This window comes from Microcaecilia unicolor, chromosome 14 (genome assembly GCF_901765095.1).
Source record: "Microcaecilia unicolor chromosome 14, aMicUni1.1, whole genome shotgun sequence".
Classification (NCBI taxonomy): Eukaryota; Metazoa; Chordata; class Amphibia; order Gymnophiona; family Siphonopidae; genus Microcaecilia; species Microcaecilia unicolor.
The window spans coordinates 1,842,052-1,986,230 of NC_044044.1; the positions used below are offsets into that span (position 1 = coordinate 1,842,052).

At 45.4% G+C, this 144,179-nt stretch overlaps 1 protein-coding gene across 2 annotated transcripts; it reads left to right on the plus strand.

The window, feature by feature from the left end:
- The first annotated feature begins 6,645 nt into the window (after window positions 1-6,645).
- On the plus strand, window positions 6,646-107,531 carry LOC115457898 (zinc finger protein 436-like). Of its 2 annotated transcripts, none has more exons than XM_030187578.1 (7): window positions 6,646-6,746; window positions 32,447-32,565; window positions 56,776-56,902; window positions 71,615-71,728; window positions 89,655-89,768; window positions 91,138-91,239; window positions 106,081-107,531. In XM_030187578.1, the coding sequence occupies exons 2-7, from the start codon at window positions 32,542-32,544 to the stop codon at window positions 107,232-107,234; spliced, it is 1,635 nt and encodes a 544-aa protein (XP_030043438.1). In that variant the 5' UTR covers window positions 6,646-6,746; window positions 32,447-32,541; the 3' UTR covers window positions 107,235-107,531. The 2 variants fall into 2 exon arrangements, with proteins under 2 accessions (XP_030043438.1, XP_030043439.1); XM_030187579.1 differs by having other exon boundaries at window positions 106,084-107,531.
- The last annotated feature ends 36,648 nt before the right edge of the window (window positions 107,532-144,179 follow it).

Consider the following 144,179-nt stretch of genomic DNA (forward strand, 5'->3'; position numbering starts at 1 on the left):
AAAGGCCACTGGCACATCAAGCTGTATTACCAGTACTTGAATTCTCTGATCCAGATATCCTCATAACTTTGACAGTAGAGCCCCCAGTATCGTTTTGGTACTATTGAGAGTCCCAAAGCCTGATGGCAGGGGATCAAGAATATCATAGAGTCTAAAATATTATTGAAATCCCCAAAGTTGCTAGATCAGTGACCACTAAGAGGCAAAAGATAATGGTGGTTAGCAATTCTCTTCTGAGGGGTACAGAGGCATCCATCGGCAAACCAGACATGATATCCTGGGAGATGTGCTGTCTGCCAGGTGCCAGATTTCAAGATGTTACAAAGACTCATCAAGCCTAATGTTTAGTGTACAGCTGTCTGGTTTTGCAGAGAACAGCCAGCTTTGTATAGGTAACTTATTCCCTTATCTGTGATCTAGCAGGGCAAACAGCTAGCCTTTGTTTTCTTGGCCTCTTCAGGAACAATTTAGCAGGCAGGTTTAGCCAAAGTCATGAGCTATACAATTTGGAAATGATAACAAGAGTCTTCTTGTCTCAAACAAGCTCTGGATATAATGCAGAGAAACTCTATCAGTGAAGGACATAAATGAGTGGTAAATATTTAGGGGTTTTTGAGGTTACGAAGGGCAAATGATGAATAATGGAAAAAATACCAAAGAAAAAGCTGAGGTATGATAAGGTGACCTTAGAGGTCAGGGTTGAAGAATCCAGATAAGATAGAGAGAAAAAAAATATAAAAGACATTAAGAGATTAGACAAAGGGAAGGTTCAGTAATCTGACTAAGCACATCTTGTAGCAGTCAGACCTGATAGCTTCCATGGAAACATATAGAGAAAAACAATTTAATTTGCTTTTGCTGAAATTTAGATTTATATAAATATGAATTCAATTTTCTGTAACACTGGGCTAAAAGAATTTTATTGTAATCATGTATTTAATAAATATTTAGCATTATTATAAAAGAAAAGAATACACTCTGGAGTGTGTTTACTTTGCCGGAAGGGCTTTCTGACCCCTCCAAAGTGTTTAGTTCCCCTCAGAGGCAAGGGGTGCTTTACACTAATAACTATTATCCAGTTCTGCTCATCCACGTTGGCACAAATGATACTGATAGGTACCCCTCTGTATCAAAAGTGACTTCATGGCTCTGGGAGAGAGGGTGAAGCAGACAGGTGCACAGGTAGTGTTCTCGTCAAAGAAACTCGCATCTTGGAGTTGAATATATGGCTGTGGAGATGACTGTCCTTCTATGTTAAATTGTACAGCGCTGCGTAACCCTAGTAGCGCTTTAGAAATGTCAAGTAGTAGTAGTAGTAGTGTCATCAAGATCATTTTGGCTTCCTGGACCATGGAATGCTTTTCCAAGGGCTGCTGAGCAGAGATGGTGTCCATCTATCAAAGAAGGGAAGACGTGCCTTCAGCATCAGACTGGCTGACCTACTGAAGAGGGTTTTAAACTAGAATCATTGGGTCAGGGTGATCAAATCCCCCCAGATATGTACAAGCCCTCAGGTAAATGCAGTGGCGTTCCTAGGGGTGTTGACACCCGGGGTGGATCGCCGATGCGCCCTGCCCCCCCCCCTGTGCAGCGAGAACCCCCTCCCCCCCCCGGTGCACGCCGCTGGGGGGGTGTCGCGCGCTGTTCAGCGTCATTCGTTTCCATGCTCCCTCTGTTCCGGGGCAGAGGGAGCATGGAGACGAATGACGCTGACCGGCGCACGGCACCCCCCCAGCGGCGTGCACCCGGGGTGAACCGCCACCCCCTTGGTACGCCACTGAGTAAATGAAACATTAAATACTGCTATGTAAATGGGAAAAGGGGGCAATGTCTGGAAAGCAGTATATACTAATACCTGAAGTTTGGAAAATAAAGGTTTTAGGTCTTGAGGCTGTGATGGAAGAGCCTGATTTGGATTTAGTAGTGATCACAAAGACGTGGTTCATGGAGAACTATGACTAATATATAGTTGTACCGGGCTATATGTTCAGGAAAGACAGGGTAGGAATAAAGGGAGGGGGCGTGGCATTATATGTAAAAGTTGAAGGGGGGCAGACTCAGGAAAGATGTCAGGAAGTTTTTTTTCACAGAGAGGGTGGTGGACGCTTGGAATGCCCTCCCGCGGGAGTTGGTGGAGATGAAAACGGTAATGGAATTCAAACATGCATGGGATATGCATAAAAGAATCCTGTGCAGTAGGATTGGATCCTCAGCAGCTTAGCCGAAATTGGGTGGTGGAGCAGGTGGGGGAAGAGGGGTTGGTGGTTGGGAGGTGAGGATAGAGGAGGGCAGACTTATACGGTCTGTGCCAGAGCCGGTGATGGGAGGCGGGAAATACTGCTGGGCAGACTTGTATGGTCTATGCCCTGAAAAAGGCAGGTACAAATCAAGGTAAGGATACACATAAGAGTTTATCTTGTTGGGCAGACTGGATGGACTGTGCAGGTCTTTTTCTGCTGTCATCTACTATGTTACTATAAGAGCCGGGCCCGGGGCAAAGCTCCCGCTGCTGCCCCGCCCTCCCCCCACTTGGGCTGCCCCTGCTCCCCCCACGGGCAGTCACCACTTCCCGCCCTGTGTCTGTTCCTCAGTCTGTCCCTCTCCTGCACCAGTGTGTTGGGACCTACGTAATCGTGTTAACACAATCACCTGAGTCCCAACACACAGCAGCAGGAGAGAGACCCTAGTGCTGGGCAGTGGCGTACCAAGGGGGGGCGGTGGGTGCGGTCCGCCCAGGGTGCACGCCGCTGGGGGGGGGGGTGCCGCGCGCCTGTCGGCTCTTCGTTTTCATGCTCCCTCTGCCCCGGAACAGGTTACTTCCTGTTCCGGGGCAGAGGGAGCGTGGAAACAAAGAGCGCGGCACCCCCCCCCCCCAGCGGCATGCACCCGGTGGGGGGGGGGTTATTTCACGGGGGGGTCGCGCTGCACCCGGGAGGTTATTTCGCCGGGGGGGGGGGGGTCGCACTGTTCCAGAGGGGGCGCTGCACCCGGGGGGGGGGGTGCATCGGCAGACCCTGGCTAGAAATATGGACAGAGAAAGGAAAGATGATGGATGGAAGGAGGGAGAGAGAAAGAGGGAAGATGTTGACGGATGGAGACAAGAGGGGAGACGCTGGATCATGGGAGGAATCAGAGAGAAAGGGGAGATGCTGGATGGAAGGGTAGGAACAGAAAGGGGAGATGGAAGGATGCAGAGAGAAAGAGGGGAGACAATAGAAGGATGGGGAGAGAGGGGACATGCTGAATGGAAAAGGGTACAGAGAGAGATGGAGACACTGAATGCAGGGATAGGGGGAGAGGGTAGATGGATGGAAGGACGGGGAGAAAGAAGATGCTGGATGGAAGGGTAGGGAGAGAAGGAAGATGCTGGATGGATTGATGAAGAAAGAAAGAGGGAAAGACGAAGGATGGGGAGAGACGCTGGATGGAAGGCTAGGGAAAGAAAGGGGAGATTCTGGATGGAAAGGGGGAGAGGATAGAATTAGTGAAAGATTGGAAGGGGTATAAGGGAGAACAAGGGTGAGGGAAAGATGAAAAGCCATAGGTAGATGAAGTAAAAAGAGGGAAATTAAAAGACCGGACAGTAAGAATTAATTAAATCTGGACAGAGAGGCAGAGAAATAAATTGAAGAAAACAAAGAAAAATTAGAAATGGATAGTTAAGAAAAGAAGAAGGAAAGCAAAAACAAGAGATTGGGACCAACATAATTAGAAAAAGTAAATAGCCTGACAAAGGATAAAGTAATGTGGTAGCTATGTTATTAAATATAAATAAAACACAAAATAGAAAATAAGGTGACACCTTTACATTGGACTAATGTTAATAAAATTTTGACTAGCCTTCAGAGACCAACACTTCCTCAGGTCAGGTCAGGTCAGCAGTATACTGTCCTGACCTGAAGCAGGAGGTTTTGGTCTCTGAAGGCTAATTGAAAAAGGTATTAGGCTAGTCCAATACAAAGGTATCATCAAGTTCAAATTTCTTTTATTATTTAATATACCACCCATCAAAATGTATCTGAGTGGTTTACATGTGTAATTGCATTACAAATAAAAATAGAAAAACACAAACGAGAGAAAAGGGAAGCAGAATTCCATTAGATTAGAAAAGGAGAGAGAGGGGGCAGGAGAATAGGATCACAGTGCCCCCCAGGGCTCCCCACAGCACTCATAACATCTTATGTTCCATTTTCAAGTGCTTGAACTGAACCTACGCATGCAGCCAACTGCTGTACTGCTCAAAAAGCACAGTAAGGGGCTCATGCAGTGGACCTCAGCTAGCAGGGCTTGGGCATCTCCGCCAGCAATTAAACCAGTGCCACAATTCTGGAGTGGGTTCAAGTTCAAAGTGGGGAGGGGGATCAAGGGCCCTTCATGGTTGTGCCCCTGGGGGGGAATAGATGAACTGAACCAAGGGCGTAGCCAGGCTTCAGTGGGAGGGGGGTCCAGAGCCCGAGGTGAGGGGGCACATTTTAGCCCCCCCCCGGTGCCGCTGACCCCTCCCCCCGCCATTGCCGCCCCCGCCGCCCCCACCACCACCAACTTTGCCCCCCCCCCCCCCGTGCTGACGACTCTCTCGACCCCCCCCTCCCGCTGCCAACCCACCGTCGCCTACCTTTGCTGGCGGGGGACTCCAACCCCCGCCAGCCGAGGTCCTCTTCTTCCCACAAAAGGCTTAGCGGAGATTGGGTGGCAGAGCTGGTGGTGGGAGCCGGGGCTAGTGGTTGGGAGGCGGGGCTAGTGCTGGGCAGACTTCTACAGTCTGTGACCTGAAAAAGGCAGATATACATAAAAAGTAGCACATATGAGTTTATCTTGTTGGGCAGACTGGATGAACCATGCAGGTCTTTCTCTGCCGTCATCTACTATAAGTCATCCCAAGAGCAAAATATAAAAACCAATGGACTGCATTAGGGGCTGTTAGCCCATTTGGTTATGTTTAAACAAAAGAGATCCGCATGAGACAAAATATTTATTTTTATTTTGACTTATGAAATCACTTGTCCCTGAAACATGTTCAAAACAGAATAATCCATTTGTGTATCTAAAATGGAAACTACAAAACAGGTGCAAATGTGATTCCATATGCCCTAATGAAAGGAGAGTTTAATTTTATTTCCATGTAATTTCAGTATATTCCATCTTTATTACACCAGATTTCCCAAAGCAGATTAGTACATAAGTACATAAGTAGTGCCATACTGGGAAAGACCAAAGGTCCATCTAGCCCAGCATCCTGTCACCGACAGTGGCCAATCCAGGTCAAGGGCACCTGGCACGCTCCCCAAACGTAAAAACATTCCAGACAAGTATACCTAAAAATGCGGAATTTTTCCAAGTCCATTTAATAGCGGTCTATGGACTTGTCCTTTAGGAATCTATCTAACCCCTTTTTAAACTCCGTCAAGCTAACCGCCCGTACCACGTTCTCCGGCAACGAATTCCAGAGTCTAATTACACGTTGGGTGAAGAAAAATTTTCTCCGATTCGTTTTAAATTTACCACACTGTAGCTTCAACTCATGCCCTCTAGTCCTAGTATTTTTGGATAGCGTGAACAGTCGCTTCACATCCACCCGATCCATTCCACTCATTATTTTATACACTTCTATCATATCTCCCCTCAGCCGTCTCTTCTCCAAGCTAAAAAGCCCTAGCCTTCTCAGCCTCTCTTCATAGGAAAGTCGTCCCATCCCCACTATCATTTTCGTTGTCCTTCGCTGTACCTTTTCCAATTCTACTATATCTTTTTTGAGATACGGAGACCAGTACTGAACACAATACTCCAGGTGCGGTCGCACCATGGAGCGATACAACGGCATTATAACATCCGTACACCTGGACTCCATACCCTTCCTAATAACACCCAACATTCTATTCGCTTTCCTAGCCGCAGCAGCACACTGAGCAGAAGGTTTCAGCGTATCATCGACGACGACACCCAGATCCCTTTCTTGATCCGTAACTCCTAACGCGGAACCTTGCAAGACGTAGCTAAACTGAACCATCATGAAACAGGATATCCTCACTAAAATCTGGCCATCTGTATTGTAGAGAACAGTGTAGAAAAAGGTTATAACAGCTGTTTTTCTACCAGCTATAGTAATTTTAAAGCTGTTTTAGTGATATTCAACTTTTATTTCATGATATATGTAGATATGGGAAAACTTTAAATTAAAAAGTATGTGAAAAAAAAAATCTTTTGTTCTCCATCTTTTAAGGCACTGCCTATCCTATCCAACTGGAACAGCTTTAGCCTATTTACAGATGGACCGCGCATTTATTTGTTGCTATTGCTTTGAATAGCGTTTGGGTGAACTAAAGCTCCGCCTACTGCCGGCAAGGCAAGCTTCAGCCCGTATAATGGACTAGTTTAGAATACCCTGTCTCCTGTTTTCTTCAACCTCCTTGGTTTACAGGGTACAAAGTGACAATGCCAATTTCCATTGACCCGGGTCTCTATATTTCAGGAAAAGATCAGTGTTTAGTCGCCAGCGATGGGCACCTCTTTTTGTGACTCTGGAACTGATCTGCTTATTCCTGGTTGTGTAGGGGGTGGAGAATTTCCGGACTGTCTGTGCTGCTTGCAGTTGCTTCCTGCCTCAGTTCCTGGAAGGTCTGTGGGAGGATGATCTTGTGTCAGGATTGAGCACCACTGGATTGTGTGGGAGTTAGCAGCTTGGAGAAAGGTTGAGGCTGCTGCAGAGTAGTCCCCAACAGCAGAAAGACGGTTCCTGGGTCCCAGAGGTAGGGTTTCCCCCTGCACACGGAGGCTTCACAATCACAGATGTTTATTTTCGAAGGGACTAGGAGAGAGAAATTCCTAGTGAGGCAGTTTTTAAAATTGTGTGCTTATCACGTTAGTTCACTTGCATGTATAGAAATTAAGGTAATTAGTTCACTAAGCAAAAGTATCACCATGTTGTTTACATAGTAGATGACGGCAGATAAAGACCTGTTTGGTCCATCCAGTCTGCCCAAAAAGAGAAACCCATAGCGTAAGATATGATGTGATACTGCATTTGTCCTTGTTTTTCAATTATTAACCTTTATGTCAGGTTTTTTTTTTTTAAGTGAACGTTTTGACTAGTTCCTTCCTAGTTTTGACCTTGCATTGTATAATTGTAGTCCACTACACTGCAGGGACAACAGTGAGTCTGCACAAACTTAGGAAAGGGCCAAAGGCTCATCTCTGGAGCACAAGTTCCAGCCAGCTTTGGAAAGTAAGACACAAAAAGATAAGTTTCAGCAGAAGGTACAAGAAGTAAATTGAAATCTCTAATCTGGAGGTTTCAAATTAGTAGTGTATTAAGAGGTGCTATATATTTAGTAAACACTGTTGAATGCACCAATATATACAGTGCAATCCGCTTAAGTGCAAGGGTCTGGGACCAAAGAAATGCATGCAGTTAACCAGAGCATGCACTTAACCGTTGTGACCCAAAGAAGCTTGACATCTGATAAACATATGTACAGTACTGTTTATTATTATATGTACAGTATACTGTCTCAGTTAACTGACATTAGGCTTACTTGAAGTAATCAGTTATAGTCCTCTGTACACTCTTGGGTCTGTGAGTTCCATAGACTACGTTTGCCAGATGGTAAAACTGTCATAGCACTGACATCCAGTGGCCTCCAGATAGGCCCGCAAGGTGTTGAGACTCTCCAGCGCTCTTGCAAAAGTGGCAGGAGGTGGTTGTTGAATTTTGTCAGCATGTACCTCGCTGCTTATTTCTTCATCTGTTCCATCATCAGCCGTTGTTGCCTGCGATAGAGGCGCATAACTTGACACTCAGTGCCTGGAACTCCTCTTCAGTAACACCGGCTGGATGTCCAATAACCTGTTCATCTGACACGTTTGCAACAGCTGCATTCTGTTTCGTCCCTCTCCACATCCTTAACAAAGCTTGCCCGCTTGTATAGCAGTTCACAATGGTTGTCTGTGTACATGATTCCAGGCTTCTTTCTGCATATGTAGGGAATCCAACAGTGATAGATTACGAGCCAGTTCAACAGCACGTTTATCCTTGCCAGTCTGGTCATCCATAACGCTCATCAGATGATGTAGCACAAGAGCCTGATAATGTTGTTTGAAATTAGCTATTATGTCCTGATCCATAGGTTGGATCAGAGAGGTAGTGTTTCGTAGCAGGAAGACACCTTGACGTTAGACAGCCTGACATCATCCCTGTGTGCAGCACAATTATCACAAAGCAGCAAAATCTGACGCTTTTGTGCCCGCATTCTAGTGTCTAACTTCTTTAGCCAGTGCTTCCAAATTTCCCCAGTCATCCATGAATTTGCGTTAGCCTCGTATGACACAGGAAGTCGCTTAACTTTCTTGAAGCAACGGGGCTGTTTGCTCTTTCCAGTGACGAGGGGTTCCAACTTCTCAGTCCCATCCATATTGCAGCAAAGGAGGATCGTCAGTCGGTCCTTCAACGTTTTACCTCCAGTAGTTTTGGCATGTTTGAATGCAAGTGTTCCATCAGGAATTGCTCGCCAGTAGAGACCATTTTCGTCAGCATTGAAAATGTCACGAGGTGCAAACTCGTTCAAGATGGTAGGAAGAACTGAAAGAACCCAATTTCAGCATGACAAAGTCATCAGCGTCTTGTTTCTCACTATGCTGTTTGATGAATTTATGTTGTTCCTCTCCTTCCATCTTTCCCAACATCCAACAGTGGCTTTGAATTCAGTTAGTCTAAGACTTTCAGCTAGCTGGTTAGCTTTCTCCATAAGCAGTGGACCACGGACAGGAAACTGTCTGCTCCTGACTCGAGAAAACCACCGAAGAAGAGCATCTTCTACCTCCTCAGCTTTTCCTGCCCGTTTTCGTTTCCGTTGTGGATTTGTATTGTTTTGCCAGTCTTCCAGAAGCTGGTCATTCTGCTTCAAGACACGTGAAATGCCACCTTGCTCGCATGCTTCGGCGCAGTTTCTCTCCTCACTGTTCCTGGTCTCTCGTTTAGGGCGTTGCCCACTCTGACCTCCAGGCTCCCTGTTGATCCCCTCCTGCTTGCACGATATATATTTTCAAGGCTATGGTGACACTCTACACTGCAGATATGATTTTCCTGCGCTCTTGCAGTGCCCATTCTTTCCCTTTGGGCATTACGGCTGTGAGCTGTAACTTGTTGAAAACAAAATTTAAAAAAAAAAAAAAAGGAGAGTGTCATGCGGTCCTGTAGCTATTTGGGGATGGGCTCCCTCGCCTTTCCATTTTGGTGACTGTGTTTTTTTTTGGGCAGGATCTCAGGCTCGTTTATTGTGGGGGTCGTCCCTACCGTGATAGGGAGCTATTTCAGAAGCTTACATCCTGGGCCTGGGTTGTCTCACTGTCCCAGGTATTTCTCTTTTTCCATTTAACCTAGTAGTCTCTGGGGCAGTAATAGGTTTTCGACTTGAGTTTGCCAGCGGCCACTGTTTTCTGTTATTACTACTTCGGTGGTGGCATTGGTTGTCTGTGGATGCCTCTCCCACATGGGTTTCTCATTTTAGTGCTGGCTCCCAATTCATGTGAGGCACAGAGATGTGTTCCCTTTTATGGCTGCTCTTTTGCTGTTTGGTGGTTTTTCTATTTTTTTTCCCATACTGTTTTTTCAGGTGGTTTGCTTCTATCAACCTGGGATCCGACATGGTGTCTTCATACCTATACTGCTGCTTAGCGCAGTTTCTTGGTACTCTAGATTCTGTCAGCACCTGCGGATCTGTGAGGGCAGCTTCTGGTAGACTCTGGTCTGGTGGGTCTGTGTACGCCTTAAGACTCTCTCTTCTTGGGAGAGGTGCTCGTGTATTCCTGTACCGACAATTGCGGTCCCTTGGGGTCTTAGAGGCTAGCGTCACCTTCTTTTCAGTGAGGGCCGGTTTCGGGTGTACCTTAGTCTTATGGCAAAGATGCTGTTCACATTCCATTTATGATAATCTGTTCTATCCCACATATATAAAGAAAGTCTTAGGAAGCAGTAAATGTAATGAGAATGCTAATTTATTTTCATAGCAAATAAACACTTATAATTATGAATATATATTTAGGACTATGTGGATGATATTCTGATCTAAAGCTCTACCTTTCAAGAGCACTTGGCAGAGATAGAACATGTTTTACAACAGTCAACAGATGCTGGAGCTAAACTGACCCTTGCAAAAGGGCAATGGTTAAGGAAATTGCTGAATTACCTAGGGTACAGAATTTCTGCATGAGGGTCTTTGACCTCAGGAGGAGCGAGTGCAAGCCATACAGCAGCTAAAAGGATCCAGCAATATCACAGAACTTCATTCCTTTTTGGGGGATATGCAACTACTCTCGACAGTTCATAAATTAGTATGCAGAGGTTACCTGACCCGTGGTCAAGTTATTGAAGAAAGATGTGCCCTGGGCTTGGGGTCTACAGCAGGAAACTGCTATGCAGGAGCTGTTTAGTCACTTTCCATATCTCGCGTACCCTGAGGGGGGTTGTGAGTTCTGCGTTGACCTGGGATACTCTGAACACTCTATGAGTGCTATCTTATATCAGAAATATGATTCTTATAAGCGGGTCATGGGCTACTCCAGCAAAGGCCTGTCCAATGTGGAAAAGAAGTATTCAGACTGTGAGAAAGCACTTTTGTTCACTGTTTGGGCTCTGCAACATTTTAGGAGCTATATCCAAAGCAAGAAGCTGATTGTGGAGAACTGTCATCACCTGTCAGTTTCTTGGGTAACGAATGAATCAAGTCCGGTTGAGTGTCCAGCAGCCGGATAGTCTCCTGGACTTTGGCTTTCCAAGGATGGCCTCCAGGTGTAAGGTATGCTCAAAAATATTGCAGTGCTGTATCCCAAGGTATGGTTGATTTGCATAACTTCCTTTGGGGTGAAGCAATAGAAGACTGTTGAACAGATATGAAAGCAGCTTGGATGTTGGGAAAAGCATCCTGCCAATACATAACTGGTAAAGATATCCACTCATTTATAGCAGCAGTTGGAATCAAAATTTCAACCTTGGATTACAGTCAGTACAGAAGATTGCAGTTGGTGCAGTGCTGTGAAAAGTATACGTTGATCTTCTCCTAATCAACTTATAATGAAGTTTTGGTACATTGACTGGTGTGGCAGAGATGAAGAGGAAAGTACAGCTAAGTCTTATCTGGAGCAGCACACAGGGTAAAAAATTGTATCAGGCGTGGATGCTGTTTAAAAACACCATCCTAGAGGTACAGGACAAGTATATTCCACATATTAGAAAAAGAGGAAAAAAGACCAAATGTCAGCCGGCGTGGCTAAACAGTAAGGTAAAGGAAGCCATTAGAGCCAAAAAACAATCCTTCAGAAAATGGAGAAGAGAACCAACTGAAAATAATAAGATAAAACATAAGGAATGCCAAGCCAAATGCAAAGCGGAGATAAGGAGGGCAAAAAAGGACTTTGAAAAAAAGTTAGCGTTAGAAGCGAAAATACATAGTAAAAATTTTTTTAGATACATTAAAAACAGGAAGCCAGCTAAAGAATCGGTTAGGCCGCTGGATGAAAGTGGTGTTAAAGGGGCGATCAGGAAGAAAAGCCGTAGCGGAGAAATTAAATGAATTCTTTGCTTCGGTCTTCACTGAGGAGGATTTGGGAGTGACATCGGTGCTGGAAAGCATATTTGAAGCAGACGAGTCAGAAAAATTAAACGAATTCTCTGTAAACTTGGAGGATGTTATGGGTCAGTTCTGCAAACTGAAGAGTAGTAAATCACCAGGACCAGATGGTATTCATCCCAGAGTATTAATAGAACTGAAAAATGAACTTGTACAGCTACTGTTTTTTTTGTTAATAATTTTATTGGCAAGAAATATGCAGAATAGTAACATCAACATGACTTGCATCTCAAAAATACATAGCATCTAGCCTAGTACACGCCATTTCGTCTCACTACTTATATATTCCATACACTTTCCATCTTCACGAGGTAGCGAGAAGTAGTGATAGCATAACTGAATTCCACCTCTACTCAACTCCTCTGAACGAATAGCATGGTTTAACACAAGTATATGCCCTCTCACTTTTCTCTTGCACACATTTCCCATTTTCACCCCCCTTTCCCTTCCAGCCCCCAAAACCCCCTCCCAGAGACTTGCTACCATACATGCCTACTCACTCACCTAATGGCTGCTATGCTCCTCCTTTCCCGGGGAAGCTGTGAGATACATTCATAGCTTCTTTTCCACACTTTATGTCCCGCAGATGATCTATCCCTTTCCCCCTCCAACTCCAGTTTCCTCCCTCCTTCCCATACTGCCATTTGTTTCATAGCAGCGTATCATTGAGCAATGGGCGGGGGAGCTTTATCCACCCAATGTTGTAGAATAACTCTTTTGGCAAGCACCAGGGCCAATAGCACAAACCTACAGTATAATGCAGTTATTCCCTGGCTTGCCAGCTCAGAATCTAAGCCCATCAATAATACTTTATAGTTCCACTCTACTTGGCACCCTATTACCTCCTCCAAGTGTGCCAGGACATTTCTCCAGTATGTTTTCAGCACCATACACTCTAGAAAGTGATGTACCAAAGTACCCTTGTGATTTACATATTTGTCACAATCCACTTAGTCCCACAATCCCATTGCCTTTCCCCTGCTCCGTGTAATATATGCATGATGTAATATTTTTAGCTGTGTTTCATGGCAACTGACATTAGGAGTTATCTGAAATGCCAAATCAAACCCTTTCTGAAGCTCGTCTATTGAGACCTCCACCCCTATCATGTCACTCCACTTGTTCGCTAATGAGGCAAGGGCTAAGTTAGGTAACCACTTTTTTCCCAACTGGTACCAGCTCAACAACCTATTGCTACCCTCTGGCATTTGCTTGAACACCACATCTAGTGCTGTGAATACAGGAATTTGCTTGTCCTTAGTATGCACAGAAAGTAGATAATGCCTAAGCTGCAAGTACGAAAAGGAGAAGGTTTTAGGAATATCCCATCTATGTTGACACTCTACAAAGCTTGGGACTGCCAGTCCCCCCTCCGAGCACATCTGTCCCACAAATCTGCATCCTTTTTGTGCCCATATTCGAAAGTGAGACATGCCTTGCCCAGGAGAAAAGTCTGGATTGTCTTGAAATTCTATAAACAGGGAAGGTCTCCTAGCTCCCCCCACCCTCTGTCTCCACCACTCCCACGCCAGGCGGAGCGGTCTCAACAGAGGTGAGAGTTTAATCCCCCCTCTCCGAGCATGGAGTGCATTGAAAACTGACCAGGGTCGGGCAGCATTTTTCCATACCTCTGGTGGCGCAAATCTGTGTTGTCCCGTATATAATTCATGTATCCATCTAAGGAGTGCAGATACATTGTACAATCTGAGGTCTGGTAGGTTGACTCCCCCTTCCCGTCGTGCCCTAACAAGCTTCTGATAACCTATTTGGGCTCTACGCCCCTGCCATATAAAAGACAAGATCACCACCCCCCTGAAAGCGGCCTCATCCTTACTGGCTATTCACAGCATGGCATCATCTGTAAAGTATATAGTATCTTGGGAAACACCACCATTTTAACAAGAGCCACTCTTCCCAGAAATGACACTGGTGCCTCCCTCCACCTAGCACATAGTTGTTTGATCTGATCTAACTTGTCACATACATTTTTCTTATACATGACTGCAAAGTCTAAATGCAGGTATACCCCTAAATATTTCATTGCCCCTTTTGTCCAGGATAGAGGAAAATCTGATTGCCTTCTGCAAGGACAAGTGACAGATAGTGCCATAGCTTCCGATTTGTCAAAGTTAATTCGCAATCCGGAAAAGCTCCAAAATGCTGAATTAAGATCGATTAGTATGGGTATCCCTCTAGATGCCTGCCCTAAAAATATTAGCATATCATCGCAAACAGATTGATTTTATATTCGCTTTTCCCCACTCTTATTCCCTTCACCTCAGTTGATTGACAGATTGTACTTGCCAAGGGCTCCAGGGCCAACACAAAAAGCATGGGAGACAGAGGGCAGCCCTGCCGCGTACCTCTTTGTAGCTCAAAGGACGGTGACAGCTTCTTATTGATTAAGATTTGTGCTGTGGGGTTTCTATACAAGGCTCTAACTCCATGAAGAAACTCTCCCAAGATACCAAATTGGGGCAAAACCCAAAAGAGGTAGTCCCAAAGTACCTTGTCGAACACTTTCTCCGCGTCGAGACTTACTAGAAGGTCATCTCTCTGATCACCCTTTTTATCCTGAATTGCACTCAGTGCTCGTAAGATATTAGTAGAAGCATATCTTCCTGGCACAAACCCTGTTTGATCTGAGTGTATCAACGAGGGTAATACCTTTCCCAATCGGGCAGCCAAGATACCGGCCAAGAGTTTAATATCTTGATTTAATAGGGATATTGGGCAATAGGAGCCCAAAAGCTCCTTGTCTCTCCCCAGCTTAGGCAGCACTATGATTGAGGCATGTGTCAATGAACCGGTACTCTGCTGCTCCTTACCTAGTGCCTCACATAATTCACTAAATGGACCTACAACCTGCCTTCCAAGGATCTTATAAAACTCTGGTCCTAAGCCATCTGGGCCTGGAGCCTTGGCTAGCTTAAATTTCTTTATCGCTTGTTGTATCTCCTTCCCCTGTATTGGCTCATTGAGGAAATTTCTTTGCTCTTGTGTCAAAGATGGGAGATGTAAACCTTTAAAAAATTTCTCCCTTTTGACCATATCACAATGTCCCTGATCATATAGTGCTTTATAAAAATATACAAAGGCCTTCTGTATGTCTGCTTCCTTATCAACCCTCTGCCCATTCCCTCCCCTAACATGGGTAATTACCTGCCTCGCAGCTCTATTTCTCACCATATTAGCCAACAGCGTACCAGTTTTATTTCTCCACCTGTGTAGCCGATATTTATACAATTGGATGTCACCCATTGCCCTCCGATTTAAAATATCATTAATCTTAGCTTTTATCTCCTTAAAGTTGTTCTTAGCTTCCTTGTATCCCTTTTGGGCTGCTCCTCTGACCTCTTGTAGCTGTCTTAAGTGCCCCAACAGTTCTTTTTCCCTCTGCTTTCGGGAGCTCGCTGTGTAGGCTATAATTTTCCCCCCTCATTACCGCCTTCCCTGTTTCCCATAACAACACCGGTTCGATCTCCTCCGTTCTATTCTCTGCCAGGAATAGCCCCAACTCCTGTACTATGTGCCTCCGAAACTCCGAGTCCCTGCATAAAGCAGGGTTCATGCGCCACTCTGACTGTGTTCTCTCTCCCTTAGTGCCTATTTCCACCCATATGAGACAATGATCAGACACCACTCCCACCTCTATTTCTGCTGACCTACTCGCTGAGAAGAGTGACGGAGAAATCATTATATAATCTAGTCTGGCGTGACATTTATGTACATGGGAGAAATATGTGTATTCCCTTTCGTCCGAGTGTAGGGCCCTCCAAATATCTACCAATCCAAATCCCTTTGTAAGAGTCCTATCCCCCTCTCTTCCAGGCCTTTTGGCCTACTCTTTGGGGGTTTGCAGTCAATGAGGGGATCCGCAGTTATGTTAAAGTCCCCCCCCCCCCCAGTAACAACTGATAATCTTGCAACTGCGCGAGGGTTGACAACAGGTGTGAGAAGAATTTCCCAGAATAGATATTAGGAGCATATACTGAGCAAAATGCTACTTTTAACCCTTGGATGACCCCCGCCCACACCACATACTTTCCCTCAGGGTCCTGAATGGATCTATGACAAACCGTGTCCAATCCCTTCCGCTTAAGTATAGCCACACCTCGTTGCCTACTATTGTATGTTGAAAACACCATGTCTCCCACCCATCCTTGTCTCAGTTTGAGATGTTCTGGGGCAGACAGATGTGTTTCCTGTAACATAAAAACGTCCACTTTCATTTGCTTCCCATACTGTAATATTTTCTTCCTTTTAATTGTGGAATGCACTCCATCTACATTAAGTGCAGCCACCCGGATACTACCCATTTTCCCCAGTGATCAGCAAGCTATCTTGCAACCTTTGAATTAACATCCCGAAGCGAGGCCCCGTCCCAACAGCGGAGCCCCGCATTCTCTCACAGCTACCCCCCTCCTGTATATCAACCAACCATTGCATTGCCATTGATGAGCATTCCTGCAATCTCTTCCTATGTAAACCTACATCCCCCCCTCCCGCCCCACCCCTTCACACTCTCCTCCCCCAAGACCAACCACACATCCAATCAAGCACATCCACTCTCCCATCCAACCACCCCTGTTCCTTAACAACCCTCCTACTACTTGAACCCCCCCTACTCCCCCCCTGCCCTCCCCCCTCGGCTGAAGCCCCCAGAACCCAACCACAACCCATGTAACAACAAGCTTCAAATTCCCTTCCCCCACTCCCCTCTGTTATACACTAACTGTGAGACCCCCCTGGCATATCTAGCCCTCACTCACAGCACCCCTGCCCTCCCTCCAGTTACTCTCTTTCCCTCAGAACATTCCTTAATTGTTAACAACAACTCTAAAAGTCCAACAACAACCCCCAGGAGCTTTGCATACTCTAGTCCAACTGCAGTGTGCTCTCATCCCAATGCTTTTGTCGTGTCCTCCTTTCTCACCACATTGCAGCTTCTTCTGCCAGCTTCTAGTTCAGCAGGTACTCCAACTCTCACTGTTCTTCCGGCGGGTGTAGCCTTCAGTTTCCACGCACTTTTCTGGCCATGCTACAAATGGTTCTCCATGTGTCAGCCTCCACCCATATGCCGTGAGAGAAGTGACCCACTACAATGCACTGGCTCCCCACCGTTAATCCGGGAGAGACGCAACTACACTTTAAAACAGTGTGAAAATGTTGTGAAAACTCCTCCAGCAACAATTCAAAACTACTGTCATAGGAATCCTGCAACTGAGCTTCCTTGCATTCGTTCCTCCCCGACTCCTTAACTCTCATCCTGCCCTTGTACCTGAGCCCTTGGTATTTTGTCTAGGGATGCTTGTAACTCTTCAGTCTTGGTCAGAGTACAGGTGCTATTGTTATAAGTAATCCGTACTCTCGCCGGGTATTGAAATGCAAATTTAACTCCTTTTTCATGGAGTTTGGTACAATACAGGGCTAGGAGCTTTCTCTGCTCCATAACTCTAACGGAAAAGTCTTGGAACAGCAAGACCTTTGCGCCCTCGTATTCCACGCTGCGTATCTTCTTGAATTTTTCTAGAATTGCAGCTTTAATCGTGTAGTTTAAATACCGTGCTATGATCACTCGAGGCCTCCCATTAGGCTCTCTCCTTGGCCCAACTCTGTGAACACACTTTATTTGACCTCGGCTGTGATCCGGGCTCAACCCCAGCTGTTTCGGGAGCCAATTCTCAGTCAAATCTTGCAGCTCTGCTTCGGCAACAGATTCAGGTATACCAACAATCCAGATGTTATTTCTCCTTCCTCTGTTCTCCTGGTCTTCCATCCGGTCGCACAGTGTATTTATTTACGCCTCCATATCCTGCAGCCTGCTTTTAGCCGCCGCCATATGGTCCTCCTGCGAGGAAATTCATTCTTCCACCTCTTGCAGCCGAGCACAGTGCGTGGCAATGCATTCTTTAATTTCCTCCATGCCATCGTGTAGTTTTGCTAGCTTGTCGTCCAGGAGCTGCGACCTGTTCTTTAAGGAAATCTGGACCAAATCATCATGCCCCGATGCAATGCTTTTAGACTGCTTCGGTGGTGTTGGCGGGCTCGTCGTATTTAGCGACGCCATCTTCTTTTTCTGCGTGCTGCCTTTTTCTTTCCCTGATCTCAGAGATTTAACAGGCGTGTACCGCTCCTCTCTGCCCGAGAAAAACCACCCTCTTGCACTTCTGGCTTTTATTCACTGCTTTCTCTCACTTTCCATTCGATTTAGGGGGTATAGGTACCATTGGCATGTCCGAGAAAAAGCAGAGGAAGGGAGCCGAGCTATTAGACGTCCGTTCAGTCCAGTGACATCACGTGACCCCCCTGTACAACTACTGTTAGTAATATACAATCTATCCCTCAAATCAGGTGTGGTACCGGAAGACTGGAGGGTAGCCAATGTTACGCCGATTTTTAAAAAAGGTTCCAGAGGAGATCTGGGAAATTATAGACCGGTGAGTCTGACGTTGGTACCGGGCAAAATGATAGAGGCTTTTATTAAGAATAAAATTACAGAGCACATACAAAAACATGGGCTGATGAGACAAAGTCAGCACGGATTTAGTGAAGATAAGTCTTGCCTCACCAATCTACTGCATTTTTTGAGGGGGTAAACAAACATGTGGACAGTGGGGAGCCGGTGGATATTGTGTATCTGGATTTTCAGAAGGCGTTTGACAAAGTGCCCCATGAAAGACTCCAGAGGAAACTGGAGAGTCATGGGATTGGAGTTAGGGTATTACTATGGATTAAGAGCTGGTTGAAGGATAGGAAGCAGAGAGTAGGATTGAATGGTCAGTATTCTCAATGGAGAAGGATAATTAGTGGGGTCCCTCAGGGGTCTGTGCTGGGACCGCTGCTTTTTAACATATTATCAATGACCTAGAGATGGGAGTAACTAGTGAGGTAATTAAATTTGCAGATGACACAAAGTTATTCGTGGTTGTCAAAGTTGCAGGAGGAGTGTGAAAGATTACAGGAGGACTTCGCGAGACTGGGGGATTGGGCGTCCAAGTGGCAGATGAAGTTCAGTGTTGACAAGTGCAAAGTGATGCATGTGGGTAAGAGGAACCAGAATTACAGCTATCCAGCTCATTTTCAAAAGAGATCCCCGGCCATCTTCCGACACAAATCGGGAGATGGCCGGCGATCTCCTGAACCCGGCCAAATCGGTATAATCGAAAGCCGATTTTGGCTAGCGCCAACTGCTTTCCATTGCGGAGCCGGCAAAACTTCAATGGGGGTGTCGGTAGGGTAGTGAAGGCAGGACAGGGGCATGCTCACGAGATGGCCGGCTTCGCCCGATAATGGGGAAAAAAAGCCAGGCTTGACGAGCATTTCACCGGCTTTACTTGGTCCCTTTTTTTCACAACCAAGCTTCACAAAGGAGCCCCAACTGACCAAATGACCACCGGAGGGAACCCTTACTCCCCCAGTGGTCACCAACCCCCTCCCACCCCAAAAAAACTTTTTTGCCAGCCTGAAATGTTATACCCAGCTCCCTGACAGCAATATGCAAGCCCCAGGAGCAGTTTTTTTAGTAGATGCTGTGCACTTCAGGCCCATCCCCCCCCACCTGTTACACTTGTGGTGGTAAATGGGAGCCCTCCAAACCCCCCCCCCCCCAAAACCCACTGTACCCAGATATAGGTGCCCCCCTTAGGGCTATGGTAGTGTTGTAAAGTTGTGGGGTGTGGATTTTGGGGGGCTCAGCACACAAGGTAAGGGAGCTATATACCTGGGAGCTATTGTTATTTTTTTAGAAGTGCCCCCTAGGGTGCCCGGTTGGTGTCCTGGCATATGAGGGGGACCAGTGCACTACAAATGCTGGCTCCTCCCACGACCAAATGCCTTGCATTTCACCGGGTTTGAGATGGCCAGGCCCAGTTTCCATTATGGCTGAAAAACGAAGCCGGCCATCTCCTCTACACCCGGCGATCGATTTAGCCGGCCACAACCGTATTTCGAAAATATGGTTGGCTCCGCCCCCTTGTGGCGTCTGCCCCGAAGATGGCCGGCCAGCTATTTGGCCGGCGCTGTTCGATTATGCCTCTCCACGTCATGCAAGGTTCCGCGTTAGGAGTCACAGACCTAGAAAGGGATCTGGGAGTCATCGTTGATAAGACGTTGAAAACTCCTGCTCAGTGTGCTGCGGCGGCTAAGAAAGCGCACAGAATGTTCAGTATTATTAGGAAAGGGATGGAAAACAAACACGAGGATGTTATAATGCCGTTGTATCACTCCATGGTGCGACCGCACCTCAAATATTGTGCCCAATTCTGGTCGCCACATCTCAAAAAAGATATAAAGGAATTGTAGAAGGTGCAGAGAAGGGTGACGAAAATTATAAAAGGGATGGAACGACTTCCCTATGAGGAAAGGCTAAGATGGTTAGGGCTCTTCAGCTTGGAGAAAAGGCGGCTGAGGGGTGATATGATAGAAGTCTAAAAGATAGTGAGCGGAGTAGAGCGGACAGATGTGAAGCGTTTGTTTACACTTTCAAACAACAATAGAACCAGGGGACACAAGATGAAGCTAGAGCATGGTAGATTTAAAACAAATAGGAGAACGTTTTTCTTTACTCAGCGTGTAGTTGGGCTCTGGAACTCGTTGCCGAAGAATGTAGTGACAGCAGCTGGCCTTACGGAGTTTAAGGGGGGTTTGGACAGATTCCTGAAGGAAAAGTCCTTTGAACATTATTAAAAATTATTATTATTTTTGGGGGGGGGGTTGTCAGGTTCTTGAAGCTTGGATTGGCCGCTGTCGGAGACAGGATGCTGGGCTTGAAAAGGGAGAGAAAATGTGGATGTGATATGATGAATAGTAACAATGAATTTTTTAGTTTTTGAGAGCTCAGGCTGTAGCAATACTATCCACTCCTACCCTAGCTGAGATAATATGTAACCATCTCTTTGACCTCATGTGCAACTTTATATCAGTCACCTACTTTTTAACTCTTCTTACTCTCTTACCTATCTATGGGCCCCTTTTACTAAGCCACGTAGGTACCTACGCATGCCCAAAGCACACCAAAATGGACTTACCGCCCGAGTACCGCGTGGCTCTTGCGGTAATTTCATTTTTGGCACACATCCGCTACACGCATCTGAAAAATGTTTATTTTCGGACATGCGTCAAGTGGCATCTGATGCACGTAGGTGCTTACCGCCCAAATTCTTTACCACTAGGTCTATGGCCAGAGACCCAAAATGGACGCGCGGCAATCTTGATGTTGGCACACGTCCATTTTGGGGGGGAAAAAAGATACTTTTTTTACAGGCGTGCTGAAAAATGATTCTGCGCACGCCCAAAACCCGCACTTACACTACCGCAAGCCACTTTTCAGCGCACCTTTGTAAAAGGACCCCTATATGTTCCATCTTTGCTTTACCCTTCACTATCAATTATAATGTTCTATTACATATTGTGTTGACATTGTAAGTAGTATACTATGCCATACTTTGTATTGTTATTTGAATATTTTGACTTCTGTAATTGCCTATTGCTCATGCTTGATCTATTCTTACTGTACACCGCCTTGAGTAAATTCCTTCAAAAAGGCGGTAAATAAATCATAATAAATAAATAAATACAAATTGGCTTCCTGATTTATTCAGCAAGTATAACCCCCCCCCCCCCTTTACAAAGCTGCGCTAGCAGCTGCCAGTGCAGTAATACCGACACAGCCCCAATCAAAGTGATGGGCTGCGTTGGCATTACCGCACGGCTTTACATAAGTACAAACAGGGTGACTTCACTTAAAGTATGGGATCCTCCAAGAGATAAGTAAATGGATCATAACAGTGCCTGTTTGACTAAGGCTACTTGCAGTAATACACGTCTCAAGGCTTGTTAGCTGTTGTAAGATGGTAAACTGTTGTTTTGTTTTGTTCTTGTCTTTTGTATGGCATGGTAAAACCAAATAAAGATAAGAGAACTAAAAAGAAGGCTGTTTCCAGATTAGAAAAGATGACACAGGGATAGCGATTTTTCCAGGTAATGTGAGTTTCCAGATTCATAAGTACATAAGTAATGCCACACTGGGAAAAGACCAAGGGTCCATCGAGCCCAGCATCCTGTCCACGACAGCAGCCAATCCAGGCCAAGGGCACCTGGCAAGCTTCCCAAACGTACAAATATTCTATACATGTTATTCCTGGAATTGTGGATTTTTCCTAAGTCCATTTAGTAGTGGTTTATGGACTTGTCCTTTAGGAAACCGTCTAACCCCATTTTAAACTCTGCCAAGCTAACCGCCTTCACCACGTTGTAGGCAGATTTCCCAGATAATAAATTACCTGAAACAAGGTTTCCCAACAGAACTATCCGCAAGCAAAATATTCTGTTCTCTGTCTAGGGGAAGGGGGAAAACCTTGGCTATGGCCTACATGCCACTATTTCGGTCAGAGAGAGAGCTGAGAAATCAGGCTGATATATATTAGCTTTATTATGGATAATATAAAAAATATATATACAAAATAGAAATTTGGCAAAGCTTTGGCTGAACAAAAATACTGGCAGTAATTCTTACAACTATATTCTCACACTACACACATTTCTTACTGGTTGCTAGGTAAACTTGCACAACTGATTAGAATGCAATAACTATGTTACGAGGTAGTATGGTAATTAGCAGCTTCTTTCCCGACCAAGGTTATGACTAACACCAGCCTTATGCTCAGGTAATCACCACTCGCTAACCCAGACTAATAGGAGATAGATCACTGTGGGGCTCATTTTCAAAGCATTTAGCCTCCCAAAGTTCCATAGAAACCTATGGAACTTAGCCTCCCAAAGTGCTTTGAAAATATGCCTCTAAGTCTCTCACCAGGCAACCTCCGGGGACGCCTCTCAGGAGTAGCACAGGTTACTTCCCAGACTCAAGCTGAGATCAGCGAGTCTTCGTCAGAGCCACGACAGGCACTCTGCAGCAGTCAGCAAAGGCACAGGTCACACCTTGTAGGTTGCTGAACCACACGGTACTCTTCCAGATACACAGCTCATCAGTTGGTGGACCTTCTTAGGTCACTGGTCTTCTTTCCACCTCCACCTTCTTCCAAGGATTCCGACTAACTAACTCCCCAACTCTTCCCGCTCTTCCAGCGCCTCTCGGTCAGGTGATACCAATTATCCTCTTGTTTTTTCTTCGTGACCTTGGAAATGGTAACTTCTGGTGCCATGCATGCCTCCCTTCTCATCATCTCCGAGATAGAAGGGGAATAATTGGAGCACAGAGTGTTCTTGGCTTCAGCAAGCCTGTCAGTGATTTTCCACAAACTGAAGCTGACTCTGACACAGAGATGTGCAGGTCAGAGATTTGCAGCAGCCATCTTCTAGTAACAAGATGTCATAGGCTTGTATAGGCCAAGACCAGCAAGGGAGACACAGGGACATACCCCTACAACGTTCTCCGGCAACAAATTCCAGAGTTTAATTATGTAATAGGGGGGCATAGAGAGAATGAGCATAAAAACATAATCATTGCCATACTGGGACAGACTGAAGGGCCATCATGCCCAGTATTCTTTTCATCAGTGGCCAATTCAGGTCACAAGTACCTGGCAAGATCCCAAAACAGTACAATACATTTTATGCTGCTTATCCTAGAAATAAACAGTGGATTTTCCCAAGTCCATTTTTTTAAATCAGTGTCATACAAAGTAGAGTAAAACAGTCTGCACAAAATCCAAACAGTTGGTGCATAAGATACAATGGACAAAAGAGTGCCTCCACCATAACATCTCCTGACCGAATACAGCTCAGTATTGACTTTTTCAAGAATAAATCCCCCCTCCCATTAAACTCTTGTATTATACTTCCACAGCTCACTCACATCCATTCCATATCCACTCAATCAACACCCTTCTGCCCCTCCTAACCCACCCCCACCCGTGTGTTATGAAAGGGTAAACTATAAACACCACCCCCTCCCATTCCTTAAGGGGTCATCATTTTCAGGCAATTCGTCCAAAGCAAGGCATATTGTTTATTATCCTGTCGCTGGGAATTGGAGTACACCATTTTCTCAAACTTTCCCATTTCTTTCATTTTTGCTGTCCAACATTCATACGGGATATTTTTTTTTTTTTTTGTTACATTTGTACCCCGCGCTTTCCCACTCATGGCAGGCTCAATGCGGTTTACATGGGGCAATGGAGGGTTAAGTGACTTGCCTGAGCCTGAAGTGGGAATCGAAGTCTGTTCCTCAGTTCCCCAGGACCAAAGTCCACCACCCTAACCACTAGGCCACTCCTCTACTGTCTTCTTGCCCAATAGTAATGAAACCTATATAAAACGCCTTTGTGGTTGCGTAAGGCCCAGTGTGATCAAGAGCAAAGTAGCATAATCCAACTCCAAGTTCTTGCATCCTACCTTATTGATGAAGCTAATCGCCTCATTCCATATAATGAGGCCAGGACGCTCCAAGAAAGTATGTAGTAGCATCTCCCGTGCCCTTTGACACCGGCTGCATCTATCCAATTCCCATAACCCCATCGCCGCCCCCTTTTCTTTCGTTATATGCGCCCTATGAAGTATCTTGTATTGTGTTTCCTGCAGGTCTGTTGATTTAACCATTTCATACAGATTAAAGTGTACATAATTGTGGGTACTCGTACTCCATTGGTACATCAAACTCTCAATATCCACCCTGGGCAGTGACATTTTTAGTAGCTTATACCAGGTAGTTACAGTGGGGGAAATAAGTATTTGATCCCTTGCTGATTTTGTAAGTTTGCCCACTGACAAAGACATGAGCAGCCCATAATTGAAGGGTAGGTTATTGGTAACAGTGAGAGATAGCACATCACAAATTAAATCCGGAAAATCACATTGTGGAAAGTATATGAATTTATTTGCATTCTGCAGAGGGAAATAAGTATTTAATCCCTCTGGCAAACAAGACCTAATACTTGGTGGCAAAACCCTTGTTGGCAAGCACAGCGGTCAGACGTCTTCTGTAGTTGATGATGAGGTTTGCACACATGTCAGGAGGAATTTTGGTCCACTCCTCTTTGCAGATCATCTCTAAATCATTAAGAGTTCTGGGCTGTCGCTTGGCAACTCGCAGCTTCAGCTCCCTCCATAAGTTTTCAATGGGATTAAGGTCTGGTGACTGGCTAGGCCACTCCATGACCCTAATGTGCTTCTTCCTGAGCCACTCCTTTGTTGCCTTGGCTGTATGTTTGGGTCATTGTCGTGCTGGAAGACCCAGCCACGACCATTTTTAAGGCCCTGCGGAGGGAAGGAGGTTGTCACTCAGAATTGTACGGTACATGGCCCCATCCATTCTCCATTGATGCGGTGAAGTAGTCCTGTGCCCTTAGCAGAGAAACACCCCCAAAACATAACATTTCCACCTCCATGCTTGACAGTGGGGACGGTGTTCTTTGGGTCATAGGCAGCATTTCTCTTCCTCCAAACACGGCGAGTTGAGTTCATGCCAAAGAGCTCAATTTTTGTCTCATCTGACCACAGCACCTTCTCCCAATCACTCTCGGCATCATCCAGGTGTTCACTGGCAAACTTCAGACGGGCCGTCACATGTGCCTTCCGGAGCAGGGGGACCTTGCGGGCACTGCAGGATTGCAATCCGTTATGTCGTAATGTGTTACCAATGGTTTTCGTGGTGACAGTGGTCCCAGCTGCCTTGAGATCATTGACAAGTTCCCCCCTTGTAGTTGTAGGCTGATTTCTAACCTTCCTCATGATCAAGGATACCCCACGAGGTGAGATTTTGCGTGGAGCCCCAGATCTTTGTCGATTGACAGTCATTTTGTACTTCTTCCATTTTCTTACTATGGCACCAACAGTTGTCTCCTTCTCACCCAGCGTCTTACTGATGGTTTTGTAGCCCATTCCAGCCTTGTGCAGGTGTATGATCTTGTCCCTGACATCCTTAGACAGCTCCTTGCTCTTGGCCATTTTGTAGAGGTTAGAGTCTGACTGATTCACTGAGTCTGTGGACAGGTGTCTTTCATACAGGTGACCATTGCCGACAGCTGTCTGTCATGCAGGTAACGAGTTGATTTGGAGCATCTACCTGGTCTGTAGGGGCCAGATCTCTTACTGGATGGTGGGGGATCAAATACTTATTTCCCTCTGCAGAATGCAAATAAATTCATATACTTTCCACAATGTGATTTTCCGGATTTAATTTGTGATGTGCTATCTCTCACTGTTACCAATAACCTACCCTTCAATTATGGGCTGCTCATGTCTTTGTCAGTGGGCAAACTTACAAAATCAGCAAGGGATCAAATACTTATTTCCCCCACTGTAACTTATTCAGTGGCTTAGGTACCCATAGGAGCAGGAGGTCTAACTCCCCATACTCCCATGTCTGCCCAAAATGATTCTTCATAGTGGCCCAATAATGTCTTGCCTGGAGATAGGGCAACATGTGACTATTCGGTAACGTCCACTGCTCCTTAAGCTTGTCAAAATTAGGGAACCTACTTTCACTCTTTCCAAGCAACTGACCCATGTTGGTCCATCCCCTCTCCCTCCATATCCTGAACACCGAGGCCCCCATTCCTGCTGGAAAGTTCGCATTACCCAGGAGGCCCAAAAAAGGTGAGGCTACCGGCGTCTTCCCTTGTCTGCCCCTCCACCAGCTCCATGCCCTTCTCAGAGGTCTAAGAAACCCCAGCTTAGATGCTACTTGGGGAGCTTTATGAGGGGTCATATGGAGAAGATTTATAACTGAATATGGGCGTCCCCACTCTTCCATCCACCCCATGGGAGTGTAACGATGCGTCCCCATAATCCCTTCATATATAAACCTCATGAGGGCAGCTATATTATACAGTCGTAAATCAGAAAGATTCAGACCTCCCCATTCTTTACCATGAATTAACCGCTTGTGCTCTATCCGAACCCCTCTATGCCGCCATATGAAGGAGCATATATTAGAGCGGAAAAGACGCTCATCCTTCCTTAATATCCAGAAAGGTGCCGTCTGTAATGGGTATAATATTTTGGGAAGAAGAATCATCTTCACCAAAGCCACCCTTCCCATTAATGACAGAGGTAGGTCTTTCCATGTCTCACATAGGCGTTTTATCTTCTCTATATGATCATTTACATTACGTTTATAAAAAAACAATTGGTTTTGTACTGAGGAATATCCCCAAATATCGCATAGGACCCGTGGAGGGTGTTATAGGCAAGGTCGAGAATTGAGGGAATCCCATACCCCCTGCCAGGGGCAAAAGCTCTGATTTAGCACAATTGACCCGAGGCCCGATAATTCCCCAAAAGAGTTCACAATATTAAGCGCTGCTGGCAACTGTTTAGGAGCATTGGAAAGATATATCAAGATGTCATCTGCAAAAAGATTAATTCGTGCCTCCCTATTTCCCACAAGGTTTGCCCCCTCTCTACACTCCTCTTCTTGTTGGCCATAGAACCCTTAGTTATTAAACTGCAGCGGTCTCAGCACAGACCCCTGCGGAATCCCACTATCTACCCTTTTCCTTTGAGAATACTGACCATTTAACCCTACTCCTGTTTTTCTGTCTTTTAACCAGTTTTTATTCCACACTAGAACACTATCCCATGCTATTTCAATTTCCTCTGGAGTCTTTCATGAGGTACTTTGTCAAATACCTTTTGAAAATCCAGATACACAATATCGACCGGCTCACCTTTATCCATATGTTTGTTTACCCCTTCAAAGAAATGTGGTAGTTTGGTGAGGTAAGTTTTCCGTTCACTAAATCCATGTTGGCTTTGTCTCATTAATCCATGCTTATGTATATGCTGTGTAATTTTGTTCTTTATAATAGTCCCTATCATTTTGCCTAGCACTGACGTCAGTCTCACTGGTCTGTAATTTCCCGGATCACCTTGGGAACCCTTTTTAAAAATTGGTGTTACATCGGCCACCCTCCAATCTGATACCATACTTGATTTTTGTATACCATCTGGTCCTGGTGATTTGCGATCCAACTGAGTATTTTGCTAGCTTCTTGCTTTTAATATACCTAAAAAAGTTTTTACTATCTGTTTTTACCTCCAACGCAATCTTCTAGTCAAAGTCTCTCTTTGCCTTCCTTATCAGCGCTTTGCATTTGTCTTGCCATTCCTTATGCTGTTTCTTATTATTTTCATTCGGTTCCTTCTATATTCTGAAGGATTTTCTTTTTAGCTCTAATAACTTCCTTCATCTCACTTTTTAACCATGCCGGCTGTCGTTTGGTCTTCCATCCTTCTTTTTTAATACATGGAATATATTTGGCCTGGGCTTCCAGTATGGTATTTTTGAACAGCATCCACACCTTTGACTTTACAGCTGCTCTTCTAACTTTTCTCATTTTATCATCGTCTCCTTTTTGAAAGGTAAGTGCTAACGTATTGGATTTCTGTGTGTACTTACTCCATATCTTATATCAAACCTGATCATGTTATGATCACTGTTATCAAGAGACCCCAGCATCATTACCTCCTGCACTAGATCATGTGCTCCACTAAGGACTAGGTCTAGAATTGTTCCTCCTGTTGTTGGCTCCTGATCCAGCTGCTCCGTAAAGCAGTCCTTGATTTCATCAAGAAATTCAACCTTTCTAGCATGCCCTGATGTTATATTTATCTAGTCAGTATCCTAATTTCTTGTAACATTTCTAAATCTGTCTGTTCTTCCTGGCCAGGTGGATGGTAGTACACTCCTATCACTGTCCTTTTCCCCTTTACTCATAGAATTTCAGTCCATAGCGATTCTAAGATGTTTCATGTCCTTCAGAATTTTTAGTCTGTTCGATTCAAGGTGCTCCTTAACATAATGCTGCTCATCTACCAATTCGATCTCCCCTATCACTACAACATAATTTGTATCCTTGTATGACAGTGTTCCACTGGTTTCCTCCTTCCACCAGGTCTCAGAGATGCCTATTATATCTATTTTTTTATTTAGTACAACTCTCCCATCTTTTTCGTAGGCTTCTGGCATTTACATATAGACATTTCAAAGTATGTTTGTTCTTCCTATTTACATTTTGCTCAATAGTTGACAGTGGTAATGTACAATCTTGAAAATCTGTCTGCTTTTTATTTAAAGGCACTTGGTCTACTGTGGTCTCTATTGCAGCCTCACTATTGGGATGCCCTTTCTTCCCCGTTTTGTTGATATCTTTGATAGATAACCTTATTCTGAACCATGTGCTTTTGAGCAACTGTTGGCCTTCCCCTAGTTTCTAGTTTAAAAGCTGCTGTATCTCCTTTTTAAATCCCCAGAATGTTGCCCAGTTCCTAACAAATTTAAAAACCTCCTCTTTGCACCATCACCTCATCCACACATTGAGACTCCAGAGCTCTGCCTGTCTCTTGGGCCCTGCGCATGGAACGGCAGCATTTCTGAAAATGCTACCCTGGAAGATCTAGATTTCAGCTTTCTACCAAGAGCCTAAATTTGGCTTCCAGAACCTCCCTCCCTCCCTCCCTCCCACATTTTCCTATGTCATTGGTTCCCACATGTACCAAGACAGCTGGCTTTTCCCCAGCACTATCTAAAATCATATCAGGCAGGCATGTGACCTTGCATTCCACTAGCCACCCAGATATCTACATGCCTAATAATCGAATCACCAATTACAACAGCAGTCCTAACTCTTCTCTCCTGGCCAGAAGCTCCTGGAGACAGATCCTCAATGCGAGAAGATATTGCATCCCCTGGTGGGCTGGTCCTGGCCATAGGATTACTTCCAACTTATCAGAGAGATGCTCTCCTTTCAGGAGACCTCCCTCCTCCAAGGCATCATAAGGGCTGCCGTACTGGAGGTGGGACTTCTCTTCAACGTCCGTGTAGGCCTCCTCTCTGTCTCCGTCAGCTCCTCCGATACTCTAGCCTCAAGAGAACGGACTCGTTCTCTGAGAGCAAGGAGCTCTTTGCATCAAGCACACACGTATAACCTTTTATCAACTGGGAGATAATCATATATGTGACACTCAGTTCAAAAGACTGGATAGCATCTCTCTCGCTGCTGGACTGCTGTCTGCATCTTAGTATTATAGAGCTGTTTTAATTAAGGATACTAGGTGAATATAAAGATTATATGCTATAATGTGTAATTTGTTTAATGTTTGCTTCTCAGAAACTAAATGTAATTAAAACTCTAATGAAAACACTGCTCTTGTGATCCTAATTAGAATAATGACTATAAAGGAAGAGTTGTGCTAGGGGTGGGTGGGAGCTGGGTAGGGGGTTGGGAATGAGGACTGAACTAGACCCTGCTGTGTTAATGCTGTGTCAGAAAGTTTAAGTTTTAAAATGATAGTGAAAAGGGTATGGAGACTAGTTATTAATTTTTAAGGTAATCAATAGAAATAAAACAAAATAAAACATGGAAAAGAAAATAAGATGATACCTTTTTATTGGACATAGCTTAATACATTTCTTGATTAGCTTTCGAAGGTTGCCCTTCTACGTCAGATCGGAAATAAGCAAATGTTGGTAGATGACAGTATATATAAGTGAAACATCAAAGCATTTCAGTGACAGTCTAACAGGATGGGGGTTGGGTAGGTGAGAGACAGGGAGATATGCATGGAGACAGGAGGGTGTCAAAGCAGTACAATTTTATGGTTTATTTTGTTTTATTTCTATTGATTACCTTTAAAAGTGGACTAACATGGCTACCACACCTCTCTACCCATAATTTATTTTTTAATTCTGTCTTTTATCAATAACCATAAGAACATAAGCATTGCCGTACTGGGAGAGACCGAAGGTCCATCAAGCCCAACATCCTGTTTCTAATAGTGGCCAATCCAGGTTACAAGTACCTGGAAAGATCCCAAAACAGTACAATACATTTTATACTTCTTGTACTAGAAATAAGCAGAAGATTTTCCCCAAGTCCATCTTAATAATGGATTATGGAAGGTATTCAAAAATTCCTCTTTTAAACCCCAATCTTTAAATTACCAAAGCACAAAGCAAAATAATTTTCACTCACCTAGAGAAATATCCTCTTCTCTCAGAACTTCTCAGAAAGCAACTTAAGTGGGACCTCACCTTTCCTTTCTATATAGTTTTGATTCTAAGAGGACTGCTTCAAACAGACCCTTTGACGCTAACCCAGTAATCAGATTGCCCTTAGTAAACTTTGCAACTATTCTACTTCCTCACACCTTAATTCAGGTTAGTAGCAGTGCTACCTCTCCAGCAGCCAAAGAACTGAAAATAATTTATTTTAGAGCAGAGTTGAGCCTTGCTACTATTCTTTTTAATTCTCTTGGCTGTTAAATCTCTACCACTAGAGAAAGTTTCAGTTTAAAACTAATGGGGAAAAGGTTGTATTTATTTATTTGTGACATTTATATCCCACATTGTCCCAAAGAAGTTTGAGTTCAGTGTGGTTTACAATAAACACTATAGGATACATAACAAAGAATAATGCACAAGAAAGTAATTTGTTGTAAGAATCCAATTTTACAATACAATATCACATGGAAACTAGTTAATAATGCTACTCTTTTTTATTATTTTTGTCTGTAAGACTGAATTAGACTCTGCTTTGTTTTCTTTATCAGTAACCTATAATTCCCGTTTTAAACCCCAGTCTTATCAGAGAAATGTCCTCTTCTCTCAGATCTTCTTAAAACAGTTTGCTCCTTTTCTCCTCCTGCTGGGAGAAGGGCAAATCCCACTGGTGTGGACTTGTTCAGCAGGTCTCATAGAATGACAATTATCAGGTAAGTCATAACGTATTTTTTTAATCAGCAGAATGTGAAAAATGTACAAGGGTGTGAAGACTTTATCAAAGCACAGAGAATTTGGAGACCACTTTTCATAAAAACATCAGTGAAATTACTCTGGTTGTATGACTGGTATGTTATTGGCTGGATGTGTGTTTAGATGATTGTGCTAAGATATTTATGTAATTGTTAATAAGTATATGGAGCTTGATATTCAACACTCACTGGGGCTGGCCACTGATTTTCAGCAGCATTATCTGGATAATGCCGCTTAAAATCTTTAGTGATTCCCCTGATACTATCCAATATACAGCGCCAGAACCTGGATGGCTATTCAGACAAGTTAGGACAACAAGATAGGTGTCATGACTTGTTCAGATAAATATTCAGGTTCTACCACTGAATACTTAGCCAACGTATACCTGATATTTAATGCTGAATATTGGAGTATAAATTTAAAATCTGTGGTCAGCAGTTAAGATGGTTTTTTAATGAAGCATCCAAAGATGTATTCTTATTCAGAGATTCAGTGATGAAGTCAATACTGACCATGATATTTAAACATCTTGGGGATTGTATGATCTTTAGTATTGGTTTCAGTGATCATGTTCTGGATTTAGTTTTGCACTGTATTTATTGTGCTCTGTGTTTGTATTTATTGCCCCATTATTGCAAATCACAACAATCGACAAATTATAAGTAAAATAAATATATTTAGGAATTATTTTCTCTGAGAATTGATCTCTAAACATTTCCCTGTTTCTTGTTATTGCTTGACTTGTAGCTGTGGTATAGTAACGTACTTTGTTGGGTCCTCATACAAATTTAAAGATGGGTATTTTTATATGTGAGCTTTCTAGGATCTGTAGAAAGGATCCATAACACCATATTCAATAAGGCCTAAATACATCACAAGCTGCAAAGAGTCTTGTTTGTTGTGTAAAGCTGATGAAGAAATAGCCTCACACGTGTGTATGTGTTTTAGCTACTTTAAGTGGGACACACCATTCTCAACATATGAAAGAAGTATTCACAATTTTAGGAAAGTAATTATAACTGGACCTGTTAGGTATGGAGACATCCTCTTGTTTCTGAGAAATAAGGGTACAAACCTCTTGATAAAATTTGCCCTTTTTTTTGTCTAGGTTGCTTCCTAGAGATTCCTGAGTATCAATCTGTGTGTGCCACAAGTTCTAGCTACTTTACCAGCGCTTGCATCTCACTGAACGTACATAGGATCATGTCAGCTTCAGTTTGTGCTCAGGTATGGCATTTTATATTAAATGTGTAGATTAATACCACTTTTTTGTCTGACCTTCCTCCCTCCATAATTGAACTCAGTCTCACATTGCCATTAATGATGGGGAGAGGGAACTGAAGCTTGAGCACCTGGGGCCTTCAGTAAAGTTACAGCTATCCTTATTCTTATAGAATATTGAATCACTATAGTCCTTGGTAGGATCAAAGGTCATAGTGTACTAATCCATATGCCCACTTCATGGTTCCTCCTCCCCCATAGTTATGCCCTGCCACTTTACCTGCAAACTCTCCAGGTTGGATCTAGTCTCTGTAGATACAGAGCATTGAATACATGATTCAAACAACCACAAAGAGGAAGAGGAGAGGAACTGGCAGGTGTTATGATTGAGTTACAAGCAACATCTGGCATTCAGAAGTGGTGATGAGGAAGAAAAGTGGGGACTGCTTGTGCTTGTGTGTCTCTGGCTTGCATTTTTGGGTCTGCATTTCTGTTCTTTCTTATTCTTTACCTTTGTCTTTCCCCCTTATGTTTGTTTCCTGTCTTTCTCCGATCTCCTTTTTTTCTTTTCTGTTAAAGTTCCGTCGCTTCCTTTTTTTTCTTTCCTTCAGCAGTAGATATTTTAACTTTCTCTTCCTTCCCTATGACTGCCCCTGTCTCATCTCCATTACTTCTTTAGCCCATTTCTCTCTCTCTTGTTTTCCTATTTTCCTGCCTACCCTCCCTTCTCCATTCTTCTTTCCTTCCATATACATTACCTTCCTGGATTTCTTCCCCTACCCCACTACTAGTTCAGTGTCCTTTTTCTCGCTTTTGGCTAAAACAAGAGGGAAGCACAGTGGTCCACTGCCTAGTTGCCCCAGGACAGCTGATCAGGACCAGATGCATCATCTCTGGACTCACCCAAGGATATCTGATGCCCTAGTTGAACCTTCAGCCATGTTCCTTTTCCCTCTCCCCCCCAAGGGTGGCTGAAGGCTAAAATTCTCCTTTCTGTAGTCCAGTATCACCCTTCCTCTACCCCCTTCCCAAGTCCAACATTGTTCCTTCCCTTTTCAACTTCCTACGTGTCCAGCATTGCCCCGTCCCTTCCCTACCCCCATAAATATCCAGCATTTCACCTTCCCTTCTGCCCCCACCAAAGTGTTTAGCTCCATCTCTGCTCTCCCAAAGTGATGGCATTGCCCCTTCTCTTTTCCCTCCCCAAGTGTGCCACATCACCCCATCGCTTTCCTACTGCTCCACAGATATCCACTATGCCCTATTTCCATTCCAAGCCCTTTGTTGCTGCTCTACTGTTGCTCCACCACCTTTTGCAAGATTAGCACTAAATCACAGTGAGAGCTGCTGCTGTGGGGCCATTCTTAACAAAGGCAGTTAAAAAATACCAGTAAATAAACAAATAAGACCTGTGGGTCCTACCCACTCCCATCTTCTTTTTGGAGGAGGTGGGACCCGGTAGGCCTTCAGGATGCATGTCAGCTTTCACTGTAAATCAGTGCTGCTGCTGTTTGCTGTGGCAGTGCCAACCTCAGATTTGTGCCACCCTAGGCAGATGCCTTGTCTGCCTGGTGATAAGGCCAGCCCTTGGCATTGCCGCTTGCTTCTATAGGTCTTCCTGTGGGAATAAGGGTGGGGACTGCAGCAGGTCCTGTGAGTGTGCACTAACTCACAGCCTCCATGCTGATTTTTTTTTGCTGAAATTGTTGTGGCTATTGACATCACTATTTATACACTGACATCCCAATGATTCTATCACTTTCCCATATGACAACGTGGAGGGGCGTAATCAAACGGGGCACCCAAGTGTTCCTGAGGGCGTCCTCACAGGACGTCCCCGCGAAGGGGCATGGAAACCCGTATTATCGAGACAAGATGGGCGGCCATCTTTCATTTTGATAATATGGTCGGGGCGCCCAAATCTCCACATTTAGGTCGACCTTAGAGATGGTCGTCCCCAATTTTCGGCGATAATGGAAACTGAGGACGCCCATCTCAGAAACAACCAAATCCAAGCCATTTGGTCGTGGGAGGAGCCAGCATGCGTAGTGCACTGGTCCCCCTGACATGCCAGAACACCAACCGGGTACCCTAGGGGGCACTGCAGTGGACTTCAGAAAAAGCTCCCAGGTGCATAGCTCCCTTACGTTGTGTGCTGAGTCCCCCAAAACCCACTCCCCACAACTGTACACCACTACCGTAGCCCTTAGGGATGAAGGGGGCACCTAGATGTGGGTACAGTGGGTTTGTGGTGGGTTTTGGAGGGCTCACATTTACCTCCACAAGTTTAACAGGTAGAGGGGATGGGCCTTGGTCCGCTTGCCTGAAGTGCACTGAAGTACCCACTAAAACTGCTCCAGGGATCTGCATGCTGCTGTCATGGAGCTGGGTATGATATTTGAGGCTGGCATACAGGCTGGAAAAAATATTAAAAATTTTTTTTTAGGGTGGGAGGGGGTTAGTGACCACTTGGGGAGTAGGGGGAGGTCATCCCCGATTCCCTACGGTGGTCATCTGGTCATTTAGGGCACATTTTTGTGGCTTGGTCGTTAAAAATAAAAGGACCAGGTAAAGTCGGCCAAGTGTTCGTCTGGGATGCCCTTCTTTTTTCCATTATCGACCGAGGATGCCCATGTGTTAAGCACGCCCCAGTCCCGCCTTCGCTATGCTTCTGACACGCCCCCGTGAACTTTGGTCGTCCCCTTGACAGAAAGCAGTTGAGGGTGCCCAAAATCAGCTTTCGATTATGCCGATTTGGGCGACCCTGGGAGAAAGACGCCCATCCCCGATTTGTGTCGAAAGATGGGCGCCCTTCTCTTTTGAAAATGAGCCCAATAGTGACCCCAGTCATTATTTGAAAGACTGATGTGTACTTATTCTCAGGGACCTCATCCCTCTCTGACACAGACTATTTACTCCTCCAGGTTTTGACAAATCCCATTGATCCTATGACTTCCTGACACAACGACTCCTACTGACTTTCATTTCATCTCATTATTAGACTCATAACCATTCTAGCATGCTCTCCTAGGTGGTTAATACTACCATTCTCCCACACAGAGACATGTGGCGCCTACATTTAGGTACCCTAGCATAACCGGATATATACATGAGATGTGTTTAGGTATGGGCACTTATGCCAGCTATAGAGCTAGTGTAAATGCTTGTGCCTTGATTTGGCAGATATGCCCATAACTTAATCTGTAAGTTACTTGCTTAAATGTTTACTTTACTCAGACTCCGCTCATGTAAATGCCCACTTGTAAAATACATGCTATCAAAAATATGTGTGTACTAACAGAATAGTGCAAAGCCAGATTTTTGTCATTTACATGCATATGTGTTCACATATGCACATAAATGACTAGAATATCTTTTTACTTTCATAGATGCCACCTAACTTTAGGTGGCTTCTTACAGAATTACCTCCATAGGGGAGCAGTCGTGAGCAGCAACTTTTTTTTCCTTTTTAACCAGTGATGAATCTATGTACACCTGACCATTTTTTTTTTTTTTTTTTTTGCAAAATGGCCAAAATTAATATGCATTTGAAAAGTGGCTTAGTTCAGGGTGGAGCAAGGGTGGCAAGAAAAGTTACATATTCCTCTATGAAATTCAGTTACTGAACATATGATCTAATTGGAAAGTCCATGAAGAGGAAACGGTAGTCTGCAAATAATGCCAAGCAATCCACAAAAAGCAGAATACACATCTTCCAATGCAAGGGAGCTTTTTTCCAATCAATTCTAGAATAGACCTACCTTATAGACCTACCTGCTAGGAACGCAAAAAGATCAGCACGCACATTACTCAACCTCCACTACCCCAATTGCAAGAGATTAAAATACAAGTCCATATACGCAACCAGTTTTTCCTACATTTGCACGCAACTATGGAACGCACTTCCGAAGACCATAAAATCAACATAAGACCTAGCTATCTTCCGAAGACTATTGAAAACTGACCTATTCAAGAAGGCATACAATAAACAACCTTCCTAATTACTAAACAATAAGAATGAAGAATAAGACTGGACCGACCTAACCACGCGACCGAGTAACCTCAATGCTCTTAATGAACAAACAATACTATTCCTAATCTAAAATCGATTACTATATAACCACATAATGCTGACTAACCTCACTGCTAAACACTATCACTCTCACCCTAATGTCGATACCTGAGCAACAACATAATGCTGACACCTACGCAAGATCACAATGTATTCTTCTACTATGTATGTACGCACTTGATTGTAAAACCATGTGCAACTCTGTAGTCCGGAAATGGCAATCGCCACTATGGCAAATGTAAGCCACATTGAGCCTGCAAATAGGTGGGAAAATGTGGGAATACAAATGCTACAAATAATAATAATAATATATAAGCCCAAAGTGGCCACGTTTCGCATCAGGGACTAACACAGAGCTCCTCCTTTCTCAGTGACATCGGGCATTGTATATTCTAGACTTGATTGGAATAAGAACATAAGAGTAGCCATACTGGGTCAGACCAATGGTCCATCTAGCCCAGTATCCTGTTTTCCAAATAGTGGCCAAGCCAGGTCAAAAGTACCTTGCAGAAACCCAAATCGTGGCAACATTTCATACTACAAATCCCAGGGCAAGCAGTTGCTTCCCATGTCTGTCTCAATAGCAGTGGCGTTCCTAGGGTGGATGACACCCGGGGCGGATCGCCGATGCGCCCCCCCCCCCCCCCCGGGTGCAGCACGACCCGACCCCCCCCCCCCTCCCGCGAAAGGACACACCTTCCCTCCCCGGCGAAAGGACACCCCCTCCCCGGGTGCATTTTTACCTGCTGGGGGGGTGCCGCACGCCTGTCTGCTTTGCTCGTTTCTTGTGTAAGTGGGAGGAGTTATGTAGTTCTACCATGGATAACATAGCTCCCATCAAAGTTTTGCCCAAACTCACCCATAGGGTGTCTCCCTGGTACAATCAGGATATTCCCCTTCTGAAGAAGCAGAGTAGAAAATTAGAAAGTGTTCCAAGAATAACATGCTTTGGAGGAAACTAAAACCCTTTACTATAAAGAGCAAATTGGTCACAACCACTTAAACACCCATAAACTCTTTAATCGTATTAATAAGCTTGTATCGACTGAAAACTTAATATCAGTAACTGTAGCCATTCCCTCTGCTAATCAATTTTGAACAAAAAGTAACTAGAGGGGCTGTGTTGCAACTTAAGGCCACTGATGTTCAATCTTGCTTCAAGCAGCCTAGTCCAAATTCTGGTATTGCGGCTGACCAGTTGTGGTCTTCCTTTCTGTTACCCACTCATGAGACTGTCAAATCCTTTCTCACAAAGTATTCTTCCTCACATTGCCTTCTGGATGCTTGTCCGAGTTATTTATTAAAAACTGCACCTGCTGGTTTCATTGACTTTCTTCAACCTCATAACTTGTTTATTCTGACTCAAGGGGCTTTTCCTCATCAGAAAGGTTCCATAATACTTACTCCAATCCCTAAGAGCACCTCAGCTTCATTGGGAGATGTTACTAATTACAGGCCTGTTGCTTCTATCCCATTGTTGATTAAGATAATAGAAGGCGTAGTTGGTACTCAGCTTATGAATCACCTTTTCACTTTCTCCCTCTTGCATACATCTGAGTCAGGCTTTAGGCCTTGTTAAAGTATCTAGACCACCTTAATATCTGATTTAAGGAAAGCAGTCAGTCTAGGCTTTAAGTTTTTAGTGTTGCAATTTGATATTTATTTTTATTTATTTAGATTTTGCACACACCTTTTTCATTAGTAGCTCAAGGTGAGTTACATTCAGGTACACTGGATAATGCTCTGTCCCAGGAGGGCTCACAATCTAAGTTTGTACCTGAGGCAATGGAGGGTTAAGTGACTTGCCCAAGATCACAAGGAGCAGCAGCAGGATTTGAACCGGCTACCTCTGGATTGCAAGACCGGTGCTCTAACCACTAGGCCAAGTGCCTTTGACCTTGTTGATCATAAGTTGATTTTAGGCTTGTTGGATCAGTTTGGATTGTATGGGAAGGTCCACCAGTGGTTCCGTGGCTTCCTAAAATCTAGATGTATTAGGTGAAATTGTCAGGTTCTCTCTCACCTTCCTGATCTCCTGACTGTGGGGTGCCACAGGGCTCGCCACTTTCACCAGTCGTATTCATTGTTCTCCGAGGACAAGCAGGCTGCTTGTTCTCACTGATGGGTGACGTCCACGGCAGCCCCTCCAATCGGAAACTTCACTAGCAAAGTCCTTTGCTAGCCCTCGCGCGCCCGCGCGCACCGCGCATGCGCGGCCGTCTTCCCGCCCGAAACCGGCTCGAGCCGGCCAGTCTTCTTTTGTCCGCACTCGGTACGGTCGTGTTTTCGCCGTGTCGAGCCCCGGAAAGTCGACCTCGCGCGTCCAATTTGTTTTGAGCGTGTTTTTTTCCTTCGGGAAAGCTTTACCTTAGTCGGGAAGTGCTCCGGAAACCCCCCGCCGGGTTTCGTGTAAATCCTCCCCGTACTTCCAGCTTTTTTGCCCCGGTAAGTTTTCTTTCGTCGTCGGGGAAGGCCTCTTTTCGGCCTCGGTCGAGATTTTTTCTCCCTCTAAATTTTGGTGCTTCAAATTTCGCCATTTCGGCTTTTGATTTCGCCGGCGTGATTTTTCCGCCCATGACATCGAAGCCTTCCAGCGGCTTCAAGAAGTGCACCCAGTGCGCCCGGGTTATCTCGCTCACTGATCGACACTCGTCGTGTCTTCAGTGTCTGGGGGCCGAGCACCGCCCTCAGAACTGCAGTCTGTGTTCCCTGCTTCAAAGGCGGACTCAGGTAGCGAGACTAGCCCAGTGGAACGTGTTGTTCTCGGGCTCTTCGTCGGCATCGGCACCGGGATCCTCGAGTGCATCGACGTCGTCAGCGTCCAGACCATCTTCCTCGGCCGCCCCTGCATCGAGTGCATCGAGGCATCGGGCCTCTGCATCGGCGCCGAGACATCGGATAGCTGCATCGACGTCGGTGGTACCAGGACCTCGTCTACTGATGTCGTCGGACGGTGGTGCATCGGGTGGAGTGCAGGTGAGGGCTGTCCATTCCCCTGCTGGTGGCGGTGAGCCCTCGGGTGGGTCTCCTCCTACCCTGAGGGCTCCTGCGGTACAGCCCCCCCCGAGATCGACCTTCTTCAGTCTCGGCCCCGAGGAAGCGACGGATGGATTCGACGTCCTCCTCGTCGGTGCCGGGGAGCTCCGGTGACATGCTTCGGAAGAAATCGAAGAAGCATCGACACCGGTCTCCTCCCCGTGTCGGCACCGAGAGCTCTGGGTCGCCGAGGGAGTCGGCACCCAGCAGGCATCGGCACCGAGAGGACCGCTCACCCTCTGTTCAGGAGGTGTCGATGCGCTCCGCTCTGGACAGCCCGGAACAGCCTCCACGCTCGGAACAGGTACTGACGTCGACGCCTGCATCGACCTCTCAGCCTTTCTCTGCAGCCACTCTAAACGAGAGCCTCCGGGCCGTTCTCCCAGAGATTCTGGGAGAGCTGTTGCGCCCTACCCCTCCGGTACCGGCGGTGCTTGCGCCTCTGGTACCGTCGAGCGTGGCGCCGGCTGGCCCATCGCCCAGGTTGAGGTCCCCGACGTCGGTACCGCGTGCGGTGCCGACCGCGGCCACCTCCCAGGAAGGCTCCCCGACTACGTCGGCGGAGGGAGCTTCGCCGATGCGGGCGAGGGAGTCTACCTCTCGACGCCCCCATCGTGGACGGGGTTCCACGGAGTCGAGCAGGGCGAGGTTGCAGACACAGGTCCGTGAGCTTGTGTCTGACACCGAGGGTGAGGCCTCGTGGGAGGAAGAGGAAGATCCCAGATATTTCTCTGACGAGGAGTCTGAGGGTCTTCCGTCTGATCCCACTCCCTCTCCTGAGAGACAGCTTTCTCCTCCCGAGAGTCTGTCTTTTGCCTCCTTTGTCCGGGAGATGTCTACGGCCATCCCCTTCCCGGTGGTTGTGGAGGACGAGCCCAGGGCTGAAATGTTTGAGCTCCTGGACTATCCTTCTCCACCTAAGGAAGCGTCCACTGTTCCCTTGCACTATGTCCTGAAGAAGACATTGCTTGCGAACTGGACCAAGCCATTAACTAATCCCCACATTCCCAAGAAGATCGAGTCCCAGTACCGGATCCATGGGGACCCAGAGCTGATGCGCACTCAGTTGCCTCATGACTCTGGAGTTGTGGATTTGGCCCTAAAGAAGGCTAAGAGTTCTAGGGAACATGCTTCGGCGCCCCCGGGCAAGGACGCTAGAACCTTAGACTCCTTTGGGAGGAAGGCCTACCATTCCTCTATGCTCGTGTCCAAGATCCAGTCTTACCAGCTCTACACGAGCATACACATGCGGAACAATGTGCGACAGTTGGCGGGCTTGGTTGATGCTCTTCCCCCTGAGCAAGCCAAGCCTTTTCAGGAGGTGGTCAGGCAGCTGAAGGCGTGCAGAAAATTCCTGGCCAGAGGAGTTTATGACACTTTTGATGTTGCGTCCAGGGCCGCTGCTCAAGGTGTGGTGATGCGCAGGCTCTCATGGCTGCGTGCCGCCGACCTGGAGAATAGAATCCAGCAGCGGATTGCGGACTCGCCTTGCCGTGCGGATAACATTTTTGGCGAAAAAGTCGAACAGGTGGTAGAGTCTCTCCACCAGCGGGACACCGCATTCGACAAGTTCGCCCGCCGGCAGCCTTCAGCTTCTACCTCTACAGGTAGACGATTTTTCGGGGGAAGGAAGACTGTTCCCTATACTTCTGGCAAGCGTAGGTACAATCCTCCTTCCCGACAGCCTGCGGCCCAGGCTAAGCCCCAGCGCGCTCGCTCTCGTCAGCAGCGTGCGACTCAGCAAGGCCCCGCGGCTCCCCAGCAAAAGCAAGGGGCGAGCTTTTGACTGGCTCCAGCAGAGCATAGCCGACATCCAAGTGTCAGTGCCGGGCGACCTGCCTGTCGGAGGGAGGTTGAAAGCTTTTCACCAAAGGTGGCCTCTCATAACCTCCGATCAGTGGGTTCTCCAAATAGTCCGGCAAGGATACACCCTCAATTTGGCCTCAAAACCTCCAAATTGTCCACCGGGAGCTCAGTCCTACAGCTTCCAGCACAAGCAGGTACTTGCAGAGGAACTCTCCGCCCTTCTCAGCGCCAATGCGGTCGAGCCCGTGCCATCCGGGCAAGAAGGGCTGGGATTCTATTCCAGGTACTTCCTTGTGGAAAAGAAAACAGGGGGGATGCGTCCCATCCTAGACCTAAGGGCCCTGAACAAATATCTCGTAAAAGAAAAGTTCAGGATGCTTTCCCTGGGCACCCTTCTCCCCATGATTCAGCAAAACGATTGGCTATGCTCTCTGGACTTGAAGGATGCCTACACACACATCCCGATACTGCCAGCTCACAGACAGTATCTGCGATTTCAGCTGGGCACACGCCACTTCCAGTACTGTGTGCTACCCTTTGGGCTCGCCTCTGCGCCCAGGGTGTTCACAAAGTGCCTAGCTGTGGTAGCAGCGGCGCTTCGCAGGCTGGGGGTGCACGTGTTCCCATATCTCGACGATTGGCTGGTGAAGAACACATCCGAGGCAGGAGCCCTGCAGTCCATGCAGATGACTATTCGCCTCCTGGAGCTACTGGGGTTTGTGATAAATTACCCAAAGTCCCATCTTCTCCCAGTGCAGAAACTCGAATTCATCGGAGCCCTGCTGGATTCTCGGACGGCTCGCGCCTATCTCCCAGAGGCGAGGGCCAACAACTTGTTGTCCCTCGTCTCGCGGGTGCGAGCGTCCCAGCAGATCACAGCTCGGCAGATGTTGAGATTGCTGGGCCACATGGCCTCCACAGTTCATGTGACTCCCATGGCCCGCCTTCACATGAGATCTGCTCAATGGACCCTAGCCTCCCAGTGGTATCAGGCCGCTGGGGGTCTAGAGGACGTGATCCACCTGTCCACGAGTTTTCTCGAATCCCTGTATTGGTGGACGATTTGCTCCAATTTGACTCTGGGACGTCCCTTCCAAATTCCTCAGCCACAAAAAGTGCTGACCACGGATGCGTCTCTCCTGGGATGGGGAGCTCATGTCGATGGGCTTCACACCCAAGGAAGGTGGTCCCTCCAAGAAAGCGATCTACAGATCAATCTTCTGGAGTTGCGAGCGATCTGGAACGCTCTGAAGGCTTTCAGAGATCGGCTGTCCCACCAAATTATCCAAATTCAGACAGACAATCAGGTTGCCATGTACTATGTCAACAAGCAGGGGGGCACCGGTTCTCGCCCCCTGTGTCAGGAAGCCGTCAGCATGTGGCTCTGGGCTCGCCGTCAAGGCATGGTGCTCCAAGCCACATATCTGGCAGGCGTAAACAACAGTCTGGCCGACAGGTTGAGCAGGATTATGCAACCTCACGAGTGGTCGCTCAATTCCCTGGGTGATGAGACAGATCTTCCAGGCGTGGGGCACCCCCCTGGTGGATCTCTTCGCATCTCAAGTGAACCACAAGGTCCCTCAGTTCTGTTCCAGGCTTCAGGCCCACGGCAGACTGGCGTCGGATGCCTTCCTCCTGGATTGGGGGGAGGGCCTCCTGTATGCTTATCCTCCCATCCCTCTGGTGGGGAAGACTTTGTTGAAACTCAAGCAAGACCGAGGCACCATGATTCTGATTGCTCCTTTTTGGCCGCGTCAGATCTGGTTCCCCCTTCTTCTGGAGTTATCCTCCGAAGAACCGTGGAGATTGGAGTGTTTTCCGACCCTCATCACGCAGGACGAAGGGGCTCTTCTGCATCCCAACCTCCAGTCCCTGGCTCTCACGGCCTGGATGTTGAGGGCGTAGACTTTGCCTCTTTGGGTCTGCCAGAGGGTGTCTCCCGCATCTTGCTTGCTTCCAGGAAAGACTCCACTAAGAGAAGTTACTTCTTTCATTGGAGGAGGTTTGCCGTCTGGTGTGACAGCAAGGCCCTAGATCCTCGCTCTTGTCCTACACAGACCCTGCTTGAATACCTTCTGCACTTGTCTGAGTCTGGTCTCAAGACCAACTCCGTAAGAGTTCACCTTAGTGCAATCAGTGCATACCATTACCAAGTGGAAGGTAAGCCGATCTCAGGACAGCCTTTAGTTGTTCGCTTCATGAGAGGTTTGCTTTTGTCAAAGCCCCCTGTCAAGCCTCCTACAGTGTCATGGGATCTCAATGTCGTTCTCACCCAGCTGATGAAACCTCCTTTTGAGCCACTGGATTCATGCCATCCGAAGTACTTGACCTGGAAGGTCATTTTCTTGGTGGCAGTTACTTCGGCTCGTAGAGTCAGTGAGCTTCAGGCCCTGGTAGCCCAGGCCCCTTACACTAAATTTCATCACAACAGAGTAGTCCTCCGCACTCACCCTAAGTTCCTGCCAAAGGTCGTGTCGGAGTTCCATCTGAACCAGTCAATTGTCTTGCCAACATTCTTTCCCCGTCCTCATTCCTGCCCTGCTGAACGTCAGCTGCACACATTGGACTGCAAGAGAGCATTGGCCTTCTACCTGGAGCGGACACAGCCCCACAGACAGTCCGCCCAATTGTTTGTTTCTTTTGATCCCAATAGGAGGGGAGTGGCTGTAGGGAAACGCACCATATCCAATTGGCTAGCAGATTGCATTTCCTTCACTTACGCCCAGGCGGGGCTGGCTCTTGAGGGTCATGTCACGGCTCATAATGTTAGAGCCATGGCTGCGTCGGTAGCCCACTTGAAGTCAGCCTCCATTGAAGAAATTTGCAAAGCTGCGACGTGGGCTTCTGTCCACACATTCACATCCCATTACTGCCTGCAGCAGGATACCCGACGCGACAGTCGGTTCGGGCAGTCAGTTCTTCAGAACCTGTTTGGGCTTTAGGATCCAACTCCACCCCCCGAGGGCCCTGTTTGTTCTGTTCCAGGCTACACTCTCAGTTAGTTGGTAAATTTTTTAGGTCAATCTTAGTTATGGCCTCGCCGTTGCGAGGCCCAATTGACCAATGTTGTTGTTTTGAGTGAGCCTGGGGGCTAGGGATACCCCATCAGTGAGAACAAGCAGCCTGCTTGTCCTCGGAGAAAGCGAATGCTACATACCTGTAGAAGGTATTCTCCGAGGACAGCAGGCTGATTGTTCTCACCAACCCGCCCGCCTCCCCTTTGGAGTTGTGTCTTCCCTTGAAGTGTATTGTCTTGCTACATACTGGACTGGCCGGCTCGAGCCGGTTTCGGGCGGGAAGACGGCCGCGCATGCGCGGTGCGCGCGGGCGCGCGAGGGCTAGCAAAGGACTTTGCTAGTGAAGTTTCCGATTGGAGGGGCTGCCGTGGACGTCACCCATCAGTGAGAACAATCAGCCTGCTGTCCTCGGAGAATACCTTCTACAGGTATGTAGCATTCGCTTTATGATGGCTACATTAGGTAAATGGCAAGAGGCAGCAGGGTTTTGCACTTTTATCTAAGTGGACGATGACACAATCTATATCCCTTTCAAGATTGGGCTTCCAGAAATTGTCCCTAAGATTAGGCTTGGTCTGGATTTGTTAGAATACTGGGCTTTCGAATGTAAGTTAAATAGAGATAAGACTAAATTTATTGTGGTAACTAACCCCTTTGACTGTACCACATATAATAATTTTACTGTTGACAATGTGTTGTACCTCCTAGACTCTACTGGATGTATTAATTGACAGTCACCTTACATTGAAGCCACAGGTTTCTTCAGTAGTGAAAAAATCCTTCAGGTCTCTTTGGAAGCCAGACATATTCAGACTGCTAGTTCAATCCTTGGTTTTAACTCAGTTCGATAACTGCAATTCTATCTATTCTGGATGTAAGGAGGGTGTCCTAAAAAGGCTGCAAACAGCCCAAAATACTGCAGCTAGGCTTGTCCTCAGGGTATTGTGTTTTGATAGAGCCACTCCATTATTATGCATGCTGCACTGGTTGCACATTAAAGCCAGGATTACTTTATATTTAAATGTTTTTTTTTTATTGAAAGTGCAACTACATTGCTCCAGCAACAAGGCATTCATTATATTCCATAACATCTTGTGCTAAACACAAAATATTAACATAGCTCAACTTCCAATAATCTGTTTCCAACATTTTCTCCCCAATTCCCTAACCAGGGCCGTGCCAACACGGTAAGCGGGGTAAGCGCTGCAGGGGGGCGCCTGCCTTCAAGGGCGCCGTCGAGTTGTATTAAAAAAAAAAAAACCTTACCGCATTGGCGAACTGGCAGGCGGAGCGCCAGTAGTAAAAGCAACAAGCAGTTAAGCTCGTCTCCGTCTGCTTCCCTGCCCTCTCAGCGTCCCGCCCGCCCGAAAGAAAATGACATCAGAGGAAGGCGGGACGCAGAGAGGGCAGGGAAGTGGACGGAGATGAGCTTGCCCGTTTGTTGCTTTTACTACTGGCGCCCCGCCCGCCAGTTCGCCAACACGGTAAGGTTTTTTGGGGTTTTTTTTAATACAACTTGATGGCGCCCTTGAAGGCAGGCTGCTTTTACAACCCCCGCTCGCTCGCCCACCAGGATGTCATCATTTGTTGCAGTTAGGTATTGTTATTATCTGTAAGTATAATGCATTTGCTTTTAAAAGGTTGATGGTAGCTCGCTGCTGGTGAAGAATTTAAAATCGGTCATAATTGCAAACTGAGTTTGTAGAAACAAAGAAGAACTCTAATGTCTAGGGACAACTATTTTTGGACTTTCAGAATGAGTGTAAGAATACACAGTTATAACGCTGAATGTTCTCACAGACAGAAGATGGATTAGCTTTTGAACTGCAGCCATTAGAACTCTCAAGGGTTGTAATGTTTGTCATTTTGAACCCACATATCAGAAAAAGAAAGAGAAAATATGGGTGAATTCACCCCTAAGTTCATTCTTTTCAAAGCAAATTCTGCTGTGGGCCTACTCTTAAAAGCTTAGGTTGAATCTTCTTGGCAAATTAGTAATTAAAGCTAGAACAACAATGAAAGATGTTTGTATTTGGCCAACCTGATCATCTGGTGTAAACACCCCACATTTATCTTAGTTTTCATCAGTAGACAGAGCAAAGGACAGATGTTGATGTCAGCATGCCTGATTGGAATGAGCATGTCTGTGCAGTAGTGGAAAATTCTGAATTTAAAACATTCTATGAACTATTGTTGACATTCCTAAGTCATAGATAAGATGTGCAGCTATCAGTGGAGGGCAGCGCCTTTCTTTGAAGAAGAAATAGTAATCGAACATAATTTTTCTACTCCGTATAAAGGTGAATGCATTCTTTTGCTGAGTATTTCGAGGAGTGGGGCTGCAAAGAAAAGTAAGAAAGGACGGTGGGACACCAGCACAGTAGGTTTCTGGTTAGCGTTCGGTAAAGAAGATCTTCCTGGGCTAGGCAGTTGTGCTGATATATTCTTTCCAGTATGGCCCATCTAGTCTGCCCAGTTAGGTGGCTAGAGCTGTACCTGCTGTTCTGTGCAGGTTACCCCCTCCCCCATGCCTTAGTTTAGAATTGTACCTGCTGCTCTGTGTGGGTTACACGCCTTGGAGCCAGGCAGGTCCGGGGGGGAGGGGCGCGCACCAACTGATAGTCTGCAGGGGGGCGCCAGAGACCCTAGGCACGGCCCTGTCCCTAACAACCCCCCCCCCCCCACACCCCGTTGCCCTCTTCCCTTCTCCAGCTCACTCTCCTGCTATACATGGCACTTCATTACCATTCATCTCTCGTCATCACCTGAAACCATCCACCCCTCCGCTGTATCCCTTGGAGCCTGAACTCTGATGGCCCCCAGGATCCCGTTGGAGAGAGTCCTATAGTATGTCTCTAATGGTAGTATGGATGGGTAGATGGACAGGAACTTTCCAAACTCTTATAAAACTAGCGGATCTCTTTGTAGATACAGTCCTGTACATTTTGAATGCAGGATATTCTTCGTCCCTTCTGCCCCCTCCCTTCCTCCCCCTCTAACCCTTCCAACCCCCCCCCCCCCCCCATTCCATGTATTTAAAGCTCCTGTGGGGAGCACATTACTCTGAATATAGTGTGTGACCTACCCAATGTATCCCAATATTGTGGTGTCCCCCTAATAGTACAAACCCCCCTCTATTCCCTTCGGCTCTGTGTTCCCCAAGCGGGGATACTTCTTGATCTTCCTCCTAGATCCTCCTTTCCCCCCTCCATTTCCTATTTCCCGTGTTTCTGGGTGATGTTCATGAAAACGTGTTCAATACCAAACTACGGGCTCTGTGGGACAAGATTGGATATAATTATTCCAAACGGACAGAAATTGTTGTTTCCTCTTGAATGTCACTCGGGCATATTGTAGCTGTAACATCATCAGACTATGCAATCTGTTCCTCCAATGCCAATATGAAGGTGCCTGATCACTGGTCCATATCCCCAATATCACTCTCTTGCCCAGCATCGCTGCTTTCCAAAGTAACAGTTTATAATTTTTATTATGCACCCCAAAATCCTCATACTGGTCTAACAACCATCCTCTAGGTGATAACTTAACTGGCCCAACCCCCAGGCTTTCCATGTAAAGAGCAATGTTCTTCCAAAAGGCTTGAATTCCAAAATGCGTGTATAAAGGAATTAACTTCTGTCTTACATTTCTTACAAATTGGCAAATCTATACCTCCCGCTTTAAAAAGACGTTCCTGAGTAAAATAGGCTCGGTGCAGCACACGAAAATTGCATTCTCTGAGCTCCGCACTCACCGACCCTGATGGGATCCTCCCTACCAACTGGTTCACGTCTATCGTTGTGACCAGTATACCCAAATCATGACTCAATTTTCGCTGCAGGTCCCCCTTCTCTTGTGGCCGCTGAATGACCTCTAGCACCTTTTTAAGAGTGGACACCGAAACGCCTCTATCCTGAATGCCAGGATTACTTTTAAATTGTGCGTTTTTCTCTTTGCAATATTATATGGCATGACAGCGGATTATATGCAGCCCTTAATAACTATTCCCCTATGCAATATACTACCCTAGACTTCATCTTCCAGATTGCAAGAGAGTGAATTATAAATCAGTTCACTTTCCTGACTTTAGATACCAGGGTGCTAAGTGGTGGAATTCACTGCCAATGGCATTCAAGGATCAGCCTGATTATTTGCTGGAGGAGTGGCCTTGTGGTTAGATCACCAGTCTTGACATCCAGAGGTGGCTAGTTCAAATCCCACTGCTGCTCGTTGTGACCTTGGGCAAGTCACTTAACCCTCCATTGCCTCAGATACAAAATTAGATTGTGAGCCCTCCAGCGACAGAGAAATACCCAGTGTACCTGAATGTAACTCACCTTGAGCTACTACTGAAAAAAGGCGTGAGCAAAATCCAAATAAATAAAATAAAAATAAATATTTTGTAAAAAACTGAAAATTTTCTACTTTGAGAGGTTTATGTCCATTTGATGGCGTATCTTAAATTGCAACTGGCCGTCAATGGCCTATATTTGATATTTTGTTTATGGCTTTGTAAACCTTGTCTGTTAGCCACATTGATCTCACGTGTGTTCAGGATAATGTGGGGCATAAATGTCAAAATAAATAAATATGTATATAACTATCAGCTTTTTCAATCTGTCTGTTATCCATGGTGGGAAAATCTCTGCATTCATAAGAACATAAGCATTGCCATACTGGGACAGACCGAAGTCCATCAAGCCCAGTAGCCTGTTTCCAACAGTGGCCAATCCAGTTCATAAGTATCTGGCAAGATCCGAGATCAGATTTTATAATGCTTATCCTAGAATATGCAGTGGATTTTCCCGAGTCCACCTTAATAATGGCTTATGGACTTTTCTTTTAGGATATTATCCAAACCTTTTTTTTAAACCCTTCTAAGCTAACTGCGTTTACCACATTCTCTGGCAATGAATTCCAGAGTTTAGTTACTTGTTGAGTGAAGAAATTTATTACTTTGTAACTTCTTTGAGTGCCCCCTAGTCCTAGTATTTTTGTAAAGACTAAACAAGCAATTCACATCTACCTGTTTCGCTCCCCTCAGCCGTAGGTGAAGAGCCCTAGCCACTTTTGCCTTTCCTCATAGGGAAGTCATCCCATCCTCTTTATCATTGTTATCGCCCTTCTCTGTACCTTTTCTAATTCCACGATATCTTTTTTGAGATGCAATGACCAGAACTGCACACAGTATTTGAGGTGAGGTTGCACCATTGAGCAATACAAAGGCATCTCAGTTTTGTTTTCAATTCCTTTCCTAATAATTCCTAACATTCTATTTGTTTTCATAGCTGCTGCTACACATTGAGCAGAGGGTTTCAATGTATTATCAACGATAACACCTAGATCCTTTTCCTGATCGGTGACTCCTAATGTGGAACCTTTCATCACGTAACTATGGTTTGGGTTCCTCTTTCCCACATGCATCACTTTGTACTAACTCACATTAAAAATCATCTGCCATTTGGATGCCCAGTCTCCCTGTCTTGTAAGGTCCTCTTGAAATTTTTCACAATTCTCTTGTGATTTAACAACTTTGAATAACTTTGTGTCATCAGCAAATTTAATTACCTCACTAGTTATTCCCACCTCTAGATAATTTATAAATATGTTTAGACTACTGCAATCTGCTTCTTGCTGGCCTCCCACTTAGTCACCTCTCCCCTCTCCAGTCGGTTCAAAACTCTGCTGCCCGTCTCATCTTCCGCCAGGGTCGCTTTACTCATACTACCCCTCTCCTCAAGACCCTTCACTGGCTCCCTATCCGTTTTCGCATCCTGTTCAAACTTCTTCTACTAACCTATAAATGTATTCACTCTGCTGCTCCCCAGTATCTCTCCACACTCGTCCTTCCCTACACCCCTTCCCGTGCACTCCGCTCCATGGATAAATCCTTCTTATCTGTTCCCTTCTCCACTACTGCCAACTCCAGACTTCGCGCCTTCTGTCTCGCTGCACCCTACGCCTGGAATAAACTTCCTGAGCCCCTACGTCTTGCCCCATTCTTGGCCACCTTTAAATCTAGACTGAAAGCCCACCTCTTTAACATTGCTTTTGACTCGTAACCACTTGTAACCACTCGCCTCCACCTACCCTCCTCTTTTCCTTCCCGTTCACATTAATTGATTTGATTTGCTTACTTTATTTATTTTTTGTCTATTAGATTGTAAGCTCTTTGAGCAGGGACTGTCTTTCTTCTATGTTTGTGCAGCGCTGCGTATGCCTTGTAGCGCTATAGAAATGCTAAATAGTAGTAGTAGTAGTAGTAGTAAAAGCAGCAGACTCTTGGGGAACCCCATAATCTACCTTTCTCTATTGAGAATATTGACCATTTAACTCTACTTTCTGTTTTCTATCTTTTAACCCGTTTTTAATCCACAATAGGACATTACCTCCTATACCATAACTTTCTAATTTCCTCAGGAGTCTTTCATGAGTTCCTTTGTCAACTGCCTTTTGAAAATCCAGGTACACAATATTGATTGGCTTATCTTTAACCACATGCTTAGTCACCCCTTCAAAGAAGTGTAGTAGTTTGGTGAGGCAAGATTTCCCTTGACTAAATTCATATTGACTTTGTCCCAATAATCCATGCTGATGTATATGCTCTGTAATTTTGTTCTTTATGATAGTCTCTACCATTTTGTCTGGCACCGATGTCAGGCTCACCAGTCTATAATAGCCCGGATCACTTCTGGAACCCTTTTTAAAAATTGGAGTTATATTGGCCACCCTCCAATCTTTCTGTACCATGCTTGATTTAAAGATAAATTACATATTACTAACAATAACTCTGCAAATTCATTTTCCAATTCTATCAGTACTCTGGGATGTATACCATGTGGTTCAGGCAATTTGCTACTGTTCAGTTTGTCAGATTGCTCCATTACATCTTCCATGTTTACAGAGATTTGTTCCAATTTCTCTGACATTGAATACCATTTCTGGCACCGGTATCTCTCCCACATCTCAGTGAAGACCAAAGCAAAGAATTAATTTAATCTTTTTTTGTTGTTGTTACATTTGTACCCAGTGCTTTCCCACTCATGGCAGGCTCAATGCGGCTTACATGGGGCAATGGAGGGTTAAGTGACTTGCCCAGAGTCACAAGGAGCTGCCTGTGCCTGAAGTGGGAATCAAACTCAGTTCCTCAGTTCCCCAGGACCAAACCACTAGGCCACTCCTCCACTCCTCTCTGCTATGGCCTTGTTTCCCTGATTGCCCCTTTTATCCCTCGGTCATCTAGCAGTCCAACTGATTCTTTTGCCGGCTTCTTGCTTCTAATATACCTACTGTGTTTTTGCCTCCAATGCAATCTTCTTTCTTTCCTTATCAGCACTTTGCATTTGAGTTGCCATTCCTTATATTGTTTCCTATTACTTTCAGTCAGATCCTTCTTCCATTTTCTGAAGGATTTTCTTTTAGCTGTAATAGCTTCCATCACCTCACTTTTTAACCGTGGTGGCTGCTTTTTGCCCTTCCTTCCTCCTTTTTAACACATGGAATATGTCTGGTCTGGGCTTCCAGGTTGTTAATTTTGACCAACATCCACACCTGATATAAATGTTTGACCTTTGCAACTGCTCCACTAATTTCTTTTTTTACCGTTCTTTTCATTTTATCATAGTCTCCTTTCTGAAAGTTAAATGCTAACATAAGTACATAAGCACCGCCATACTGGGAAAAGACCAAGGGTCCATCAAGCCCAGCATCCTGTCTCCGACAGTGGCCAATCCAGGCTTCAAGAACCTGGCAAAACCAAAAAAAAAAAAAAAATTGTAATAATGTTCAATGGACTTTTCCCTCAGGAATTTGTCCAAACCCCCTTTAAATTCCGTAAGGCCAGCTGCTGTCACTACATTCTCTGGCAACGAGTTCCAGAGTATTAGATTAGATAACGTATTAGATTTCCTGTGTGTACTTACTCCAGATCTGATATCAAATCTGATCATGTTATGATCACTGTTATCAAGCGGCCCCAGCATCATTACCTCCTGCACTAGATCATGCGCTCCACTAAGGACTAGGTCTAGAATTGTTCCTCCTCTTGTTGGTTCCTGATCCAGCTGCTCCATAGGCAATCCTTGATTTCACCAAGGAATTTTACCTCTCTTGCAAGCCCTGATGTTAAATTTACCCAGTCAGTATTGGGGTAATTGAAATTACCTATTATTATTGTGTTTCCCAGTTTGTTAGCCTCCCTAATTTCTGATAACATTTCTATATCTGTTTGGTCATCCTGGCCAGGCGGACAGTAGTACGCTCCTATCACTATTCTTTTCCCCTTTACACATGGAATTTCTATTCATAGGGATTCTAAGACGTGTTTCGTGTCCTGCAGAATTTTTAGTCTATTTGATTCAAGACTCTCTTTACCATATAATGCTACCTCTCCACCAATTCAATCCATCCTATCACTGCATATATAATTTGTATCCTACTGATTATCTTCCTTCCACCAGGTCTCAGAGATGCCTATTATATCTATATTTTATAATATTTGTATATTTTCATTTAGTGCAATATATTCTAACTCACCCATCTTATTTCTTAGGCTCCTGGCATTTGCATATAAACATTTGAAACAATGTTTGTTGTTCCTATTGTGGTATGTAGCCTGGGGCCCACTGCAAAAGCAGTTAAAAGTGGACAAATCAGGAAAAATCCTTTGTTCAAGTTTAGCTATTTTTGTGCTTAGTCCCTTTAAAAGGGGTTTGACTACAATTCCCAGAAGGCTATGCATTGCGAAGCCAGAAAGGTTGTGCTCAGAGACGCGGAAGCTGCTGACTCATCAGGCTTCCACATCACCTTCCTGGAATATGAAAGGGGAATTTAAAAGGAAGGATTAAGGTTTGAGAGAGGGACACACCCAAGGGGAAGAACAGCACTCCAGGGTTCTAGAGAGGCTCTGGGAGCTCTAAGGTTAGAGGACAGGTCAAGGCTCAACCCTGTCAGCTCACAGCTGTGCCTGGACTGGGAGAGGGATCTCTTCCCAGTAAAGGATGGACCCCAGGGTTGATAACGCTCTGTTGCCAAAGGAGTCCTAACCTAGAAAGAGGCAAAGATGGGGCAGTGCTCCAATGGGTAACTGAAGTGAAGGTTCAGTGCCTGGGATGAGGGAGCAGGATTCCCTTTAGGCTAGGAACTAGTCCAGTGGTTGAGACAGGAGGGTTCAAGCTGTAACAGGGACAAGGAGCCAGGTGTTGAGGGTTGAAGTTCCACTCAACGCAGAGGAGCTCCATGAGTTAGGTTAAGTTCCCAAACAGTTCTTTGTGGTAAAGGGAGAGGCATCTGATGTTGCATGGAAGTCTGTGGGGACAAGGGCAGAGAAAATTCCCTGGTTATGATAGCGGAGTGGGGGAAGGGGCTAGTGGAAAAGCAGAAAATCCATAGCTATTTCAAGTGATGAAAGAATGGTGTTTGTTCTGGTTATGTGGTAAAACTGGGGGGAAGGGCTAGAGGAAAAGCCAAACCCTATAGCTAACTTAAAGGGTGAAAAGAAGTGGTGTTTAACCCTGAGTTTGTAAGGTAGCAAACAAAAAATATATATATATTAAATCTCATATGAACATCTCAAAAGCGTATAAAGGAATAAAAACAGATAGCACACATAAAAAATCATAAATATGTAAACAGTCATAACATTCAAATCAATAAAGATAAATAATATCAAATAGTATCAAATAATATCAGATGTCATTAAAATGGTGTTGCAAGGTAGATGAATGCATAAATAATACAAAAACAATTGCATATAAAAAATACATAAAGGAATATATAAAAAATAAATGTAAATTATGGTATAGTTTCATGTATGATTTTCATAAACTCTAGACAGGAAAAAAACAAACAATGTACGATGTATTTTTTTATATATTCCTTAACCGGCTATCCACTGATATTCAGCGGGGGATAACCCTGGTTAGCAGCTATCCGCCGATTTTTAAACTGGGTTTCGCAGCCATATGTGAAAACATGGTATATCTTTGGCTGGTTTAAAGATAACCGGTTAAGTGTGAATATTTACTTAGCCGGTTATCTTTAAACCACCCAAAACTAAAGTGAATATTCAGTGCCGTTCACCAGAAACAGCCCAGCATTGAATATCTGGGCTTAGCGCCGATCGTGAGAGTTAGCCAGTCTAACTCCCGCGGTCTGAATATCGGCCTCACTGATCCCTCGAAGCTGAGCGGGAGTCCTCTAACTGCGCTGCTGCCAGTTGGAGGTGGTACTTCAATATTGTGTTTTCAATGGCTAGAGACAGGCGGGGTCCCTGGAGTCCTGCAGAGTCTGTCCCTCACTGTTGAAAATGTAATAGTGAAACTGCACCTCCCCCTGGCAGGACTTTAGATGGAGGACTCATGCTCAGCTTAGAGAGAACAGTGATTGACCTTCAAGTTCTGTCTATTACAAAGCGAATGTTCCTCTCCATGAGGTATATCAAAATCTACACTTTCCTTGCATTAGAATGATACAAAAAATCATATATTTTTTGTGATAAACTTTCCCTACCTTGTATACGTTGTTTAGTGGCCTCTCCATGAGGTCCCTTAAACGTATCAAGCAGTTCCTACCGTTTGACCTATTCAGGTCTCTAATCCACTCTCGTATTGAGCCATTTTGACTACTGCAATGGGATTTACACCGGCTGCAAAGAACACACCCTTAAGAAACTCCAGACGGTGCAGAACACGGCGGCGAGATTACTATTTGGCAAATCTAGGTTTGAGGCAGCAAAACCCCTTAGAGAGAAGCTCCACTGGCTCCCAATTAAAGAACGTATCAAATTCAAAATCTGTGCTCTTACCCACATGATCGTATACGGGGAAGCTCCAGCTTATATGTTCAGCCTGATTGACCTCCCTCCCAGAAATTCCAAGTAGCCGTCCCGCACCTGTCTCAATCTCCACTTTCCTAACTGCAGGAACCTAAGATACAAGCTACTCTTCGCCTCCTCTTGTTGCTTTATGTGTCCTGGTTACTGGAATGCTCTACCATCAACATTAAAAGAGACTGCTGATCACAGTCTGTTCAAGAAATCCCTAAAGACTTATCTATGTGATAGATCTTACTCCTCTGCTGCTTAACTTCTTGCCGTCCCTCATTCATTTCTCCTGTTGTTTCCCTCCCTCCCCTTCATGTACCTTATTCTCTGTTTTGAACTAGATTTACTATGATGTTCTTTTCATAACATGTTGTAAGCCACATAGAGCCTGCCATAGTGGGAATATGTGGGATATAAATGTTCTCAATAAATAAATAAATTATAAACCTCTGTTTGTTTACTTTATTTATGACTCTTTCAATAATAATGTAAAGCGCTGTGCATATTTTGATCTAAAATTTTTTAGCACTGCTGTCATAAACTATATCTAAATCCCACTACGCCCAGTAGTGTTAGTTTCAGTATAATGCAAGAAGATCACTTGACCGTAGAAAGTCTATGTACTACAATTATATTAAGTTGTAAAGCCATGACCACTGTCTCTCATTATAAAGTAAAAAGTCTTGAATGAATTAACCACAGCCATCCTCTGATCAAATCACAAATTAGAGGCTCTGAGTAAAAAGCAATCATTCTTTGCCATTACTAAATATGAATAAAAACATTGTCTGGAAAGACTCAAAAATGTTAACTTTAATCTTTCATGGAAAGCTATCCAGTTAATGAAAATAACAATGAAACATGACTTAAGTTATTTTTGAATATCATTGCAAGTGGCAGCCATAAGTAGTTCACATTGCATAGATTTTTTTTAAGTACATGTGCTAAGACTATTAGGAACAAACAAAAAAGGAGGACTTACAAATAGTTATCACCTATGCACTCTATGCAGTTCTATTTGGACAAAAATAATCTGTTTGACACATATTTGCGTATGACCATATCATTGATTTTTAATTCATGTAGCTTCTAATTTTCTCCCACTGGAATGTCACAGTTTGAAGGAGTAACTGGGGTCAGTGGGGTGTCAGAGAAAGATGAGATTAGTGGCATGTCTTAATGAGTGACTGGGTTACTAGATGTCAGGGTTTCAGAGAGTAACTGGAGTCAGAAAGCATTAGGATTGTCAAGGAGTCACTGTGGAGTCAGTATCACTGTTGTTAGTTGCTAAAGTTACTGATTGTGTGCAGCATTGCTTGTAAGTTAGAAGGGTATGAATGTTATATCTTATGAAAAAGAATCACCAGTGTTGTCACTATGTTGATGTTTTCATCTCTCCTGGCTAGTGAAAGATAATGTTCCTCCATATCTGAATCTTGGTCTCCTCTATGATTTTGTTACAGGCATCTGTCATATTTCGTGATGTGGCCGTCTGTTTCTCTGAGGAGGAATGGGAGACATTGGAAGAATGGCAGAAGGAGCTGTACAGAAACGCAATGAAAGAGATCCATGGAGCTCTCATCTCACTTGGTACAACAGTTTTTCTGCCTGTGTCTGAGATTTCTCTTTCTACTTATTCCTTTACAAAACAACCAGCTTTGCCCCTTTTTGGCCTTTACTTTCTGCTGTATTTAATATTCCCTGCATGCCCGATGTCAAACTGGCAGTTATGTGAAGGCCCTTTAGAGTTATATGGACTCTGTGGTTCCTAGGAGAGGAAGATATGTCTGAAATTTTTATTTAATTTCAGTTTCTTATATACCGCATGCAAGCCCAAAAGTTATTGAAGCTAATCAGTGTATAGAGGCAGCAACATTAGAAATCCAGAAGGGGGGAGTCAGGTGATGTTGCCTAGCTGAGTGAACGTCCATTAGCTCATTAGTACATGCAAATTCTTATCCTATTTGCCCGAGGGCTTTCTGAAGTTCGTAAGCGCAACTTTGAGGGGTTTTTTGTTCTGCCTGAGCAGGTGTCACGCGGCATGCCAGTAAAGACCCCCCCCCCCCCCCGGGTAGGGAAGGAATGAACGCTCACACGGAACCCCAAGATGGCGACAGGTTCAGCAAATGTGCCAACTGGAAGCTTACAAAACAGCTCACAGTGGTTTTAGACAGCCAAAGTTACAGGCATCTGTTGATGATTAATTAAAGAAAACTTGGAGAGATAGGGGGCCCGCTTGCAGCAGATCAAAGAATGGAGTTGCCTCTTGCCGAGGACTTCTCAGTGTGTCAAGGACCAGGAGAAAAGGGTTGGCGGAATAATGTCCGCATTATCGGTCACCCGGAGGCAGTGAAGGATAAGGAGCTATGGGACTTTATCTAAACCTGGCTACCACGTCAGCTGGGTTTCATTTTCCAGGATTCTTTGATGAAAGTGGAACACGTTCACCATCTGGGGGAACCCAGGGAGGGGGACCAGAGGCCCAGACCAGTGATGGCATGCATACTGAACAACGCAGATAAAGAGAAGGTCATGCAGCTCTTTTGAGCTCAGCGCCAAGTGGACTATCAGGGTGTTCAAATTCTTCTGTTCCAGGATTATTCACCCAGAGTCTCCAAACAGCGCAAGCTGTTGGGTCAGCACTGTAACCAAATATTCTGTAAGGGAGAATTCTCTAAGGGAGAATCTTATACCCTGCCAAGGTGCGTGTGTGTTATGATAATAAAACTTTGTTCTCCGAGGACAAGCAGGCTCAGTATTCTGACTGATGGGTCGTCGTCCGCGACGGCCCAGGAGACCGGAAGAAACTTCAAAAGCAAAGGAATCCTCTGGAACGTTCCGTTACGTGGGCCGACTCACCGCGCATGCGCTAACGGCTTTCCGCCTGCGACGCAAACGTGCACTGCTCAGTTCTTTTCAGTCCACGACTGGGAAAGTTGTTTTTTCTTCACGTTCCCTTTTTCGGCTCAGGAGAACCGTTTTTTAGCGTTCATCGCCCAATTTATCCCCTTTTTTCTTTCTATTCAATTTCGTTTAGTCAAAAATAAAAAAATAAAAACAACCCTTTTTTTCCTTTATTTTATTAGTTTTCTTCTTCCCCTTTGAAGTATCCTTAATTTTTTGACGCGGCCGCCTTTAGACTGCTCGGTTGGGCTGTTTTTTTCCTTTTTGTGCCCCTTTTTTCTTGGCACCATCGAGCCTTTGGATTTTGCGACCGCCGTTTTTCCCTCCAAGTCATTGAGGACACCCAACGGCTTCAAGCATTGTACTCGGTGCAACCAGACCATCTCCAGTACCGACCCCCACACGTGGTGTCTCCAGTGTCTTGGGCCCGACCATCTCCCAGCTGTGTAAATTGATGAAAAAACGGACCCAAGTGGCTCGAGAGGCTCAGCGTGAGAAACTCTTTTCGGATCGGTCCGGTCCTTCGACGTTTGCTTTGACATCGGTACCGAGGTCGGCGGCATCAACGTTGAGGGAGGCATTGACATCAGGAGTCCAGGTAATGGCTGCCGAAAGACCGCATCGAGCTGGGAGCAGCGAGGCATCGAGTGGGTCTCCACCTATCTCAAGGCCTACTGCTATGCAGGCCTCCCCGGGACCGCTCTGAGTCAGACCCAGCCCTGAGGAGGCGTGAGGGTTCCACGTCCTCCTCTTCGGTACCGAGGAGTCTCGATGACGGACGTTGACCGAAGGCTAAGAAGCACCATCATCGTTCTCCTTCTATGCACGGTACCGAGAGCTCCGGGGAGCTGAGGAAGTCGGCACCCGAGAAGCGTCGGCGCCGGGAGGACCGCTCACCCTCCATTCAGGAGGTGCCGATGCGTCGGTCATCTGGCAGCCTGTTACCGGCTCCCGAGCCCCTTCAGACTCTGCAACCGACTCCTGCACCAGCCCCCCCAGCCTTTACCGATGGCAACTCTCGACGAGCGTATCAGGGCCCTTCTTCCGGAGCTTCTGGAAAGGTTGCTTTGCCAGTCGGCCTCGGTGTCGAGGGTGTTTTCGTCTTCCGTACCGACTGCCGAGGCAGCATCTGGGCCATCGCCTGTGAGGAGGCCCCCGTCCCGGTACCGGCGTCGGCTGCCACCCTGGTTGATTCCCCCTCAATGCCGGTGGAGGAAGCTTCGCTGGAGTCCAGGCAAGGCAGGGGTCGACTTCTCGACACCCCCACAAGGTTGTTGATCCTCGACGTCGAGACAGGCTCGGGTTCGGGCTGCTCTTAGGGAGCTCTTGTCTGATACCGATGAGGAGCGCTCATGGGAAGATGAGGAAGACCCTAGATACTTTTTGGAGGAAGAGTCGTGTGGGGTTCCCTCTGATCCTACTCCGCCAATTGAGAGTAGAATGTCTCCACCTGAGAGTCTCTCTTTCTCATCTTTTGTTCGGGAAATGTCTAAGGACATTCCATTCCCTATGGAGGTTGTGGATGAGCCCAGGGCCGAGATGCTCGAGGTCTTGGATTATCCTTCTCAGCCCGCTGAGGTTGCTACGGCCCCCTTGCATAATACACTGAGGGAAGTGCTTATGCGAAATTGGTCGTGCCCTCTTTCTAATCCGGTTGTCCCCAAAAAATCCGAGTCCCAGTACAGAGTACATGGAGAGCCTGTAATGGTGAAGGCCCACCTTCCTCACGATTCCATGGTGGTGGACTCTGCTGTCAGAAGAGCCAAGAGTACTAGAGACTATGCCTCGACACCCCCAGGCAGAGAGTCTAGGTCCTTGGACTCTTTTGGGAGGAGAACATATCAGGCCGCTATGCTCGCCGCCAAAATTCAAACTTACCAGCTCTACACGAGCATCCACTTGCAGAACTCGGTGAGGCAACTGTCTAGTTTAGTTGAAGCACTTCCTCTGGAGCTTGCTGAACCTTTTCACCAGGTGGTCAGGCAGCACAAGGCGTGTCGCAAATTCCTGGCCAGGGGGTCTTACGACACTTTTGATGTGGCATCCCGAGTAGCTGCTCAAGGTATAGTGTTGCGCAGACTCTCATGGCTGCGTGTCTCTGACCTGGATCAGAAGACCCAGCACCAAATGGTGAATGTTCCTTGCTGGGGGGATAATCTTTTTGGAGAAAAAGTAGAGGACATGGTCGACCAGATAAAAAAACATCATGACGCCATGGATTCTCTCTCCCGCTGGACGTCTTCTGCTACCGCCTCCTCTTCTAGGAGGTTTTTTGGAGGGAAGAGGAATGCTCCCTATTCCTATAACAGGCATAGGTACACTCCTGGTTCTCGGAAGCTGGTTCAGGCTCAGCCCCAGCATGCGCGTTCCCGTCAACGCCGTGTGCCTAAGGCCCCTAGGGCTCCCCAGCAAAAGCAAGGGACAGGCTTTTGACTGGCTCCAGTGCAGCATAGCCTCAATAACAGTGTCCGTGCCGGATGGCTTGCCTGTCGGGGGGAGGTTTATATTTTTTCACCAAAGGTGGCCTCTTATAACCTCTAACAGGTGGGTTCTTCAAATGGTCCGGTTTGGATACACTCTCAATCTGGTATCCAAGCCTCCAAATTGCCCACCGGGAGCTCAGTCCTTCAGCTCCCAGCACAAGCAGGTACTTGTAGAGGAAATCTCCACCCTTCTAAAGGCCAATGCGGTTGAGCCCGTTCCACCAGGGGAAGAAGGGCTGGGATTCTATTGCAGGTACTTCCTTGTGCAAAAGAAAACAGGGGGGATGCGTCCAATCCTAGACCTAAGGGCCCTGAACAAATTCCTTCTCCGTGAAAAGTTCAGGATTGTTTCCCTGGGCACCCTTCTTCCCATGATTCAGGAAAACGATTGGCTATGCTCTCTGGACTTAAAGGATGCCTATACTCACATCTCGATACTCCCAGCTCACAGGAAGTATCTTCAATTCCAACTGGGAACTCAGCACTTTAATTACTGTGTACTGCCTTTTGGCCTAGCATCTGCGCCCAGGGTCTTCACAAAGTGCTTGGCAGTTGTTGCAGCATCGCTACGCAGACTGGAGCTACTGGGGTTTGTAATCAATTATCCCAAGTCCCACCTTGTCACGATACAGAAATTGGAGTTCATTGGAGCTCTGTTGGACACACGGACGTCTCGAGCTTATCTCCCCCAGGCAAGGGCAGACAATCTCCTGGCCCTAGTGTCCTTGGCTCGAGTGTCTCAACAGATCACAGCTCGACAGATGTTGAGACTTTTAGGGCACATGGCTTCCACAGTTCATGTGACTCCCATGGCACGCCTACATATGAGATCAGCTCAATGGACTCTAGCTTCCCAGTGGTGCCAGGCCACAGGGAATCTAGAGGATGTAATCCATCTCTCCACCGAGTTTTGCAGATCCCTTCAGTGGTGGACCATTCAATCCAATCTGACATTGGGATGTCCATTCCATATTCCTCAGCCGCAGAAAGTGCTGACGACGGATGCATCTCTCCTAGGGTGGGGAGCTCATGCAGATGGACTTCACACTCAAGGGGCTTGGTCCTTCCAGGAAAAACAAATGCAACAAATAAAATAAAATAAAAAAGATCTTCAGATCAACCTCATGGAATTACGAGCGATCTGGAACACTCTTAAGGCTTTCAGAGATCGGCTGTCCAATCAAATTATTTTAATTCAGACAGACAATCAGGTTGCAATTTATTACACCAACAAGCCCTCTGTGTCAGGAAGCCGTCCAGATGTGGTTTTGGGCCCACCACCACAGCATGTTTCTCCAGGCCACTTATCTGGCAGGCATCAAAAACAGTCTGGCTGACAGGTTGAGCAGGATCATGCAACCTCACGAGTGGTCTCTGAACATGGATGTTGTCCACAAGATCTTCCGAGAGTGGAGCACCCCCTCGGTGGATCTTTTTGCCACTCAGATCAATCAAAAAGTCCCTCAATTCTGTTCCAGACTTCAGGCCCACGACAGACTAGCGTCAGATGCTTTTCTCCTGCATTGGGGGACAGGCCTCTAGTAGGGAAGACTTTGCTGAAACTCAAGCAAGACCATGGAACCATGATTCTGATTACACCTTTTTGGCCCCGTCAGATCTGGTTCCCTCTTCTTCTGGAGTTGTCCTCCGAAGAACCATGGAGATTGGACTGTTTTCCGACCATCATCACACAGAACGAGGGGTCGCTTCTACATCCCAACCTCCAGTCTCTGGCTCTCATAGCCTGGATATTGAGAGCTTAGAGGTTGCTTATTTGGGTCTGTCGGAGTGTGTCTCCCGAGTCTTGCTTGTTTCCAGGAAAGATTCCACGAAAAAGTGTTACTCTTTCAAATGGAGGAGGTTTGCCGTCCGGTGTGACAGCAGGGCCCTGGATCCCTTTTCTTGTCCTACACGGACCCTGCTTGAATACCTTCTACACTTATCAGAGTCTGGTCTCAAGACCAACTTCGTAAGGGTTCACCTTACCATCAACGTGTAGAAGGTCAGCCTATCTCTGGACAGCCTTTAGTAGTTCGCTTCATGAGAGGTTTGCTTTTGTCAAAGCCCCCTGTCAAACCTCCACCAGTGTCATGGGATCTCAACGTCGTTCTCACCCAGCTGATGAAAGCTCCTTTTGAGCCATTGAATTCCTACCATCTGAAGTACTTGACCTGGAAGGTCATTTTCTTGGTGGCTGTTACTTCAGCTTGCAGAGTCAGTGAGATCCAAGCCCTGGTAATTCATGCACCTTATATCAAGTTTCACCATAACAGAGTAGTCCTCCGCACTGACCCTAAGTTCTTGCCGAAGGTGGTGTCGGAGTTCCATCTGAGCCTGTCAATTGTCTTGCCAACATTTTTTCCCCGTCCACATACCCGCCCTGTTGAGGACAAGTTACACACCTTGGACTGTAAGAGAGCATTGGCCTTTTATGTGGAGCGGACTAAGCCCTACAGACAATCCGCCCAATTGTTTGTTTCTTTCGATCCCAACAGGAGGGGAGTCACCATCGGAAAACGCACAATCTCCAATTGGCTAGCAGATTGCATTTCTTTCACTTTGCCCAAGCTGGGCTGACTCTAGAGGGTCATGTCATGGCTCATAATGTCAGAGCCATGGCTGCGTTAGTGGCTCACTTGAAGTCAGCCTCCATTGAAGAGATTTGCAAGGCTGCGACATGGTCATCAGTTCACACATTCACATCTCACTACTGCCTTCAGGTGCTGCAGAATCTCTTCGGGGTTTAGAATCCAACTCCACCCTCCTAGGCCCATTTCTGTTCTGTTCCAGGCTGTACTCTCACCTAGTTGAATTTATTTTCAGGTCAATCTCTGTTACGTCCTCGCCATTGCGAGGTACAATTGACCAATGTTTATTATTTTGAGTGAGCCTGGGGGCTAGGGATACCTCATCAGTCAGAATATTGAGCCTGCTTGTCCTCGGAGAAAATGAAGATACATACCTGTAGCAGGTATTCTCCGAGAACAGCAGGCTCAATATTCTGACAACCCTCCCTCCTCCCCGTTGGAGTTGTTCCAGTTATATATTTTGCTTTTTATTAAACTGAGCAGTGCACGTTCGCGTCGCGGACGGGAAGCCGTTCGCGCATGCACGGTGAATCGGCCCGCGCGACGGAATGTTCCAGAGGATTCCTTTGCTTTTGAAGTTTTTTCCGGTCTCCTGGGCCGTTGGGGACGATGACCCATCAGTCAGAATATTGAGCCTGCTGTCCTCGGAGAATACCTGCTACAGGTATGTATCTTCATTTTTTTTATGTATCCCACTGATCTGAAGAAATTTGTGAACAAACTGTCATGATCACTCCTAGAACTGCATAGAACTTCGTTGGTGGCATTGAGGAGATGGTGCAGGGTTGGTACCCTGTCACCCGTTGGCTTTTCCCTTGGGAGGATGATACATGGATTACAAGTTTGAGGATTTTGAAAGGTACCGGTTACTATGGGCGACATGTTCTTCGTTTGTTTATGTGCTGGGATGTCGGCCCTGCTTGCAGGTGCATGTGGACACCTGAATCTACAGGAGTGCTTCTGCTTAGGTGACAGAGGATACGGTATCCTCACGTGGTGGCACCCCGTTCACCCTTTCCATTATGCTGCGAGGAGCGGTTCGTTATAGCGAGCTTGCAATTTTAACAACTTTGACAGGTTGCGTTTGTAGTGCATGAGAGCCCACGTGGTCAGCATTCAGCAGGTCAATTCATTTTTGAGGGGGTTTAACTCATGGTCTGGCAATGAAATAGGGTATGTTTGGTTATCAGTTTGCTGTTATTGTTGTATTTCACTGTATTATGGATGGGGTAATTTAGTGTTCAAATAAGTGCGGGGGGCGGAGGTGGAGAAGGCCTACAGAATGGATTGTTTATGTTTTTGTTGTGGGGGTGGTGCTATTTAGGGCAGGAGGGGGAGGATTCCAGAGGGTGAGGGGCTGGGGGTGTCTATTTCTGGCAAGGATTTGTGGGAGTAGGTCTCCAGTTTTTCTTTTGTCTGCCTCTACATCTAATATATATGTGGTGTCTTTCATCTTCAGTGCTCCATTTCCAATGAATAGTGCGCTGGAGGGGCCTAGCTTTTAAAAAACAAATGCAGATGCTGTTAGATCTACAGGCCTTGTATAATATCAAGCACTATAAATATAAATTACACCAATGGAGCAATAAGATAGGAAGTTATTTGCATCTTTAATGAGGCACCTTTCACATGACTGACCCTGACCTCTTCTCTCTCTTCAGGCAAGTTAGTACCTGTCTCACAATAGCATTTTGCCCGGTAAGGACCGGAAACCTGTTCTTTCCCCTTCTGTCACCAACTAGGCACTGCATTAACTTTAGGGTCCTTTATGCCCAGGATTAGGTAGCCCATTTACTCCCTGCAGCTGGTTCTCTGTGAGGAAGGTTCCTCCTGCCCTCAGTCAGGTTGCTGTCCTCTTTGTCTCTTCTTTCCTCCCCTATCTCCTGGTCGCCATATTCCCTGAGAGAAATGGCCCCACCTGTTTCCAAGCCTCACTTTGGCTCCCAGAGACCAGGGTATACTGCTTACTGAGTCAGGAGCAAAGGCGGGATCTAAGTCCTGGCATGTCCCTGAGGACCAACTCCAGGAAAGCACTACAGGTGTGGAGCACCTACCTTTTTGAGGCCATGCCAGGTTTTCTCCCTTCCAGGGTTCTGTGTCTGTTCTAAGAAAAGACCTCACTAAGCACTTCTGGGAAGGGTTTAGAACCTGGGGAATCTGCCCTCTCTGCAATTATACTTGTCCCTCTCCTGCTGCAAGCCTTACAGTGGTGCACAGCCAGCTATCCAGGTAAAATTCCTCTCCCTTCTTACAGTATTTACATGGCAATAAGATATGGAGACGAGGGTGTATCATACATCACACCATCTCCAGCTTGTTTCTGTCTGACTGGCATTCACATGATGTCAGTACATGTCTTACTTCATAATATATGCCCAGTGGTGTTTGTAAAAATTAGGGAAGTTGACTTCCCCTTGTTGCTTCAGCAGACACAGCTTAGCCATGGCAATCCTTGTTGTTTCTCTCTCCAATAAAATCTCGTAATCACTCTATGAACCTCTGCATAAAAATCTAAATTGAAATAGATGTGTATCATACTTAGAGGATACATAATGATTGCAATTGTGCAATAGATTTCATGTGTTACTCATGTTAGAACTTCAGGATTCCCAACCTAACTTTAAAATACAACGCCACTTTTATTTAACTTGGCAGCGATATATTTTTAGTTTGGCACATCGGGCCCGTAGTAATATTCTTAACCAACTTGGGGCTTTATCAGGTTCTTGTTAAAGTTTGAGGGCTAGGTTTCGGAGAAGGGGTATGTTCCCTTTAATTCACATTACTAGTGCTGAGGGATTTCTTACATTGAGCAGGGTTGGGGGGATGGAGGGGTGTTTCGGGGGGGGGGGGGGGTGGAGATGGGGTTTTTCCTAAAGTAGTCTAGATGAGGGGTTCTTGGCCTTATTCTCTGTAGGTTTATCTCTCTGGTTTGGGTGGGTGCTAGGGCAAGTTGGGCTGGGTAAGGGTAGGATATTATGGAATCTTTCCTTGGATGTTGGACTTAATTGACCTGTCTTCCTTTGTCTGTTTGTGGTTCATTCAGTATTCTGGGTTTGTATTGTTGTAATGACTATTCGGGGTTATCATGCAACTACTGTTATTGGTTGTAATGTGGGGGCAGGGTGGGCTATGGGATTTGTATAGGGGGCATAGAGAAGTGTTATCATTTAGTTGAGGCGAGACTCACCATGTACAACTTCGGAGGGTATGGTTGTCAATTTGTTGTAAATGATCCTCAATGTCTGATTATTTTGTTGATCTATCAATAAAATTGTTGAACTATAAAAGCCTTTTCTACGTGTACTTTATAAAATTACTCCCTAAGGCCTTGATAGGAGGCGAAGGGGGTGTGGGAACTGGGGAATTGTTATTGTTGAACTGGGCACTCTGAAGAGTCAACTAAGTGCTTAGCGCTATAGTGAGTCTCTTTTTGTTGTTATAGCAGAGAGAGGGAACAAAGTACAAGCAAAAGTCCAAACAAAAAAACAGCACCAAGGGCCTTAAAAAGAGGGACACTGTTCTTTAATTGTAAACCATTGGTTTTACAATGAAAGAACTGTGTCCCTCTTTTTAAGGCCCTTGGTGCTGTTTTTTTGTTTGGAGTCTCTTTTTGTTACCAGGGCAGGGATTAGCTTTTTGTTAGGTGGGGGAGGGATGGGGGAATCTGGTGATTTGTTATGTCTTCAGAGGGAGTTTGCCTTGATTTCTGTATGGGGGGGGGTTTATTCTAATCTGTGTTTGGTATATTATTGTTATTCCTTATTTGTTACTTAATACAAAACCTTTTCAATAAAAATTCATTGCTACAAAAAAAAAATACCCCTTAAAGGCATAAATTTTATAGAAGAGTGGCCATGGGGTTCATAAGTTACTGTGCAACTTTGTAAGTCTAAGTGCTTTGAAAATATGCCTCGTCAAATTCTATAAAGGTGTCTATTTTATAAAAACATCACAGGCGTCTACGTGCCTGTATAAAATAGGGATTTAGAACTGTGTTCAGTAAGGCACAAATTCTCATGTATGAATTAAAACCTGCTCTGAAGCAGTTGCACATAGACTATACTCGGGTATTTTATAACATGTTCATGCACTTCACAACTCAGCCTACTCTTTACCCCTGGAAATGCTTGCACACAATGCATATATAAGTTTACACCATCTTGTCAGTGCACATAGGGGCTCATTTTCAAAGCACTTAGACTTACAAAGTTCCATAGGCTACTGTGTAACTTTGTAAGTCTAAGTGCTTTGAAAATATTAGTCACTTATGCAGTTTTATAAGAGCCATTTCCTACATGTGGGAAATGGTTCATACCCCAAGAGGGTAATTTTATAACAGGGCAGATAGGCTGTAGAGGCAAATGGATGCATATATTGTGTCTATTTTATAAAGACAGCATATGCTTATCTGAAGGCTCCCATACATATTTTATAAATGCCTAATTGAGCATATAAAGTGCTACGCCCCACACTCAAGTTGTTTGTAAAATTATGCAAAGAAGTGTGCCTGACTTGGTTGGAGGCTTTTCTGGGGGCTGGCTTGTATAAATGCCACCAGTTATGGCAATGACATTTCCCAACTCTAGCAATGAATTAGTTATCTTGTTTTGAACTAATTCAAACTGCAAACTTGTATTCTCTTTTTTTTTTTAATTATTTATTGCAATTTACATTTCCAGTCAAGTAAACACTTGTACAGAAAGATATATTATTCAAGATAAATTCAAAAAGAACATTCAATTATATAATAATTAAGAAAAAGAATAGATACTTTTAAGTCCTCATTTGTGATCCAAGATTAACATAAGTGGAATAAATTTTTAAAAGGAAAAAAAAAGAAATATATCTACATTCAAAGGTAAATAAAGAACCTGTAGATTAACAATGTCTTACTCTTAATAGAGCTCTAACGATATCACCTATGTAAATGACTAACATATCATTTACATATCACTCCAATGGTCTTTTGGCTACAAGAAATTCTGTTAAATGCCTAGACTCAAAAACTTGTATTCTCTTAATGAAGTTATCAAATAAAGTTTTAAATAAAGACTTAGCTTTTGACTACTCCGAGGCAAGCAGTTCGACATGGCACGTTTCGCATAAAGCTGTTTCAAGGACATACCTCCTAAAAAAATGTAAAAAAGATATATTAAATCTCTATTCTTCTGTTGTAAAAAATCTTATATATCTACACCCTTTTGATAGATATATGGTTTGAAACCCCCCAAATTTAAAAGAGGTTCCCCTACCATTAAATCTATGCTCCTCTTGTCAACCAGCAATACCTCATAAAGATGACACTGGTTTTTTTTTTAGATAGTTAAATCATCAGCTGATTCTGTCAGCCAATCACAAAGCCCTATCTGGCTGTTGTCATAATAAAGAAACCGACTCAGTCTCAGCATTCAAACCTTTAGGGTTAAACGTTTGTAACAAAAATATCCAATACTCAATTATAAAGAACAACATTGGATATTTTTGTTACAAACAGTTAACCCTAGAGGTGTGAATGCTGAGATTGAGTAGGTTTCTTTATTATGAAAACCATGGCCGCTGAGAGACAAAGCTGGGCCCTGGGCAAACACCCCTTCCGGGTCCGCCTTCTTACTTGTCCTGCTCCTTTCACTGTACGTGACAAAATTTCCCAGGGCTTGGTTCTCCTGTTTCTGTGCGAAGGCAGCGCCTCAGAGCAGTCCTTCCTTCCTTCCTTCCTGCAGTGTCCAAAAAGCCAGTTTGAACACGGCAGGAAGGAAGTACTCTGCGGCGCTGCTGTGCACAGGAACAGGAAAGCCATGCTAGCAACAGGCCCTGGGAAATTTTGCCCCCCCCCACTCCTCCCTCGATGAAAACAGCCAGACAGGGCTTTGTGATTGGCGGACGGAATCAGCTGATGATTTACTACTACTACAAATCATTTCTATAGCGCTACCAGTTGTACGCAGCGCTTCACAATTTAACATGAAGCAAAGACAGTCCCTGCTCAAAAGAGCTTACAATCTAAATCAGGACAGGCAGACAGGACAAATAAGGGATAAGGGTAGGACAGACAGATAGGACACGTTATGAGCAGGTTACAAGCTAGGAATTAAAAGCAGCATCAAACAGGTAGGCCTTTAGCCCGGATTCGAAGGCGGCCAGGGATGGAGCTTGATGTAATGGCTCAGGGAGTCTATTCCAGGCATAAGGTGCGGCAAGATAAAAGGAACGGAGTCTGGAGTTAGCGATGGGGGAGAAGGGTACAACTAGGAGAGATTTGCCTAGTGAACGGAGTTCCTGGGAAGGAGTGTAGGGAGAGACGAGGGTGAAGAGGTAGTGAGGGGCAGCAGAGTGAATGCACTTATAGGTTAATAAGAGGCGCTTGAACTGTATACGGAAACGGATAGGGAGCCAGTGAAGTGACTTCAGAAGAGGGCTGATATGGGCATAGCGACTCTGGCGAAATATTAATTGTGCAGCAGAGTTTTGAACTGATTGAGGAGGAGAGAGATGGCTGAGTAGAAGACCTGTGAGAAGCAAGTTGCAGTAATCCAAGCGAGAGGTGATGAAAGTGTGGATGAGGGTTCTGGTAGCGTGCTCAGAAAAGAGAGGGCGAATTTTGGCGATATTAAAGAGGAAGAAACGACAGGTTTTAGCAATCTGTTGAATATGTGCAGAGAAGGAGAGGGAGGAGTCGAAGATGATCCCAAGGTATCTTTAAATAGATTTAAATACTTAAAAACTACCAGCGCCATCTTTATGAAGTATGGCTGGTCGGCAAGAGAAAGAACATAGATTTAATGGTAGGCGAGCCTCTTTTATATTATTGGGGTTTCAAACCATATAACTATCGAAAGAGTATAGATATATGTTTTGTTTTTTTGCAACAGAAGAATAAGGATTTAATCTCTTTTTTATTTTTTGTTATTTTAAAAAAAATTTTTAGGAGGTATGTACATGAAACAGCTTTATGTGAAACATGTGCCATGTCGGACTGCTTGCCCCTGAGTCGACAAAAGTTAAGTGTTTATTTAAAACTTTATTTGATAACTTCATTAAGAGAATACAAATTTGCAGTTTGAGTTAGTTAAAAACAAGGTAACTGACAAGACCGATGATGAATTGAGTGCTTGATTCTTGAAGCCAAAACCCTAAGCTTTGAGTTGCACTGCTGAGGTCTACATAAATTTTGTAATAGACGTTAATGGCGGAACAATGTTTTGAACTCTAGTATATTCTATTTATTTTATAAACATGCATAAGCATTTAAAATAAACTGCAAATCTGTATATGTTCCTGAGAATAGATGTATATTTGTTTGGTTACTTTTCCTGGGGTATTTTAAAAAGGGAAAATATGCACATACTTTCTCTTTTAAAATTGGTCAAACTTATGTGTATTCCTGTTAGGGTGCCTGTTATGTAAATACCCTCAGAATTTGTTTGATGGAATTCCTAAGGTGTTTATGATAGGATGGAGCATTTTGCTGCTTGGGAAGTTGGTGAATACAGAGTTGGCTTGTGATGCTGGCAGAGCTGTGGATGTTGAGAAGGGACCTGGGAAGCAGTGTGAAAATATTGGGTCCTGGCAAAGACAGGCTAATTATTTTCACTTCTGTTTTCTGGAAAGTAGAAGGATGGGGAGGATTGAAAGAGTGTTTACTGTAGCGGGCAGTAATCAGGATCTGAATCAGACATTCATATTGAGGGACGACTAGAGAGTTTCCTGAGTTAGGTAGAAAAGCTGGAAGGTTTGATCTAAGAGCAACTTTTGAGAGTGAGGGACTAACTGTAGAGGGCCTAGGAAAGGACAAGGTAAAGATGTTCTGCATGCTGTTGGAGGAGAAGGGGCCAGATGAACAGATTAGTGTTTTTGGCACACGCTAGAGATCAGCTGACACTAAATGCATTGTAACTTTACTACAGTATTATTGTAAGCCACATTGAGCCTGCAATCAGTGGGAAAATGTTGGATACAAATGTGATAAATAAATAAATTAGTTCTAGACTAAGGGTAGGATCAAATGCACAGAACCAGGTGGTAGAGAGAGAGCGATAAGAAGTAGTAGGTAATCAGAAAATGTACAAGCAATGAGCCAAGAAACATCCTGAGGTCAAAAAGGGAGCATACATGGGGAGGAAGGGGTCTTTAGTGGTAGTAGATGAGTAGATGAGAACCAGGATATAATCAGAGACATCAAGGGAGAAGTAAGAACTGGACCATAAAGGCAGGGTGATGGAGTAAGAGGTGAGAATCAGCCAGAAGGTGATGCTTAGAAATTTTTTTTTTTTGTCTATAGTATGTGAAGGTTCTAGAATAAGCTATATTAATCTTTAAATTCCCAGGTTATGTCATTAGTAATCCTGGTGTGCTGTTCAAGATCCGGAAAGAAGATGAGACGCGTTGTGGTGGAGAGCATGCCTCGAAAGACAGAGAGAATAATGATATAGCTGGCACAGGTGAGAAACTTCTGACAGACAGCAGTAGCCGTCACATGGAAGAGGTCCTTTAAGGCATGCTAGTTCTCTTTAGCTCATCAGTTCACTCTGTTTCCTTTGCTCTGATTTATCATAGTAAAAGAATGTTTCCAGTATGGTATGACTCCAACATTCTGCTCAATAAAGACCAAAACAAAGAATTCATCTAGAGGGTCTTTTACTAAGGCGTGCTCACATTTTTGGTGCGCACTAAAATTGTAAATGCGCTAAACATTAGAGATACCAATGCATTCCTATGGGCGTCTCTAACATTTAGCATGCCCTCAATTTTAGCGCGCGCCAAAAATGTGAGTGTGCCGTAGTAAAAGACCCTCTTTATTTTTTCTTCTTCCCAGCTCAGTGTTGATAATTTCTTTCCTTTAGTCCCAAAGGATCAGTCCAGAGCCCACCCTTCTGTGATGATTTCGTTTTTTCCGGTTCTATGTAATTTCAGGTGTTCGTATTGTTCTGGTTGCGTTATTTCTAAGGCATGAGTTTTGCTCTTTATTTCGTAGTTATTTTTGTATTTAGACACTGGAGTTTTTTATCTGGAAGTAACTCTCTTTCACTGCTTTGTTATCAAATACTGGCTTGGTTGCTAAGCGCAAGAGGCACAGTTCATTAGAGTTCTCTATCTTCACCTGCTGGTGGATGGTCACAACCCATTTGTCTGGACTGATCCTTTGGGACTAAAGGAAATAAAATTATCAGGTAATTAACTAATTTTTCCATTCATGCATTGATGGAGACAGTGCAGGTGTTCTCGTGTTTCCCTACTCCACTGTTCTTCAATGCAAGGCCTGCAAGCCTAAGGTGACCTCTGTGGACTTTTAGAGTGGCTCCCTTTAACCTCCCATGGACAGTTACTTGATTCCCCCCCCCCCCCCCCCTCCAGATGTTCCTTGGCTGCCCTGGATATCACGTCAAATCTCTCCCAATTCTCGACAAACATACCTCTGACTGCTCCAGAAGATCCTCCTGTGGAGCAGACAGGGGTACTTCTACACCTGTCACATGCTCTCTATCTGCTGGCAATAAGGAGTACACCTGAAGGATTCTGTAACTATGAGAATACGCATTGAGGCTTATTTTCAAAGCACTTAGCCTTCCAAAGTTCCATAGAAACCTATGGAACTTTGGAAGGCTAAGTGCTTTGAAAATGTGCCTCATTGTCTTGCAGATCAGCATAATCAGTCATTTATTTAGCATGGCAATGTATATAATAAAAGCATGAAAAACATTTCATAGCTGTAGTTCCATTACAAACCACTATAAGAACATTAGCGTTGCCATATTGGGACAGACCGAAGGTCTTTCAGGCCCAATATCCTGTTTCCAACGGTGGCCAATCCAGGCCACAAGTACCTGGCAAGCTCCCAAAACAGTAACATAGATTTTATGCTACTTATCCTAGAAATAAGCAGAGGATTTTCTCAAGTCCATCTTAATAGTGACTTATGGACCTTTGTTTTAGGAAATTATCCAACCCTTTTTTTAAAACCTACTACTACTTATCATTAATATAGCGCTACAAGGCATATGCAGCGCTGTACACCTGCTAAGCTAACTGCTTCTACCACATTCTCTGGCAGCAAATTCCAGAGTTTAATTAAACGTTGAGTGAAGAAATATTTTCTCCAGTTTCTTTTAAATTTACTACTTAGTAGCTTCGTTGCGGGCTCCCTAGTACTAGTATTTTCGGAAAGAGTAAACAAGTGATTCCACTCCACTCAGTATTTTATAAACCTCTATCATATTTCCCCTCAGCTGTCTCTTCTCCAAGCTGAAGATCACTAGACGCTTTAGCCTTTTTTCCTCGTAGGGAAGTCGTCCTATCCCTTTATCATTTTTGTTTCCTTTCTGTAATTCTGCTATATATTTTTTGAGATGCGGTGACCAGAATTGCACAAACAAATGGAATGGCAACCTTTAAGTCCATAGTGTTGTGTAGACATGGCAGCATCCATGTTATTTGATTCAGCTTAGTGTGATTCTGTGAAGTGCATAAAAGACTAGATTTAGGCCTAAATTTAGGTGTACTGTATAGAATAAGCCTAAACTTCCGCATGTATAGAATACGCCGAGCGCCCATCTGAGTGTCTAAATTTAGTAGTGGGCAGTTAGGCCAAGTAAAGCTTGGTGTAAATCCCGATACCTAAACTAGGCGCGGATCGAGTGTATTCTGTAACTTATAGATTTTAGAAACCCCCACGACCCGCCCATAGCGATGCCCCCTTTCCAACCATGCAACTTAGAATTTATGCACATCATGTTACAGAATATGCTTAGACAGTTGTGTGCATAATTCTAAGTGTCAATAATTGGTTGTTAATTGGCAATTATAAGCGCTGATTGGCTTGTTAACTAAGTAAGTTGTGATCACAAATCCTGACTACGACTGGATTTGCGCATGCAACTTAATTTGCACTATGTAGAGTCTGGGAGAAAATGTTGGTCCAGGCCAATAAAGGACCAACCAAATGTTCTGACCGTCCAACCTTCCACCTACTTCTAAAGCAATGAGCAGTGCCTAATGGTGCCCAAAGGGTTGCCTTATTTCATAAACCGACTCCAAGATGGTGGCACCAGAGGCAGAAGGAATGGGAAATCGTTGCTTCCTTTAGATATTCTGCCTTTTAAAAAATACATCAAAGTGGATTACAGAACAAAATGTAGAGTATACAATAAGGAATAAATAACTTTTATTAAGTTTTGATAGCAATGCATGTAACACAACATCAATACTTGACTAACCCCTTCCACTCCTCATCCCCATACACCCCCCTCCCCACTAGGTAAATGGCTGTAAACACCATGCCCTGGCTGGATGTCCAATTCTACATGCTGATCACTTCCTGACACAGGAATACAATCCCGTGCCTACTTGCTTGTTGACATAATACATTGCAACTTGATTCTCCATTTAAATAAGAATAATTTGGTGTAGCAGCCAATCTCTGAAATCGTTTAGAGTGTTCCAAATAGCCCATAGTTCCAAGAGGTTGATGTGGTGTTGAGCCTCCTGGGAGAGCCACCAACCTTGGGTGTGGAGCTCATCTACTTGAGCTCCGCAGCCCAGATTGGATGCATCTATCATCAATGTTTTGTGGGGTGGAGGAATTTGGAATGGGAATCCCATGGTCAAATTGGATCGAATCGCCCACCAAGACAGAGACATTTCCAGAGCAGGAATGATAGCGATGGCTTGAGGCCACTGGGAAGCTAGGACCCACTGGTCTGGCCTCAAATGGAAGTGTGCCATGTATGTGACGTGTTCAGTCTAGGCCATGTGGCCATCTGCCAAACTCATTCCTGCTGACTCTGATGAACATTTAGTGCTATGGAGACCAATGCATCCTTTCGGGCCTGAGCTGTGTCTAGAAGGGCTCCTCTGGTCTCCAATTCTGTAGGAAGACGATGGGAATTGGGGTAGTTTATGATGAACCCTAGTAGCTCCAACACCCGAATAGTTCTTTGCATTGATTCTTGAGCTCCTTCCTTTGATGTGCACGTGACTAAGTAATCATCCAGGTAGGGAAACACTGTGTATGGACACTTGATCATCTGAAAGTTCATTACTGGCAGTTAATCACTGAGACACTTAATCACCCAACAATTCATCCCTGCATCACTTCATCACCGTAGACATTTTGTCATGACACTCCATCATTTATTCAAGTTAAGTGAATTCAAATTATATACATGGCAAACTTGCAGCAAATTGTGGGGGGGGGGGGTGCGCATCTGAGCCTGTTCTTTCGCACCTAAATAAGAGCCTCCCTAAAACTTCTTACACATTTTTTGCAAGGCACATATTTAGGTGCAGAAGAACAGTATTTTCATCATCTTAATCTGCCACTGACACCTCACCATCACAAACATTTTATCATGCAACACGTCATCACATATTCAAGCTAAATGCACTCAAATTATATACGTGGAAACTTGCAGCAAATTGGAGGTTGTGTGTGCACATGTCCAAAGAAAATTGGAACTGCCAGCACACATTGGCACCTGTTTTTATGTGCCTGAATATGAGCCACGCTGGCCTGAGGTTACAAGAGGCTACCTTGCTTGAAAAGAATTAAGCTTCCCTCCTACCAGTAGGTCATCCAGAAGCCATGCACTCCTTACTATTTTATCCTATTTTATCTACACAGGTCTCCAAGGTGCTACCACGCTTCCTCCCCTCACCCTGTTCCCAAAAAGTGTAAAAACAACAGCAAAACAATAGACATAAAAAAACTAAATAAATATAAATGATCCAATTACATCATGCATAAAATGGCATCCGATCGATGTTCTTAACAAAAAGTCCAATACATACATTACTCGGCTAATTCATATATGCTCCCTCCACTCACCCTGTTCCCATTCTTCCCAAACTAATTGTTAGGTTTTCAAGGCAGAAACTAGGTTCGTGAGCCCTTGGACCACTGCTGGGGAGCAGCAGTGGCAGGCAAAACCACCCCACACCAGAGACAAGGCAGAACTCTGACAGAAATAGCTAGACTTCACCTGCACTTGACCGCCCTTCCCCAGGAGTTGAGCCCCTGGGTGCAGGCGGCTGGCGGTTCTGGCCACCAGAGGGCGAGGTGAGCACAGACAAGGAAACAGTCACCATCATGACACTAATTGTGATATGTGCCTGCCAGTGACGAACTGTCACGGTTGTGACTTTTATCACTTTTGTGCAGAAATTTTCCACTCATATTCATTGTGTATTATGTGATATTTTAAATGTAAGTATCCAATTTGCCACGCAAGTTTTCCACACATATAATTTAAGTACATTTAAGCATTCTGCATGTGATGAAGTGTCGGGAGATGAAAACGCTGTTCTTCTGCGCCTAATATTAATAATTTATTTGTATTCAGTCTTGTCTAAAGTTCTAAGTGGATAACATATTACATACAAAAAGTGTAAAAACAACAACAAAATAATAGACATAAAAGACAAAATAAATACAAATCTAATTACGCCATGATAAAATAGCATCCAATCTATGCTCTTAACAAAAAGTTAATTTGTCTAATTCGTATATCAAAGAAAAGAAAATAGGCTATTAACTCCATCTTGATATGAATTTTATGCATGAAGACACTTGATAAGAGAAAACATCAATCTGTATCTTTGTACGGAAAGACTAGTAGTGGAAACTCATTGCTCGCCTAATTTATAAGCCTGAAAAAAAGATGAGTTTTTATGTTTCAACATTTTTATTAAAGGTGATTCAAACTTGTCACAACCAGACTGGTTAACAGACAGCGTTTCAGAACAGTGACATTGAAGTTAGAGAAACAGTTATCAAAAGTTTTTAAAACAGTTTTCTCTTCAAACGCCACCAACTTTATTCCTCCCCTCCCCAGGTTATTAACTACAACGTCCAGACTTCAGTGCCAAATCCTCAACTTAACATATGTATCTGCTCATCATCGGCTTAACTCCCTTGTTGAACCCCCCTTTAATTATTCTATCAACATCTTCCCGTCCCTCCCAACCCCTATCCAACAGCCAACGAGCAACAGATCTAATATCTTAATTCTAACATAACAATACCTGTCCACACATCATATCACTCATTCAATCTTCCCCCTCACCTCCCTTTCATCCCCAACCCCTCCTTCCCCCCCTTACACCAACCCAAGAAACCCCAGCGAATTATATTCTGATAAACCTGGTCCCCCCTCCCCCCATGGGCTAATGAGACCTAATTACACTAGATCTGGATTAAATTGAGGATGAGGCTTCGACCTCGAGAGCTTAGATTTTGTAGGTAAGGATTCCAAATTTGTATAAAGTGTTGTTTACATTTAGGGGGCCCCTTCACATCCCATGCTTCCCAGGTCACTAACAAGTGTACTTGGTTTCTCCATTGCCAAAAGAAGGGCGGCTCCTGTGATGACCAACATTGTAGTATGCATTTCCGTGCTACCAAGCACATTTTGCGACAAAGAAAACTATCAGGTTTAGATAGAGTAGTGTTAGTCTTTGGTTTATCTAAAACAAATTGTGCCAACGAACCTTGTATTGTTACCCCCAACAATTTGATCAAGAACAACTTCACTTGTATCCAAAAATCCCATATACGTGAACATAACCAGAAAGCATGACTAAAGGAATGAGGACTCTGTCCACATTTGGTGCAAACATTCGCTCCTACTCCCCCCACATGTGCCAGCTGCTCCCTTGTCATATAGGCCTGGAGTACCACTCTGTATCCGCACTCTCTCAGGCTTTCATCTGACGTTAATGTTGGAATGCCCCGCAACGTGGCTCCCACATCCCAATTTGCCAAAGAAATCCCCAACTCCCTTTCCTATCACACCTTCAAAGCTGAATAGTCCTGGGGGGGGGGGGGGGGTTCCCTTTTATCCAGAGATTTATGGAGCCCTGGAACAGACAGATCACCGTCCAGGATCTCCTGAAAAAAATCTCTTACCTGGGCTCCCATCTTGAGACCCAATTGTGACCTATCCAAGGATGCAACATAGTGCTTTATCTATGCATAGGCAAACCGACTCCCCCACGTAGCCCCTATCTGTGCTTGCAGCTCCACAAAGGAAATTAACTCTCCTTCGCCGCTCAACAGGTGCTCCAGCAATAGGTTTTAAACACGATTTTGGTCCCAGGTTTTAAACACGGAGTTCACCAACCCTGGTTCAAATGCCACATTTCCCCTAATGGACAGTTAATCAGACATAAGAGGACAGCCCCCGGCTTCTTTACCAGCACCCTCCACACTTCACGTAAAGGCCCAAGCAATACACAAGTTCGCAAGTGACTAGGCAACTGATGTGTTGTGTTGTGTAATAGTGAAAAAAAATTATATGGAGCAAAAAAAAGCATGCTCAAACTCTATGGGTGCAAGTTTTTGTGATTTACCAAATAAGTCTCCTAAATGACGCAAAAGGCACGTCTGATTATATAAGGACAAGTTGGGAAGCCCCAGGCCCCCTCCCCTCCTACCCCCCAGCATAACATTTAACCTCAGCTTTGCCTGCCCAACAAAAGTGACTAAACAGACTATAAAGAGTGCTTTGGTCTTTTCAGAGCACATGCAAAGGCAATGTTTGCAATACATAAAGCCAACGTGGGAACAGAACCATTCTCAGTAAGCATATCCTGCCCGTTAAAGATATCGGTAACTCCCTCCAATTATTTAACTGCCGTTTGGTTTCCTGCATGAGCCCCTCTATATTAAGATGGTATAAGGCCGGGACATCCATAGATAACCATATACCCAAATATTTAAAGGAACTCTCCACCCACCGCAAAGGAAAGGCCCGACCCCACCTCTGTTTACCTGCAGAGAGGAGGGCAATGCCTCTGACTTGTCAAATTTAATCTACATCCTGCAAAATCTCCATATTCTCTGAATGTATCAGGCAAAGCTGAAAGGGACTCCTGTGGATTCGTAAGATGGACTAATAGGTCATCTGCAAAAGCAGCAATCTTAAAACAATGTGTGCCTATCTGGACCCTACAGACTGAATCATTTGTTACTATATCCCTAATTAGGGGATCCAGTGTCAGCACAAGCAATAAAGGTGACAGAGGGCACCCTTGTCTCATTCCCCGCAATATAGGGAAATCCAGAGAATCCAACCCATTAACCATTACCCGTGCACTAGGCGATGAGTACAGCGCTCTCATAGCCGATATAAATCGCCCCGAGAACCCATATGCCATCAGTATGTCAAACAGGAAATCCCATTTGACCCAGTCAAAGCTTTTCTGCATCAAAGCTAATGAGCACTGACTGAACCTTAAATCTGTGACCGAATTCCAGAGAGGCCAATATTTTCCAAATATTCTTAGCCACCGACCTACCAGACACAAACCCTACCTGGGCCTCATGCACTAGCTCTGGAAGGAAACGAGCCATGCGCATAGCCATAATCCTGGCCAACAATTTAGCTTCAAAATTCAAAAGGGATGTGGGGCGATAGGATTCTGGTCTTGAAAGGTCTTTACCTGGTTTAGGTAACACAACTATTTGTGCCTGTGCCAAATTAAGGGGAAGTGGCTCCGTGTCCACAATATGATTCCAAAAATTAGTAAGCGCTGGTAGGATTGCCTTACCCAGAAGCTTATAGAACTCAACCCCAAAACCATCGGGACCTGGAGCTTTGTGCAGTGGGCTACACGTTATTGCCAATTCCACCTCTTCTTCCCGGATGGGAGCATTCAAAAAATCTGTGTCTTTTTGATTGAGCTTAGGCAAAGACAGATTGTCAAAATACAACTGGCTTGGCAGCCCCTGATTGATAGGGGTGGCGTAAAGTTGTTTATAATAATCATAGAAAATGTCACATATGGGGTCCAAGGGGGGGGGCTTGTCAAGATGGCGGCTTGAGTGTGTTTGCTGATCAATCGAGTTTCTCTGTTGGTGTTTCTTCCTAAGGTATTTTCTTTTTCTAAAAATGCCACACGCTAAAAGAAAGGGGATAGTGAAAGGCCAAACGTCATTGGCCAGAACTTCCTCCCCGTCCCAACAGACGATCGACCGATACGCAATGCCTATCCCGGTTGTTGGGGTGAGCGAGGCCGAGTTGAGGACTGAAGGAGGAGCGACGGTCCTCTCGGAACTAGAGGCATCTTTATCGCCACCAGAATATAATCGACCTCCGTGTCCAGCGTCTTCAGGGCAGAGTAAGGAAGCCCAGGCCATATCGGAAGTCAAATGGCGTCAACCTCACCCAGAACGCTGGAGGAATAAACTTGGAGGATTTAACCCCCACGGAGATTACTCTTCAGGCAATATGGAAGGCATTATTAGGATTAAATAAGGTAGTCCAAAAATCAGCTCAGGACACCTCTCAACTCATAAGTAAAATTGACTTATCAACAAATTCCTTAGAAAAAACTAAACAGGAATCTGCAATACAAACTGAACAATTTCAACAAGATCTGAAATCTTTAAAAGCTACCACTGAGACTTTGGTATTAGATAAAACTACAGTACATAAGAAAATAGAACAAATTGAAAATTTCAATAGACGTTTGAACTTGAGAATATTGACGTTTCCTTTGGTACATGGGATGAGTTCTACTGATTTATTTAAAAAATACCTACAGGAAATACTACTATATCCAGCTTCAGCTATACCTCCATTAAATAAAACTTATTACTTACCGATTCCTATGCAAGCTGAACCTGGAACTAGCGGTGAAAAGACACATTTAAGGAACATTTCTTCTAATCAACAAAATCAACAAGAACTTTTGGATATCTCATTAATATTAGAAGAATCGTTATGTGACATAGAACAACGTAGAACTCTACTGGTTTCATTTGTCTTCGAGCAGGACAAACTCAGTGATGAAAATATACTTTAAAAATTCCCTAAAGACTTTTTGTGGTCAGAGAATTTGGATATATCCAGATGTTAGTAAAACAACTCGACTCTCAGAGAAGAAACTAGAGCTATAGGGGCAACGTATTTATTAGCATATCCCTGTAAATGTTTGATTAAGTATATGGGTAATAAGTATATATTTTTTGAGCCAGATCACTTCAAAACGTTTTTAGAAATGAAAAAGCTAACCGTTAAACCGAAAGAGTAAATGAAAGATAACAGATTGATTATAAAGAGAAATATTGGGAAAAGCCAGGCCATTTTCTTTATAAAGAGAAATATTGGGAAAAGCCAGGCCGATTCTGTTCAATATATTTGTGAGTGACATTGCCGAAGGGTTAGAAGGTAAAGTTTGCCTATTTGCGGATGATACTAAGATTTGCAACAGAGTGGACACCCGGGAGGGAGTGGAAAGCATGAAAAAGGATCTGAGGAAGCAAGAAGAATGGTCTAAGGTTTGGCAATTAAAATTCAATGCAAAGTGATGCATTTAGGGAGTAGAAACCCACGAGAGACTTATGTGTTAGGCGGTGAGAGTCTGATAGGTACTGAGGGGGAGAGGGATCTTGGGGTGATAGTATCCGAGGATCTGAAGGCGATGAAACAGTGTGACAAGGCGGTGGCCGTAGCGAGAAGGTTGCTAGGCTGTATAGAGAGAGGTGTGATCAGCAGAAGAAAGGAAGTGTTGATGCCCCTGTAGAAGTCGTTGGTGAGGCCCCACCTGGAGTATTGTGTTCAGTTTTGGAGGCAGTACCTTGCGAAGGATGTTAAAAAAGTGGAAGCAGTGCAAAGAAAAGCTACGAAAATGGTATGGGATTTGCGTTCCAAGACGTATGAGCAGAGACTTGCTGACCTGAACATGTATACCCTGGAGGAAAGGAGGAACAGGGGTGATTTGATACAGACGTTCAAATACTTGAAAGGTATTATTCCGCAAACAAATCTTTTCCGGAGATGGGAAGGCGGTAGAACGAGAGGACATGAAATGAGATTGAAGGGGAGCAGACTCAGGAAAGATGTCAGGAAGTATTTTTTCACGGAGAGGGTGGAGGATGCTTGGAATGCCCTCCCGCGGGAGGTGGTGGAGATGAAAACGGTAACGGAATTCAAACATGCGTGGGAATCCTGTGCAGTAGGAATGGATCCTCAGAAGCTTAGCCGAAATTGGGTGGCGGAGCAGGTGGGGGAAGAGGGGTTGGTGGTTGGGAGGCGAGGATAGTGGAGGGCAGACTTATACGGTCTGTGCCAGAGCCAGTGATGGGAGGCGGGACTGGTGGTTGAGAGGCGGGAAATACTGTTGGGCAGACTTGTACGGTCTGTGCCCTGAAAAAGGCAGGTACAAATCAAGGTAAGGTATACACATATGAGTTTATCTTGTTGGCAGACTGGATGGACCATGCAGGTCTTTTTCTGCCGTCATCTACTATGTTACTATGTTATATGTAACCTTTAAGGGAAAAAATCTTTGTTTTGATCTCCTATTGCCTTTATCACCCCCCTCCCCTCTGTTTATTTGTGGTCTAAAGAATTGAATGATTTGATTTAAGACTATTTTTCCTTAAAATAATTACTTGGATATTTGTATTCAATATTATTCAATGTATTTCCAATACATGTTAATTGTGTAAAGAATGTAAAATTTATAAATAAAAAAAAGAAAATGTCACATATTTCTTTATCGGAATGCACAGTCTTCCCTTTACCATCTTTAAGCGTTATAATTTTCCTGGTCTCACCTTGTGGACAGATCAATGTGGCCAATAAGCGACTCGCCTTATTGCCATGTTTATATACTTGTAATAAACTTGAGACTTGAGGGCCCATCCATGTAAACATTCACTGAGTGCCGTCTGCAGACCCAGTAACTGTTGTCTGTGTTCTTCCGCATGAATCCGTCCATATTGCCTCCGAACCCTACACAATCGTGAGCTCAGCCGCAATATCTCCCTATCCCTCGTCTTCCTCACAAAGTTGGAATAACTTATAATTTCACCTCTCAGCACCGCTTTCGCGGTTTCCCAGTATAGTAGGGGCCCTTCAGAATGCCTTTCATTACAGTGCTCAAACTGCTTCCAACATTTTAAGAGTTTTTCTCGAAATGCCAAATTAGTTTGTAGTTCTAGGGGGAACACCCACCGACGCTTGCCACCGGGTACAGGTCCACCACCCATTCCATACACACCCATGCGTGATCCGAGATAGTGTAAGATCCTATTTCCACCCTTAAGACTGTAACAAACAGTTGACATGATATTAAGAGATCATCTATTCGGGCCTGAGTGGAGTGTGCCCTTGAGAGATGAGTATAATCTCTATCCATCGGATGTAACACTCTCCAAACATTGGCCAGGTCAAACAGTTGACCCATGCAGAGCAACCCTTTATTAGAATAATAATATGCAGCTCTCCCAGTCTCAGACCTGTCCATGGAAGAATCCTACACTGTGTTAAAGTCTCCTCCTATTACTAAAGCCCTGTGCTGATATGGTAGCAAACGCTTGACTACCTCATTGTAAAATAGTTTATCATATTGATTAGGCGCATACAAATTACAAAAGAATAATTTCTGGCAATTAACCACCACCTCCACCAGCATGTATCTACCCGCCCTATCTATCCATATGGGCTTCATGGCCTCTGCCACACCTTTCCTGATTAGTATTGCTACCCCTCCTTTCTTCCCCGAAGCTGCAGCCGCCACACGAGTGTTTTCAACTTACCATGTTCCAATTGATTGAGGTATGTCTCCTGTAACAGAGCAATATCTATTTTATGTCGTTGTAGATGTTATAAAAGTTTTGACCTTTTAATAGGTGAGTTAATTCCTCGTACATTCCATGTTACAATTTTCACCATGTGAAACTATCTGATACAAAACCTTTATGAACAAATCCTTAGTGAGATGCCTTAGAGGACGTACCAGCCAGCATCCCTCCCAAGCAAGTTTGCCCTTGAGATCAACAACATGTAATATGGTCTTCTCACTCCTATGAACTTCTCTTTCCCACACTCCCCGATCAGCCCCAGCCTGAACCTGTAGATGCAAACTCAACCCTCCCCTTCCCTCTCACTGTACCCCCCTCCTCCCTCCCTGACCCCGACCCCTTCACTTATGGGAACCATCACATTTGACACCTCCCCACACTCCCTCCAGACTTAAGCAACATTATAGCACAGACATTAAAAAAAAAACACTCTCTCAATGCATATCAAGTCGCTATTCAAGGGAAGTTCGGGTTATGTCTCTACCAATACAGTAGCTCACTCCTCTGCGTTGTTGGGGACTTCATATCGTCCCACTTTTATCTCCATGTTCCAGCAGATCCCCTTCAATTAAGCTCTCAGTATAATTCCACAGGCTTGACTACCTCATGGTAAAATAGTTTATCATAGCGATTAGTCAGTCACCACGACACTTCCTTAGGTGTTTCTGTCATTGAATCCCCTTTTTTTATCTGTGTCAGAAATTCCCATGCTGCTTCCACTGATTCGTATACCTTCATCGCCCCTTTATAAGTAACTTTTAGATTGGCTGGGTACAACAGCGCAAACCAAACCTTCATAGAAAAAAGTTTAGAACAAATAGGGGCAAAGGTCTTACATCTCGTTGCCACAATTGAAGAATAATCTTGGAAGCAAAGAACCTTCTGATTCTCATAGGTCAGAGTCTTACCCGATCTTAGGCGTTGCAATATAGCCTGCTTGTGGGCAAAATTTAACACCCGTAAAATGACCACTCTTGGTCTAGTTGCATTAGGGCGCTGCACTCCTACCCGATGTGCCCGCTCCACCTGTAGCGGGCCAAAACCGTCTTGTAATTGCAACTCTCTAGTTAACCAGCACTCCAAAAAGCCTCCAATCTCTCTTCGATGATCGATTCAGGTAATCCCACGAGGTGTAAATTATTCCTCCGTGACCTGTTTTCCAGGTCATCAATTTTCGCTTCCAGAGCTGCCATTTGAGCCTTTAATCCATCCTGAGATCCCTCAACAGTCGAGACCCGATCCTCCAGTATGCTCGTGCGCGATTGGAAGGCCAGGCATTCCCGGGCTAAATCCTCTAGTTGAGGATGCATCCGCTCCAGCTTTGTGTCAATAGAAGTCAGACGTCTTTCCAGTAAGTCCTTCAACACTGTGGACATTTCTGCTGTTATTTCTGCGATCCAGGTTGAAGACACAGAGGGGCCCACTGGACTCGCGGGAGCCGCCATCTTGTCCTCTGCGTGTCTTCCCCTGCTCTTCCCTTTACTAGATATTCTCATCGCTATTCTGCAAACTCAAGACCTTCAACTGGGTGCGACGATGTTCCGCAGTGTTATTAACCAAAATTCAACACAATTGTGGGATCCGATCAGCGTCAAAATCCCAGAGGCCGGAGAAGTTCACGTGATCTCTCAAAAAACATGAGTTTTTAATTCTTTCTTAAATTGATTTACATTTTGAATTTCACGGAGCTCAGCAGGCAGAGCATTCCAGAGTTTAGGACCCATTATATAAAAAGTGGAAGACCAATACTCCTCCAGTCAAACCACACAAAAGGATGAAACATCTAAAAACGATTTTTGAGAAGATCTTAAAAGATGTACTGGCTGATATAACTTCATGGTGGAACACAGAGTGGGAGAAACGCAATTATTAAGAGCTTTGAAAACCAGCAATAAAATCTAACTCCCATAAAAAAAATTTAAGTATAAGAAGTTTTACCAAGGCTCATATTTAGGCACAAAAAAACAGGTACAGATGTGCCACAAGTTTTCCATGCATATTATTTGAATCAATGATGAACTGTCTTGTAACATAGTAGATGACAGCAGAAAAAGACCTGCACGGTCCATCTAGTCTGCCCAACAATTTAAACTCATATGTGCTACTTTATGTGTATATCTGACCTTGATTTCTTTCTGCCATTTTCAGGGCACAGACTGTAGAAGTCTGCCCAGAACAAGGCCCACCTCCCAACCACCAGCCCCGCCTCCCCCTACCGGCTCTGCCACCCAATCTTGGCTAAGCTTCTGAGGATCCATTCCTTCCGAACAGGATTCCTTTATGTTTATCCCATGTGATGAAATGTGAAACCCCTATCTGTGTAGCGATGCTGCGACTACTGTGAGACACTTTGTGAATACTCTGGGGGTGGACATGAAGTCAAGTGGTATTACGCTATAACGGTAGTGATGTTTCCCTACTTGAACTAAAATCCCTTCCCTTTTTTCCCTGGTTGCAATGAGTTTGACTGCTGTTTCCTGTAAAAGGGAAGAGAGCTCCTTTATAAGTAATTCCTGGATGCTCTCAGTGGCCACTGAAGGGTGTAGTCTATCTGGACTATTTTGAGAACCCACTGGTCTGAGGTTGCCTTGTCTGGAAAAAATTCAGCTTCCCTCCTACCAGTATGTCATCCAGAATGGATACTTTTATGTTCTCTTGGAGCCAGTTAAAAATCCACTCCTTGCTTTGACTTGGGAGCCAGCTGGGACTTCTGAGCTCTCTGCTGCTGCTGACAAGGGCAGGAGCTCTAGGCTGGTTGGGGTGGATGAGAGGGAGGAGTGTACCTATGCTGTGCCGAGTACCTCGTGGAAGGAGTGGGCTGAGACTGATATCAGTATGTTTCTTAATGAGGTCGGTGACCTCCTCTACCTTGTCACAAAAAGACTATGTCCCCGGTATGGGATGGCCGCCAGCTTCTCTTGAACTGCTGTTTCTAGGTCTGAGGCATGCAGCCAGGTGAGTCTGCGCATCCTGATGCCCATGGCGGAGGCCCTGAACTCCATGTCAAAAGCATCATAGGCTGTCCACGTCATGTGCTTTCTACACTTCTTAAGTTTGCTATAGCTGATGAAGCTCTGCAGCCTTTTCAGGTGGCAGTGTCTGCAAATTCTGCCACACTGCACACTAAGTTCCACAAATGTGAAGAGCTGGAAAGAATGTGTGTGGGAAGATAGATAGCATTCTGAAAAACCTTCCTCCCAAAAAGACTCCCTTCATTGGGGCACTGAGGATTGAGTGTCAGAGCAGATTCGATGACCATCGAGTAGTGTAGAAGTTGGAGCTTCTTAAATCTGGGAGCCTTCTGAACTCTACACACAGAATCAGCCTTCTTCTGTACAGAGAAGGGGGTCTCCCACTGCTTCATCTCTACTGCCTTAAGGATGCACAGGCAATGTCAAAGCCTCCTTCAGTTGGGCCTCAAAGTCATGGATGTCCACCTCTCAGTCCTATTACTATTAATAATCATTTCTATAGTGCTACAAGACATACGCAGCATGCTACCAGACATAATCAGCGCTGTACATGTTAAATGCAGGTGGTACTTCTGTCCCTAGAGGGCTCACAATCTGTTTTTTGTACCTGAGACAATGGATAGTTAAGTGACTTGCCCAAGGTCACAAGTACCTGCAGAGGGAATTGAACCCAAGTCACTAGGATCAAAGTCTGATGCACTAACCATTAGGATGCTAATCCTCAGGGAGAGAGCTTATCCTTTCATGAGTCAGAGTGGGGTCTGATGTGATGCCAAGGGACCCTTTCTCCAAGAGGACCTCTGGCTCCTGATCAGATTCCCAGGATCAATCTGAATCAGAATCAAAGAAATAATCCTGAGGAGAAACCTGAGTCTATACCTACCTCGATCCACTGAACTAGTGTTCAGGGTCTGGGCAAGAGTATCAAGGGACACAGGTCTTCCTGTGCCTCAAGGAAGATACACTGGACAAAGACACAGTCTCCACCATTGCCAACATAAGAACATAAGCGTTGCCATACTGGGACAGACCCAGTATCCTGTTTCTAACAGTGGCTAATCCAGATCACAAGTACCTTGCAAGATCCCAAAAAATAACTCTACTAGTGAGACAAACTTGCAGCCACATAGTCAGCAGGATTTGAACCTGCGCAGGGAGACCCCAACAGATTTCAAGTCCATTGCCTTAACCACTCAGCCATGACAGGTGAGAAAGAACACTGGGGAGAGTCTCCTCTATGGGCTGTGCTGGATAATATCATACAGATGTATCTATTTGTTTGTTTGAATATTTGTTATACCACCAAATGATCCAAGGATATCAAGCAGTTTACAAAAAGAAATTGTATAAAGGTTGAGTAGGCCATGACATACAGACATAGCAAAGAAAAGCGAAACATGTATTAAGGGGGGCAGGGTTGCACAACAATAAGTACCTAAATTAGAAAAACGTACCTAGAATTAGAAACAACAGAACACAAATAGGATAGGAGAGAAAAAATGGTGGAAGGGAGGGGGGTTCAGAGTGAGCTGGGGAGAGAACAGCAAAATCGATGTGTCATGAGATAAAAGGAGTCAAAGGCTTGTCTGAAGAACCATGTTTTCATTGCAGTCTTAAATTTTGGCTGGGAATTGATGGATCGCAAATCTGGGGGTAAGACATTCCATAATTAAGGTGCAAGGCAACAAAAAGCTGTCTCACAAGAAGTTACCATATATATATATATATACTAGTAAAAAAAGGCCCGTTCTGGAGCCAATGAAACAGGTGCTAGCAAGGCTTTCCTCTGGCCCCCCCCCACCCAACGCACCTTCGTTGTTAGTGACGCCATTGCGCTGCCGTGGCTGCCATCGATGTGTGACTCTGGCCCCCCACCCAACGCACCTTTGTCGTCAGTGACGCCATTGCGCCGCCCTGGCCGCCGTCGATGTGAGTGAATTGCTCCGCCCTCAACGTCATAACGTTTGACACGAGGGCGGGGCCCCGAGAATGTGATTTTCGTGGCTTCAGAGCTTCGAACTTACGAACCTTGGCTTCAGTGACGTCAGACAATAGAACGTTGAGGGTGAGTTTTATATATATAGATGTGCTGATGCAGGAGTCACCAGACAGTGAGTGCCAGAGGATCCAAGGGAACAAGACGATCTGTGAGGGGTTAGGAGAGAGGCCAGATAAGGCAGTGACATGGAGTAATAGGCATTGTGGGTCAATAGAAGTATCTAGAAGCACTCTGAACCCTCCCCTCCACCATTTTTTTCTCTCCTATCCTGTTTGCGTTGTTTTTTTCTAATTCTAGGTACTTTTTTCTAATTTAGGTACTTATTGTTGTGCAACAGGATGCCAAATGTTGTTCAAAAAGGAGAGGGGTAACATGATAATATTTTTTAGCATTATAGAGAATCTTCACAGCAGTGTTCTGAACAAGTTGCAAGCGATGGATCTTATGGCAGGCCGGCTAGCATGTGAGGTTATGATGTTCTGCTTGTCCTGGTAATGTATTACGGGACTACTATCATGTGGCGTGTCTACTACTTGAGCTCTCTGAACGGTTCCAAAGTCTATGATTTCATTAATAGCTGTCATTCACAAAGATGCCAAGTTTGCATGTCCTGGTTTTGAACTTCCATCCTAAATCAGTGTTTCTAGTCCCTGATTCTACCCATTGAAAGTCAGTGCTGCAGGTTCCAAACTGCATTAGGACAGGGTTTTCATAAATCCAGGACTGTTCTAAAATCTCCCTCCCTGGATAACTTAACATCATAGCAAATGATAGCAGAGCTACCACTTATGGGCTTGTATTGTTCACAGATTACACAGCAGCCAGCCCTGACATCTTACTAAGGATTATAGAGGTGGAAGAACCAGACTGCACTGATGAGCAAGCATCAGATGGGAAAGAGGGCCAAAATATTCCTGACAAAGGTAAATTGAAGGGGCTGATGCTGGTCACTGAACCTGCTTTATGTTCAGATAAGCCTGACAATGAATTCTGGCCTCTTATCTTCCCTTCAAGTTCCCCAACACTCCTAGAATCCTCTTTACATACTAGTGCTTGGACATGGTCTGTGCTTTAACCCTGACTCCTGCCCTGGTTCCTAAAGGACTATTGTGCTTTAGCCAGACCTGATATCTGTACTGAACCACGAAGAGGGGCCTTTTCTTCATGGTGTTTACTGAAGATATGGTGGCTGGAAATGAAGGCTGATGATGCCCTGACCTTTTATTTTCTCCCTCATCAGGATATCCCTTGAAGATATTAGGGCTGGTCCTTTTTTTTTGGTAATCCTGGGAGTAAATCTTGAGGTGATTTGGGGGATTGTCAAGGTGATTCTCAGGCTGGGGTTTTGGGCAGGAAACATTGAAGAACTCCTCAATTTGCAACTTGATAGAGGTCTACACTGCATTAAGATAACATCCTGAAATATATAGAGGTCAGTATTTAGGTAGTGTTATATCCGGTTAAACTAGATATGATTTCCTTGTTAAGTCGGCACCACTGACTACAACAGATTAAAGTGTAATGTATAGCTTATTTGGTTTACCTAGATGTGCTATTTATGTAGTCTGATTTACTGGTGCTATCCAGTTACTTTTAACCTGATTCCAGCAAGCCTCTAATTAATCATTTCATTAAACTGATAACTTTTGGCTGGCTATCAACTTGTCCAGACAAAAGTTATCCATTTTGCTTGCCTAGTAAATTCAAATATGTTGCTTTATCCAGTTAATTATCCATTTGAGTTCTGGATCTCAGCCTTGCATTTTTTTTTTTGGGGGGGGGGGGGGGTTAAATACATTGAGGTCAATGTGATTTAACTGTGCAGGAGAGGATCCTGAAAATTGCACTTGTCCCTGCCAAACCCAGATATTCAACACACTGAAATTTGGGCAAACTGCCACAGTTAATGCTGGGGCAATGCAGGAGTGGGGTGGAGACAGGAAGGACTTACCCAAGGACTGCAGATATTCAGCAGCAGTACTCAGATAGCTATCTAGTTAACTAAGGCAGCAAAAAGTCTCCTAAGATATCCAGGTAGCTATTTGGATAGCACTGCTGAATATCAGCAGAACCCAGGTAACTCTCAACAGGTCACTGAGTACCCACATATTTAGTGCCAGGATCCAGATAGGGGCTGGTAATGAATATCCAGGTGTTAATTTACCTGCCAGCGGCCAGCATCTAAGGAAACACTGACCACTGCCAGCTAAGCATTGCCCCACTTTGTTTAAGGGTTTATGTACTATGTAATAGAGGAATTCACAGCAACATAAATGTGTCTTTTGTTAACAGAGATCCCAATGATCACATCTGCTCTTTCAGTAAACATTAAAGAAGAGGCAGAGACATATCCCTTAGGGGACCAAGACTCGGAGAACGGAGACCCTATGACAGGTGAGAGATTGCTCTGGAGAGACTCAGAGAGACTGCTGGAAGCCCAGACTCAGGTTTTTCTGAAAGACAGGCACATGGAAAAGAGAGAGAGACTAAGCAGGGCCATCTGTGCATCTGCACAAATTCCAAAAAATACTCAAGTAAAAGTAATAAAGTGTAGCTCTTAAAACTACTTTTTTTACTACAAAGTAAAAAGCATTCTTTACAATTTGGACCACAGAATCTAGTATGTTTACAAGCTAACTTACAGGAGATCACTCAAGGTCCTTCCTAGAAAAAAACAACACCCTGAACATTGCTGTTGACATAGGAACATTAATACACCTATTGGAAAACAAACCAAGCAGAATTAGTACAGATCAGACACTTCATGCTCAGATATGAACAGAAGTAGGCCCTCACGAAGTATATAATAAGTGACAACAAACTAAATTAGAACTATGTAGACAAAAATTAAACTGGGTTTATCCCATTGCATGCAAGGACTTGTAGTCTTTCTTTTCTTAGGGAATACAATGGGGAAATCAGAACCTGAAGTCCCTGCATGCAATGAGTTAAATTCAGGACTGGATCAACCCTGTCAGGTGAAACAGTTGGCATCCCTAGGAGGTCCAGACCCCACAACACTGCCTTATTTGGGAGACTGACCCCTAGCAATGCATCCTGACACACCACTGGGGAGTCAGACACTGCCACTTTAGATGATTCCAGCACCCGGAGTGAGTGGCACTACTCCTGCTTCCCTACTTCTAGAGATGGGTGAGGGATTCTGGGGTCTGGGGGGCTGAGGGCTTCAATTTGGATCAGGTAGGGGTGCGATCGTCTAGGGGCTCACTTGGGCCACCAGGGATCTTGAGTGATCTGAGTTGACTTCACCCTTTTGTTCCTGAGCTGATGTAAAGGTTCGGCACTAAGAGAAGAGTACAAACCCCCATGCTTGATTTTAACGTGTGTTCTTACTTCATTGGAAGCAATCTCTCAGTCACAATTTGCATGTGTTTTGCAGTGATTGTACAACTGCTGCAAAAATTTCAGATTGTACTGGGAGTAAAATTAAAGTGTGAGAATTGCGCTAAAGAATAGTTTGGATCACTGCATCAGGGCCAGAGGTAGAGCTGGGGATTTCCACTCAAGCACAGGAAGATAAAGGGACTCCTGCTGAGTCACACAAAGAGAATCAGTGACAGAGTTGGAGGCTGCAGGAGAGGAGCGAGGGATTGGAACCCATGGGTTCCAGTAAACAAGCTGCAGACAGATGATATCCCTCCACCTTGTTTTTAGTCCCCACATGACTCCATCCGCCTGCCCTTGCCCCCCACTCAAGCCTCAGTGTGCTCCCCTGAACCTACTTTAAGATGCCCTGGTGGTCTAGTGGCCTCTTTGGGGCATGAAAGAATCTCACTCTTTCCTGCCTGCTGCCGCTATTGCTGCTTCTTCAAAATGACTGTTGAGACTTTGAGCAGCACCGACGAGACCATTAGACCACCAGGGTGCCTTAAGGTAGGTTCAGGGATGGCGGAGCACAGCCCAGCCCAGATACGGCCTCCAAAACTGAACACAATACTCCAAGTGGGGCCTCACCAATGACTTGTAGAGGGGCATCAACACCTCCTTTCTTCTGCTGGTTATGCCCCTCTCTATGCAGCCTAGCATCCTTCTGGCCACGGCCGTTGCCTTGTCACATTGTTTCTTCACCTTTAGATCCTCAGACACCAACACCCCAAGATCTCTCTCCTACTAATCTCTCACTTCCTATCCGGTATCTCTCTTTTCGGTTTCTGCACCCCATGTGCATCACTCTGCACTTCTTGGCATTAAAGTTTGGGGATATAATGGTGGGTACGGACTGAGCACATTTAAACACTTTAAATTGCATTTAAAAAAAAGATATAAAAATGATTTTGCTTATCCAAGTTGTTGTACGAAGTAAATTGTTTGACTTGTTTTTTCTATATTTGCTCTTACTTTTTATATTAATTTATTAAATTTTAACTGCCAGACCCTCGACCATTCTTCTAGGTATCCACTCTATTGGCTATGTTCATGTCATCTGCAAAAAGGCAACCCTTCCAATCCTTCAGCAATATCTCCCACAAATATATTAAACAGACTAGGCCCCACCACCAACCCCTGAGGAACTCAACTGCTCACCTTTCTTTCCTCTGAGCGGATTCCATTTACCACCACCCTCTGCCACCTGTCGGTCAACTAGTTTCTTATCCAGTTCACGACTTTCGGTCCTAAATTCAACCCTTTCAGCTTATCTACGAGTCTTCTGTGGGGGAATGTAGCAAAGGCTTTGCTGAAGTCCATGTGGGTGGAATGCTTACCGGCACCCAAGAAACCACTGCTACCTTTCTACTGAATTATGTGTTCAGTAGTCAAGTAGAGTCCAATTCACTGCAAACGTGATCCAGCACATGTGGAAGACACACAGAGTGAAGAGTAAATTACTTATAGCATACCATCCTCAATCCTCGGGACATGGTAAGCTGGGCTTTGCTGACATGTCATCACTCATTATTCCTTCTGAAAACAGATTTCACAGTCTCAAACTAGTCCCATATCTGGAGCAGGTTCTCAGTCCATCTCATCCCTACTTCAATCTTGCTACTTCTGCGGATTCTCCTTTTCCATGCCCTTCTTGAGAGCCCTCCTTCTTCCCTGCAGCTCTCCATCTGCCCATGCCCCTGTTCCATGCATCCATCATCCATTTTCTCTAGAGTGCTGTTTATCCCAACTTCATCTGATGATTTCTTCTGCATCACACCTCTTGGTGTGAGACCTTCCCCTTATTCATGGACAAGCAAGATATTATCAGTCATCATCCCTGGTGGCACAGGTTGGATCCGCTCTATCAGAGCCCAGAAATGTCTAGAAAACTCTCTGGCACCTCTCCTGTGTGACTGATGCTCTTTCCCTCAATCTATATCATATTTCTGACAAAGCAAAAACTGATGTGCTCTTTATCTTTTTATTAAATGAGTAAAAAAAAAAAAAAAAAAAAAGGAAAATAAGAGATACTCCTGGGGAAATACTGTGCAAAATAAATTGAAAATTTTGCACACTTTATTGTAATTATTTTGGGCCACAATCCCCCCTTTATAAGGGCTGGCATCTCCCCCAAGCATGAAATCCCCCCCCCCCACACCACCACAGCAGTTTCCCATGCACCTTCCTGAAGACCTGCATTTCATTTCCGTGGCATACACACACACCTCATTCACCTTTTTCCAGCCTCTCTCCACACTCCATCTACCTATTTTCCATCCCCCCACATGTCCTATTCCCACTATATTTTTCCAGACCTCCCACTCCCTGCCTCTCTCCCTGCACACTCACCACTCCAGCATGGCAAGAGGAGGAGCTGCACAGCCACACATCAGGCTGTGCTACCTGCTCCTCTGCCATTCCTGGCCTGACTCTTCCTTTGAGCCTCACAGGTTCACAAGGCGTTAAAGAACTACCAGGTACCAAAGTAACAGCCCAGCCTGCGGCTGTGCAGCTCCTGCTCTTTCCATGCTGGTGCAGTGAGTGTGCAGAGAGGGAGGGAGGTAGTCAGAATGTGTCTGTGCCACTCTGCACTGCAAAAGCAGACTTTACAGAATTCTCTGCAGTAGTGCAAAATTCCCCCAGGAGTAAAGTGAGAAGAGAAGAAAGGAAAGAGGAAAAGAGAAGTCAGACTTGAAAGCAAGGGATTCCTCAAGACTCCAAGGGGCCCTGTGTGTGTTCCTCAAGCCACAAAAGAAAAATGGTTATATAAATACAGTAGATAAAAAGCACCAACCCAAAGGACCCAATGCAGTACTTGCAGATATTTCCCCAAGGGGCCCAATATGGTACCAGAAGGATTGCTTTTTGAGCAAACCCAGCTGCAAAACACCCATGAGGCCTCACTCCCTAGTGCCTGTGGTTTGGTTTGTCTTTTAACCTAAATGAATACTGCTGAAACAAAGTGCACTTAAATGAAAGGAGAACAGTGTGTAGTTGCCATTCAGTCACATTCAGTGGCAGGACCCTCACACAGAGAGATCTGCTATTGGAAACTCAGGCAGCAAGTCTCATTCTCCGAAGACAAGCAGGCTGCTTGTTCTCACGATTGGGTCGACGTCCGCGGCGGCCAAGGAAACCAGCAAAACTTTTAAGCAAAATAAAAATCTCTCTAGAACGCTCCGGCTCGCAGGCAGAACGCACCTCGCATGCGCGAACGGCTTCCTGCCCGCGGCACAAGCGTGACATTGTCAGTTACTTTTTTCCCGTGACTGAGGTGACACGGAGTTTTTTCGGTTTTGTGTTACCTTCGGCCCAGGAGATCGTAGCGTGTCCGCTTTTCCGTTTTGCTTCTTCTCTTTTTGTTTAGTTTTTAGTCCTTATTGTCTTAGTTTTCTCACTGAGTATAAGTTTTCTTTCTTTTCGTCGCGGCCCTCTTTTCTACCTTTGTTGTCTGGCCACATACTTTTTTTTTCAATTATGTTGGTCCCAGTTTCTGTTTTCTGTTTTCCTCGTCTTCTCTTAAGTCTATTGCCAGCATTTCCTGTTTGTCATTTTTCTCTACCTACAGCTTGCCCCCTCTCCTCCCCACTTCCATCCATAATTTTTTCTTCCTTTGTAGTCTGGCCACGTACTTTTTTTTCAATTGTGTTGCTCCCAGTTTCTGGTTTCTATTTTCCTCTATTTCCAGGATTTCCTGTTTGTTTGTCATTTGTCTCTCCTCCTTTTCCTTTCAGCTTTCTTCAATTTTATTTTCTGCCTCTATCCACATCCAGTCTTCAGTTTCTCTCTTTTGACTGTGTCTACCTACAGCTTGCCCCCTCTCCTCCCCACTTCCATCCAGGATTTTGCCCCTTCTCTTTTCTCCCCATTTCTATCCAGCATTTGCCCCTTTTCCCTCTCTCTCCCCATCCAGCATTTCTCCCCTTGCCTCCTTTCTCCCTGGCGATCCTCAACATTGGAAAGATTGTATTCACGATGGACCTGAAAAACACCATCCCCTGTATTCAGTGGCCATTTCCCTAAACCCCTTTCAAACATCCATTCTGATTTACTATTGATAGTCTGTTTATACTGTTTGGCAAAAGGAAAAACTAGGTGCTCCCTGAGCTGCTGGCTAACTTTATTCAGCAAAGTGCATCAGCGTCAAGGGTGCTTACACCTTTCATGCCTCTAGTTGCAGCCCCGCTTGGCCCTCAGCCTTTGGTGAAGCCTCCAATGCCAGTGTCACGTGCATCCCCAGCATCGACTGCCACTCAATTCGTCACTCTGATGTTGGTGGAGGAAGCTTCGGTGGAGTCAATTTGAGAACCAACTCCTTGACATCCCTCTCGGGGACATTGTTCCTCTAGGTTGAGGCAGTCTCAGTCTCAGAAATTTTGGCTTATACTGATGAGGCGTGCTCTTGGGAATCAGATGTTGACCCCCAATACTTCTCGGAGTAGGAGTTTTATGAGACCTCTCTCCACAGGAAAGGAGAAAGTCTTTCCCAGAGAGCCTTTCCTTCCCCTCTTTTGTTAAGGAAATGGAGGCTGCCGTTCCATTTCCAGTAGAAGTGGAGAACGAGCCCAGGGCTAAGATGCTCGAGGTCCTGAACTATGAGTCTCCTCATAGGGAGACTGTGATGCAGAACTGCGAGTCTCCTCTGTCTGTCCTGGTACTCCCCAAAAAGATTGATACCATGTACCAGATTCAGAGTACCTCTGGGTTTGATAAGCCTCAGCTGCCTCATCATTCCCAGGTGTTTGAATCCACCCTCAAAAGGGCCAAGATGTTATGATTCTGCCAGTCTGGCAGGGGAGGGGTGTGGACTTTATTCCTAAGATTGGCTGTCAGGGTTTGAGCTGACATCAGTGGGTAGTACTTAAGCCTACATGTTCCTGCTTCCCCTGCTTTGGCGTTACGTTTCTTTGTGGCTAAAGCCTTTGCAGTTCTCTGTCAGAACGTTGTTCTGTGCTCTGGTTTTGAATCTGTGTTCCCTGTTCAGGGCTTTCTGTTACTTTCCCTTTGTTTAGGATATCTCGTGGCAGCGTGTGTGTGTCTGTCTGTGTATTCAGCTTGCTGTTTAGTTTCCTCTGTCTGGGTTCGTTTCTGTTAGCGTGTGTGTGAGTAATTAGTTCACTTGCCTCCAGCTGGGGCTCTCCTTTGCTACTACTACTACTACTATTTAGCATTTCTATAGCGCTACAAGGCATACACAGCGCTGCACAAACATAGAAGAAAGACAGTCCCTGCTCAAAGAGCTTACAATCTAATAGACAAAAAATAAAGTAAGCTAATCAAATCAATTAATGTTTACAGGAAGGAGGAGAGGAGGGTAGGTGGAGGCAAGTGGTTACGAGTCAAAAGCAATGTTAAAGAGGTGGGCTTTCAGTCTAGATTTAAAGGTGGCCAAGGATGGGGCAAGACGTAGGGGCTCAGGACGTTTATTCCAGGCGTAGGGTGCAGCGAGACAGAAGGCGCGAAGTCTGGAGTTGGCAGTAGTGGAGAAGGGAACAGATAAGAAGGATTTATCCATGGAGCGGAGTGCATGGGAAGGGGTGTAGGGAAGGATGAGTGTGGAGAGATACTGGGGAGCAGCAGAGTGAGTACATTTATAGGTTAGTAGAAGAAGTTTGAACGGGATGCGAAAACGGATAGAGAGCCAGTGAAGCGACTTGAGGAGAGGGGTAGTATGAGTAAAGCGATCCTGGCGGAAGATGAGATGGGCAGCAGAGTTTTGAACCGATTGGAGAGGGGAGAGGTGACTAAGTGGGAGGCCAGCAAGAAGCAGATTGCAGTAGTCTAAACGAGAGGTGACAAGGGTGTGGATGAGGGTTTTGGTAGAGTGCTCAGAAAGAAAGGGGCGGATTTTACGGATGTTGTAAAGAAAGAAACGACAGGTCTTGGCGATCTGCTGGATATGAGCAGAGAAGGAGAGAGAAGAGTCAAAGATGACCCCAAGGTTTCGAGCTGAGGAGACAGGGAGAATGAGAGAGCCATCAACAGAAATAGAAAATGGGGGGAATGGGGGGGGCAGTTCTCTGTGGGAGGCCAGCTACTTTGTTTTCTCAGTGGGGGTGTTGCCCCGTTCTGCCGACTCGGCAGGCTACTAGTCTGCGGGCCTTCCCTCAGGTTGTTTATTCAGTTATCTTCCTCCGCCGTGTTCCTGCCTCTGACTTCTGGTTCAGTAAGTTTAACCCCTTGTGTACTGTGTCTCTGCCTCTGTCTTCTGTGTGTTTTAGACAGGGGATTTTCTTCATCCCTTTTGTAAATTTGCCTCTGGCCTCTGCTTTGAGGGCTAGTTTACATTTTGTTTCCTGTACCTGTCTCTGGCTTTTGTGGCTGTTAGTTAGCTCTTTCTCCCCTCTGTCCTGGGGGGTTCCTGGCTGCAGTGTTCTTGTGGCAGCCCGGTCTTTTAGCTGTTTTCTCCGTATCCTCCCGTGGTTACAGGACGCTTCCTGTATTTATTTTCCTCTCCTGCGCTAGTCCCCTGGGGGGTGGGGGTGGCACCCCGTTCTAGTTCCTTTGGTGTCCTTCCTTGTAGTCTGGGGGGGTTCTGTCTTGGGTCTGTGGAGCCTCCATGGTGGGTTTTTCCTGTGCCCTGTGGCTGGTGTTCAGTGCGCGGCTGGCACCTTGGGTCCCTTGGTGTTCCTTTCTCCCCTCCCTGGGTGTGTATCGGTTCCAGTTCGGCCGTGAGGCCCGTACGAGTGGGTCTGAGTGTATCAGTTCCGGTTCGGCCGTGAGGCCCCCTTCAATGCCTATTTTCCTTTCTTCCTGAGGTGCTGCGTATGGGTAGGCTAGGAGTGTTGGATAGCTGGGGTGTGTAGTGGCGGGGCGGTCTCCCCTAGGCCTTGGCCTCTGCTATCAGCGGGCCGCGGACTGGGCTCAAGGGCTCACGACCAATCCAACAGATTACACAAGAGTTCTAGAGACTATGCTCTGGTGCCTCCAAGGAGGGAAGCTAGAACCTTGGACTCTTTTGAACATAAGATGTTTCAGGCCTCTACGCTTGTGTCCCATATTTAATCTTACCAGCTTTTACGAGTGTGTACTTGCAGGACTCAGTGCGCAAGCTGCTAGATTTGGCAGACTTCCTCCAGAGCATGCCAGAGACACTCGAGGAAGTTATATGGAAATAGTTTTAAAACAAATAGGAGGAAATATTTTTTTACTCAATGAATAGTTAAGCTCTGGAACTCTTTGCTGATGGATGTAGTAACAGCGGTTAGTGTATCTGGATTTTTTAAAAGTTTGGAAAAGTTCCTGGAGGAAAAGTCCATAGTCTGCTATTGAGACAGATATGGGGAAGCAACTGCTTGCCCTGGGATTTGTAGCATGGAATGTTGCCATGATTTGGGTTTCTGCCAGGTACTTGTACCCTGGCTTGGCCACTGTTGGAAACCGGATACTGAGCTAGATGGACCATTGGTCTGACCCAATATGTCTTATGTTCTTTTTCACTTCCTTGTGCAAAAGAAGACAGGGGGGATGCATTTCATTGCTGATGCTGCTGGCAGCCTGAGGATTGAAGGACTGCAGTGTGGTGGGGCTGGGAAGGGAAATAGATATCTGAACCTGGGGGGAGGGGGGAATGCTGTACAGGTAATGAGGGGTGGCTACTGTTTTTCTGGGGTGGCGCTTGGTAGTTCCCCCCCTTGCACTCCCTTCCCCTTCATCAGAAGAGAACAGTACAGGGGTGAAGTACGTCTGCGTGTATGATCTTAAGGTGTCCAAACAGGTACAAAATCATAACACCTGGAATGGACAAGGATGTTCAGGATCGCCATATGGAGGCTTTGTTAATGAGTAATACAGGCATCCATTTGCGGTTCCTTGGTAGCTAGAGCTTGCTTTTGCTGCTCTGATGAACTGTCCATGATGGATGCTGAAGTGGCAAAGATTGAGATGAGATTGGCCTTTTTGACAGATGCTTTGTATGATTTGCTGAGGGCTCAGCTAAGTCTGTGACCTTAGGTGTAGCTGCAAGACAGTCTCTTTGGCTATGAGGTTGGTCAACGGATGTGGCTTCTAAGGCTAAGCTTAGTAGATTTCCTTTTCGGGGTTTTTTGTTTTTTGGTGAAGAGTTGGGCAAGTTGGTCCGCAGTTTGAGATATTCTAAGGTACTGCAGCTTCCCAAGGACTGGCCTAGGGAGTTGGGGCGTAGTGTCTTTTTGGGCCGCGGTTGAGGATGCAATTTTTGATGCGGTCCTGATTATTTAAGAGAAATCAGTCCTTTTGTGGAATTCGAAGGGGAGGCAGAGACGCAGGAGCCTCTTTCCAGTCTACCGCTCATCCTGGGCCCAGCCTCTGGTTCCTGTGGGAGCTCGCTTAGCACAGTTTTATTGGAGGTGGGTTATAGAGGTTATTCGAGAAGGGTACACATTAGAATTTGCACATCATCTTCCAGACACCTTCCTGGAGTCTCCCTTTTGTTTCCGCCTCAAGGCAAATGTAGTCAGGGATACTCTATCTTCAGTCAATTTGTCCAGTTCCCTGTTCAGAGCTCAGATAGGGATGGTATTCCATTTACTTCATTGTCCCAAAGAAAGAGGGTTCTTTCGGACCGATTCTGGATCTCAAAGCAGTCAATGCGGCTTTCAGAGCATCCAGTTTTCACATGGAGACTCTCTTCGTCATAGTGGTAGTTCGTACTGGAGAGTTTTTGACTGTGCTAGATGTAACAGAGACTTATCTCTACATTCCTATTCAGCCCATGCATCAACGTTTTCTGTGCTTTGTGGTGTTGGGCAAGCATTATCAGTTTTGGGCACTGCCCTTCGGTCTAGCTACAGCCCCACGTACGTTTATGAAAGTTATGGTGGTCATGGCAATGGCTCTCAGGAAATAGGGAATTCTAGTTCATCCTTACCTGGACAATTGGCTGATCAGAGTGAAGTTGTATCAAAAGTCTACAAGTCACAGATCGTTTGGTGCAGTTCCTACAATCCCATGGTTGGGTAGTCAACTCACAAAAGAGTCATCTGCAGCGGTCTCAGTCGCTGGATTATCTGGGGGTGTGCTTCAACACTCTGCAGGGTCGCGTGTTTATTCCCCAGGCCCGAATTCTCAAGTTACAGTTGCAAATTTGACAGTTTCTGCAGAGATTGGTGCCATGTGGGCCAGAGCACACATAAGCACCGCCACGCTGGGAAAAGACCAAAGGTCCATCAAGCCCAGCACTCTGTCTCCGACAGCGGCCAATCCAGGCCCCAAGAACCTGGCAAAAACCCAAAATTTAATAATGATCAATGGACTTTTCCTTAAGGAATCTATCCAGACCCCTTTTAAACTCAGCAAGGCCAGCTGCCGTCACTACCTTCTCCGGCAATGAGTTCCAGAGTCTAACTATGCGCTGAGTAAAGAAAAACTTTCTCCGATTTGCAGTGCATCTTTTCTAGCAAAAAAGGTGCCGGTACTCAAATGCCAGGCCACCCTTCAAGGGTGGGGGTGATCACTGAGGGACCTACCTCACAATAGCCAGGCCTCCTGCAACCAGTCACAGAATCTATGACAAGGCAGAATTGTTGTGTAGAGCCTGAGCTCTTTCATTAAAGCTTGGGGTCCATGGGTCAATTTTAGCAGACAGTGGAAAAGGTGCTGGTACTCAGTACCCCCAAGTACCCCCTCAAAAAAAGCCCTGCCGATTTGTTTTAAGCCTACAACATTCTAATTTCATCTTGTGTCTCCTGGTTCTATTATTGTTAGAAAGTGTAAACAAACGCTTCACATCAGTCCACTCTACCCCACTCATTATTTTGTACACCTCTATCATATCACCCCTCAGCCGCCTTTTCTGTAAGCTAAAGAGTCCCAGCTGTCTTAACCTCTCCTCATAGGGTAGTCGTCCCATCCCTTTTATCATTTTTGTCGCCCTTCTCTGCACCTTCTCCAATTCCTTTATATCTTTTTTGAGATGAGGCAACCAGAACTGAACACACTACTCCAGGTGCGGTCGCACCATGGAGCGATATAATGGCATTATAACATCCTCATGTTTGTTTTCCATCCCTTTTCTAATAATACTCAACATTCTGTTCGCCTTCTTAGCCGCCGCAGCACATTCAGCTGAAGATTTCAATGCCATATCCACCATGACTCCCAGATCCCTTTCTTGGTCCGTAACTCCTAAAGCAGAACCTTGCATAACATAGCTGTAATTTGGGTTCCTCCTTCCCACATGCATCACTTTGCACTTCTCAACGTTGAACTTCATCTGTCATTTGGACGCCCAATCCCCCAGTCTCATGAGGTCTTGTAATCTTTCACACTCCTTCCACAACGAGATGACCCTGGATCCCTCTCTTGGTCTGTGACTCCTAACGTGGAACCTTGCATGACGTAGATATAATTCAGGTTCCTCTTTCCCACATGCATCTCTTTACACTTGCTCACATTAAACGTCATCTGCCATTTAGACGCCCAGTCTTGTAATTTTTCACAATCCTCCTGCAATTTAACAACTTTGAATAACTTTGTGTCATCTGTGAATTTAATTACCTCACTAGTTACTCCCATCTCAAGGTCATTTATAAATATGTTAAAAAGCAGCGGTCCCAGCACAGACCCCTGAGGGACCCCACTAACTACCCTTTGTCCATCGAGAATAATGACCATTCAACCCTACTCTCTGCTTCCTATCCCTTAATCAGCTCTTAATCCACAAGAATACACTGCCTCCGATCCCATGACTCTCCAGTTTCCTTTGGAGTCTTTCATGAGGCACTTTGTCAAATGCCTTCTGAAAATCCAGATATACAATATCAACTGGCTCCCCTTTTCCACATGTTTGTTCACCCCCTCGAAAAAATGCAGTAGATTTGTGAGGCAAGACTTCCCTTCACTAAATCCGTGCTGACTTTGTCTCAGTAGCCCATGCTTTTGTATGTGCTCTGTAATTTTATTCTTAATAATAGCCTCCACCATTTTTCCCGGCACCCGGCATTTTTGCTTTTCCATAAATATGAAGAAATCTCATTTAGAATGAGATTTCTTCATGCAAAAGGAAGTGTAAGTGTCTGCCACCTTCCATATTTGATGCCCTCCCCCAGATAACATTGCTAGCCCAATGACTGGTAAGGTACATCCTCTTAGACACACCTTCACCTGATGGCAAAAGCTGCAATGGTAACAGGAGTTATCTCCACTTCCCTACTCCTTGGCGCCAACAAATTGGGGGATCCAAACCTGGCTCATCTGTTTCACAGTGCTTAAGCTTACGGTGGTTTAGGTACAGAGTTGTTAGAACATAATAGGGGTAATTTTTACATGCAGAAAATGGCAGGTATAGAATTGCACAACCTTGTATGAACATAAGAAATGGAAAGGGTGCCCCTATTTATACAAACTGTGTGTAGACATTCCTGGCAGCAGAAGTAGAGTTCCAATGTATGTGTGCAGTCTATGTTTAAATCTTTTTATTGACTGAAAGATCAATACAAACAAGCATAAAACTTCAACATGAACACTGTTCAAGTACAAGAAAATCATTCAGCATTCCACAGTCATTGAAGTTTTCTTTGTATCCCCAAAAACCCCAACCCCGTCCCTAATCCCTCTGCTTTGAATCTATTTATTAAAGTATTCCATTTGTAAAGAGTAGTCAACAGCATAACATAGGAGAACGTAATACATATAACGTATTGCATTACCGAATAATATCTCAAAGGGCCTTGTTCCTTATAGCCCGACTTTGAGAGACATCCTCTCTGGTAAAACCATATATATGGTCTGCCCGTGTTGTAAAATCTTATCAAATTTTTTCCCATTCAGCTAGCAAGAATATTGTAGTGTTTTGCCTAACCATGCTTGCTGGCAGATAATGACAACTTCTGATTTCCGTTTGATCAAGTAATGGTACAAAAATATTTTAAACATCAAAATGTCTCGGCCTACATTTCAGTGCAACCATTAACTTTATTCCCCGTACCTCCACCCCTCCTCCCTTCTCATTCTCTCCCTCCTTCTTCCCCCCTCCTTCCCTCCCCTCTCTCCCTCTCTTAGCAAACCAAGCCTAGTTAGGAGTATCCTCGGGAGCCACTGAGAAATCACTTCAGGACTTAGCAGGTGTTAATGATCAGGCTTCGTCCCCTTGGGCTCAGCATTTGTAGATATGGGGCCCATACTTGAAGGAATTGTTTTCTGCGTTCAGCAGACTTTTTTGCATCTCGAGCTTCCCATGAAGCCAGGAGGTGAACCTGGTTTCTCCAGTGCCAGTAAGCAGGCTCCTCCTTGGATGTCCAATATTGCATAATGCATTTGCGAGCTACCAAACTCAGCTTTCTACACAAAAGGGCTGCGGGTGTCTTTAGGGGGGCAAAGGCCCTAGGGTAGTCTAGCAGGAATTGCTTTTCATTTCCTTGAATTTTATTACCCAATCTTATCAAAAATCCTCGAACTCGCTGCCAAAATGCGCGCACCTTAGGACATTGCCATGTTGCGTGGTAAAAAGAGCCTGGGCCCCCGTCACATTTAGAACAATTAGCGCTCTCCTTATCCAGTATGTGAGCCAGCTGTGCTTTGGTCATATACCCCCGTAAGGTTATCCTATATCCACATTCTCTCAGTCTCATCTGTGACTAACTGCCTGATACCCCTCAGCATCGCCGCTATGTCCCAAGATGCTAGTGAAGTACCAAGGTCTTGTTCCCATCTGAGCTTGATAGCCTCATATTGCCTGGTCGGCCTACATCGGACTAGAGCTCCATATAGATCAGAGATCGCGTGTGTCTCTAGTGCTAGGTCATTGAAAAAACCCCGTAGCCTTACAGCCAGACGATCTCCCAAGGCGGCCTGGTCCAACATTTGCAGGTAGTGTTTAATTTGTATGTATGCAAACCTGTTACCCCAGTCCGACCCTATCTTGCCTTGTAGGGCTTCATATGATAGTATTGTTCCGTTTTCTTGCAGCAGATGTTCCAGCTTCGTGACCCCCTGCCTCCCCCAGCCTCTAAATATTGGATTATCGTTTCCAGGTTCAAATGTTACGTTACCTACTATCGGGAGTTGATCTGAGACATTTGGGTGACCCTCCAATTGACCGACCCACCATTGCCACGTCGCTCGTAAGGGTTGAAGCAGTATGCTCTGTTTAAAGTTAGAAGGTACCTTATTACTTGGCAAATGAAAAAGGGCAATCGCATCGTGTGGGGCGAAAAAACCCCGTTCAAACGTTGTGGGTGTGTAATAGTGTGTTGCGTGAAGCCAATCCCTCACATGCCTGAGTAAGCACGCTTGGTTATATAGAAATATATCCGGGAAACCTATTCCTCCCTGCCTCCATCCTCCTACCAGCAAGTTCTGACTTAATTTTGCCTGCTTCCCGGCCCAGCAAAACCGGCAGCACAATCGAGTTAGACATTTCAAATCTTTCTTCAGCAAGCGGATGGGCAGGGTCTGTAGAACATACAGCCAGCGTGGAAAGATCACCATCTGTATGAGATGGATCCGCCCCAATAAGGACAATGGTAGCCCCCTCCATGAGTCTAGCTTTTGTCTGGTGTAGTCTAGAAGGATCTTAACATTTAGTGAATGCAGTTCTGATGTGCTCATTGTAAGCCTGATCCCAAGGTATTTAAAAGATTGTTGTGCCCACCGTAAAGGAAAATCGTCTCCCCATTCCTCTCTATCTCTTATTGATGAGGCTAAGTATGTGTGCAGTTTATAAAAGATGCATATACACACAAATTTACACCATCTTTGTAACAGGTGTAAATTTGTGTGTCACATTTTGTATACTAGGTGCCTTCATGTGCTTTGTTATAGGATCATCCCCAGCATGACTAAATAGTTGTAAAATAAAATGTTGCAATAGAGAAAAACTGCTGTATTTTCAGAATGCTTTCTTATATGTGGCCCATGATTTTAACCCAGCAGGTGTGCAACATATGAACAGAAGAAAGGAAGGTTTCCGTGCTCAGGCACTAACGCTGCAAGCATTGCTGCTGGCTAAAGAAGGGGACAAAGTTCTCCAGTGCTGCAACAAGGAAGAGAGCCAGAATGAGAAGCTTTCAGCTATCCTGAACCCAGCAGCTTCATGTAGCAGTGGGGAGCAATGCTCTGTCCCACAAACACACCATCCTACGGTAGAAGCAGGGCACAGAAGCAGCTACATAAATATGGAGTGGGAGACCAGTACCCACGAAGAGTTCATGGGGGAGCTTAAAGACCCCATGGAATGGAGGCTTGACAGTGGAATAGTGTTTGGGGCACCAGAACAGCCTGAACCGATAACTCACAAAGGTGAAATGCTACCAGAGTTCACATCCACCAGAGTTGAACACAGCTTTACTAATTGTTCCAGTACTGCTCCTCCACAGAAGCCATGCCCAAGCACAAAACCATTCACTTGCACTGAATGTGCAAAATCCTTCAATGATTATTTTATAGCTATAGCACATCAGAAAGGCTGCCTGGGTAAAAAAACATACAGGTGTATGGAATGTGAGAAAGGTTTCAGTGACTGTTTAAGTGTTGTTACACACCAGAAGTCATGCCTAGGAAAAAGACCATTCAAGTGTCCTGACTGTCAGAAAAGCTTCAGTGACTGTTTAGGTGCCCTTGATCATCAAAGATCTTGCCCAGGTAAAAGACTGTTCACATGTACAGAATGTGCAAAAAGCTTCAGTGATTACTTCACTGCAGTTACACATCAGAGATCCTGCCCAGGTGAGAGACCTTTCAAGTGTCCTGAATGTCAGAAAACTTTCAGGGAAAAGAGAAACCTTATTAGACACCAGAGAATCCACATGAAAGAGAGACCATATAAGTGTAGTGACTGTGAGAAAAGCTTCAGCCAAAATTCAGATCTCAAAATTCACCAGCGAACACACACAGGAGAAAGACCATTCAAATGCAAAGACTGTGAGAAAAGTTTCACGGATAACTCAAGTTATATTAAGCATCATAGAATCCACACTGGGGAGAGACCATATAAGTGTACAGACTGTGAGAAAAGCTTCAGTGATTGCTCAAATCTCAGTCGTCACAAGAGAACCCACAGGCGAGAGAAACTGTTCAAATATTGAATGTGAGTTGAGCATCAGGTTTAAAACCAAATGCACAATACACACAAAAGCCCCTACAAGGAAGAGGCAAAAGATGCAACCAAAGATGAAAAAATAGTAAGACAAGTTTATTAGGTGTTGCTGGAGCTGGTAAAGATTTCCAGATAGGTCTTTTTATATAAGCTGCCCACAGCTGTAACACCATGCAGGCTGCAAAAGAGGCAAATCTCACATATAGAGAGACAAAGAATCATAATGTTTGTCAGTATGACACACAAATTGCTGTACTTAGGTAATAAAGAAGTAATGCCAATTTGAGAGATCTGAGAGTGTGTTCGCTAGTTTCTGACAACTGGCAGCTCAGAAGAGAAACAAGAATGAATATAGACAAGGGAACAGAGGAATTTAAAAAAGCAGACAAATGTTGATATATATATTTAATTTCATCTTTATTAACGTCAGAACCATACATGCTTACAAACTTCAAACACGTATACACTGCAATGCATGACATTTTACTATAACAATTAGTAATCCATGGACAGGCATTTTCAACCCGCCCATTACTATTCACATGGTCGTCCCACACTAGCACTTGGATTCTGACATTTTCTTTTTATTCCCCCCTTCCAAGTATCCCCCAGCTTCCAGGTCTCAATATCAACATTTGAAGTATAGCGGAGCTTAGGGGGACAAATGTTGATATTGAGACCTGGAAGCTGTGTAAATGGAACAATCAAGGATGAAAGATAATATTTATGTTTATTTGTTCTTTATATACCCTTTTCTAGTCACTTGAGATGATAATTGAATATAGAAAAGGATTGTAGATTCTTACGCACAAACATTGACCTCAGTTACAGAAAGGCAAACTCTTTCTCTTCTCTGGCAAAAATGTTCTTGAATTACTTCCCCCTTTCCCAAGATATTTTGTCATATTAAGCCATATGCCTATTTTACACAAATCTCCAATGGTGTAAATGCAATTGTGTATGTTCTTAGGTATCATAGTTTCCTTTTTGAAAGTTAAATACTAACTGTTATCAAGTGGCCACAGAACCATTATCTCCTGCTCCAGATCATGCGCTCCACTAAGGACTAGGTCTAGAATTTTTCCTGCTCTTGGCTCCTCCATAAAGCAGTCCTTAAGAGAAATTTCTTGCCTCATAATCAGCAGGATTTAAACCTACACAGGGAGATCCCAGATTTCATGTCCATCACTTTAACCACTCAGCTCGACATGTTGAAGAGGATGTGTGTTGATTTCCTTTTTGAAGTTGGCTAGTAGTGTAATCAGTACCGTTTCCATGAAGCCAGATTGGGGTTCATGTAGTATGGAAAATTTGGTGATGTATTCAAGTAGTTGGTTGGATGCTACTGGCCTGTGGTCCTTTAAGCCTTTCTTGTTATCTTCTCCGAATATGAAGCTCACGTGGGGTTTGATTTGGTCTATTAATCGAGAAGGAGAGCAGTACTGTATCTAATACACAGGAAGCAGCTGTTTAGGCACCACAGAAGGCTGCCACCCCATGAGTCAGCCATGTGGGTCTGGAGACATAACAGGGGACCCTTTGTAAGGTAACTGTCACTCTTCGAGGACAAGCAACTTTCATATTCTCATGTGTGGGTAAACACTGATCCACGTCTGGTCCAGAATTTATGCCCAAGTTTTTAAAAAAAACCAAAAACGTGAAGAGAGGCTGCACTTTTTTCACACATTCGGTTTTTGAGCTTTTCAGTGCCTTCCACCTTTTTTTCTTACCTCTTTAACCTTGTTTCTTTAAAGAAAAAGAAGTCCCTTTGTTTTTATTAGTTTTTTTTTTTTTTTTTTTGCCCGCGTGTAAATTTTCTTTATTTTTTCATGTGGACTGCCTTTAGGCCCTGACTCCGGTTGGGAACTCCCTGTTTGTGCCTTTGCCCCTTTTTCAGGCACCATCGAGCCATTTGATTTGGCCGGCGAGGTTTTCCCGTCCATGCCCATGAAGACTCCCAGTGGCTTCAAGCATTGTACCTGGTGCAACCGGACCATCTTGGGAAAAGACACTTATTCTTGGTGTCTGCAGTGTTTTGGATGTGTTCTCTAACTTCGTATGAAGCGAGAGGACTCAGGTTTCCCGGGAGGCTCACCTCAAGAAGATTTTTGGAGCCAGGTCTGGTTCCTCAATGTCGACATCAGCATCAAGGTCAGAGGCATCGGCATCAATGTTGAGTGTCGCACCGGCATCAGGAGTATCGGTAAGCATGGCTGCTTCGAGACCTTAAGACACTGGGAGCAGTGAGGCATTGAGTGGGTCCCCACCTGTCCCAAGGCCTCTTGCTGTGCAGGCCCACCAGGACTATCCATCGTCGGAACCAACCCCGAGGTGACGTGAGGATTCAACGTCATTCTCGTCGGCACTGAGTAGCATGAGTAATGTACTTCAGGCGAAGGCCAAGAAGCACCGTCTTTCGGCACCCTCAACACATGGTGCCAGGAGCTCCGGGGCACTGAAGGACAAGGCACCAGAGAATCGTTGGTACCGGAAGGACCACTCTCCCTCCATCTAGGAGGTGCCAATGCGATTGTCTCTAGACAGGCAAGATCCCATATTGGCCCCAGCGGTTTTGCAACCTGTGCCTCAGCCGACACCCCAGCTTTTCCTGGTGTCGGCCCTCGATGAGCGCATCCGGACCTTATCAGGGGTGAGGAAGCTATTCCATTCCCTGTAGAAGCGGAGGATGAGAACAGAGCCAAGATGCTCAAGATTCCCTACTAAGGGGGCTGTGACGACTCCTTTCCAAGAGGTACTCAAGGCACCACAGCAGGCTTCCACCTCTCTCGGTCCCTGTTGTTCCCAAGAAGATCGACACCCAGAACTGGATCCTTGTCTCACAACTCCAAGGTTGTGGAATCCGCTCTCAAAAGAGCCAGGAATACTAGGGACTATGCCTCAGCTGCCCCAGGCAGAGAAGCTACAAACCTGGATTCTTTTGGGAGAAAGATGTACCAGGCCTCTATGCTCATCTCCCACATTCAGTCATACTAGCTCTTCATGAGCTTTTACTTCGGAACTCGGTGAGACAGCTGTCTGACCTGGTTGATACTCTCCCTCCAGAGTAGGCCGAGCCTTTACGCCAGTTGTCAAGCAGCAGAAGGCGTGTCAAAAAGTTCTTGGCCAGGGGCACTTACAACACTTTTCATGTGCTCAAAATATAGCAATGCGCGGACTCTCATGGCTGCATGTTTCTGACTTGGAACATTCTGTTCAGCAGAGGTTGGCAGATCAAGAAACACTGATACTATCTACCGCCAGACACCTTCTGCATCTAGGAGGTTTTTTTGGCAAGTCAAGGAGTGGTCCTTCTGAGTCTGACGTCCTGCACGTACAACGCGCAGGACGTCAGACTGAGTTCCAAATTCTGAGTCTGACGTCGTCAGACTCAGAAGAACAGGAAGCGTTGCAACTTGCATCCTGGGGTCCCCCGCCAGCAAAGATCGGCGACGGATTGGTGGTGGGCGGGCGGGCGGGGGAGGTGGAGAGGGTCGATGGTAGGGGGGTCCAGGGTGAAATCTGCGGGGGCCCAGGCCCCTGTGGCCCCACGCAGATACGCCCCTGGTCCTTACTCTAGATGTTGGTACACTCACCAGCCTGCTCAGGCTCAGCTCCAACATGCTCACACTCATCAACAGTGTGCGCCTAAGGCCCCTACTGCTCCCCAGTCAAAGCAAGGTACGAGTTTTTGACTGGCTGCAGCAGAGCATAGCCGCAGTACAATTGTCCATTCTGGATGACTTGCCAGTTGGGGGGAGGTTAACATTTTTTCACCAAAAGTGGCCTCATAACCTCCAACCGGTGGGTTCTTCAAATAGTCTGTCTGGGATACACCCTCGATTGGCATTCAAAACCTCCAAATTATCTACCAAGAGCTCATTCATTCAGCTCTCAGCACAGGCAGGTACTTCCAGAGGAACTCTCCGCTCTTCTGAAGACCCATGTGTTCAAACCCATTCTACCAGGGGAAGAAGGGCAGGGATTCTATTCCAGGTACTTCCTTGTGCAAAAGAAGACAGGGGGAGATGCGTCCCATTCTAGATTTGAGGGCCCTAGATAAATTTCTAGTCTGAGAAAAATTTAGGATGGTGTCCCTGGGCACCCTTCTCCCAATGAATCAGGAAAATTATTCCTGTCCACCAGAAGTATCTTCAGTTTTGTTTGGGAACACATCACTTTCAGTTCTGTGTGTTGCCTTTTGACCTCGTGTTGGCTCCCAGTGTAGTAGTAGCATGACTACACAAACTGGGAGTCCATGTGTTCCCATATCTTGACAATTGGCTGCTGAAGAGGACAGTACTCGAGAGTCCATGCGGATGACTATTCGGGTGGTCGATCTACTAGGGATCGTTTTAAACTATCCCAAGTCCAAATTCCTCAGCCACAAAAATTGCTGATGACAGATGCATCTCTCCTAGGGATGGGGAGCTCATGTCGATGGGCTTCACACTCAAGGAGCTTGGCCCCTCCAGGAAAAGAATATTCAGATCAAACTTGCGGAGCTTTGAGCGGTCTGGAAAGCTTTAAAGGCTATCAGAAATCGGCTGTCCCATCAAATTATTCTAATTCAAACAGACAATCAGGTTGCAGGGGGGCATCGGAGCACACCTTCTGTGTCAGGAAGCTGTCCGGATGTGGCATTAGGCTCTCCTGCACGGCATGTTCCTTCGAGACACATCTGGCAGGTGCAAACACCCTGGCCGACAGACTGAACAGGATAATGCAACCACATGAGTGGTCTCTCCACATGGGCATGGCCCGAAAGTTCTTCCAAGCGTGGGGCACCCCCTTTGGTGTATCTTTTTGCCATTCAGATCACCCACAAGATCCCTCAGTTCTCTTCCAGGCTTCAGGCCCACGACAGACTAGCATCAGATGCTTTCCTCCTCATTTGGGGGACAGGTTGCCTGTATGCTTATCTTCCGTTTCCTCTAGTAGGGAAAACTTTGTTGAAACTCAAGCAAGACTGCAAAACCAGATTCTGATCGTGCCTTACTGGCCGAGACAGATTGGTTCCCTCTTCTTTTGGAATTATCCTCTGAAGAACCTTTGCAATTAGTGTGTTTCTGGCCCTCATTACTCAGAATGAGGGGTCGCTTCTATAGCCCAACCTCCAGTCTCTGGCTCTCACAACTTGGATGTTGAGAGCTTAGAATTTGCTTCCTTGGGTCTTTTGGAGTCTTGCTGGCTTCCAGGAGAGATTCCAGTAAGAGATGTTATTCTTTAAAATGGAGGAGGTTTGCCGTCTGGTGTGAGAGCAGGGCCCTAGATCCTCTTGTCCTACACAGATCCTGCTTGAGTACCTTCTACACTTATCAGAGTCAGGTCTCAAGACCAACTAAGTTAAGGGTTTACCTTAGTTCAATTAGTGCTTATCATCAATTTGTAGATGATACATGAATAGCCTTTAGTTGTTTGCTTCATGAGAGGTTTGCTTTTGTCGAAACCCCTGTCAAACCTCTGCTGGTGTCATGGGATCTCAGCGTTGTTGTCACCCAGCTGATGAGAGCTCCTTTTGAGCCACTGAATTTCTGCCATCTGAAGTACTTGACCTGAAGATCGTTTTCTTGGTGGCTGTTACTTCACGCCTTAGTAGTGGATGCACCTTATACTAAGTTTCATCATAACAGAATATTCCAAACGCAGCCTAAGTTCCTGCCGAAAGTGGAGTTCCATCTGAACCAGTCTTACCAACATTCTTTTGCCATCCTGGCGAAAGCAGCTTGCACACCTTGGACTGCAAGAAAGCACTGGCCTACTACATGGAGTGGACAAGGCCCCACAGACAGTCCGCTCAGCTTTTTTGTTTCTTTTGATCCCAACAGGATGGGGGTCACAATCGGGAAACGCACCATCTCAATTTGGCTGACAAATTGCATTTCCTTCACTTATGCCTAGGCTGGGTTGGCCCTAGAAGATAAAATCACGGCTCATAATGTCGGTAGCCCACTTGAGATCAGCCTCCATTGAGGAACTTTGCAAGGCTGCAACGTGGTCTTCAGTTCACACATTTACATCTCACTACTGCTTTGAGTATGATACCCAATGTGACAGTTGGTTTGGGCAGTCAGTGTTGCAGAATCTATTTGGGGTCTAGAATCCAACTCCACCATCCTAGGCCCATTTTATTCTGTTCCAGGCTGCACTCTCATTCAGATTTTATATAGTTTCAGGTTAATCTGTGTTATGTCCTTACTGTTGCCAGGGCCAATTGACCAATGTTTGTTGTTTTGGGTGAGCCTGGATTCCCCACATATGTCCTCGGAGAAAGCGAAGGTATTCTCCGAGGACAGCAGGCTTCATATTCTCACAATCCCGCCCACCTCCCCTTGGAGTTTGCGCTGGGACCTGGTGTGGCTAAGGTGGCGTTTCCACTGTGAGAGACCTCTGATCAGTGCATCAGGGAGTGCTTGCAGCGAAAGGTGCGTACCGACAACCTGTGTGAGGCAGGGTGAGTGTAGGCCTCCAAATAACACAGCCAGCCAGGTTGGGGAAATACTTTTCTCTATTACTCCCTGGACATCCAACCCACTTCTCTTTATATAGTTCTGACTCTGGTTTTGTATTGTAGAATGCTTCTGCTGCCTCTAAATCACACTGGGGTCAATTTAGGGTGCCACCTCACCCACTATTTCATAGGCAGGGGTAATCCTTCAAGGAACTGCTCAGGGGGATAACTCTACTATACTTGCTGTTGCTCTTGTTGCTGTTCCTGCTGCTGCTGTTTTTGTGGGAGCTCTTTCCTGTTATTGATGGCCCTCCACTAAGTACTGGAATAGCCTTTCCATGTTTTTGCTGTAGTGTTAACACCCAGAAGTGTGCAGTATACAAACAAACAAAAATAAAACCTGACTGTCTGGCACTAGGTACACTTCCCCCACTCTTATTCCGGCATGGTATCTGTAACAGGCTCAGAGCTCCAGAGTTTGAGAGTCTCGGATTCCTCTGGCAGGACAAGATCTAAATCCCACCATTGCCACAACAATGGTAGCTATTGTTTGATAGATGCAGGAACAAAAAGTACGTCTCTCTAATTTAGAGGGGAAGAGTTCATGGCCCAAGCACAGTATATTCGATACTGGAATGTGGCACTTTAAGAATATGGTTAAAATAATGTAAAGAGCTATAGAAAAAAGTTTAAAAAGTTATTTTAACACTCTTTAGTGCTACATATGTCCATGGGTCCCCTGCTTGTTTATTACCTTGTTGATGTCACACATCACTATGTTACTTGTATGTTGCTTTATTTAATTTATATTTACTATCATTCTAATGCAAATAAACTGCAATTTCCCCCCCCCCCCCCCCCCATGACACAAATATGGTTTTTCCTAAACTAACAAGCTATTGAAACAATATAGCTGCCTTACTGAAATGGCCAATAGAGGAGTATAAGTTTTCTCCATTAGGGTGGTTTTTACCTGTGGTTTCTACATTCACAGTATGTATCGGGTTTTATTGGCACTTGTTGCACTACACATTTTTATTCTTGTTGATGTTCATACATTACATTCCACTGTTTCAATACTTGTTGTGGTGAAGTTGTTTTCCATAACATATTCACATGGACTAAAATGCTGCATAATCAGAGATGGAAGCCTGATGGATCGGCTATGCACTAGCTAATATATACATATGCAGCTGCCATACTGTGGATGTCACCTGTGTTGTGCACAAACAGCTCCTAGGTCAGCTCTCCACTAACCAGGCTGTGACTGTTCTTGGTGAAGGTAAGTTACCCCACTGCATGTAAAGGACTGTTTTCATTCAGCCATAAATAGCCATCAGCCACCATACCATGGATATTAAGGACCCTATGCCCTATTTCATTTCTTTCACCATTTTTAACCCCGTTTCCTCCGTCGCTTAAACCCTTCAGAGACATGTCCCCAGTACCCCCGTCCTCTACATCTCAACCTCTCACCAAACTTCATCCCCTTTTCTTGCCACTCTTCTCTTATCCCTCAACATGCTCCCAAGAAAGCAGTACCCCTTAAAATTCCCATGCCATCTATCTATCTCTGCTCTGCTTGCCAACAGTCTCTAATTCAATTCTGATCTGTCTTTTCTCGTCCCATCAGTCTTCTGCTCTGAAATGTCTCTAGCCCATTTGACATTTTTTCCTCTCTTCATATCCACCATCATTTCTTCTGTGCCCTTATCTGTCATGTCCAGCATCGCCCCTATCTAGCCCTGTTCCCCCCTATCCCCCCTCATGTTCAGTATCTGCCCTCTGTCACCATCTCTGTGACCTGTGTCCAAGTTCCTCATCCTTTCCCCCTGCACTCCTGAGCCAGCATCTCTTACTCTCTCTCTCTCTCTCTCTCCCTGGCTCCAGGAAGAGCTCGGGTTCAGTGTGGCTTACATTACTGTTAAAGGAAAATGATATAATCATCTACAGGAAGAAAATGAAAAGCCATATCAAGTCCTGAGAAATATAAACCTTTATTTTTCAAATACTTAATACATTAACCAACTCATAAATACCCCAGATCATTCAACCACACTCACATATACACATATGCATATACATATTCTAACTAATACATCAAATGCTAACTACCCTTAAACACTTCTGAACAACCTGCCAACCTCAACAATTCTTTATCACAGCAGCTTTAGAGCAGAAAATGTTTTTTCAATACAGTCACCAGATCTTCTTATCATCAGTCCTCCTGAGATTCCAACTGCTCAATCACAAACCAAATGCTTTTTCGTTATGCAATATCCTTATGCAATACTAAATATCTATTTTCTAATGTAATTCCATTATTCATGATGTAATGTAAGCCACATTGAGCCTGCAAAGAGGTGGGAAAATGTGGGATACAAATGCAATAAATAAATAAATAAATTATTCAGCATGAAGTCTTAAAGTCTGCTACTCATTTGTAATCCTTAAATTCAAAACTGCTCCATAGTCATTTTCAAATCCGTTGTTCAAACGGTTTCCGGTAGTAGGTCATCAGTTGTAGAAAATCACTTACAGCCAGAAATGCTTAATTCACCATGCATAAAACCAGACCCTACACAGCCTGTGTTTCGCTACTGAAGTGTCATCAGGAGTCGGGTTCCTAGACAAAAATAGTACAATGGCGCATGTTGAAGATAATTCTGGTCTCGTAACATCATAAATGTATCCTCTATAATAATATTTCTCCGAGGACAAGCAGGCTGCTTGTTCTCACTGATGGGTGACGTCCTCGGCAGCCCCTCCAATCGGAATCTTCCTAGCAAAGTCCTTTGCTAGCTCTCGCGCGCCCGCGCGCACCGCGCATGCGCGGCCATCTTCCCGCCCGAAACCGGCTCGAGCCGGTCAGTCTTCTTTCGTCCGCACTCGGTACGGCTGTGTTTTTTGTCGTGTCGAGCCCCGGAGAGTCGACCTCGCGCGTCCGTTTTATATTGACGTGTTTTTCTTCGGAAAAGTTATGTGAATTTGTCGGGAAGTGCTCCGAAAACCCCCTTGGGTCTCGTTTTCCCTTCCCGTATTTCCAGTTTTTGCCCCGGTAAGTTTTCTTTCGTCGTCGGGGTAGGCCTTCTTTCGGCCTCGGTCGAGATTTTTCTCCCTTAAAGTTTTGGTGTTCCAAATTCGTCATTTCGGATTTTGACTTCGCCGGCGTGATTTTTCCGCCCATGACATCGAAGCCTTCCAGCGGCTTCAAGAAGTGCACCCAGTGCGCCCGGGTAATCTCGCTCACTGATAGGCACTCTTCGTGTCTTCAGTGTCTGGGGGCCGAGCACCGTCCCCAGAACTGTAGTCTGTGTTCCCTGTTACAAAGGCGGACTCAAGTAGCGAGATTAGCCCAGTGGAACGTTTTGTTCTCGGGCTCTTCGTCGGCATCGGCACCGGGGTCATCGTGTGCATCGACGTCATCAGCGTCCAGACCTTCTTCCTTGGCTGCCAGTGCATCGAGGCATCGGCCCTCTGCATCGGCGCCGAGACATCGGATAGCTGCATCGACATCGGTGGTACCGGGACCTCGTCTCCTGATGTCGTCGGACGGTGGTGCATCGAGTGGAGTGCAGGTGAGGGCTGTCCATTCCCCTGCTGGTGGCGGTGAGCCCTCGGGTGGGTCTCCTCCTACCCTGAGGGCTCCTGCGGTACAGCCCCCCCGAGATCGACCCTCTTCGGTCTCGGCCCCGAGGAAGCGACGGATGGATTCTACGTCCTCCTCGTCGGTGCCGGGGAGCTCCGGTGACATGCTTCGGAAGAAGTTGAAGAAGCATCGACACCGGTCCCCTCCCCGTGTCGGCACCGAGAGCTCTGGGTCGCCGAGGGAGTCGGCACCCAGCAGGCATCGGCACCGAGAGGACCGCTCACCCTCTGTTCAGGAGGTGTCGATGCGCTCCACTCTGGACAGCCCGGAACAGCCTCCACGCCCGGAACAGGTTCTGACGTCGACGCCTGCATCGACCTCCATGCCTTTCTCTGCAGCCGCTCTGAACGAGAGCCTCCGGGCCGTTCTCCCAGAGATTCTGGGAGAGCTGTTGCGCCCTACCCCTCCGGTACCGGCGGTGCTTGCGCCTCCGGTACCGTCGAGCGTGGCGCCGGCTGGCCCATCGCCCGGGGTGAGGTCCCCGACGTCGGTACCGCGTGCGGTGCCGACTGCGGCCACCTCCCAGGAGGGCTCCCCGACTACGTCGGCGGAGGGAGCTTCGCCGATGCGGGCGAGGGAGTCTACCTCTCGACGCCCCCATCGTGGACGTGGCTCCACGGAGTCGAGCCGGGCGCGGTTGCAGACGCAGGTCCGCGAACTTGTGTCTGACACCGAGGGTGAGGCCTCGTGGGAAGAAGAAGAAGACCCCAGATATTTCTCTGACGAGGAGTCTGAGGGTCTTCCTTCTGATCCCACTCCCTCTCCTGAAAGACAGCTTTCTCCTCCCGAGAGTCTGTCTTTTGCTTCCTTTGTCCGGGAGATGTCTACGGCCATCCCCTTCCCGGTGGTTGTGGAGGACGAGCCCAGGGCTGAAATGTTTGAGCTCCTGGACTATCCTTCTCCACCTAAGGAAGCGTCCACTGTTCCCTTGCACCATGTCCTGAAAAAGACATTGCTTGCGAACTGGACCAAGCCACTAAGTAATCCCCACATCCCCAAGAAGATCGAGTCCCAGTACCGGATCCATGGGGACCCAGAGCTGATGCGCACCCAGTTGCCTCACGACTCTGGAGTTGTGGATCTGGCCCTAAAGAAGGCTAAGAGTTCTAGGGAGCATGCTTCGGCGCCCCCGGGCAAAGACTCTAGAACCTTAGACTCCTTTGGGAGGAAGGCCTACCATTCTTCTATGCTTGTGGCCAAGATTCAGTCTTACCAGCTCTACACGAGCATACACATGCGGAATAATGTGCGGCAGTTGGCGGGCTTGGTTGATGCTCTTCCCCCCGAGCAAGCCAAGCCTTTTCAGGAGGTGGTCAGGCAGCTGAAGGCGTGCAGAAAATTCCTGGCCAGAGGAGTGTATGACACTTTTGATGTTGCGTCCAGGGCCGCTGCTCAAGGTGTGGTGTTGCGCAGGCTCTCATGGCTGCGTGCCGCCGACCTGGAGAATAGACTCCAGCAGCGGATTGCGGATTCGCCTTGCCGTGCGGACAATATTTTTGGAGAGAAAGTCGAACAGGTGGTAGAGTCTCTCCACCAGCGGGACACCGCATTCAACAAGTTCTCCCGCCGGCAGCCTTCAGCTTCTACCTCTACAGGTAGACGATTTTTCGGGGGAAGGAAGACTGTTCCCTATACTTCTGGTAAGCGTAGGTACAATCCTCCTTCCCGACAGCCTGCGGCCCAGGCTAAGCCCCAGCGCGCTCGCTCTCGTCAGCAGCGTGCGACTCAGCAAGGCCCCGCGGCTCCCCAGCAAAAGCAAGGGGCGAGCTTTTGACTGGCTCCAGCAGAGCATAGCCGACATCCAAGTGTCAGTGTCGGGCGACCTACCAGTCGGAGGGAGGTTGAAAGCTTTTCACCAAAGGTGGCCTCTCATAACCTCCGATCAGTGGGTTCTGCAAATAGTCCGGCAAGGATACACCCTCAATTTGGCCTCCAAACCTCCAAATTGTCCACCGGGAGCTCAGTCTTACAGCTTCCAGCACAAGCAGGTACTTGCAGAGGAACTCTCCGCCCTTCTCAGCGCCAATGCGGTCGAGCCCGTGCCATCCGGGCAAGAAGGGCTGGGATTCTATTCCAGGTACTTCCTTGTGGAAAAGAAAACAGGGGGGATGCGTCCCATCCTAGACCTAAGGGCCCTGAACAAATATCTCGTAAAAGAAAAGTTCAGGATGCTTTCCCTGGGCACCCTTCTCCCCATGATTCAGCAAAACGATTGGCTATGCTCTCTGGACTTGAAGGATGCCTACACACACATCCCGATACTGCCAGCTCACAGACAGTATCTGCGATTTCAGTTGGGCACACGCCACTTCCAGTACTGTGTGCTACCCTTTGGGCTCGCCTCTGCGCCCAGGGTGTTCACAAAGTGCCTAGCTGTAGTAGCAGCGGCACTTCGCAGGCTGGGGGTGCATGTGTTCCCATATCTCGACGATTGGCTGGTGAAGAACACATCCGAGGCAGGAGCCCTGCAGTCCATGCAGATGACTATTCGCCTCCTGGAGCTACTGGGGTTTGTGATAAATTATCCAAAGTCCCATCTTCTCCCAGTGCAGAAGCTCGAATTCATAGGAGCTCTGCTGGATTCTCGGACGGCTCGCGCCTATCTCCCAGAGGCGAGGGCCAACAACTTGTTGTCCCTCGTCTCGCGGGTGCGAGCGTCCCAGCAGATCAGAGCTCGGCAGATGTTGAGATTGCTGGGCCACATGGCCTCCACAGTTCATGTGACTCCCATGGCCCGTCTTCACATGAGATCTGCTCAATGGACCCTAGCCTCCCAGTGGTATCAGGCTGCTGGGGGTCTAGAAGACGTGATCCACCTGTCCACGAGTTTTCTCGAATCCCTCTATTGGTGGACAATCTGGTCCAATTTAACTCTGGGACGTCCTTTCCAAATTCCTCAGCCACAAAAAGTGCTGACAACGGATGCGTCTCTCCTGGGATGGGGAGCTCATGTCGATGGGCTTCACACCCAAGGAAGCTGGTCCCTCCAGGAACGCGGTCTACAGATCAATCTCCTGGAGTTGCGAGCGATCTGGAACGCTCTGAAGGCTTTCAGAGATCGGCTGTCCCATCAAATTATCCAAATTCAGACAGACAACCAGGTTGCCATGTACTATGTCAACAAGCAGGGGGGCACCGGATCTCGCCCCCTGTGTCAGGAAGCCGTCAGCATGTGGCTCTGGGCTCGCCGTCTCGGCATGGTGCTCCAAGCCACATATCTGGCAGGCGTAAACAACAGTCTGGCCGATAGACTGAGCCGGATTATGCAACCTCACGAGTGGTCGCTCAACTCCAGAGTGGTGCGCCAGATCTTCCAAGCGTGGGGCACCCCCTTGGTGGATCTCTTCGCATCTCGAGTGAACCACAAAGTCCCTCAGTTCTGTTCCAGGCTTCAGGCCCACGGCAGACTGGCATCGGATGCCTTCCTCCTGGATTGGGGGGAGGGCCTGCTGTATGCTTATCCTCCCATTCCTCTGGTGGGGAAGACTTTGTTGAAACTCAAGCAAGACCGAGGCACCATGATTCTGATTGCTCCTTTTTGGCCGCGTCAGATCTGGTTCCCTCTTCTTCTGGAGTTATCCTCCGAAGAACCGTGGAGATTGGAGTGTTTTCCGACCCTCATCACGCAGGACGAAGGGGCTCTTCTGCATCCCAGCCTCCGGTCCCTGGCTCTCACGGCCTGGACTCTTTGGGTCTGTCAGAGGGTGTCTCCCGCGTCTTGCTTGCTTCCAGGAAAGATTCCACTAAGAGGAGTTACTTCTTTCTGTGGAGGAGGTTTGCCGTCTGGTGTGACAGCAAGGTCCTAGCTCCTCGCTCTTGTCCTACACAGACCCTGCTTGAATACCTTCTGCACTTGTCTGAGTCTGGTCTCAAGACCAACTCTGTAAGAGTTCACCTTAGCGCAATCAGTGCATACCATTACCATGTGGAAGGTAAGCCGATCTCAGGACAGCCTTTAGTTGTTCGCTTCATGAGAGGTTTGCTTTTGTCAAAGCCCCCCGTCAAGCCTCCTACAGTGTCATGGGATCTCAATGTCGTTCTCACCCAGCTGATGAAACCTCCTTTTGAGCCACTGAATTCATGCCATCTGAAGTACTTGACCTGGAAGGTCATTTTCTTGGTGGCAGTTACTTCAGCTCGTAGAGTCAGTGAGCTTCAGGCCCTGGTAGCCCAGGCCCCTTACACCAAATTTCATCATAACAGAGTAGTCCTCCGCACTCACCCTAAGTTCTTGCCAAAGGTCGTGTTGGAGTTCCATCTGAACCAGTCAATTGTCTTGCCAACATTCTTTCCCCGTCCTCATTCCTGCCCTGCTGAACGTCAGCTGCACACATTGGACTGCAAGAGAGCATTGGCCTTCTACCTGGAGCGGACACAGCCCCACAGACAGTCCGCCCAATTGTTTGTTTCTTTTGACCCCAATAGGAGGGGAGTGGCTGTAGGGAAACGCACCATATCCAATTGGCTAGCAGATTGCATTTCCTTCACTTACGCCCAGGCGGGGCTGGCTCTTGAGGGTCATGTCACGGCTCATAATGTTAGAGCCATGGCTGCATCGGTAGCCCACTTGAAGTCAGCCTCCATTGAAGAAATTTGCAAAGCTGCGACGTGGTCATCTGTCCACACATTCACATCTCATTACTGCCTGCAGCAGGATACCCGACGCGACAGTCGGTTCGGGCAGTCAGTTCTTCAGAACCTGTTTGGGCTTTAGGATCCAACTCCACCCCCCGAGGGCCCTGTTTGTTCTGTTCCAGGCTGCACTCTCAGTTAGTTGGTAAATTTTTTAGGTCAATCTCAGTTATGTCCTCGCCGTTGCGAGGCCCAATTGACCATGGTTGTTGTTTTGAGTGAGCCTGGGGGCTAGGGATACCCCATCAGTGAGAACAAGCAGCCTGCTTGTCCTCGGAGAAAGCGAATGCTACATACCTGTAGAAGGTATTCTCCGAGGACAGCAGGCTGATTGTTCTCACAAACCCGCCCGCCTCCCCTTTGGAGTTGTGTCTTCCCTTGAAGTGTATTGTCTTGCTACATACTGGACTGGCCGGCTCGAGCCGGTTTCGGGCGGGAAGACGGCCGCGCGAGAGCTAGCAAAGGACTTTTGCTAGGAAGATTCCGATTGGAGGGGCTGCCGAGGACGTCACCCATCAGAGAGAACAATCAGCCTGCTGTCCTCGGAGAATACCTTCTACAGGTATGTAGCATTCGCTTTACTCACTTTTGCATGTTTCTCACAACTCATGGGTACTGCGTGGTGGACTCAGCCCCATTCGCTTGCATTCACTCTCCGGCGAAAAAACGCCAGCGCATGCATATGGGTACCTGCACTCCTCTCTGATTTAAACCACATAAATCCCGCCCATTCTTTCACACAGTCAGCCATTCCACTTCCCTATTCAATCCAGCTGGTTCGATCGTATCCCACATGGAAATCGTGCGCTGCTCCTGACGCAAGAGCCTTAAAGACACATTGCCCCTTCTACTGTTCTTCTGTGCTTTAAGTAATACAACAAATCGCAACTCCTGGAGCACGTGTCCTGCCATACTCCAATGTGCTACCAGCGAAGCCTCTTGCTTATAAGGCGAATATTACTCAAATGTTGTGCAATTCTACTCTTAATTTTTCTGATGGTATGACCTACATATCACAGGCCACATGGGCAGCAAATTCCATACACACATTGTACAGTATTACAATCTGTCCTGGATCGCAATACAAACATACACCCCCCTGAGTGTGGAATCTCTACCATAGTTGTCTGTTTCCACATATCGTGTGCCCTGCATGTGGTTCTTCCCCTCGTCTCTCCTCCATCATTTTATAATTGGAGAAAATTTCTCCCATATTGCGCCCCCTTGTATATGTAAATCGGGGACTTTCTCAAAACACTTCATGCACTGCTAGAATGGGCCACAATCGTTTGATTAATTTTTCGATTGCCATGCTACCTGTGGTGTAAGGTAGTACACAAGTTAACCTATGGGATTGTTGCTGTTGAATTCTAGGGGCAGACAATCACTCCCTATGGGCATTAAATGCCCGTTTAGCTGCCTTGTGTACCACATTTAAAGGATATCCCCGTTGTTTAAATGAATGAGTTGGTTAATGTATTAAGCATTTGAAAAATAAAGGTTTATATTTATCCATTATAACTGTTGGGATCGATTTAGGATAAAATAATTACAGTTATTGTAATTATTTAAACCCGAGTATATATAAAGCCCTGAGAAATGGGAAGTGACATGATGGCCCAACTTGCAAAAGAAGGGACCCTGAAGAAAGAACTTTGACAATGGAAAAGATCCCAAGGCCATGGTCTTGCATTCTGTTACTTGACAGCAGGCAAAACCGGCTACATCATTTGATCTTGTTACAGAGCAGAAGGAAGATCTAGTCAGTTATATAACTTCATCTTGAACCCTTTTGAAACTTTATGCCTCTAGAATGAAATTGCAGATATAGGACATGCTCACTCAGACAAGTAAGCATGGTATTGTGCAATGAATTATCCCTCAGTTGTACATTGTCTAAACTGTTGTCATTTCCAACCTTCTTTACGATGTCATTGAGCACCAATCTAGTCCTGTGCTGGTTCATCAAGTGGCTGTAGTTTCAACTGTACAGAAAAAACCACCCACTTGTGCAGTTGGGGTTTGCCAATGCAAGTAAAATCAGACTACACACCACATTTAAAATTCACCTGTTAGAATTTGTGGTTTGTCTTGTTTGGAATATGCTTTTGCTATAAAGTGGTCCCAAAGCAAAGAAATGGGTTGCCACACTTTTTAAATATCCAATAAATTGTAATAGATTTCCAAATCTATATTTATCAACAGGCGCAGGAGTACACCAAAGTAACAGATTGTTGTAGTTTGAGCTTGTGAGCTTTAAAGGGCATAACGAGTATGCCTGTCTCATTCCCCTGCAGATTAGGAATGTTGAGGAGTTCAGGTGTCAATATACAGAGCAAGCAGAAAACCAGCCCTGAATACTAAAGCAAGCCAGTAACTCAAATAGGTAATTCCTGCAGACTTTGTCAAAGGTCACTCAAACATCTGTCACCATTGTCGGTAATAATATTTTTGAGAAAAGCTTTATACCTATATGGTTTGTTGGCTTGTTGGGCTTGGGTGAGCTTTGTCATTGAAACCTGTTAAATAATCTCTATTCCTCACAGTTCTTGTCAGTTGCCGTTCTAATGGGATGATGCTGGAAGCTATGCAAGCATTTCAGGCACTGACAAATGCGATCACCCCCCCCCCCCCCCCAATTACATCCTTCCCAATGTCTCAAAATAGCAAAGGCTAGTTTGCATGCTGTCTGTTACTGAGCATAAAGGATTCCCACCTATCTTCCAAAAACCTAAGAAACTCAAAGTTAAAACAGCAGGGAATCTCCAAACCCTGGCGGGTTAGAACGAGGTACTGAGCTCCAAGCCCACCCGCACCATGGGTCCAACACTCCCTCCCTGGGACCCATGAAACATATTGAAAAAGCGTTCGTAGTATAAATACATAATCCAACCTGGATTATGTTCCATTGGCCCTCAAGGTATGAGTGAAATCGCGATCACACAGATGTTATCATCTACAACACCCCATCACCTGGGTGTCGTGACCTAACAACTTGGGCCAGTAGAACGGTCCTGAGAGTTATCAAGACCTAATCAGGTATCAAATGAGTGAAGGAGTGGCCTTGTGGTTAGAGCACCAGTCTCGCAATCCAGATGTGGCCAGTTCAAATCCCATCTTGGGCCAGTCACTTAACCCTCCATTACCTCAGGTACAAACTTAGATTGTGAGCCCTCCTGGGACAGAGAAATATCCAGTGTACCTGAATTTAACTCACCTTGAGCTACTACTGAAAAAGGTGTGAGCAGCACATCCATTGGTATCCTTGAAAACCAGCTATGCCTTGTAGATCAGAGACTTGTATTAATGTAGCCACTTCTTCCCGCTGACCTCTTGTGGAAGAAAAAAGATTTCTCCCACCCCATCCACATAATATCGATTGAGCCTGGTCAATATATTTGAATGCTTCAGGCCTCCCACATTCCACGTGGCTATCTTACAAGGGCTCACCCATTTTTAGAATTTTGAAATGGAAAGGATGAGATTCGGATAAGGGGAAAGTGTCCCCGCCCCAGTGCTAGTTCCCCACGAACCACCATTGGAAACCATCCCTAACCTTTGTGATTAAGGGATCGCTCCCCTTCTGTAAGAGAAGACTAGTATTGCAGTATTATAGCCCCCTGCTTAAGAAAGCATAGGCGGAAAAGTAATGTTAAACCTGAAAAATTTACAGGAAACAGCAAAATAAAACCCACATATCATATGCAGTCAACCTATAAATAAACCCTGAAAACTTGCAACAGATGATTCCTGTAATCAGTCATCTTGTACCCAATGTGTTAAACCAATCCATGGTGGCTAGTGGTGTGCTGTAAGATGACCAGGTGCTTGCTACAAGGACCCACAGGGTGGCCGGGTATTGCAATTGAAACTTAATTTTCCACTCAACAAGTGTTGTGCAAATAGAAGAAAATGCACGATGTTGTGCAGAGAGGGATGCTGAGTATTTGGGGAACAGCCTGACAATGGTTCCGTCAAAACGAATATCGTATTTTTGCACTCTATAAAATCACAGCACTGCGGCCTTGTGAGAAAAAAGGTGAAACTTTTGTGAATGGAGCCCATATAAACCATCATTCTATAGGGTAAAATTTGCAGTTTTATAGTGATACTGCTGGATTATTCTGTGTATAGGAAGATTACCAAGCAGCTCTCAACCTCACATGACTCACAGCATCAAATGACTCCTTTATTTTATTTGTTTATACAGTTTTGATATACCGCTAAGGCCTCGAGTTACAGGCAAAAAACGGTTTACAGTAAAATCCAAAATGTAAATTAATTAATTGATGATTAACAAAAAAAAAAGAGGACATGAGAAAAATATTAGGTGAGGCGGAAAAAAATTAGAAAAAAAATGGGTTTTGAGAGTTGTTTGAATTTAGGAAGAGAGGGCTGGTTTCTGATGAAAAGTCTATCCTTTTGTAATAGGCTCCCCTTTCCCACAATGTTGCACAGTTCCTAAAAAAATTAAATCCCTCATCCCCGTAATATTGACTGAACTGTGCAATGAGACCTTGGAGCTCTGTTTGCTTCTTGGGGGTCTATGTCCATATTAAAGTTCAAGATAGCCATCTTCTCCCAGGAACTACCTAGTGCGCATGAGGTTCCCCACCATCGTACGAGGTAGGCAAAGTGATCTTCATGTCCACCAGCCACCCAGCTATCTATAATGATTGACTAACCAACTATAACAGCTGTCCTAGCCCTTCAGTGCAAGAGGATAAATTAAACTAGGCATTGCTTTGCTTTCTGTTAATGCTGTAGGCAGTGGCAGAAAGTTCAAGTTTAAAACTATGGGGAAAAATTCAGAATGATTTCCTTGGGCACCTTTACTTACAATGATTTAAGAGTAAGATTTACTAAGCTCTCTGGACTTAAAAGAACGCTTATAGCCACATTCAGATATATCCTGGCAACAGGAGGTATCTCAGATTTCAAGCAGGGAAACACCATTACCAAGTACAGTGTTCTAGCCTTTGACCTCATGTAAGCATCATTTTTCAGGGCCGTGCCTAGGGTCTCTGGCACCCCCCTGCAGACTATCAGTTGGCACGCCTCCCCCGGACCTGCCTGGCAATGGGCTCCGCATCCGCTAGCGAGGCTCCAAGGCGCGTGGATGTCAAAGAATAAAGTGGTTGCTCAAAGCATATACTAACCACAATTGCTCAACTGCAAAACACTAAACACAAACTTGTGCAAAAACACACTCATAACAGCACTAATTCCAAGGACAGAACAAGCTACAACCTTACGCGTGGAAAGGCAGCACTAATTACACCGGGCTCTAAAACACCAGTACACAACCTAGTGAAACAAAAAAAAAAACACCACCAAAAAGGGCTGAAAATACTACTTGCTAGCAGAATACTGCACCTTGATCACACATGACACAACAGATATGAAGGCAAAATACTGAACTGGAAAGTTACCTCAAGAAGTCAGACTCAGCATGCAGCAATACTAGAAAAATTGAAACTTACATGCAAAATATCACAGATGCACATTTCCAAAAGTTGACATATTCCAGTTAATAAATTCTGAATAAAATACTTTTTTCTACCTTTGTTGTCTGATCATTTAGTTTTTCTATTCGCTTTAGTCCCAGTGACTTCTGTTTTATGCAGTGTCTTCTTTCCATTTGATATTTTTTTCTCTCACCATGTCCATCATCCTCCTGTGTCCTTATGCGTACTGTCTACCATCTGTAGCCCTGTCCCTATCCTTCAGTGTCCCAATCCAGCTCTTAAATTCAGCAGTTTTCCCTCCATCCATATCCAGCATTTCTCCTCACTTCCCTCCATCCATGTGCATATACTTCCCTCCCCTCCATCCATGTCCAGCACCATCCCTCTTTCTCTCCTACCCTTCCATCCAGTGCCATCCCTCTTTCTCTCTCCATCCTTCCACCCATTACCCTCTCCCAATCCTTCCGTCCATTGTCTCCCTCTATCTCGACCCTTTTCCATTCAGCATGTCCTCTCTCACCCCATCCTTCCAGTGTTTTTCCTCTTTCCCTCCCTACCAGCGTCTTCCCTCATTCTGCCCCCTCCTTCCAGCATTTTCCTCTTTCTCCCTCCTTTCATCCAGCATTTCTCAGTATGACTGCTAGGGTCTCCCCCAGTTTCTCCCCAGCAGCTTCTCTCTCTCTCCTGCCCATGTCCCCTCTTTCTCTCCCCATCTTTAAACTCATCTCTCTCTCTCTCTGTACCCCTCTTCCATCCAGCATCTTCTCTCTGCCTCTCCCCTGTTCTTTTCCATGGCCCCTCTTTCTCTCCCCCATCTCTTTCTGGCTCTCCCCTGCTCTTTTCCATGTCCCTGGCTCTCCCCTGTTCTTTTCCATGGCCCCTCTTTCTCTCCCCATCTCTTTTTGGCTCTCTCCTGCTCTTTTACATGTCCCTGTTTCTCCCCTGTTCTTTTCCATGGCCCCTCTTTCTCTCCCCATCTCTTTCTGGCTCTCCCCTGCTCTTTTCCATGTCCCTGGTTCTCCCCTGTTCTTTTCCATGCCCCCTCTTTCTCTCCCTATCTCTCTCTGGCTCTCCCCTGTCTTCCCAATCCCAACCCTGGGACCAGCATGTCTTCTTCTCTCTCTCTTCCTTCCCTCCCACCCCACTCTCTGGGAGTTCAGCAACTATTTGTCTTTCCTCTCTTCCTCCTGGGATCCAATAAATATCCATATCTCTTCTCTCTCTCTCCTGTTTCCCTTCCCCTCCTTCTGTGGGTCCAGTATGTCCCCTGCAGGTCCCAGCATCATTGCCCCCCAGTCCAATAATCTCTCACTCTCTCTGCTCTGCACTGGTCCAGTCATCTCACTCCCTCCCCCCTCAAAGCTTGCTTTAGGTCAATGGCAGTGGCAGCACTCCACCTGGGCTGTCTCCGATCCTGCCCCCCCAAAAAACAGGAAGTCGTGTGGCAGTACCTGGCAGAGGAAGGTGCTGACATAAGAAGAAAAAGAAGCACGGGGCCGCAGCAGCCTTCAGACATGCGCTGTCGGCTCTGCCGGTCCTCTGCCCCCGGAATGGGAAATTGCCGTCTGGGGGCACAGAACCGGCAGAGCCGACAGCGTATGTCTGAAGGCTGCTGCAGGCGGCTCTGCGCTTCTTTTTCTTCTTATGCTGGCTGTGGAAAGAAGCAGCGCTGGCGGCAGCAGCGGATCAGCGTAAGTCTTGTTTGTCAGGAGTCTAGTACAACACGGTAAGCAGGGTAAGCGCGGCGCCCTTGAAGGCAGGCGCTCCCCTGCGGTGCTTACCCCGCTTACCGTATTGGCATGGCCCTAATTTTACCATATGAGCGAGAGTGTTGAAAGCACATGGCATGAGCTTTTGTCATGCGATAAAGGGCCTCTGCTATGGTAAGCAGAATGCGCAGTCTCATCTTGGCATTATGCTTCTGACAATTCAGGAACAGCTTTCCAAGGACTTTACAAAATATCTAGCAGTAGTCACAAACTACCTAGTCAGTTGACTGGTAACGAGTGCTGCAACAGTTGTCATGAAGCTGGACAACTAGTATGTTAACCACATACAACAATATAGCTACACCTGCCACCTATTCACTATTTAAATCTTATTAACTCTACATATATTGATGCACAATAGGTATTGCTACTTGTCTCACGCTTAAATACATTGAGCCGCACTATTCATTAGGACTGACTCATGAGGTCCAACAGAGTCAAGAGTCACAAAGACTACAAACTATCTGACCACCAAGAACCAAAGAGCACCTTTTGCCAGACCCATGAAAGGATGAAGGTGTGAAAATGACCAAAAAAGGGGTCATCATCCAAGAAAAAGATCTTGGTGTCATAGACAATATGCTGAAATCTGCCAGTGTGTGGCGGTGGCCAAAGAAGCAAACAGGAAATAAATGGTAAATAATATTGAAAATACTATAATGCCTCTGCATTGCTCCATGGTGCAAACTCACTTTGAGTTTTGTTTTCTGGTCGTCTTATTGCAAAAAATGTATAGTAGAATTAGAAAAGGTTCAAAGAAGAACGACCAACATCATAAAGGGAATGGAATTCCTCTCAAATGAGGCAAGGCTAAAGAGGTTAGGGCTCCTCAGCTTGGACAAGAGACGGATGAGGGGAGATACGGTTTGAGATCTACAAAATCCTGAGTGATGTAAAATGAGTAGAAGTTAATCGATTTTTTTTACTCGTTAGGGGACACTCAAGGAAGTTACATGCTTCCGCATTCAGTTTAAACTTCTTGTACTGACCTTTACATGCATCCACTCTGCAGCCCCCCCCATTACCTCTCCACTCTCATCTCTCCCTACATTCCTCCCCGTGAACTCCACTCACTGGACAAATCTCTCGTCATCCCCCTTCTCCTCCATTGCTAACTCCAGGCTTCGCTCCTTTTCTCTTGCAGCACCTTATGCCTGGAATAGACTTCATGGACCTATACGTCTAGCTCCATCTCTACCTGTTTTCAAATCTATGCTGAAAACCCACCTTTTCACTGCTGCTTTTTAGCAACTAGCCACTACTCAATTGCCCTCCCCTTGTCCCTTCCTTCCTTCTCACCCATTACTTCCCACACCCGTAACTGTCTTGTCTGTCTGTATTATTTAGCTTGTAAGCTCTTTGGAGCAAGGACTGTCTCTTTGTATCAGATGTTCAGCGCTGTGTGCGTCTGGTAGCGCTATACAAATGCTAATAATAATAATAATAAATACTTTTAAAACAAATAGAAGGAAATATTTTTTCACTCATCTTCTGGAACTCTTTGCCAGAGGATGAAGTAACAGTGGTTGCATATCTGGGTTAACAAAAGGTTTGTACAAGTTCCTGGAGGAAAAGTCCATAGTCAATAGTTTGAGATAGACATGAGGAAGCTGCTTAGCCTAGGATTAGTAGCATGAAATGTTGCTGTTATTTTACTTGGCCACTATTGGAAACAGGATACTTGGCTAGATGGCCCATTGATATGACCCAGTATGATGGCTTGTTGATGGCAGCAGATTGAGAAGCTACCTGTTTCTGGGATTGCACAACCTCCTGGTAATGGCTGGCCAATGGATTACACAAACTAGACGTGTGTGAGTAGCAGCCTCGCTCCAATCCATTTCCAGTCCTCACCTCCAGCCTTGCTCCAATCCAGATCCAGTCAGCATGTTTTCTGGCACCCTGTTTCTGTTGGACATGTCATCTCTGCTCCTGCCATCCTGTTCATGTCTCTGGCCACAGATCTTTTAAACTCTGAGACTTTGGCCTCTTGCTGCTGCCTGGTCTTGACATGAGTGGCTGTGCCCCATGGCCTTTCTTAGGACACACTGCTGCAAGTCACACTGTAAGCCCATGATTAGGGTGTTCACCAACCAAAAGCAGACATTGTTAACAAGTTGATTACTCAGATGTCCTGCATCCTTTAAGAGTAAGCGATGCAAGATGATCAGACCCTTCTCAGTAGCAACGTGGTGTATTTTGGAATGAGGGTTTCATGGACTGGCCGTTTGTCATTTATAGGTGTCACATAGGTTGTGTATGTCCTTCAAGAAATAACAAACTAGGTGCCATTAAAATGCAGCTGTTCTCGGGGAACAGAGAGGGTAAGGTAATTTTGGGATGGGAGCAGGGAAGGGTGGGAGGGGAGGGCAGGAGCAGGGGACGGTAAGAGTTCAGGCAGGGTGGATTACACTGTGGTTAATGGGAATAGGAATAATGGGTGACAAGCATTGGTTCAGGAACTTTTGGGTAGCGTTGATGACTAAGATATGGGAGACGAGGAGAAGGAAGGGTCAGAGGCTGGGCTGGCTCTTCTATGTGGAAATGGATGTGGATGGGCAGATCATCTATGAGCAATTAGCAGATCCTGGTTAAGATAGTAACTTGGAATGTTGGGGGTATTCATTCTCCAATAAAGAGATCGAAAATATTACAGTATCTGCATCGTATACGAGCAGATATTGTATATTTGCAAGAAACACATTTAACTGACAGTGAACATGCTAAATTAGAGAGATGGTGGGTAGGTGAATCTATAGCTTCCGCAGCGGTTGGGCGAAAAGGTGTAGTAGCAATACTTATAAGGAAAGGAGTAGCCACACAGCTCACTAATATTGTGAAAGATCCTGAGGGGCACTTTATTTTTGTTTCTGCATTGGTAGCCTGCCAAAAGGTGTTGTTGGGCAGTATATATGCCCCAAATTAGCTGGACCTTAAATTTTATAAAGGGCTAGTGGCGGTCTTAACCAAAGTAGAGGCAACCCCATTGCTATTGGGCGGAGATTTTAACATGGTGTGGGATCCTGCTGTAGACAAATCTCATCCTCCTCCCAGACAGCGACTCATGGCATGCACTCAAGAATAGATTACCTGTTGGTCTCGAGATCTATCTTTTCGGACATTTCAGAAGCTGAAATTGGTCCATGTGTAATATCAGATCATGCCACGGTATGGTTGATGTGGACCCCTGGGACTCAAAATATGGGCGCGAAGAACTGGTCATTCCCTAGTTATTTGTATAAGGATGCGCAGTTTAAAGAATATTTAATAGGGAAATGGACAGTATTTGCGTAATAACAAAGGTTCCACGCCGGACGCTACTTTGTTATGGGAAGCGGCCAAGTCAGTACTGCGCAGAGATATAATCAGCTATGTCAGCCATTATAAGAAGGTCAGGGACCGGGAGATTTTGCGACTGGAAAAACAATTGAGGGGCTTGCGGCGACTCTTCGGACTACAATCGTCGATGGGGGTCCACCGAGACATTCTAGCAGTCCAAACTACCTTAAATTCTTTAATACATGACCGTGCAGTTAAATCCCAAATGTATTATAAGTATCACCTTTATAAACATGGAAATAAAGGCGGGAAAATGCTGCCAAGATTGGCGGCGCCAATGTAGGCCTCGAGACAAATTTTAACACTACGACATGGGGGACGACTTCTTCATACTGACGCAGAAATAAGTGATGTATTTAAGGCCTTTTTCCAACAATTATATGATACAGAGGACGAGGGGGGCCTAACAGGGGATTTGTACATGGGGAATATTAAGACTCCCACCATAACACCATCAGATAACAAAAGACTGAATACACCTGTTACCAAAGACGAGGTTAGCTGGGCAATCGCAAATAGTAAGGCGGGGAAGGCGCCGGGTTCCATAGTGCCAGCATTAACTGAGGCATTTAATTCTTGGATAGCATTAGGCCATCTGCCAGACCATCTTAACTTAGCTCAGATTATAGTACTGCCTAAACCGCAGAGAGACCCCACACTTGTGACATCTTATAGACCTATTTCCCTATTAAACCAAGAGGTAAAATTGCTAGCAAAAATACTTCCTAATAGATTACAGAGAGTGCTTCCAGATATAATTCATGAAACACAAGTGGGGTTCGTGCAGGGGAGATCAGTGGCATATATTCGAGTTTTGAGTGGCTGTTATATCAGACCAAACTGTTTGATGATAACTGCTGCCCAGTTGGGCACCCACTCGGACATTTGTGAGCAACAGATTCAGCGTCACTCCTTCCCTTATAGGTTCTGTCACCATGAGGCTTTCCAACTGTAGGATTTCAATTGGCCGATTCTGTGCAGGGAGGTCTGTGGGACGAATGCCACAGGACTTCCTCAGATGCCACAGGACTTCCTCAGATGCCACAGGACATCTTCCCTCATGGGTTTTGTCACCACGTCTTTCCGATTATGCAGATGGAACTTTCCAATCCACTGCCGGCTGGTTGAAATTTCCCAGCAACAGCACCTCTCTTTTCTTTCCCAACGTTTGGATATCTGTCATCGGAGCTTTATCTAGTCCCTCCGATTGTGTCGCAAGTCTGTAGACAACACCCATGTGGACAGAGGTTCCATCATTTATTTTCAAAGGCCCATGGCATTTCATTTGTTGCCATATTGTTTCTAACATACAGAGCTACTCCTCCATCTTTACGACCGTCTCTGTCCTTCCTAAATAGATTGTAGACTAGTATGATTGCATTCCATTTATGGGAACCATTGAACCATAGCAACAATGTGTAAGTCTGCTTCTAATATCAGGGCTTGCAGATCTTGAACTTTCTTTCTTATACTACGAGCATTTCAGCTGCATTTCAGTGGCAGTCTCATCTTCTTGTTTAGTTTATTTTTTACTCTCACTTCCTGCTGTATTGGTAAGAAGTGATTGCTAAGATTGTTGTTTTCCTTGTTTTCTTTACTACCTTAGCTGGAGGTGGCCACTGGAAGTGACCTCCTTCCACATATCACCCCCGTCTTCCAGTTTAAATGCCTGATTTTTTGAAAGTTTTTTCCCTACCACAGTGAAAAGCAGTCCATTGTTACATTATAGTCTTTTCCATTTATTACCCCATCCGCCTATGTACCTAAAATCTTCTTGATGACACCAGGCTTTGAGCCACCTATTAAAATTCTCGGTATTTTGTTCTGGTCCAGCACATAGAATGCTTCAAAGAAGTCTGTGTTTCTCTATTGAAACTAGTGTGGCTTTTTCCACAACCTTTGCATTGGTGCAAAGAAGGCTTGGTTACAACCTATAAAGTAAATCTTTCTCATGAATCTTCATTGTCAAGATCCTGAAAACCTTCAGAAATGGTTTTGACAACTACTCCTTAATGGTAATTATATATTCCTATGAACCTCCCTTCAGTGTCTCTCTGAGGTGAGGCGGAAAAAAATTAGAAAAGAAAATGGGTTTTGAGAGTTGTTTGACTTTAGGAAGAGATGGCTGGTTTCTGATGGAAAGTCTATCCTTTTGCAATAGGCTCCCCTTTCCCAATTCCTAAATCCCTCATCCCTGCAATACTGGCTGACCTGTGCAATGAGACTTTGGAGCTCTGTTTGCTTCTTGGGGTCTATGTCCATATTAAAGTTCTAGATAGCGATTTTCTCCCAGGAACTATCTAGTGCGTATGAGGTTCCCCATTTTCTCCCAGGAACTATCTAGTGCGTATGAGGTTCCCCACCATCGCAGGTAGGCAAACTGATCTTCATGTCCACCATCTTCAGTGCAAGAGGATAAATTAAACTAGGCATTGCTGTGCTTTCTGTTAATGCTGTAGGCAGTGGCAGAAAGTTCAAGTTTAAAACTAGGGGGAAAGTTCAGAATGATGTCCTTGGGCACCTTTTCTTATAATGATTTAAGAGTAAGATTTGCTGTGCTCTCTGGACTTAAAAAGAACGCTTATAGCCACATTCAGATATATCCTGGCAACAGGAGGTATCTCAGATTTCAAGCAGGGAAACACCATTACCAGTACAGTGTTCTATCCTTTGACCTCATGTAAGCATCATTTTACCAGAGTGTTGAAATCACATGGCATGAGCTTTTGTCATGCGATAAAGGGCCTCTGCTATGGTAAGCAGAATGCGCAGTCTCATCTTGGCATCTGACAATTCAGGAACAGCTTTCCAAGGACTTTACAAAATGTCTAGCAGTAGTCACAAATTACTTGGACAGTTGACTGGTAACGAGTACATCCAAATGGAGCTCAGGAGTCCATTTTGAGTACTATTCAGATGTTGAAGCTACTAGGGGTGATTATCAACTATCTAAAATCATATTTCCCTTCCAATGATTAGAGTTAATTGAATACCTGAAAAACATGGTTTAATGCCGGGAGTTTCTCATCTACATTGCAGCCCCAGTCTGCATTTGTCAGCAGGTCACTTGTTGGCCAAATGGAGATGTTCACATTCGATTTTGAACGTTATGTAAAACATGGTTATTCTCAAACCAGAAAAGATCCTTTTGGTTCTAAAATCACACTATTTTAGATGTTTTTGTGTTCAGTCTAAGGGGAAAACACAAAAAAAATGCTTTCCAAAGTGAGCTTTCCAAAATCAGGATGTCCAACAGCCACTAAGAAAACGATCTTCAGGTCAAGTACTTCAGATGGCAGGAATTCAGTGGCTCAAAAGGAGCTCTCATCAGCTGGCTGAGAACAACGTTGAGATCCCATGACACCAGCAGAGGTTTGACAGGGGCTTCGACAAAAGCAAACCTCTCATGAAGCAAACAACTAAAGGCTATTCATGTATCATCTACACATTGATGATAAGCACTAATTGCACTAAGGTAAACCCTTAACTTAGTTGGTCTTGAGACCCGACTCTGGTAAGTGTCTCAAGCAGAGTCTGTGTAGGACAAGAGGATCTAGGGCCCTGCTCTCACACCAGACGGCAAACCTCCATTTTAAAGAATAACATCTCTTAGTGGAATCTCTCCTGGAAGCCAGCAAGACTCCAAAAGACCCAAGGAAGCAAATTCTAAGCTCTCAACATCCAACTTGTGAGAGCTTCCTCATGTCTGTCTCAAACTAAGGACTTTTCCTCCAGGAACTTGTATAAACCTTTCGTTAACCCAGATATGCAACCACTGTTACTACATCCTCTAGCAAAGAGTTCCAGAGGATGAGTGAAAAAATATTTCCATGTAACTTCTTTGAGTGTCCCCTAACGAGTAAAAAAATCGATTCACTTCACTCCCCTCATCTGTCTCTTTTCCAAGCTGAGGAGCCCTAACCTCTTTAGCCTTTCCTCATTTGAGAGGAATTCCATTCCCTTTATGATGTTGGTCATTCTTCTTTGAACCTTTTCTAATTCCGCTATATAGTATTTTCGGTATTATTTACCATTTGTTTCCTGTTTGCTTCTTTGGCCACCGCCACACACCAAGATATTTTTCTTGGATGCTGACCCCTTTTTTGGTCATTTTCACACCTTTATCCTTTCATGGTTCTGGCAAAAGGTGCTCTTTGGTTCTTGGTGGTCAGATAGTTTGTAGTCTTTGTGACTCTTGACTCTGTTGGACCTCATGAATCAGTCCTAATGAATAGTGCGGCTCAATGTATTTAAGTGTGAGACAAGTAGTAATACCTGTTGTGCATCAATGTACGTAGAGTGAATGAGATTTAAATAGTGAATAGGTGGCAGAAGATGGTTGTGTGGGGGAAAAAAACACCCAACCCCAGTTTGGCAAACTATCGAAAAAGTTTTTTTGTTTTTTAACAAAACAGAATGTGTGTTTTTTAACAAAACAGAACAGAACTAAAACGATTACACAATTTAAACAAAACATATGTGTATGTGGGGGGGGGGGGGGGGGTCTTGCAAGGCCTATCATCAGATCATGTCTGATAGGCCTTGCAAGACCCCCCCCCCCCACACACACACACATATGTTTTGTTTAAATTGTGTAATCGTTTTAGTTCTGTTCTGTTTTGTTAAAAAACACACATTCTGTTTTGTTAAAAAACAAAACAAAAAAACTCATCAATCTGTACTAGGGAAAACATGAGGTTGGACAAGGTCACTAAGATGAGACCTTGTTGTAAATTCATGTTTGCCCTCCTTTCCCTGCCACAACACCAGCATGGTGGCCAAAGTGACGTCTTCAGGGGTCGGCTGAGGTGCTGCAGCACTTGGACCAGCCTCTAAAGCGGCCTGCTGTTCTGCCCTACAGCAGGGGTGCGGTAAGGGCTTCACATCTACGCACATGCAGTGTGTGCCCAAATGAGACTACCACCAGTCCAGCACGCCCCCCCCCTCCCCGGTAGTTTCAGATTTGGCACGTGCCCATAATGCCTGTATGAATTATTTTCTCCTACTCGCGCCATTTCCAGTGGTAATCGGCAGTTGACGCACACCGACCGGTCACCGCGTGTGTAGCCCTTAGCGCTAGATCAATGGGTGGTTTTAGACATGCGCTGGTTTCAGTTTTACCACATGCCCTTTTCCTGTCACATAAAAAAAAAACCCACTTTTTTTCCAGATGCAGTGAAAACTGGCCAGGTACACGTCTAACAGACGTGCCTACACTACCAGAGGCCACTTTTTACCGCAGCCTAGTAAAGAGGCCCCTAAGTTTCCTGAGCAAATAAAAATATTTCTCCACTACAGTCTAGGTATGTGCTGTTAAATTGTTTAAGTATCAGGCCCTCTATTGACCATTTTAAAACTGTAATATAATATTCATAGTTTGTCATTTATCTGTATATCGTATTTGAGAAGCTTTGCTTTGGCTACATTTTTTGGTTTAACAACACCTGCGCCTTTTATTCTATTCATAACACTGTATTTGATCTGTTTTATGACACAATTTGTTGTAATATTTTATTTTGTTTCTTTATTGTATCCAATGTTTAACATTTCAACCTGCTGTGTTGGCTTATGTCATGTCATTCTGTGCCTGAAAGAAATGCATACTTTGCATTTGAAGGACTTTTGGCCGTGACTCTGGCACTATCAATTCAGTTATAGCAGAGAGAGGGAACAAAGTACAAACAGAGATCAAAAAAACAAAAGAAAAAGTACCAGGAGCCTTCAAAAAAAGGGGGACATAAGAACCCTCAGGGGGAGGAATGCTGGCTTCGGCCTAACCCCTGGTAAGCCTTTCCTCAGCTGAGAGGTGCCCAGCTCTACCACCGGCTGCCTTTCAGGTGCTGTGGAGGACTTGCAGTTCATCTGCATATCCTTACAGCCTTCTCCGGGGTGACACCCAGGTCCACTCCGATCCACTCAGGGCCTCCGCTCTAGGTGCCCAGCGCTCCCACCAGGTGCTGTGTAGGACTTGCAGCCGTTCTGCATTTCCTCACAGCTGTATCCGGGGTGACTCCAGGTCCACCCCGATCTTCCCAGGGCCCTTGCTACAAGTGCACAGAGTTTCCAGGTGCTTTTTGGCTAGGATCAGGCGACGCTCAGGGGGAGGAATGCTGGCTTCGGCCTAACCCCTGGTAAGCCTTTACTCAGCTGAGAGGTGCCCAGCTCTACCACCAGCTGCCTTTCAGGTGCTGTGGAGGACTTACAGCTCATCTGCATATCCTTACAGCCTTCTCCGGGGTGACACCCAGGTCCACTCCAATCCACTCAGGGCCTCCGCTCTAGGTGCCTCGTGCCTAACGGCGCACAGGGCATTTTTCTCTTTACATCTAATCTTCTTCCCAGTTGCTAAAGTACCTCAGTCATTTATGGCCCCAATTCACATTCTCTTCCTAGCCCTGTCCCTTCCTAATCTTTTCCCTCACCCTCTACCTCTCTACGCTACAGGAACTCACTGCCCATCCATCGACTTCATCACCTCACCTTCTCTCCTACCCTCGTCCTTCCTCTTGGCTTTTAATCTCCGTCTCTTTCTTCCCTCCATTTTGCCTTCCCCATTCCACCTAAATACCTCTCACCTTCGACGCCTTCGTGGCCACACCTCTCCTACTCTCCTCCGCTCTCTTTTACTCCTTCTCTTACTCTCAGTCGGTGACATCAATCCCAATCCTGGCCCTCCTCACCAAATATTATCCCAACTCTACAGATCTCACCGCGACCTCTCTAACCTCATCTCTATTCCTCTACTCCCCTCCTCTTCTCTGCCCTTCTCTTGCGCCCTATGGAATGCCCGCTCTATCTGTAACAAACTCCCCTACATCCAGGACCGCTTTATCTCGCGTCACCTCCATCTGCTAGCCATAACAGAAACCTGGCTCTGCCCTGATGACTCTGCTTCAGTCGCAGCCCTCTGCCATGGCGGTTATCTTTTTTGACATACTCCTCGCTCTGCTGGTCGCGGGGGCGGTGTTGGACTACTTCTCTCTCCCTCCTCCAGATTTCAACCCCTTCTTCCACCTCAATCTCACTGTTTTTCCTCCTTTGAAGTCCACGCTATCCGCCTTTTCTCTCCTCTGCCTCTTCGAATAGCGGTCATTTATCGTCCCCCTGATAAGTCACTTTCATCCTTTCTCAGTGACTTTGACGCCTGGCTTGCCTTCTTCCATGATCCTTCCTCCCCCTCTCTCATCCTTGGTGACTTTAATATTCCTGCTAATGATCCTTCCAACTCTTATATTTCCAAGTTACTCGCTTTAACATCTTCCTTTAATCTCCAACTATGCTCCACCTCCCCCACTCATCAAAATGGTCACTGTCTTGATCTCATCTTCTCCAACTGTTCACCCTCTAGTTTCCTTGCCTCTGATCTTCCCCTCTGATCACCATCTTATAACTTTCACACTTAAATCTCCTCCCTCCCAGTCCCGTCCTATCTTATCTAATTTATCTAGGAATCTTCAAGATATTGACCCTTCACCTCTATCCTCCCATGTTTCAAACCTCCTCTCTAGTGTGGCACCATCCACGTCTGTCAACGAGGCTGTTTCTTCTTACAACAATACTCTTATCCTCTGCCTTAGACACTCTTGCACCTTTGATGACCCGCCCTATAAGGCGTACAAAACCCCAACCTTGGCTGACTTCTAATATCCGCTACCTATGTTCCTGTACTCGCTCCGCCGAACGCCTCTGGCGGAAATCTCGGGCCCTTGCTGATTTCTTACACTTTTAGTTCATGCTGACCTCCTTCCAATCTGCTCTTCTACACGCCAAACAGGATTATTATATCCAACTGACCAACTCTCTTGGCTCTAACCCTCGTCTTCTCTTCACCACATTGAACTCTCTCCTGAAGGTGCCCCCTTCCCCCAACTCCCCCTTCATTATCTCCTCAGACCCTTGCTGAATTCTTTCATGACAAGGTTCAAAAGATAAACCTTGAATTCTCTACCTCGCCACCTCTCCCTCCACTAGTCCGTCCCCCTCTCTCTCCTTCCCCTTATTCCTTTTCCTCCTTTCCTGAAGTTACTATAGAGGAAACTACACTTCTCCTTTCTTCCTCAAAATGATACACCTGTTCCCATTCCCACCCACCTTCTTAATGCCATCTCACCTGCTCTTATTCCTTTTATCTGTCACATTCTCAACCTCTCACTTTCCACTGCAACTGTCCCTACTGCCTTTAAACATGCTGTGGTCACACCTCTCCTTAAGAAGCCTTCACTTGACCCTACTTGTCCCTCTAATTACCGACCCATCTCCCTCCTCCCTTTTCTCTCCAAATTACTTGAGCGTGCTGTTCACCACCGCTGCCTTGATTTTCTCTCCTCACATGCTATTCTTGACCCACTACAATCTGGTTTTCACCCTCTCCACTCAACCGAAACTGCGCTTACTAAAGTCTCCAATGACCTATCACTGGCTAAGTCCAGAGGCCTCTATTCCATCCTCATCCTTCTTGATCTTTCCGCTGCTTTTGACACTGTCGATCACAGCATACTCCTCGATATCCTGTCCTCACTTGGATTCCAGGGCTCTGTCCTTTCCTGGTTCTCTTCCTACCTCTCCCTCCGCACCTTTAGTGTTCACTCTGGTGGATCCTCTTCTACTTCTATTCCTCTGCCTGTCGGCGTACCTCAGGGTTCTGTTCTTGGTCCCCTCCTCTTTTCTATCTACACTTCTTCCCTTGGTTCATTAATCTCATCCCATGGCTTTTCCTACCATCTCTATGCTGATGACACCCAAATCTACCTTTCTACCCCTGATATCTCACCTTGCATCCAAACCAAAGTTTCAGCGTGCTTGTCTGACATTGCTGTCTGGATGTCTCAACGCCACCTGAAATTAAACATGACCAAAACCGAGCTTCTCATTTTTCCCCCCAAACCCACCTCCCCACTCCCCCCGTTTTCTATTTCTGTTGATGGCTCTCTCATTCTCCCTGTCTCCTCAGCTCGAAACCTTGGGGTCATCTTTGACGCTTCTCTCTCCTTCTCTGCTCATATCCAGCAGATTGCCAAGACCTGTCGTTTCTTTCTTTACAACATCCGTAAAATCCGCCCCTTTCTTTCCGCGCACTCTACCAAAACCCTCATCCACACGCTTGTCACCTCTCGTTTAGACTACTGTAATCTGCTTCTTGCTGGCCTCCCACTTAGTCACATCTCCCCTCTCCAATCGGTTCAAAACTCTGCTGCCCGTCTCGTCTTCCTCCAGGGTCGCTTTACTCATACTACCCCTCTCCTCAAGTCGCTTCACTGGCTCCCTATCCGTTTTCACATCCTGTTCAAACATCTTCTACTAACCTATAAATGTACTCTCTGCTGCTCCCCAGTATCTCTCCACACTCGTCCTTCCCTACACCCCTTCCCGTGCACTCCGCTCCATGGATAAATCCTTCTTATCTGTTCCCTTCTCCACTACTGCCAACTCCAGACTTCGCGTCTTCTGTCTCGCTGCACCCTACGCCTGGAATAAACTTCCTGAGCCCCTACGTCTTCTTGCCCCATCCTTGGCCACCTTTAAATCTAGACTGAAAGCCCACCTCTTTAACATTGCTTTTGACTCGTAACCACTTGTAACCACTCGCCTCCACCTACCCTCCTCTCCTCCTTCCTGTACACATTAATTGATTTGATTACTTTATTTTTTTCTATTAGATTGTAAGCTCTTTGAGCAGGGACTGTCTTTCTTCTATGTTTGTGCAGCGCTGCGTACGCCTTGTAGCGCTATAGAAATGCTAAATAGTAGTAGTAGTAGAACTTTACTCATATGCATTAGGAAAACAGTCTTTTGTGTGGACCCAACACGGTCCGTGTTTCGGCACGCAGAGCCTGCGTCAAGGGTCACGAATAGTAGCAGGAAAAAATACGGCAGTATTGTGAAACACAATGCAGTTGTTAAAAGCAATATACTGCAATGTCGTGTTGTCCCTTTGCTAACAGATACTGATAGTGAGATTCTCTACTGAAGCAAACGTACTCCCTCGATCGCAAAAAAAACGTACTCTGCGATCGAGGGTGTGCGTTTGTTTCAGTAGAGAAGAGAAAAGTAGGGTTCTGCTGGGACCGCTGCTTTTTAACATATTTAATGATTTAGATATTGGAATAACTAGTGAGATAATTAAATTTGCCGATGACACAAAGTTGTTAAATCGCAAGAGGATTTTGAAAAATTGCAAGAGGACCTTACTAGACTGGGAAACTGGGCATCCAAATGGCAGATGACATTTAATGTGAGCAAGTGCAAAGTGATGTTTTGAGCCAACATGCAAACTCCAGAATTAATTCTGCTAGAAATGTGGTCAAGACTTATAGAATAGCTGAGTTAAGACCACCACAAAAAGGGCTGGACAAGTTACTGGAAGAGAGGTCCAAGAATAATCGTCAGCCAGACAGACTGGAAAGTCTCCAACATTTTACTTCCAGAAAGGAGCAAAATGGAACGTTCCTATTGGGATCCGACGGATACTTTCAAACAACTCAGACTGGTCAGTGTTGGCCTAACCCAGCATGGCTATTATACATTTTAAATAATTAAAGATCATGCAGAGGCCAGAATTCAGCTGCAGTGCAACTTGGATGTTCCTAATTCATACATATGGCTCAGCAACACTATTCAGAGGAACTAAACAAATAATGGAAAATAAGGTGGTATCTTTTTATTGGACTAGCTTTCAAAGGCCAAAACCTCCTCCCCCAGGTCAAGTAGTATGAGCCAAAGATGACAATATTAGAGTACATAAATTGACTAACTACCACCATACCTACTCATTAATATTTATGTATAACCTGCATTGTCCAAGTCAGATGTTTCAAGTTATATCTTCGATTTGGAGTGTGCCCCTTAGATGCATAATACATGCACAGGGGAATTCTATAAATGGCGCTTAAAACTGTGTACGCAAGTGTGTATGTGTGCCCAATGTGCATGCACAAGTAGCGAGCCTATCAGGGCCAATAACTGGGTGCTATCAATTACTGGGGCTGACTACAGTTTGGATTTACGCACGCCTCTTGCTAAGCGATACTCTGTAAAGATGAGTGCACACATTCTTTAGCATGCAACTAAAATGTAGGCGTGGCCTTGGGAGGGTTATTCAGTTAAGATGCGTGCACTGTTATAGGATTTGGGGGATCTGTGCCTAATTTAGGCATGGGGATTTACACCAGGGTTCAGTTGGTGTAAATCCTCACGCCCAAAAGTTGGGCGCGGATCCCGTCACCTATGCACTACTCTATAAATGGTACCCAACTCGGAGCACTGTTTATAGTGTTCTGTGCACAGTTTTTTTGGTGCCCAAATTTACTGAATTTAGTCCTTCGTGTTACCCCCATAACTTTTATATCTAAAAGTGGAAATCTCCTTTTAGGGGTCCTGATGCTAAGCAGTGAACACTTAGTCCATAATGGCATCTAGGTGGCTAGATTCTGTTATACTAGTTATACTAGTGCAACCTAGTATTGGGGTGTCTAAAATCTAGGCACCTGCAAGTTACACCAGCCACAGACTTGACATAACTGCAGGTGGCTATATGCAGCAAGGGTGCATGCAACTTGCAGTATTCTGTAAGTGATACAATTAAGTGGTAGTACCACCTATGCCCATGTGAATGTCCCCTTGCAATCACATG

Excerpts from the sequence above, each read along its gene's own strand:
- LOC115457898 (XM_030187578.1), top strand. The coding sequence starts at position 32,542 with ATGTCAGCTTCAGTTTGTGCTCAG. Across the intron at positions 32,566-56,775 it reads CAGCTTCAGTTTGTGCTCAG|GCATCTGTCATATTTCGTGA; the intron begins GTATGGCATTTT and ends ATTTTGTTACAG. Across the intron at positions 91,240-106,080 it reads GAACGGAGACCCTATGACAG|CAGGTGTGCAACATATGAAC; the intron begins GTGAGAGATTGC and ends ATTTTAACCCAG.